General features: G+C 42.4%; 2 protein-coding genes across 9 annotated transcripts; one reads left to right on the top strand and one right to left on the bottom strand.

Moving 5' to 3' along the window:
- Nucleotides 1-19483: 19483 nt before the first annotated feature.
- On the bottom strand, nt 19484-63343 carry LOC139546991 (TRAF3-interacting protein 1-like). Of its 8 annotated transcripts, none has more exons than XM_071356006.1 (17): nt 63094-63343; nt 57697-57765; nt 46383-46544; nt 45077-45205; nt 43631-44044; nt 43451-43525; nt 41881-41919; nt 40765-40788; nt 40532-40610; nt 40395-40412; nt 40118-40202; nt 39355-39441; nt 38954-39074; nt 37321-37357; nt 36757-36833; nt 25072-25289; nt 19484-24691 (listed from the first exon to the last, which is right to left on the bottom strand). In XM_071356006.1, the coding sequence occupies exons 1-17, from the start codon at nt 63214-63216 to the stop codon at nt 24526-24528; spliced, it is 1923 nt and encodes a 640-aa protein (XP_071212107.1). In that variant the 5' UTR covers nt 63217-63343; the 3' UTR covers nt 19484-24525. The 8 variants fall into 8 exon arrangements, with proteins under 8 accessions (XP_071212107.1, XP_071212108.1, XP_071212110.1 ...); XM_071356007.1 differs by having other exon boundaries at nt 40395-40409; XM_071356009.1 differs by having other exon boundaries at nt 41899-41919.
- Nucleotides 63344-64773: 1430 nt separating this feature from the next.
- Nucleotides 64774-70504, top strand: LOC139546990 (anterior gradient protein 3-like). Its single transcript, XM_071356005.1, has 8 exons — nt 64774-64876; nt 65867-65977; nt 66335-66398; nt 67010-67062; nt 68864-68940; nt 69150-69213; nt 69553-69636; nt 70300-70504. Exons 2-8 carry the CDS (start codon nt 65872-65874, stop codon nt 70347-70349), a joined length of 498 nt encoding a protein of 165 aa, XP_071212106.1. The 5' UTR covers nt 64774-64876; nt 65867-65871; the 3' UTR covers nt 70350-70504.
- The last annotated feature ends 51392 nt before the right edge of the window (nt 70505-121896 follow it).

The raw sequence follows: 121896 nt of genomic DNA, 5'->3' as shown, positions 1-121896 counted from the left end.
CAGCTGGAAATATTTCCCAGCAAATTATGTAGGAATACAGGAAATGTCACAGGAGAGGACTATTTTCAGTGGTCTGTCCAAGCAAATGCATAAGGTCTCAGAGGACAAACAGCAGCTACAGCAGTACAGCATCTTTCTGGGAGATGTCAGGGTAAACAATGCTGGCTGGCACTCAGACATTAAACTCAATAGGGAGGTTGTTTCAATTAAACTAGACACAGGGGCAGCAGTGACAGCAATCCCAACTAGGCTGTATAGCTACAGTAGATATGACCCTTTGCTGCCTACAAACAAAAAACTGTACGGGCCCAGTAATAAGACATTACCAGCGGTAGGGCAGTTCCTGTGTTCCTAGTAGTTCCTGTGTAAAGGCAATGAGTCTCTTCTCCTGGACTGTGATAATTCAGCAGGAAAATATAACATCTGCCTACCTGGTAATGCTGTTGGACTCCCTTCCTGGTGAGAGGAAGCAGCCGCTGTGCTGGTACACTGGAGATGTACCAACTGAGACAGTGGAGTAGTCACAACATTATTGTCTGGAACCTGAAGGCTGCAGATGTAGTGTGTAGACAGCTGGGCTGTGGCTCTACTGTTAAAACGCTTCCTGCTCTTACTTTATGGGTTGCATACGTATATTTTTATTCAGATCTGTCATAATTATAACTGCCTGAAAAACACCCTATTTCACCTTATATGGTGACAATAACGGCCATATTTGCTGTATATTTTGGAAGTATCTAAAGGAAATCGCAATGGTGAACTTGATCAAATGTCTTTGAAGGTGTTGGCAGAATTTGTTTTGTTGCAGTATCGGACTGTTTCTGAAAGACCAAAACAATTGCAAATTCTTGTGGACCTGTAAGCTCATATAAATGAGAGATACACATTCATTTGTTGTATGGCTACTTCGGGAATATGAACTCAAGTGTCTCAACTTGGCCAGAAAAGGTGAAGAATTTATTCTGCAATGCTTATGATATACTGCATGTATTGTTTATCAATGAAATTTGACATTTCGGTATTCAGACGTAGCCTACAAACGTCAATGGAAATGATGAACCGTCGATTGTACCTTTAAACTGCGCATTGGATTGGATCACATAGAACAAAATAGCTAATCTATTTACCATGGTGACGTACTACTTCTGCCTTCTTGCAATGCAATACTTCGACCACTAGAAACTGTGTGTATGCATGGTCTAAAGCAGTGATCACCAAGCTTTTCTGAGTCAAGATCACTGAGTTAAAATGCAGGTCGAGATCTACCGCTCAGATGTTTTTTTTAACATGGCAAAAAAACGTAAGCCTATTCAACATTAACCAATTAAAAACAGTTCTGTAGCAATGAGGTTTATGCATATTTGGTCCAATTATCACTGCATATTAGCTATGCTTGAATTGCCCTGCCAATGTTGTTCTTCTCAGACCATTTTGAAATTCTATTTAAAAATGTAGGTATATGATCACACTGGTAATAGATCATTTGTTGTATTTTTGCGAGGCACAGCTGAGTGAGCATAATCATTTGCGAAAAAAATATATACTGGACTGAAGGCCTGCATCTGATGGTCAGTCTGAAGGGAGGGAGCAATGGTGAGGCTGCCTCTCGCCTGACTCAACATCCCTGCGCTCTCCCTCCCTCCACCGAGAAAAGGGGACACAGTCTTCCAGCTGGAGGCGAAACTCAAGTCGCGCTACGTTATTTCTGCCTCATGTACCAATTCATGTTGTTAGTCCTAAGAAGGTGAAACAGTCCCTGATATTGATAAAGATAAGCCTCTAATAATAACAACGCAAGCTTATCGGAAACACTGCCATACTCATTCATTGCAGCTGCAGTGCTGGTTGTAGCGTGAGTGGAAGTAGGGAGAATGTGCATTTTATGGCTTATTAAAGTGTTGAAACAAAGTGTTCACAGTGCTGAATAACAACTTTAAGGAATATTTTGTTTTTTTAGCATGTTAGACCTCATTTCATTACTTTTGGTGTTGAAGCATCATCCAGGCAGTTGTTTTGGTAAACATTCCATTCCTGAGATTTCTTTGGCTGGCTTAGTAACACGTTTTAGGGAAGACCCAGATGCAGACAGTGTCGAAGTAACAAAAGTTTATTACTAGAACAGGGGGCAGGCAAAACGACAGGTCAAGGGCAGGCAGAGGTCAGTAATCCGGGTCAGAGTTCAAAAGGTACAGAACGGCAGGCAGTCTCAGGGTCAGGGCAGGCCGAGGTCAATAATCCATGGTGGTGTGACAAGGTACAGCACGGCAGGCAGGCTCAGGGTCAGGGCAGGCAGAATGTTCAAAACTGGGAAAGCAAGAAAACAGGAACTTTAGAAAAGACAGGAGCAAGGGGAAAAAATGCTGGTCGGCTTGACGAACAAAACGAACTGGCAACAACAGACAGAGAACACAGGTATAAATACACTGGGGATAATGGGGAAGATGGGCGACATCTGGAGAGGGGTAGAGACAATCAAAAAGACAGAGTCTTTTAACAAAACACCTGATGACTCTGATGATAGTTTTCTTTCTAAAATGAGTGAAAGCTCTCAAAATAGCAATATCATCAAAACATTATGCAAGGTTCTCTCTGTTGATGATGCCTGCCGTTATTTAAATCCGGATGCAAAGGGTTATACCTGGACCAACAAAACTACTGTATGTCACGAAAATCTAGAATATATTTATTCCTAATTTACCCCTTTTTGTTACAATTTGTTATCTATGTAGGTCATCAGTTGGCTCCCTTTTCTGATCATCATTTGATTTCCCTTCAAATCTAAGGGTATTAGAGGATATTGGAAATTAAACAACACATTTTTAAACATCCTATATTCATTGGAAACATCAAATAGCATCGTTAGCCAAAGATATTTTTGCAAGAAAAGACTTGGTCATGGAAGTAGATGTGAATTCTTCAAATATAAAGTCAGAGTTGTAGCCATTAAATGTGCCAAAGAGCTGAAGCACCTGAAGAACCTTTGAGAAAAATATTTGATGAGCAAGCTTGACGGTTTTCTAAAGAAAGATAATCTATCTCAAAAAGAAGAGTCTGTATTTAAATCTTTACAACTAGAATTAGAACCATTTTACACAGATATGGTGCCTTTGTCAGATGAAGAGCAAAATGGATTGAAGAGGGGGAAAGACACACCAGTAATTTTTTGCACTTGAAAAGAGAAACTACAAAATAAAATCTATAACGGCACTCAAAATGAATGACGTATTATGCAAAGATCCCATTACAATATCAACATTTGTTAATTGCTTTTATGAAAACCTTTACAACTCACAATTTCATACCAATTAGTTGATTAAATATTGATTACAAATTGATTGCTCTGGTTTATGCCAAAAGATTAAAGAAAGGAATAGATACCATTATAAATGAGACTCAAACAGGCTTTATGAAGGGCCGTCACATCATTAACAAAATGAGTTTCGTCTTGGACCTTACACATTTTTCAGATGCAATTGACTACGATGCTGTTATTTTATAACTTCTGTAAAGCCTTTGACACAATTGAATATACATTTTTCTTTCGGTCTCTTAACCTTTTTGGTTTCAGGGATTTTTTTAAATCAAAGTCATTCACATGTTTAACAAAGATGGAAATAGTTCTGTGATACTAAACCTTAATACATCCAAAAGATGCTCATCCAATATGGCGTAGCAGTGGGACGTTTTGATTGTCTTGTCCCGTCCCTTGTATATATAGTTTCTTTTTTTGTATACATTTTGTATATTTTTTTAATCTCATTTTCCATCTACGGACTGAACATACTCTCCTGCAATCCGCCTCACCCAATGTGGTATGGATCTGCTATTTTTTTATACTTTAGAACCGGTACCTCCTTCAGAAGCTAACCAGCTAACTAGCTACTAGCTAGTAGTCAGTTAGCCACTGCTAGTGGTCATCACCGTTAACTCGGACATCAGCCAGCCTCAGCTCGGTCAACTCCTGCCAGCCTGCACAGCGCGATATCTACCCAGAACATATCAGACTGCTTTTTCTCTACCACTTCTCTGGATTCCTACCGCAAGCTCTGAACCTTTACTACGGATCATCGCAGCTAGCTAGCTGCAATCCGAGTGGCTACTCCTGGCTAATGACTCTGTCCTGAAGCAACACCCGTTAGCCTGGAGCTGTCCTCGAACTAGGCTCATCTCTCGGCCAGCCGAAGAGATCCATCAAGCAATTCCTTGGCTTCAATTACTTCTTTTGCCAATTGGCCTGGAACCTTTGCTGCAGACACACGGAGCCGCCGATCCATCACGACTGGTCTGCAAACGTACCTGTCCGAGGGGGTTTCAACAGGCTCTCCCGTTGCGACGTCCCCCTGAGGCCCATCTGCTAGCCTGCTGCTAGCCTTGGCCTACCAGCTGTCTGAATTTCCGTGCCTCCAGCTCACCTAGCTACTCGCTGGACCCTATGACCACTCGGCTACACATGCTCCTCCCTAATGTCAATATGCCTTGTCTATTGCGGTTCTGGTTAGTAATTGTTGTCTTATTTCACTGTAGAGCCTCCAGAACCTGCTCAAAATGACTTAGCTAGCCCTGTTGTTCTACCCCCCACACATGCGATGACCGCACCTGGCTTAAATGGTGCCTCTAGAGACAAAACCTCTCTCATCATCACTCAATGCCTAGGCTTACCTCCACTGTACTCACATCCTACCATACCCTTGTCTGTACATTATGCCTTGAATCTATTCTTCCGTGCCCAGAAACCTGCTCCTTTTACTCTCTGTTCAAAATGCACTAGACAACCAGGTCTTTTAGCCTTTAGTCGTAGTCTTATCCTACTCCTCCTCTGTTCCTCTGGTGATGTAGAGGTTAACCCAGGCTGTGCAGCCCCCAGAATCACACCCATTCCCCAGGCGCTCTCATTCGTTGACTTCTGTAACCGTAAAAGCATTGGTTTCATGCATGTTAACATTAGAAGCCTCTTCCCTAAGTTTGTTTTATTCACTGCCTTAGCACACTCCGCCAACCCGGATGTCCTAGCTGTGTCAGAATCCTGGCTTAGGAAGGCCACCAAAAATCCTGAAATTTCCATCCCCAAGTATAACATTTTCCGACAAGATAGAACTGCCAAAGGGGGTGGAGTTGTAACTACTGCAGAGATAGCCTGCAGAGTTCTGTCATACTATCCAGGTCTGTGCCCAAACAATTCGAGCTACTACTTTTAAAAATCCACCTTTCCAGAAACAAGTCTCTCACCGTTGCCGCTTGTTATAGACCCCCTTCAGCCCCCAGCTGTGCCCTGGACACAATATGTGAATTGATCACCCCCATCTATCTTCAGAGTTAGGTACTGTTAGGTGACCTAAACTGGGGCATGCTTAACACCCCGGCCATCCTACAATCTAAGCTAGATGCCCTCAATCTCACACAAAGTATCAATGGACCTACCAGGTACAACCCTAAATCCGTAACCATGGGCACCCTCTTAGATATCATCCTGACCAACTTGCCCTCTAAATAAACCTCTGCTGTCTTCAACCAGGATCTCAGAGATCACTGCCTCACTGCCTGCGTGCGTAATGGGTCCGCGGTCGAACGACCACCCCTCATCACTGTCAAACACTCCCTAAAACACTTCAGCGAGCAGGCCTTTCTAACCGACCTGGCCTGGGTATCCTGAAAGGAGATTGACCTCATCCCGTCAGTAGAGGATGCCTGGTTGCTCTTCAAAAGTGCTTTCCTCTCCATCTTAAATAAGCATTGAACTAAGAACAGATATAGCCCTTGGGTCACCTCAGACTTGACTGCCCTTGACAAGCACAAAAACATCCTGTGGCGTTCTGCATTAGCTTCGAATAGCGTCCGCGATATGCAACTTTTCAGGGAAGACAGGAACCAGTATACTCAGTCAGTTAGGAAAGCTAAGGCTAGCTTTTTCAAAGAAAAATATGCTTCCTGTAGCACTAATTCCAAAAAGGTTTGGGACACTGTAAAGTCCATGGAGAATAAGAGCACCTACTCCCAGCTGCCCACTGCACTGAGGAAAGGAAACACTGTCACGACCGATAAATCTACGATAATCAATAATTTCAATAAGCCTTTTTCCACGGCTGGCCATGCTTTCCACCTGGCTACCCCAACCCCGGCCAACATCTCAGCACAGAGAATCACCAGCAGCATGAGCGACATCACTGATATATACAGAGAAAAGAGTCGACACCTCCAATTGACTCAAATGATGTCAATTAGCCTATCAGAAGCTTCTAAAGCTATAACATAATTTTCTGGAATTTTCCAAGCTTTTTAAAAGGCACAGTCAACTTAGTGTATGTAAACGTCTGACCCACTGGAATTGTGATACAGTGAATTATAAGTGAAATAATCTGTCTGTAAACAATTGTTGGAAAATTACTTGTGTCATGCACAAAGTAGATGTCCTAACCGACTTGCCAAAACTATAGTTTGTTAACAAGACATTTGTGGAGTGGTTGAAATACTAGTTTTAATGACTCCAACCTAAGTGTATGTAAACTTCTGACTGCAACTGTAATTCTATGTTGCCTAGTTAAATAAAGGTGAAAGAAAATAAATAAATAAATAACTGTAAGGAAAAAAATATTGTTCTACCCTAGCTGGCATGAGGAATATTAACTTTGTTCTCTATGTTTTTGAAAATAGGGGTAATATTCTTTCATATTAACAATTTATAACATTGAATGAGTTTTTGATACCTTTCTGAGAGTTTATTTATGTGATCAAAGCCATTCCCAGTGGTCTAATTACACGAATGAAAGCTCATCTTAGCTTTGGTGATGATCACGGAGCTTATCCAGAACTCAGCTTGGAAGGTGTGGGCTTACATGAGAAATCTTGTCTTAATAGATTTAAAAAAAAAAAAATCCATTCACAGAACCAACTTACGCCTAGAGTAATTGTTTTGGCGAACATGCTTATTCCTGACATTGTCTGGAAAAAAGCTTGGTTTATACAAATATTGTATACCATACAAATTTAAGGAAGTGCACTTTAAGATTCTACATAAGATTTGTTGATATCTGAGTTCTTTGCAAAAAAGGAGAAAATCTTGCACACTTGTTTTTTGGTACATAAGAATTATATTTATTTTCTTATATATAAAAAAGAAAAGAAAATTACCCTATTTTTCTCTCCAATTTTTCAGTCTTGTCTCATCGCTGCAACTCCCCAACAGGCTCGGGAGGCGAAGGTTGAGTCATGCGTCCTCCGAAACATGACCCGCCAAACCACGCATCTTAACACCCACCTGCTTAACCCAGAAGCCAGTCTCACAAATGTGTCAGATGAAGCCCTGCTCACCCGAGGTCAGCCTGCAGGCGCCCGGCCCGCCACAAGGAGTTGCTAGAACGCGATGAGCCAAGTAAAGCCTCCCCGGCCAAACCACCCCCTATCGCCGATGATGCTGGGCCAATTTCGCGCAATCCTGTGGGGCTTCCGATCACGGACGGTTGTGAAACACCCTGGCATCGATCCCGGGTCTGTAGTGATGCCTCTAGCACTGCATTGCCTTAGACCGCTGCGCCACTCAGGATGCCGCTAGTATTTGTCTTGTTTATATTTGTTAGATATGTTTTATGTAGGGATGTAAGTTGTTGATTGCTGATCATTTTGTATAATGATACAAAAATAAATCTAAATCTAAAATAAATTCAAAAAATTCAAAAGTAGCTACACATATGGTGCGAGACTAGCAGTGCGCGGATGTAGTAGTGACATAGAAATTAGTTACAAGATAAGGGCAACATCGGAAGTAAACACGGTTTGAGTTATACAAATGTATGCTCGTAATAGTGGAAATAGCCAAATGTTTTGATATTGACATGTGTGTATAGCCCACAAAGACATGAGATGGCTGTAGAGTTTATTGTGGGGACGTTTTGAAGCATTTTTGGGAGGGGGTGAGTATGGCCACAACCATTATATGGCTCATGCAAGCAATGAAGCCAGCCCAAAAAATCTCAAGAATGGAACTGTCTGGGTGATGCTTCAACACTAAAAGCAAGTGGAAAATTAGGTCTAATGTGCTAAAAAACGAAATATTCCTTTAAACATGAACATACTCATAAAACAGCAGCTTTTTGCTGTATTCGTTGTGTCTCTCTCTATACATGGTTTTTAAATCTAAAGGTTTCAACTTTGCTGTGTGTCCGAGGTTTGTTTTTACAGTAGATTTTTCAAGGAAACTGTGCCGACATGGTGATCTGAGCTATCTGATTGGCCAGCCATGGGCCTATAGGTGCACTTGATTTGCTCTCTGGGCCTGCCGGGTATGCAGAGTTCTACCTTCAGACACATAAAATGGTTGAAAATAGGAACACTTTGCCTTCTCTGCGCTAAGGCTGCTGAATCAAGTGCACCAACCTCGCAAAATGAAAAAATAGGAACACAAGGCTTTATCGTTGTTGTTTTTTTTCTGAAATGTTTGGTGATCAACCTGGAACGCCTTGGAGATCTACCGGTTGGTGACCACCGGTCGAAAGTTTGTTGGAGGATAAGCACATTCTCATGTCAAGTTCAGTTTTTATAAATGCCAACTTTTGCGTGAAAACTGGCACACGCATGTTATACAACATTTATAAATTAGGCCCCTAATGACTCCCACCAAGGGAACTACAGGTGTGTTTATGAGATTCACGTTTTTGCTCATAACTTATCCTCTAAAAGTGAGCTACTATCCCTCACAACCTCTCCTCTGTCTGCTTTCACCATCAGACTGGTCGTAGTGCTGCTGACCTTAGCGACGGCTATTTCCACCTATCTGTACTTCAAGGCCTACAGGAAGCAGAAGCGAGTAGAATGGGTGAGCATGGAGATTTATGCCAATGGCATGGATTCCAGAGCTGAAGCCAGACTGTGAGAGGAGAGAGCAGCCCAGGGGGCAGGGTAGGAGTAGGATGGAGTTGACCCTAGATGCTGATCATAGGTCAGTTTTGTGTTTTAAAAATGACAGTCACTGGGTGTATAGAAACATTGTGGAAATCCTAAATGAGAGTTTATTCCTCATTTTAATTCCATAATTTCTGAATTTGTTTATTTATATTATATACTGAACAAAAATATAAATGCAACATGTAAAGTGTTGGTCCCATGTTTCCCAACCCTGGTCCTCAAGTACCCCCAACAATACACATTTTAATTGTAGCCCTGGACAAACACACCTCATTAAACTCATTGAGGGCTTGATGATTGAATCAGGTTTGCTTTTCCAGGGTTACAATAAAAATGTGTACTGTTGAGGGTACTCGAGGACCAGGGTTGGGAAACACTGGATTAGGGCCTAATGAATTTATTTAAATTGACTGATCTCCTTATATGAACTGTAACTCAGTAAAATTGTTCAGTATAGTATCTTGGAGGTCATCAATGAGGAGTGACTGCAACTGTCATTCATTCTTCTGTTTTTGTCACCACAGGGACATTGGATTTGGATCATTTTAAAATGCTCAATAATACCCCCACCACTCCCCCCCTTTGCCCTCAGAACATTCTCAATTCTTCTGGGCATGAACTCTACAAGGTGTCGAAGGTGTTCCACATGGATGCTGGCTCATGTTGACTCCAATGCTTCCCACAGTTGTGTCAAGTTGGTTGGATGTTCTTTGGGTGGTGGACCATGGTTGGTGGAAACTGTTGAGCATGAAAAACCCAGCCACGTTGCAGTGCTTGACACAAACCGGCGCACCTACCACCATACCCTGTTCAAAGGCTCAAAGGCACTTCAATCTTTTGTCTTGCCCATTCACCCTCTGAATGGCACACATACACAATCCATGTATCAATTGCCGGATTTGTTTTTAACTTCTCTAGGATAGGGGGCAGCATTTGGAATTTTGGATGAAAAGCGTGCCCAAATTAAACTGCCTGCTACTCATGCCCAGAAGCTAATATATGCATATCATTAGTAGATTTGGATAGAAAACACTCTGAAGTTTCTAAAACTGTTTGAATCATGTCGGTGACTATAACAGAACTTATTTGGCAGGCGAAACTCCGAGGACAAACCATTCAGATTTTTCTTTTGGGGTCACTCTCTTTTCAATGAGATTTCATTGGGAATCCAGATTTCTAAGGGACCTTCTTGCAGTTCCTATCGCTTCCACTGGATGTCAACAGTCTTTAGAAATTGGTTGAGGTTTTTCCTTTGAGAAATGAAGAAGTAACACTGTTCCGAATGATGCTCGAGGGAAGTGTACTCTTTGTTAGAGGCGCATTACACAGAGGCTCGCTACACTTTGTTTTCCTCCGGTATTGAACACAGATCATCCCGTCTTCAATTTTATCGATTATTTACGTTAAAAAATGCCTAAAGTTGTATTACAAAAGTAGTTTGAAATGTTTGGACAAAGCTTATAGGTAACTTTTGTAGTCATGTTGGGCGAGTTGGAACCGGTGTTTTTCTGGATCAAACGCACCAAATGGTGCACCAAATGGATATATATCGATGGAATTAATCGAACAAAAGGACCATTTGTGATGTTTATGGGACATATTGGAGTGCCAACAGAAGAAGCTCGTCAAAGGTAAGGCATGAATTATATCTTTATTTCTGCGTTTTGTGTCGCACCTGCCTGGAGGAGTGAAATATGATGGTCTGTGTTGGTTTTCTTGGGTGCTATCCTCAGATAATAGCATTGTTTCCTTTCGCCGTAAAGCATTTTTGAAATCTGACACGTTGTCTGGATTCACAACAAGTGTAGCTTTAATTTAGTATATTATATTGAATGTGTGATTTCATGAAAGTTTAAATTTTTATAGTAATGTATTTGAATTTGGCGCACTGCATTTTCTCTGGATGTTGGCCAGTAGGGACGCTAGCGTCCCACATATCCCAGAGAGGTATTAACTGTCTCTTCCCGTTCATCTACACTGATTGAAGTGGATTTAACAAGTGACATCAATAAGGAATCATAACTTTCACCCGGATTGACCTGGCCAGTTGATATCATGAAAAGAGCAGGTGTCCTTAATGTTTTGTAAACTCAGTGTAGTTTCTCACACCAATGCTGCTGTGTTCTCTTGCACTGTTAGGTGGTAGAACAGTGTAAACATTCAGCATGTTGTGTTTTACCTGCAGCTGTTGTGCTGAGTAGGTCCGAAACGCTGACAGGTTGACAATCGATGATATTGGACTCAATGGGCAGGTCGTCAACAACCCTCTCGATGTTTCCACCGTCCGCCATTTCTCCCTAATAATAACTTCTCAAGTTTCTTTGCTAGGAGTCTAATGTTACGGAGTGTAGTTGATAGGTAATCGACTAGCTGGGCTGTTCCCCGGACCCGTATGTAGGGACTTGTACAATGCTTGAACATGGCTATTGAACTTGACATTTGTGTCTGTCTTCATTCTTTAATCTAACATATCATACAGAAACATCTACTATGAAACAGCACCAGAACTAGGAAACTGTTCTGTTAAAAGGTGTCCATCTTCATTGATGTAAATTGACCTATGACTCAGTGGCCATGGTTATTAATAACCTTTTTGAACAGTATTTGAAAGTGTTGGGACTACTCAGCACCTAAGGCCTGCCAAAGAATAAAGCCTCATTCATGGGTTACAAGAGAGAAGACAGACTAGGGTCTAGGACCAACAGTCAGTCTGTGAGTTGAGAGTGTGAGTTGGGTGGCTTGACTTGAGGCAGCATTACGTCTCACTGTTTATCTGTGGTAGGTGACTTGACTGTACCGCTGTTGAAGGTTTCACGTCGGGGGAAGCGGCATGCGACCATGGCTTATTGCTGCCTGACGACAGCAGAACCATGGACACTGGACGGCGGCCTCTTAAAATAAACAGGGGAGGCCCGGCGGCTCCGTGTGTCACTCTGAACGTACTGGACCGTAGGGACCCCCGAACCCCCCCAGCTCTGTAAACACCAAAGGTTGCTCAACTGTGGAACAAGGAACCTGTCAAACATATTGCTTATTTTTAAAAGTAAATTCTTTATATCATGGCTGTTTGTGTCAAGTTACTCTTTTATCATGCCATTTAACATAATGGATTTTAGTATGGCTGTGTCACATGAAGCAATATCTAAAGTGCAAAACAGAGTCAGATTTAGAAATGGTAGGGTTAGGGGTGGTTGTGTTAGCGGCCTACTCACCAGATTAAGTCACTCATTAGCAAAGCAAACCATTCTGAAGCTCAGTGACCAAACATTTGAGTTGGATGGACTCAGACCTTTCTAAAAGGTAAAGAGACAGCCATTTCCTAAACCCCACACTTGGCACAAGTCACTTTATTTTTTTTGCACTGGTTCTATGGACACTCACACATACTACACTGATACTCCAACACACACACAGACATATACACACCACAGGAGGTTGGTGGCACCTTAATTTGGGAGGATGGACTCGTGGTAATGGCTGGAGTGGAATAAGTGGAATGGTATCAAATACCTAAAACACATGGTTTCCATGTGTTTGATGCCATTCCATTCGCGCCATTCCAGCAATTATTATGATCCGTCCTCCCCTCAGCAGCCTCCTGTGACACATGCACATGGACATCACACACAGACTTTCACATACGCTGCTGCTACTCTGTTTATTATCTAGCCAGAATGCCTAGTCACTTTTACCCTTACCTACATGTACATATTACCTCAATTATCTCGTACATTGACTCAGTACCGATACTCCTTGTAAATACTAGCTTCATTATTGTTATGTTATTGTGTTACTATCCCCCCCCCCCTCAAAAAAAAAGTTATATTTTTGTATTTTTTACTTGGGCATTGTTGGGAAAGGGCTCGTGAGTAAGCATTTCCCTTTAAAGTCTACACCTGTTGTATTCAGCGCATGTGACAAATACATTTTGATTTGACTTCAGGCCTGTCTTCCAGGACAGTTTACTTTAGTCCTACAGCAAGAGGGCAAACACAGATAGACAATGGGAGTAGTGGCTGTATGTGCTACTACAGCCTGCACTAATCCAACTGTTCAACTTCAGACAAAGGCCAGTCTTTGCTTTAAAGCAGGTGCCCACTTGCCTCAAAAGGGGCCTCTATATCCTAACTTCTATCCCAAATGCCCAGGCAAAAACCTCACTTAAGAGATTTTAAGGCTTCTTAATTATTTGTGTGTGCGTCGCAGCTGTTTTATGGATTGCCAAAAAAACAGTCCAGCGGCTGATGTTATAATAGAGATTATTTAATACATGTTTTGGTTATGTCACGTTGGGCTAGACTTCAAAGGAGAGGGTCTCCTCACAAGTGTGACGAGGCCGTGCCACGATGAGTTTGGGTGAACCCGTCAGAAACACACATTCGGGTTGTTTGTCAATCGGCTCATAATGCAACACGAGCTACCCAGACCAGTCATTAAGATTAGAGAATTAAATATATGGATTTTTTAGGGACTATACAGATTTTTGGGAGTCAAGGAGGCCGATGGCCAATATATTATGCCGATATTCATGAACATTACATTTTTAAATGTTGCTGACAAATATTCCCAGACAGACATTACTGCATTAATTTTCAAATCAATCATTATATTTGACTTTGTTAAAAACAATCTAATTACATAACGATAATATTTTATTTGAATGATAAGATGGTATCTCTTGATAAAATGGGTAACTCAAGATGGCATAGACCTACTCACAAACACAAGTGAATGCATATCAGTGGAGGTTCCTCAGAGGAGGAAGGAAGGAAATTCCTACTCAGTGAATTTCAGAAAAAATGTTAGGCATTTAATAAAAAATGTTTTTAGATAAAACAATACTAAATTTTTCATCACCAAATACCTGATTAAAACACACTATTTTGCAATGAAGGTCAACAGTGGTCTCAATAGCACCTTCTAAAGGTAGCTCCAGGGATTGCTGACTTTGAAAGTTGAGGTGCAAAAAATAATTCGAATTTTTTAAAACATTTCCTGCAATTCTACACTGTTTTTTCACAGAGGAATCCATATTTATTAACAGAACACAACAATGTTTTTTAATTTATTTTTTTAACGCTTTCTATCGCTGGAATAGAACTTGCAACCCTTGGAATCAGAGGCGGACACTTACACCCATCCACAACGCCCTCACTGTTGACGCTTATGACTGGTTTCCATGTCATCTTCCGATGTCCTCAGACATTGATGGACGTCGAATATTGACTTGTATCACTGGTGACCTGGCTGAGAAGAACTGCGTGATGCTTGGCTTGTTTTTGTTTTTTTGTGCCCCGCAAATTTATTACAATCAATAAATAGCTTTTTTGGTTGATATCACATACCAAGCAAAGTGGAGCTTTTTTTATTGAGATACAAATATCCTGTGTTTTTTTATTTTGCGCATAGACGCATCAGTTGTGTGCATTCATGGATTTCAAAGGAAGCCAGGCTTCCCCACAATATTGGCAAATATATATTTTTTTAATCTCTCTGTTTCATAAATGTAATTAAATTCGCAAGAGGCTGAATGTATCTCACCGGAGAAAGCATCCGAGCAAACGAAACATCACCCCTCTGTCTCAGTATGTGTAGCATATCTATCTGATGCTCTCTGGTCAAAAAGAGTATGACATTGTTGCCGCCTTTAACATTGACTGCAAGGGAAGCCAGCGAGCATTTGGCCTCCCTTGATAATTTAAAAAATAAAATAATAGCCAATCAGCTCAACTTGAGTGAGCTCAGCTGTGAATGGTCCTGGCGCACCCCCAAAAAATGTCAAGGGAAGCCAGTTTGGATTTGGCTTCAGACCGATCGCATCAGAAGGCAAATGTCATTGACAGAAAAAAACTTTAACTGCTGCATCTCGTTGTGTCGTTGTCCTCCGGTGGCTAGCTAGCTAAAATTGTCCCTTTGCTAAATTAGCCATGGATGGAGATAAGGATTTGGACTTGTGGTTTTACTTAATTCTCCATACTGGCCAATGATTATAACAGCAATTCTGATCCAACCATAAATTCATACATTGTGCCCCTGGCCTGAGAGGATGGAAGTTCAACATGTAGCTAGATGTAGTATGCTAATGATAACTAGCTGGCCTGGCGTATCTTTGCCCATGAAACAAAGTTAGGCTAGTGAGCAAGTATTTTAGCCAGGTAGCCTATAACAATAAAAACTAAAAACATGCACTGTATGACAGAGTCATAGACCATTTAGGCAACATGAAAGAGGAGGATGGCATTGGTGTTTCTCTACAAGTAGGGTGAGTCAACATGTTTTTCTACTTGCGAGCATGCACACAGAAATTAATACCATCGATAGCCACATCATATTTAGCTTACGTTGATTGGACTAAATCGTTTTTGGTATCTTTTGGTTGTCACTGTATTCGACTAAGCATAGGTGATTAGATGATGTTAAAATTTTGAAGTTGAAATGGTGCTGGAATAGTGGAGGCAGCGCCTGTTTTCTTTGCGCCATGCGGTAACTCTCCATGGTTCTAAATCAATAGTTGTTTATTAGTCCGAAAATGCTGGAAACATTATCTTGCTTGACCATGCTGTAGGTCATGTAACTGTTTGTTACTTACAATATGTTTTGTGGACTTCACCAGATTAATTCTGCCACGGTCTTCCTATTGTCTTGGCCTTAGGCCTATATAACACGGTGTCAAGGCATATGAACTAACAGGTTATAGAGCAAACCACACAATTATCACAACACATTGGTTGTAATATGTTTTTTTGGGGGGGGGGGGGGGGGCTTGGAAAAGAGCCATCATGTATGGTTGTGTTAGTAACAACCAGAGGATTGCAATGAAACTGGATAAACGTTTGTTTAGTGTGTGTAATTACCACGAACGCTTCGTCCAAAGTTGAATGAGACGGAAATCACGACGCAACCGGTTTACAAATGTTTCGTGTTAGGCTATAAAAATGGATTTTATCAAACAAAACGAACATTCACTGTGTAGTTAGGACACTTGGCATTGCCACCATAGGAAGATCTTCAATGATAAGCAATTTATTTTATTGTTATTTCTGACTTTCGTGACGCTAATGCTTGGTTGGAAAATGCTAGTAATACTTGTGTGTGTGGGGCGCCGTCTTCAGAAAATCACATGTTTGCTTTTGCAGTAAACCTTTTTGAAATCTGACACAGCGGCTGGATTAATAAGACGTTCATCTTTTAATTGATGTAAGATACATGTATTTACAAGAATGTTTAATACAACGAATGGTGTATTTAAAATGTTAGCTCTCTGCAGTTTCACCGGATGTTGGCCTGGTGGGACGTTAGCGTCTCACCTACCCTAGAGAAGTTAAGCAAGCTACATCTTGCTTATCTTCTTATGGCTGCAATCCCGTTAACGGGATGATATGACAACAGCCAGTGAAAATGCAGGGCGCCAAATTCAAACAACAGAAATCTCATAATTAAAATTCCTCAAACATACATGTATCTTATACCATTCTAAAGGTAATCTTGTTGTTAATCCCACCAAAGTGTCCGATTTCAAATATGCTTTTCATCAAAAGCACCACAAACGATTATGTTAGGTCACCACCAAGTCACAGAAAAATTCAGCAATTTTTCCAGCCAAAGAGAGGAGTCACAAAAAGCACAAAGAGATAAAATTAATCACTAACCTTTGATGATCTTCATCAGATGACACTCATAGGACTTCATGTTACACAATACATATATGTCTTGTTCGATTAAGTTCATTTTTATATCCAAAAACCTCAGTTTACATTGGCGCCATGTTCAGAAATGCCTCCAAAATATCCGGAGAAATTGCAGAGAGCCACGTCAAATAACAGAAATACTCATCATAAACTTTGATGAAAGATACATGTTTTACATAGAATTAAAGATACACTTGTTCTTAATGCAACCGCTGTGTCAGATTTCAAAAAGCTTTACGGCAAAACGCAATATTCAATAATCTGAAAACAGCGTTCAGCCACAAAAGCAAGCCATACAGTTACCCGCCAAATTGTGCAGTCAACAAAACTCATAAAAAGCATTATAAATCTTCACTTACCTTTGCTGATCTTCGTCGGAATGCACTCCCACTTCCACAAGAAATGTTTGTTTTGTTCGGTAATGTCCATCATTTATGTCCAAATAGCTATTTTTGTAGCGTGTTTGGTAAACAAATCCAACGTCAGGAAGCGCGTTCACTAAAAGCTGACGAAATGTCCAAAAGTTCCGTAACAGTCAGTAGAAACATGTCAAACGATGTATTGAATCAATCTTTAGAATGTTTTTAACATAAATCTTGAATAACGTTCCAACCGGAGAATGACATTGACTTCAGATGAGCGATGGAGCAGAGCTCCCTCTCATCTGAACGCGCATGGTCAAAGAATGGTCAGGTCATGGCAGACCTGACTAATTCTCCTCTCATTCGGCCCCCCTTCACAGTAGAGGTATCAGACAATCAGAATTGCAGCGGAGTCCACAGCACAGTGGTCCTGACCTCCAAGCATCTTGATCGTGTCACTGAATACAGTCAAGTTTCCATGGACAAAGGCCAGCCAAAGTTCAGTCAGTGGATCTTCGAACATTGTTCGCAGGACAACAGGGCATTTGTCTTCGGAAATAAAAAAGGATTTCAATGGCACATACATTTTCAGCACTCTTTCTAGAGCAGGGAGCATGGACATCCAGCGAACATTGCTGTGTCCTAAAATGTTATGGTACTCCTGGCCAACAAACTCACAAAAGCCCTTCAGTCTTTCTACTCTGACGGTGAAAATATGAACATATTCAAATATCTTTGTGAGCAGATACTCAACATCATATCCAAAGCTGTTCTGGCTGTGTTATGAATGATGTGGGCAGGAAAACCTAAGCCAATCACCTCCCGCTGCAGAGCATTTTTAACTTTGGTATGGACATTGACTCTCCCCAGCCTATTCAGTCCTCCAAAGTTGGAATTTGTTGTCGGCAGAGAATGTTTTCCAGGTTACATTTTTGGATGACTACCAGGACCTCAGCTGCAATTTCCTCTGCTGTTTCTCCATTCAATTCAACAAAATCAAGCAGTTTTGTTTCCACAGATGTGGCCACCTTATATCTTACAATATCTGACTGCTATTGGCAGCAGCTTTACATGTCCATGATTGGACGCATCAATGGACAGGGACACAAATTCAACCGGGTCTAGGTCCTGTGTTACCAAAGTAGTTGCCCATGTTACTAACACGTTACTCACTATGGCGTCACATTTTGTCCTAGCACATGTAAACTTTGGCTCATAAAGCTTCCGTGTCAGTTGTGCTGTGCAGTCCATAGATCTGTAACTATGATTGTGTCGCATAGTGTGGTATGCAAAGACACCCTCCTGCACAGCTAAACCATATTCTTCTTGGGAAGGCTCTACCTTCTTGAAGAATGTGGTGACAGAGGGCATACCAACACGGCCAATCAGAGGCTTTATGCTTTTTTGTCTGCTGATGTTCTACCACTGCCGTTCTTCCCCGGCTGCCAATTGAAAGAGAGGATGCAGTGAACCATTCTATCGTCTTGACCTGAGCGTATTAAATGGAAATTCTCTCATCATGTTTATCATAAAAAGTGCATTTCCGTTTCTTGGAAAGAGTCATTGTATCTCCTCTGTCTGCTCTTCTTCACTCTCCTTGTGCCACTCTTAATTACTCTCTTAACTTTCTATTCTCCTCCAATCTTTCTCCTCTTTCCTTCACTCGTCTTCCTTTCCTTCTCTCCACCTTTCCACCTCACTCTTCGACACTCTCCTTGCTTCACTGTTTTTACTCCCTTAAATTGTTCCTTCTCTTTCCTCTCCAATCTGTATTAATAAATAGCATACTATTAGATAACCAAAGTATTTTAACAGATTCCCATTGCTTGCCTCATGTTTGTATTTTATCTCAAAAACATTGTTTGGAATTATAAATTGGCAGGCTCTGTAATCATATATTTTCCTTTCCTCAACTGTCTCCTAAATTATCACCCTGGCCTGATATTGCCTACACTACCAAGCTACTTCACTCTCCATACTGCGGCAAGAGGGAGCGAAAGACACTGCCCAGTGTTGTGTTGCAGGCATGCAGCATAAACTCTCCCAATTGAGCAGTGTAGACTGTATCAGGGTGACCTCCAGATGGTTACTATAAATATTACAAGTTATTTCTTGTGTAGGCTGCTATCCTACTCAAAATAAAATCAAGTGGGATGGAACAATTTGGAGATAGTGACCAATACTATACGTTATTTATTCCTCTCCCATCAAAATAAACATCCCTTTATTTTACAAGTTTTAACTAGCACCAAGCTGCTGTTGTTAACGGTTGGGCCTGGGAAAGGATCATCAGGATGACAGCCTGAACCGAATCCATTAGTCTTCACACTCGACATGCATCATCAATTTGGGCACCAGGTGTGTCCGTATAACCTATCCCGATAGAGAAGGGCCAAGACTATAAAAGGCCAATATCGGTCATTCTTTTTCATCCTTATGTTAGCAAAGAGTCTACAGTATACCCCAAACCATACTCAATCACAGACCCTCCTTGCTTATTGTGTAATACGTTTGTAGTTTAATGAAAATAATCAAAAGGACATTAATTTCTTTTATTTAAATATAACCATTTCACTCCACAACAAAAATGATACTCATTTGTGAACTGATACAGACTCAAAATATACATCATAACTGTGAGTATGAAACAAATAGGACCATTTACACTATAAACTTTATTAAAAATACATGGAAATACTAAGCGTTCCCTAAATGGGCCTTGCTTTGTAGGAAATTCAGTAAAAAGTACGCCACTCGGTCTAAGACACTGCATCTCAGTGCAAGAGGCATCACTGCAGTATCTGATTAGAATCCAGGCTGCTTCACATCCGGCAGTGATTGGGAGTCCCATAGGGCGGTACACAATTGGCCCAGCGTCGTCCGGATTTGGCCGGGGTAGGCCGTCATTGTAAATAAGAATTTGTTCTTAACTGACTTGCCTAGTTAAATAAAAGGTTACATTTAATATATATATATATATTCCTTTTGGTAAGACTTAAGATTAAATTGCTCAAGCACTAAATGTATCTTAATACCCTAGCAAATGATCTTACTAAAGAAATTACAGTGTTACTACACAGGTTAAATAAGCACACATTATTTTAAAGTGTTAATTATTTCGCAGTACAATGTTAACATGTACATTTGATGTGCTAGCTAATAATACTGATATAAAATTATGGATTAAAATATGTATACAGTATTACTTGTTTACACTTGTGTAAGAAGGTAAATAACTATTTAAATGTAATAAATGTGCAGTGTGGTTCTGTATCCAATTGAAGTGACCGTTTTGGCTTCGTAAGTGAAACAAGTTCAGCACGAAAATGTTATTTTCAGCACAAATAAACATGTTTGTGTAAAATGTTGTGTCAGACCCACTTTTTTTTCTCTTTCATCTTCACATTTTCATTCATTAACCGTATATTCTAGTGCAATTCCACCAGCATAGTATGGCTTCATCTTATAAATCATTGCTTATTAATCTTAATAAAAACATCTATGTAAATTAAACTCCATAAAACATGTCATATTCACTAGGTGGGGATACGTTTTTCCGAAAACCAATTCAGATGAAAGAGCAATCATGTTATGAACTCTGAAATCACAAAGTTTCCACATGCAATTTGGGCAGTGTCTACAAATTGTCATCATAAAAACACGAGTGACAACTTCAAAAGTTTTAGAACACCTACTCATTCAAAGGTTTTTCTTTATTTTACTATTATTCTACAATGTAGAATAATAGTAAAGACATCAAAACTATGAAATAACACATACGGAATCATGTAGTAACCCAACATTTGTAAACAACTAAATATATTTTATATTTCGAGATTCTTCAAATTAGCCACCCAAATGTTTGATGTATTATAATTGATTATGCTTATGTTGTATTAATAGAAGGGGAAGGGTTATAAGACCCCTCCCTTCTTACATTTATAGGGTCCTAGACTACAGATCAACAATATATACACATTATGAAGTTCAATATTGTTCAGACTGACTGGAAGCTTCAAAAGGAGAGTGGTGCTTGGAATCATTGTTCTTCCTCTGTCAATCATGGTTACCTGCAAGGAAACACGTGCCATCATCATTGCTTTGCACAAAAAGGGCTTCACAGGCAAGGATATTGCTGCCAGTAAGATTGCACCTAAATCAACCATTTATCGGATCATCAAGGAGAGCGGTTCAATTGTTGTGAAGAAGGCTTCAGGGCGCCCAAGAAAGTCCAGCAAGCGCCAGGACCGTCTCCTAAAGTTGATTCAGCTGCAGGATCGGGGCACCACCAGTACAGAGCTTGCTCAGGAATGGCAGCAGGCAGGTGTGAGTGCATCTGCACGCACAGTGAGGCGAAGAATTTTGGAGGATGGCCTGGTGTCAAGAAGGGCAGCAAAGAAGCCACTTCTCTCCAGGAAAAACATCAGAGACAGACTGATATTCTGCAAAAGGTACAGGGATTGGACAGCTGAGGACTGGGGTAAAATCATTTTCTCTGATGAATCCCCTTTTCGATTGTTTGGGGCATCTGGAAAAAAGCTTGTCCGGAGAAGGTGAGCGCTACCATCAGTCCTGTGTCATGCCAACAGTAAGGCATCCTGAGACCATTCATGTATGGGGTTGCTTCTCAGCCAAGGGAGTGGGCTCACTCACAATTTTGCCTAAGAACACAGCCATGAATAAAGAATGGTACCAACACATCCTCCGAGAGCAACCTTCTCCCAACCATCCAGGAACAGTTAGGTGACGAACAATGTCTTTTCCAGCATGATGGAGCACCTTGCCATAAGGCTAGGTGCTCCATAAGTGGCTTGGGGAACAAAACATCAATATTTTGGGTCCATGGCCAGGAAACTTCCCAGACCTTAATCCCATTGAGAACTTGTGGTCAATCCTCAAGAGGTGGATGGACAAACAAAATCCCACAAATTCTGACAAACTCCAAGCGTTGATTATGCAAGAATGGGCTGCCATCAGTCAGGATGTGGCCCAGAAGATAATTGACAGCATGCCAGGGCGGATTTCAGAGGTCTTGAAAAAGGGTCAACACTGCAAATATTGACTCTTTGCATAAACTTCATGTAATTGTCAATAAAAGCCTTTGACACTTATGAAATGCTTGTAATTATACTTCAGTATTCCATAGTAACATCTGACACATATCTAAAGACAATGAAGCAGCAAACTTTGTGAAAATTAATATTTGTGCCATTCTCAAAACTTTTGGCCACGACTGTAGAAGATAATGACGTAGGCAGTGACATCACTAGGGCTGGACTTTAGTTTTAATAAAATAACATGGGACATTTTCTTTGATGCAGAACTTAACAGGAACATAACGCATGTTTCCGAGTGTCAACTTATGTCTGCAATTGCATTAATAAAGTTTTTTTTTATGATTTAATTGAAGATATTGTCATAATGCTAATTTAACCAATGAGACAATGATTGACAAGGAACAAAGAAACTAACTTTAACAAGGTGCTTTGCTGGTGAAACTGTATGTGATTTATTTAGAATTTAAGGCACACTTAACCAGCATGGCTACCACAGCATTCTGTAGCGATACGCCATCCCATCTGGTTTGGGCTTAGTGTGACTATCATTTGTTTTTCAACAGTACAATAACCCAACACACCTCCAGACTGTGTAAGGGCTATTTGACCAAGAAGGAGAGTGATGGAGTGCTGCATCAGGTAACCTGGTCTTCACAATCCCCCGACCTCAACCAAATTGAGATGGTTTTGGATGAGTTGGACCGCAGAGTGAAGGAAAAGCGGCCAACAAGTGCTCAGCATATGTGGGAACTCCTTCAGGACTGTTGGAAAAGCATTCCAGGTGAAGCTGGTTGAGAGAATGCCAAGTGTGCAAATCTGTCATCAAGGCAAAGGGTGGCTATTTGAAGAATCTCAAATATATTTCAATTTGTTTAAGATTTTTTTGCTTAATACATAATTCCATAGGTGTTATTTCATAGTTTTGATGTCTTGACTATTATTCTACAATGTAGAAAATAGTAAAAAAAACCAAAAAAAAACCCTTGAATGAGTATGACCGGTAGTGTATATATATTTATATATTTTTTTATCTATGAAAGTGTCATGTTACTTTTAACTCCAACGCTACTCTTTCAATGAGTGGACACAGTTCTATACTAACCCAATTTCTCAAAGCACAGTGGTGCACGACTAGCCTGATCCCAGGTCTGTTTTTGATGTCTTGCTGACCTTGGCCAGAACGCACAAACAGATCTGGGACAAGCATAGTGGTTGACAGAAGGAAGAGTCAAAGGACTGCCATGTCTCCTGCTCGTGGCGTCTCTAGCTCCTCAGCAAACCTCAGATCTATTGCTTTGTACAGGCTTTGAAGAAGCTTCAGGTAAACAGAATTGTTGATAGACAGACATTTAAAAAAATTACAGATGTCTGTATCAAGTAGATGTGGAGGGTATTGGCTTGGTCCATGTGCCCTTTGCTTGAAGCTGTAAAAGAACTCCAATATCAAGCCTTATTCCCACAACGCATACAGTATGTAATGTCAAAAAACAAGAAACTATACAGACCAAAAATAAACGCAACATCTAACAATTAAAAAAAAAATTGTACTAAGTTACAGTTCATATAAGGAAATCAGTCAATTGAAAGAAATTCATTAGCCCCTAATCTATGGATTTCACATGACTGGGCAGGGTTGCAGCCATGGGTGGGACTAAGGGGGCATAGGCCCACCCACCGGGGAGCCAGGCCCAGCGAATCAGAATGATTCTTCCCCACAAAAAGGCTTTAATACAGACAGTAATACTTCTCAGCACCCCTCCCACCCATCCTCAGACAATCCCGCAGGTGAAGAAGCCAGACGTGCAGGTCCTGGGCTGGCGTGGTTACACGCGTTCTGCAGATATGAGGCTGGTTGGAAGAACTGCCAAATGTTGGAGGCAGATTATGGTAGAGAAATGTACATTAAATTCTCTGGCAACAGCTCTGGTGGACATTCCTGCAGTCAGCATGCCAATTGCACCCTCCCTTAAAAGTTGAGACATTTGTGGCATTGTGTTGTGTGACAAACCTGCACATTTTAAAGTGGCTTTTTATTGTCCACAGCACAAGGTGCACCTGTGTAATGATCATGCTGTTTAATCAGCTTCTTGATATGCCACACCTATAAGGTGGATGGAGAAATGGAGGAAAAAAGAAGAAATGCTCACTAACAGAGATCTAAACAAATTTGTGCATCAAATTTGAGAGAACTATGCTAATAGTTCGTATGGATATTTTTATTTAATGAAACATCGGATCAACACTATACATGTTGCGTTTATATTTTTGTTCAGTGTAGTAAAGGTGTGTCAATCACCTTAAAGTGGATGGAGCACTAGCAAAATAACATGCGTCTCTCTCCCTCCCTAGGGGGTTGACTTCGAACCCTCTCTACCCTAACCAGTCAGTCAGTGTGGGTGTGTGTAAAAGTGCAGTTGAGGCCTCCATTTCGGACTTCACCAGACTAAGTAAGAACCAGGCTCACCCTGAACGCTCTGTCCTTTTTTAAGGGCGATAATCCTTTATTTGGACCTTGGCTCCCCCTCATATTCGCGAGGAGAAGTTGATGCTGGTTACCATCTTCTGGATCTTGTCCTCATTCTTCAGGATGTTGGACTTGACGGCGCAGATCTTGTCCTGCTGCTCCTTGATCAGCTGCTCAAGCTCGGCTAGCTCGGCCTTCAGAGGCTCCACAGCGCTGTCCGTCACTCTGGAAAAGATGCACACGGCAAAATATAAATGTATGCCAAGTCGTGTGTGTGTGTGTGTGTGTGTGAGAAAGTGTGTGTTGGTGGTCTTCCAGATCTGTTGCTGCATCAGGGCCTGTGTGTGCTCCTTGTTTTCCTACCTCCAGGCTTTAGTGCAGGGCTCTACAACCCTGTTCCTGAAGAGCTACCCTCCTGTAGGTTTTCGCTCCAACCCCAGTTGTAACTAACCCGATTCAGCTTATCCACCAACTAATTATTAGAATCAGGTGTGCTAGATTAGGGTTGGAGCATAAACCTACAGGACAGTAGCTCTCCAGGACCAGGGTTGGAGTACCCTGCTTTAGTGTGTGTTTGTGTAAGATGTGTGTGTAGCCCTCCAAACCTCTGTTCATGCAGCAGGGCCTGCGCATGTTCCTTGTTCTCCCTCCTCCAGGTGTGCAGCTCGTTCTGCATGGCGTCCATGTCCTCCTGGATGTAATCCATGATCTTGCCTAGGGGCAAGGCGCTGCGGCACACCGTCTGGATGGACGAGCGCAGCCGCTCAATCTCCCTAGACACCAGGTCCCGCTCCTTCTTCCTGGACGCCTCCGACACCAGGGTCTGGAGAGAAGGAGGAATGATAGATAGATGGAGGGATAGAGAGAAGGGGTGGATAGATGGATGGAGTAGGAGAGAAGCCAAGAAAGATTGTTACAATATAGAAAAACTGGATTAACTGGATTTTGGATGTTTGTGCTTTTCTAATGAAATGTTTTCGTGTTCGTGCAAGTGACTGATTGAACGAATCCTCACAATCAGTATCTGCAATTTGGCAGTACACCCAGACCCTTGCTTTAAGAACAAAATATCTCTCAGTTTCAAGGTCTCCGCTTAGAGAAGAAGCCTCGTGAGGTATTGGTCAGTCACATGAATGAAGCGAACGTAAATGATGAATTAATTATGAATGATGAATAAAGCTAAATCATGCAAATATAACTTGTCTGCAGTATACAGTAATCCCTCGTTTATCGCGGGGGTTACGTTCCGAAAATGACCCGCGATAAGTGAAATCCGCGAAATAGATTTTTTTTTTTTTTTTACAATTAGCAACTATTACATGTATACAAATACAGTGACTCACGTGTAGGCCGTTTCACTGCTCTTCAGACTGGGCCGCTGCATCCTGACTGCGCTCTGCAGTGTTCTCTTCTTCTGAAGCCCGCGGTGCAGGTGTGTTTGTTCGGGAGAAGAACATAGTGATAGGCAGCTGTTGTCGCTCTTTTTTCTTCTTTGCAAAAAGATCCTTGTACACCGACATGCCACCATCGATTACGTTGGAGAACTGTAATGAACGGCTCATCAAAGGGTCCCATTCCTCAGCTACTCGCTTAAGTTCAGTGGCCATTCGCACCATGGTTGCTAAGCGACCAAGCGTTAGTCCTTCCTTCCTTCCTGGCCAACTTAATGTAAATTTGCCAAGCTGTTTTATGTACGTACACATAACTGCACGAGACGACAAAATGATAGCACAATTCGTAGCATGTTTTGATACAAGAAGCGGGAGTGAGTTTTTAGCGAATCAGAATGCAGAGCACAATGCACCAAAAAAAAAAAAAAAATGCATTATGAAAATCCGCGAAATAGCGAATCCGCGATAAGTGAACCGCGAAGTGGCGAGGGATCACTGTATAAGATAACTAACGGGACTGCCCCGGTAGAGCTCCGTCTGACCAAAAGACGACGGGACCCGCCCAGACCAGACCCTTACTGTGAGCGGCCCAGGAGGAGACACATTCCCCGCGAGCAATTGAGTCAATTTAAATGAATTTGTAAAAAAATAAGCTTTATTATCCAAATTTCAAATCTACTTTGGAAACTGTTAAGCTGATTGAAATTGGGATAATAACAGGATAATAAGCAAATTCCTCTCTCACATCTACATTGACTACACTCACACAATTCACATTCACTTTGTGCTGTTACTTGGTGGGTACCACTAGTCCTAAATCAAGTAACAGCACGAAGTGAATGTGAATTGTGTGAGTGTAGTGAATGTGGATGTGAAAGCTTTGTGAGAGTGGAAACTATTAAGCTAATTGAAAATTGGGATAATAACAGGATATAAATGTTCCTATTAAGCAGATTTAAATTTTGATAATAAAAGCTTGAAATTTGGATATTAAGAAATATTAGTTAAGTGGTTGAAATGTTGATAATATGTACTGAGTGAATGTGTGTGTGTTATTCTATATGCATGTTATTTTATTCTATATGCATAGACTATAGAGTCTATAGAGAACATAGCATTTATGACTATATAAACTATTGATACCATGGATGCTATAGGGACTATAGATACTGTAGAGACTAGAGGAACCATGGCGGTGATACATATGACAGAAGAAGGTTCGAGCTAATCTTATAGAGAAGGGCAAGTAACGGTACCATGAAAGGCCCCGCTGACGTGTCTACATGGGCTGCAGCCACTACTGATAGCACATGGTGTTATTATATATGTATGTGATACATATGGTGTAGAGATGAACATGGGGTAATTAGGGAGATTACCGAGTGTGTTTGGGAATAGTACTACGTGAATGTGGATGTGAGAGTTGTGGGAGTGTGGAAAGTACGTGTTAAACGGATTGAAATTTGGATAATAAGATATATTATTACGATTAAGTACTGAGTGAATAAGAGCTGTCAGGAGACTGGCTCCAGTGTGAAAGAGGTAATATAGAAGATTACTGAGTGTGTGTCTGAATGGATAACCCAGCCAGTTCTGTGAGCTGAGTATTTCGATCTATAACGTTATCTACAGTTATTATAAACTCAGCAAAAAAAAGAAACGTCCTCTCCCTGTCAAAAAAAAAGTAAGACAGTATCTGGTGTGGCCACCAGCTGCATTAAGTACTGCAGTGCATCTCCTCCTCATGGACTACACCAGATTTGCCAGTTCTTGCTGTGAGATGTTACACCACTCTTCCTGTAAGTTCCCGGACATTTCTGGGGGGAATGGCCCTCACCCTCCGATCCAACAATGGGATTGAGATCCGGGCTCTTCACTGGCCATGGAAGAACACTGACATTCCTGTCTTGCAGGAAATGACACACAGAACAAGCAGTATGGCTGGTGGCATTGTCATGCTGGAGGGTCATGTCAGGATGAGCCTGCAGGAAGGGTACCACATGAGGGAGGAGTATGTCCTCCCTGTAACGCACAGCGTTGTGATCGCCTGCAATGACAACAAGCTCAGTCCAATGATGCTGTGAAACACCGCCCCAGACCATGACGAACCCTCCACCTCCAAATCGATCCCGCTCCAGAGTACAGGCCTCGGTGTAACGCTCATTCCTTCGACGATAAACAAGAATCTGACCATCACCCCTGGTGAGACAAAACCGCAACATGTCAGTGAAGAGCACTTTTTGCCAGTCCTGTCTGGTCCAGCGACGGTGGGTATGTGCCCATAGGCGACGTTGTCGGTGATGTCTGGTGAGGACCTGCCTTACAACAGGATAACAAGCCCTCAGTCCAGCCTCTCTCAGCCTATTGCGGACAGTCTGAGCACTGATGGAGGGATTGTGCGATCCTGGTGTAACTCGGGCAATTGTTGTTGCCAATCCTGTACCTGTCCTGCAGGTGTGATGTCCGAATGTTCCGATCCTATGCAGGTGTTACACGTAGTCTGCCATTGCGAGGACGATCAGCTGTCCATCCTGTCTCCCTGTAGCGTTGTCTTAGGCGTCTCACAGTACGGACATTGCAATTCTTTGCCCTGGCCACATTTGCAGTCCTCATGCCTCCTTGCAGCATGCCTAAGGCACGTTCACGCAGATGAGCAGGGACCCTGGGTATCTTTCTTTTGGTGTTTTTCAGAGTCAGTAGAAAGGCCTCTTTGGTGTCCTAAGTTTTCATAGCTGTGACCTCAATTGCCTACCGTCTGTAAGCTGTTAGTGTCTTAACGACCGTTCCACAGGTGTATGTTCATTAATTGTTTATGGTTCATTGAACAAGCATGGGAAACAGTGTTTAAACCCTTTACAATGAAGATCTGTGAAGTTATTTGGATTTTTACGAATTATCTTTGAAAGACAGGGTCCTGAAAAAAGGGACTTTTCTTTTTTTGCTGAGTTTATATGTATAGGAAGTGGCGGCAAGCTAGAGTGAGGGCAGGAGGCCCCACTGACAATTGTTGGCATTTATAAAGAGAAGTGTCTACGTGGTCTGAAATCCACTGGAACCATTGAAGATACGTATGGTAAATACCGAAGAAGTGTCTCCGTGTGTCTGCAGCCATTACTAATAGCACGTGGTGTCATTTTATATGTATAGGATGTTGCGGCAAACGAACCGTTGTAGATACATATGGCATAGGATGTAACGATAGTCTACGTGGTCTGAGAACCACTGATAATAGCACGAGATGTTACTGTAGGCATTTTGAGTCGTTGACGATGCACATGAGTGGTGTGGATGTCTGTAGGGATTCACGTTGATCTGTAACATTATATAGGGAATCTGTGTATGTGAGAGATATGAAAGGAGAACGTACTATTCCCGAATATGCTGTTAAATAGAACTAGTGTAAATATCTAAACCCCTGAAAGAATAGAACACTAGTCTAAAGGAGGAATTGGTGAAGTATACTGGGTTACTAGAGATTTGATAAAGTAACAATGGAGAAAAATAATAAACAACTTCCATACCCACACGTAGGAGTACGTAAGTGGTGCAAAAAGTATTCTGAGAAATGTTCAGAGTGGTCCCTCTATGGATCATTTGATAAAGAAAAGGTTAAAACATTGTATGACTGTCTAAAGGGTCTGGGAAATAGAGTCTCAGACAAAGATTGGCGTATATCCACTTTTGGTAAAGGTACAGGACTTGACTTACCCCTAACCAATAAAACTATAAATAGAATCAATTAATTAATGTTGAACATGATTCTGTTAACTAAACTTAAGACTACAATTTATTGTACTCCCAATGGAGTTTTCATTGATATCCCAAATGATGACGTTCTAAACCAATTTGTGAGTAGGCAAAATGGAAACGGCCTGTTTCCCTGTCATGCTATCTCAGGTGCCAGACTTATTATGGACAGAGTGCGCCATCTACAGGGGACTGATACAGTGCCAGCCCAGTTATTGCGAAATTGATCCCAGAAAGAAACTCTAGTCGAGAGCTACCTCCAAAGTTTCTCTTCCCTTCTGAATTGGCCGATGCGCTGAATTTATAAAATACATTACATGTTAATCTTAAATATACTTTTAATAAGTTTCAATACAAGGTCACATGTTGTGATGTGCTGCAAAGCAACTCTTCATAGCTTTTGGATGTCTGTAATAATGCTAAAATTCTCTACCTCTGCCAACACACCTGCAAATGTGCATGCACACACTACTCTCAACTCTACCAGAGGCTACTTCAACCGAATCACATAAAAAGTAACACATGTACAGAGCCAGTTGCAGGGCTGCATTTAGTGGTTTAGGATTTCAAGGCTAAAAATGTTAGGCAGGAATTATACAAACCTAGGCTGTGTATATAAATATCAAACGCGTGGCTGAATTATGCTGGCTAATGTGGGGGGACTGGCTGGTGAAGGCCTCTGTATGGTATGTGACTAGGGAGTCCTGCTCTGCTATGCCCCAGTCACCCCTCAGCCCCAGGATGGGAGGGGGATGGAGGGCCTCCCCTTGGCACAGTGAGGGCCAGGGACGTTTACTCAGCTGGGTCTGCAGGCTGGTGTGTGTGGCACTGCAGGCGCACACACACTAGACGGCACCCACCCACACTCCTGTGGACTTAAAACCCCTTGTTTATTTTAGTAACAGGCTGTGGCAGTGAAGTTATTTTACTACAGTATTCAGTAACAACTACTACAATTATGTCCCTTTCAAGTTCAACTCTTGGGCCAATGTGTCATTCTGGCCTCAAGATCGAAACACCTGCTTGCACGGGTCCCGAAAAAAAAATCACATTCCCACTACATGACAGTGTAAACTAACCAATAACGTCCCCTTCATAACAGCCCATCCATCATAGACTCAGGTATTAGGCCAGATAGGTGGGCAAAACTTCACGTTAAGCGCCACTGATCCAACTTTCATTATGAGCTAGCTTCTTATCATTTCGCTTATAAAAACAAGCCAACTCAATACTTACAGCTTAGAAACACATAGAACTAAACTGTAAAAAATGTCAACCGTCTTCCTTTCCTTCAGGAAGCCAGCAAAAATGTCTGACAAGCTGCCTCATTTCCCCCCCTCCCTTCGCTCTGTGGTTTGCAAAGTGTGCGAGGATTGAAATGTCTAATCGTCGTCTGCAATGTGGGTGGCTTTCCCCTCGACCCCGTGAACACTGCGGCTACACAAACACGCCGCGGCTCAGTCAGTCCGCTGGCCACGGTGGAGCGCTGCGGAAGCTCCGATGGGCGCCGCTCTGTTTTCTGTCCTCTTGCACAGCCTCAACCCCTCAGAAAACCAAGAAAACCCGTCCCTGGTTTGCACGGTGCACTCTGTCCGGCGAGCATATACCAGCACTTTATAGTCAGGCTCTACAAGTCCAGCGCACTCATACTTTCTTCTTATTCACCCCGACCCAAGAACATGATTTGTTTTGAGTCCGGTGGCTGGAGGAAGGGTGAGGAGGCAGGTTTTTCCATTAGCTCATGAAGTCAGTAACGGAAGCGCCGTTGGCCGTGGAGACCAGTGGAGGCTCCTTGGAGGAGGATGGGGAGGACCATCCTACTCAGTGAATTTCATAAACTAAATAGTGAAACATTTTATTTTTTAAAGTTGTCCTTTTCAGATAAAACTATGCAAAATATATTCACGTCACCATTTAACCTTTATTTAACTAGGCAAGTCAGTTAAGAACAGATTCTTATTTACAATGACGGCCTACACTGGCCAAACGACACTGGGCCAATTGTGCGCCGCCCTATGGGACTCCCAATCACAGCCAGTTGTGATATAGGCTGGAATCGAACCAGGGTGTCTGTAGTGATGCCCCTAGCACTGAGATGCAGTGCCTTACACCGCTGAGACACTCGGGAGCACAAATAACTGATTAAAACATACTGGTTTGCAAAGAAGGTCTACAGTAGCCTCAACAGCACTCTGTAGGGTAGCACCATTGTGTAGCCGGAGGACAGATATTTTCCGGCCTCCTCTGGGTACATTGACTTCAATACAAAACCATGAGCCTCCTAGGTTCTCACCCCCTTCCATAGACTTACACAGTAACAACTTCCATGAATCTAGTACTAAATGCACAAACTACAGCTAGTTAACACTGCAGTGCATAACATGTGGTGAATAGTTGACTCAGAGAGAAATACAATAGTTGGACAGTTTTAAACAAATTAATTTCTTAAATTAAGTAGAACCAGGACAGAGATATTTCGTTTTTAGTTTTTCCAGTTTCTCTTATGCTAGCTAATTTAGCCTACTCAACAACCTGACTCAAACAGAGAGGAATGATATTAATGTTAGCAAGCTGGCTAAGGCTATCCAACACTTCCAATTCAAGGTAAACTTTCCATTTTATAAATGTATTGCCAGCGGGGCCTTCCAGTGTAACTGCTAAACTGCTTTCTGTACACTACTGTGGGATTGTACACATGCATTGGATTGTGGGTTTACTAATGCGTTAGTTCTAATAGCTATGTTAGCTAATATGGTGACAACGATGCAGGTTGTGTTTAGCGGTTATGGTATGACGTTTTGGCTTGGAGAGGTATTTTCACCTGATCACAGACAGCTGTTGTGTTGTGCACTGAAGTCCACAGGGAGGAAAGGAGGAGGAAAGCATGTAGATGTGATGTTTGTGTATGGCTGTTCTGAAAGTGACCTGTGTGTGCAGGTGATAAAAGGTTCATTCCACCAATTCTGTTACAAAACATTTTTTCAACGGAAGCAAACAGCACAAAATGGGGATGGACCTACCGTTTTGCAATTGTTTGGACTAATGATTACACCATAGATCTAGAAGCAGGCGAGAGTGTGCAAGGCGGTATTGAATGGGTCACTGTCAGTAACATTGATTACTCCAATTTGTCTCTCGCCCTGTGCACCTACGTTATAAACGTTCATTTGTAGGCTAGGTTGTAGCAACCTCATGATGGGTATAGGGAAAATTTGAGTATCATGTAGTGGCCTAAACCTATCGATGTTATATTGAACTGGGTGAATGGAATATGAAATGTCATCCGATATGCTGTAATAAGGCCATGCTCACACAAAGAAAAACAGGAAATCGTAAAACTGCACCGACCGCCACTGGTGGAGACCCGAGCCAATGATCCTTCCTGGGAGCAGGTGACACCCAGAGACCGCTGAGTGTTGAACATCAATTCCCTTTCTATCGGACTTTCCTAGGAGCCCCTAGTCAATCCATACAGATCAGAGGGTGTCAGGGATATGTCATTAATTGCAATCTTGCTTTTCCTTGCAGAAGAAAGTTCCCTCTGGTTTCGCATTGTAAACAATGTGTTGCTGAGTACATCAATCCAAAACGTGCACTCTTGTGCCAGAATGTTTTACTATGTCTTGTGGAAACTCTGATGGGCATCTAGTCTCATGCCGGGGACTAAGAGCTGGATCTAAACTCCTCACAGACCTGCTGGCCTGGCTGCAGGGCAGGCTGCTGCGCTGCAATGTGGAATTCATCCGAACCCTCTCATGCCTAATTTGCTTAAAGAGGGAACACATGCAAAGCACATGATTTATGGAGCGGTAATAAGGAGCTGGTGAGAGGCGGTGGGAGAATAACTGTCTTCAAAGTAAGGCTTTTGAAGAGAAGAATGGGTTGCCAGCGTGAAACCTGTTAGAGACCTACCGACCTCTTGGGCGTCTTTAATTAAATAATTAATTTACCCACCACTGGACCATTTCAGGGCAGAGTATTGGCTTCCAGACGGATGTAATAAGCCTCTTCATCAACCTCAATTACGGGGCAGCTGAAATGTCTGGCGACAAACATATACACAGCAACGGTGTAACAACGTTTCTGTGGTGAATAGCATGACAAATTCAATTTCCAGTGTCGATCAGGTGAACATACAGTATGTTAATTCATATTCTCTGAGCATTACTACGGTCCCAATAGTGTCAACTGGATTTCCTCGTCTTATTTCCTTCATCCCCATGTTAATTATTACAGATGAACAAGTCTCCTGGCTCTCTCGGGCTTCTGCGATAGATTTCAGAACATAGTCGTGTTCAGAACAGAACGTCACTTTAGACCCATCCACCTCCTGGCTACTGGCTCTAAGTTGGAGACAATGCAGGCTACCCAAGGGCTCTGAATTGTGTCCCCAGAGAGGGTTTCACAGGTAGGCCAAAGAGCTAGGTATTACAGCATGATGATGATTAGTCCAGTGTTGTTCAGAGGTTTGCTATTTTTGGGGGGGGAAGAAAGACATCATCCAAATGTCCAGCCAGATCATAAAAATAGCTAGAAGTCAGTGAGGTGAAGAGTGAGGCTAAGGGCGAGAGGGGTTACAGGATGTTAGGGTCAGTGTGTAGCCCCCTGAGGGGGTCACAGCTGAGCCTCCTGCCCTGAACCCAGGGGTACAAGGGGGAACCTCGCCTACCTCTGAAAAAGACTAGGGACAGGGAAAAGGGCTTGATTCAATTGTTTGACCAAGTAGGCTACATCACAAAGGTTGAAGCTGCTAAGACCTCTAGCTTGTAAGGTTATGGGGTTTGACTCGATTGGTGTGATCGAAGCGACTTAAGAAAAAAAGGACCTACAACGCCACGGTCTGCATTGGAGTCTGGTCTCAAAGGTATTTTTCAGAAACATTTTCTCATTCCACTGGAATCTCAAAGTGCTGCCCTTGCAAGGGAAATATGGCTAATGGAATGCTGCAGGGTCATTTCATTATGTTTACAAAGACACGGCCTGGTGGGTATTGGACTATTTATTTTCCTGCTGATTCTGCCGAGAGTATTCTGGCACTCCTCCTCCGTGACGGTAACTCAAACATCCATGTGTGCCACGGGGTTTATTTATACATTGTAAACTTTCATCAAGGCTAATTTGATGGGGTAAGAAAAGGGAGAGACAGTCGGAAAAAATTGTGTGAAAACGCAGCTGCTACGAGGGCCCGATTCTGTCTAAATAAAAAGGCCTCAGAAGTATCTTAGAATAATATACAAGTGTTCTGCAAGGTCATGGACAAGGTCGTACCTATAAACATGGAAGAATTTGCTCTATGGTGCATTTTGTGTGGCGGGATATGGCTAAATGTTTGATAAAGCATTTAAGAATGAATCATGTCCTGCTGTAATCCCCAGACACCGGGGGATGGGGGAAGCTCAATATTTACATGTTTTAACCCTCCATGTTCTGCCGTGATTACAAGAGAGCAACGTCTCTATTACACTGACCGTCAACTCTTTCATGTCAGGAAGGAAGCCATTACAGTCCTTCCTACAGCGGACGAGGCAAGGCCAGTAACATTGAGGGGGGTAGCACATAGCATGGCTTGTACAAGTACACCTACCTTCCATTCAGACTGCAGAATTCCCCAGCAACACACAGCCCCCTCCCCATTAGATGCCCTATAATAAGGGGCCTGGAATCCCAAAGCTCATTAAGTCAATTACGATAACCCTGTGGGCTGTGCTCAAGTTGAACCAGAAACTTATTTGGAAACCAAAGGGAAATCCAGTCTGATTATTTTGAAATTAAAACTACAAGGGGCGCGCAGTGAAATCTGACCTATTGGGGCGGGTGAGGGAGCCGCCCATCCGAAGGCAAGCTGGGAATGGGGGACTCCATCTGAGTTGCTATGAGCTAAATGTGCGTCGGAGCAACGGACGGAGCCTGGCGCATGCCTTGTAGATAGGAGCACTCATTCTCCCCGCTCATCAGCAGCTGGCCTGGGACAGGCGACATCGTTGGGGAAGAGAAATGGGGTCAGGAAAGGGGGGTGGGGGGCTAGACAGGGCCTGTTAGTATAGCAACAGGCAAAACCCCGGCATCCATCAGAGTTGGGTGGTCAGCTGGGCAGGGAGCGGAAGGAGCAGTACGCTCGGGCAGAAAAGACCACCCAAAACAGGCAGCGTCGTACAGCCCACACCGCTGGAGCATGACAAGAGGCCTTCACACCGATTCCCTATCCAAATATTGATGGTGGGAGCCCTCTCTGGCCAATAAACACGCTCGGGGGAACAGAAGAGGGGCAGCAATAATGGCGTTACGTCAGACTGGAAGTCATGTTCAGAGTAATGAAAAATGTATCAACTATGAAATGTGGAGACAACAGTTTATGGTTGAATCACAGGGAGAGGTAGGGCAGGAGGCCAAGGTAGAAAAGTGGGATATAGCATGACCCCAAAAAAGGAAGATTTTTTTTCTGAGGAAGACTTAAATCACACCAGAAAGGAAATTAAGTTATTTGAAGATGAATTTAAGTTTAGTAGATTTAGTCAAATTCACATTATTGCTTTTGTCTCTTTAAAATGATGCACGGTGTAAAATCGGTGCAGCCGATTGAAATCCCTTTTCCATTATAATGATCAAATGTATTCATTAGGCATGTGAACTAGACAGAAGAAAATAAAACATACTTTCTCTCAAACTGGTTGTTGAGACATTGAGCTAGATAAGCCTAATTTGGATGCATTTTTGCAACACTTTCTCAGCCAAAAACACTTACAAAACACATAAAATGAGAAACAACCACATTAAATTACAACAAAAGGTGGAGATTTTTTGCTGATTTAATCTTCATTCTCGCTGATGTAATCAACCCGCTTGATGCTGTTTTTCTAGCTCCACTGAGATCAAAATGTTCAATGTTTTTTGCAATTACACTTTGTCACTCCATTTGCAAGATTCTTTCTTTAGCTAATAGACTGTATGCTATGGGTTTTGCAACCCCACATCCGTAAGATACTGAATTTCAAGAAATAACGGTGTGTACGCTCCGTGAGAGGTAGTAAAATGTCTAGAATTGAGTCACGGGAGAGGAATGAGAGCTTGGAACACTGTCGTTATGATGTCATTGCATTACCCTCTAGTGGAGATCAAGATCACTACATCAGTAGGACACCATTGACATTTTACCTGGTCTTTGGACTTTGGAGATGATGGTGATGATTCAAAGTCTTTCTTGGTTTCAAGGATTTTTTTCACCAGCCCACCTGGGGATGAAAAAAGGTTAATTCATTTTTTTCAAAAGGTTGCCCATTTTTAACCATCCTTAAAGTGGCAATCTGAGGTTCAAATAAGTGGGTAGCCCTCCACTGTTTTGGTAAATAGCTGAGGAACGGGGCTTGAGAAATGTGACCACTCAAATTCATTGACAGAGGTAAAGCTGCAAGGACTGACCATTCATGAGATCAAACTTGCAGTTTAACCATATGCTGCTTGTTTACAATTACAGTGTTTACAAACATTGGAGTAAAACAAATGTATTTCGGGTGTTTGATGGGGTAAGACAGCTCATGAGATATTCATAAGTTATATTTTTCAGGAATCAAATCGGTATATCATTAATATAAATGTCTGAAAATGGATATAAACAACTGCAGACTGCTCCTTATTAAGATACAAACCCTGGCCAGGGTCTAGCAATTTGCACTAGAATTATAAGCACCTACAATGTCAAATTAAGCGAGGATTGCTCACCATGATTCTCATCGCCTTGGAGTTCCACTGTTGGCTCCTGTGGAAGGACCAAATAGTGAAGAAACCATAAAGACTCAGAAGGACCAACACTGCTGCTGCCTTCTCTTGAACAGACACAGTGCAGTATATGCTCGTGGGAACAGCACAACCAAATGCAACCCGAATCACCTACAGTGCATTCGGAAGGTATTCAGTCCCCTTTCCCTTTTACACATTTTGTTACAGCCTTATTCTAAAATGTATTAAATAAAACAAAATGGCTCGTCAATCTACACACAATACCTCATAATGACAAAGCAAAAACAGTTTTGAAATGTGTGCAAATGCATAAAATAAAATCTGAAATACCTTAATTAAGTATTCAGACCCTTTGCTATGAGACCCGAAATTGAGCTCAGGTGCATCGTGTTTCAATTGATCATCCTTGAGATGTTTCTACAACTTGATTGGAGTGATATATTCAATTGATTGGATTTGGAAAGGCATACACCTATCTATATAAGGTCCCACAGTTGACAGTGCATGTTAGAGCAAAAACCAAGCCATGAGGTTGAAGGAATTGTCCGTAGAGCTCCGAGACAGATTGTTTCGAGGCACAGATCTGGGCAAGGGTACCAAAATATTTCTGCAGCTTTGAAGGTCCTCAAGAACACAGTGGCCTCAATCACTCTTAAAATGGAAGTTTGGAACCACCAAGACTCTTCCTAGAGCAGGCTGTCCGGCCATGAGCTCTGAAAGAGCTCCAGAGTTCCTCTGTGGACATGGGAGAACTTTCCAGAAAAACAACCATCTCTGCAGCACTCCACCAATCAGTCCTTTATGGTAGTGGCCAGATGGAAGCCACTCCTCAGTAAAAGGCACATGACAGCACACTTGGAGTTTGCCAAAAGGCACCTAAAGATTCTCTGGTCTGATGAAACCAAGATTGAACTCTGGCTTGAATGCCAAGCGTCATGTGTGGAGGAAACCTGGCACCATTCCTACAGTGAAGCATGGTGGTGGCAGCATCATGCTGTGGGGATGTTTTTCAGCAGCAGGGACTGGGAGACTAGTCTGGATCAAGGGAAAGATGAAAGGAGTAAAGTACAGAGAGATCCTTGATGAAAACCTGCTCCAGAGCGCCCAGGACCTCAGACTGGGGCGAAGGTTCACCTTCCAACAGGAAAATGACCTTAAGCACACAGCCAAGACAACGCAGGAGTGGCTTCAGGACAAGTCTCTGAATGTCCTTGAGTGGCCCAGCCAGAGCCCGGACTTGAACATCTCTGGAGAGAACTGAAAATAGCTGTGCAGCAACGCACCCCATCCAACCTGACAGAGCTTGAGAGGATCTGCAGAGAAGACTGGGAGAAACTCCCCGAATACAGGTGTGCAAAGCTTGTAGAGTCATACCCATGAAGACTCGATGCTGTAATCGCTGCCGAAAGGTGCTTCAACAAAGTACTGAGTAAATGTGATCAGTTTTTTATTTTTTATAAATTAGCAACAAATTTTATAAACCTGTTTTGATGTGTCATTATGGGGTAAAAACGATTTAATCCATTTTAGAATAAGGCTGTAGCGTAACAAAATGTGGGAAAAGTCAAGAGGACTGAACACTTTCCGAAGGTACTGTATGTATGTGCACCCTCACCATCTCGGGCATGTCGGGGGGAGGAGGGGCGGCCTCCAACACCACAAACTGCTCATCTTCATCCTCAGAAAGCTTCTTACCCTCCGTGATGACGGCCGCCGGGGGCTTGGCACTGGTCAGCCTTACACACACACAATTTAGAGGAAGGAGGCCATGGAACAAAGTACAACATTATCTCAGCCTGGTTCAGTAGGTAAACACTGTGGAACGTAGCAGATAGAAATGTCACAAATAGAGCTGATGTGACTCCTAAATCTACATGTCAGAGAGGCATGTTTGTTCTACGTCATATATTTATAAAAGCTCCAAAATGCTGTGCACTGCTAAATGCAGCGCTGCTATGCTGACTCCTGTATAATTCATAGTGGCACAGGAAGTAAAAAGGTATGAGGGGAAGTCACCTTTCAGCTGGGGTCACGTCAGTGTAGCTCTCCTGCCTCTTGACCCGAGGAGGGGCGGGCCGGGCGCTGCTGGGCCGAGGTATCCTCCTGTTGGGGAGATAAGATGGGCCACACCAATGAATGATCAGCCAGCCAGTAAAGCAACTCTTTCACCAATAGCCTCTATTACAAATAAATAGTAGTGCTTCTCAAAACTGATCCTGGGGACCAGGAATGTACACTATATTCTTCACCAATTGATTACCAGTAATTAGTCCTCTGTTTGGATGGTTAAAGACAACCATTTAACCAAGAGACACTGAGAATCACATCTTCAAATAATCACAAATATTCAAAGACAGGTAGACGGGAACAGGACAGGGTAAAAAGTTACAGTATTTAGTTGGAATAATAAAATAAAATAGACCAGGGTCTAATGGCAGTATTTGGTTGTGGTGAGAACCTGAACATACAGAGGTTCCCAGGACTAGAGTTGAGAAACCCTGCTGCTCTACTGGCCCTCAACAGTCGACAACACTCACTCCCATTCAGTCAGTCAGTTATTTATTTCACCATGTTACGCTGAGAAAATGATGAGCGGGGACTAGCGGAGCAATTTGTTGTGGTGTAAAGAGAGAGAGTGAGTGTTGCGGTTGATCAAGGAGAAAGTGGAGGATTTGCATCAGTGAATGGAGAGCTGTAGCATGCTAACGCACATTGAGCAGTGCCCTCAAACCCTGCTAATTTGCTTAGTCAGCTGTCGACACACACACACAGTACAAACCTGTGGGCCATGTGGGCTGGCACTGCGTCTGTGGCATCTCCGTTCTCCAGGGGGACCGGCCTCTGTGCCAACGGAGTGTCTCCATCTACAACGTGATGCTGACATGAGAACACCCCTTCTAACACTTTTTATTGGAACAACCGATGAACTGGATAGCAAGAACTAGAACTACTGACAGCTAGGGCTTTTAGAACAGAGATGCATAGAAATGTCCACCTGGACTACTAAATGGGAAAGAAAACTCCAGCACCATCGGTGCAGTGAGAAAAACACTCACCTTCACTGTCAAACTCTTCTGGAAAAGAGGAAACGGAACAATTATTTGTATCTATTTTATGTCTATTCATATTATGGTGTAAACAGAAGAATGACTTTAGCAAAAGGCCGGAGGGGTTGCGGGGTGGTTGGGGTTACCTTGTTGGCCTCCTGCTTTTGGCCAGCGCCTCTGCCCCTTGGCAGACGAAGGCCGAGGTATTCTGGCTGGACTGTCAGACTGAGGAGAGGAGATGGGAGGGGAAGATGACTGGGTAAGTGTGTCCCATTTCGGATGGAGAGCAGCTGTACACACTTATAAACATGCACACATGCAGGGTCATTTGTAGGAAAAGGAGGACACAGGCAGCCCCTCTTAAAAAATAAGAGTTTACCTGCTTGTATTGTACTTCTGCTGTCTATAAACAGAGAAAGACAACGTTGAGTAAAAATCTGAATCCAGACCTATGTCCAAACCTTCCACCAAAGGGAGCTACAACGCAAGTAAGAAAACCAAGCTGCTATGATTACTATTATTTTTTCCTACAGCATGGAATGACAAGTTATGCTAAGACAGCCAAACAAACTACTGAAGATGCTCACAGCGCTATGTTAAAGTAGGTGAACCCATCAGGCAGCCATACTGCACTAGCGAGTTATACGCCGTTCTGAATCTGCTAAATAGCTCTAGCGATGGAGGCAAAGGAAGGATACCTCTTCAGATGCATCTTCAATGGGCTTCAGTGGATAATTCCAGCGGTAGCACAGAAGCACAGAATGAACCATTATCACACTAATAGCAGCATAGAAATAGACTACATTAGCCAGTCTAATATGTTATTGGCCCAATTTTCTATTTCTATGGTTTGGCACCCTAGTCCTAACCTATGACCATGTGGTACTAAATGGGATCCATCTTAGCTAAGTCAAATCTGTGCCACACAACTAAAGCATATTCAACATCAGTTCATGGGATGTAATAGTAGTCTATATCCATCTCAGAAAATGTGTAGATTTCTTTTCCATCTCTGGTGGTATTGTAGATAAAGGTACAAATGTGTGACATGCGCCCTTAAGAGTTAAGTAGGAGCAGAGTAGCGCCATCATTATTGCTGAGCTCCTGAAGTTATTCTACACAAAAAAAACAGCAGTCTTATGACCACCTAAAATATGTGCCATGGTTAAATCTTCAAGTATAATTTTTTTTTGTTTTTTTGAGCAAATATAGGCTAGCCTAGACAAATAATACTGAAATACTGGAGTTGAAAACAAAAGATAAAGCATTAGACTGGAAACTCACACAAACAAAGAGTGTGCTAAATATAACTCATCTCTCAATGAATGCAGAGTGCTGCAGATGACAGCTGTCTTGGTCAAAGTTGCAGGGGAAAAAACCTAATGTGTTCTATCCTAGCAACAAGCAAGGAGTAAGAGCCCTTGAAGTGAAATGAAGCAAGCGAAACAAATTAGCATCTATGCTAACACAAATGCATTCAGAGCAACCACATTACTGTTAGGCATGTAGCTACCTCCTGCTCATCATCTTCAGCCTTGGGGTTGAAGGTGAGAGTACAAATGCATTAAGGCCATGACACACACACACGGTGATGGGACAAGATTATAAAACAAGGAATAAACAAGGAATTGACATAAGGGTCGTTGCTAAGGCCAAAACAAAAGTGAACAAATTATTATTCTAAAATGAAAGTAAAAACATATAGTTGCAATAAACTATGTCTAAACAATTCAAATGTTGTGGCCACCTTTGATAGAATTTTTTTAATCAAATTGAATCAACCATTTCATTCATTGAATTTGTCCTTAGTTTACTTGCGTTTTAAGATGTTACTTGCCTCATTTTTACATTTTGTTCAAAACACCTTTTTTTCCCCCTTAATCGATTGGCGTCACTCCATAGGACATTATATCACACCGATGGACAATATTACAACAGGCAGTCAAATATTACGGTTTTAATAATGACACTTTCGAAAAATTTCTGCCCGCTGTAAAATTCTACTTTTAAAACATCAGTAATGGACACTCACTAAAGGACTTAAGTGTACTCATTCCAATTGAAGGGCCTCAAATGCGGCAGGTAGGCTAGAAGTTAATAGCGCTGGGCCAGTAACTGAAAGGTCGCTAGTTCGAATCCCTGAGCCGACTAGGTGAACAAGCTGTCGGATGTGCCCTTGAGCAAGGCACTTATCCAGAGTGACTTCATGTTCACTTGACTGAAAATATAAAATAGCTATTTACACACAGACGTGCCATACATTTCCTTTCACCTACACATAGTGGAGGAATCAGAAAGATAAGTACAGGAATCCATTTTATTTGGGTCGTCCTCAGTAAAAAAGTTCTCATAGCTGGGATAACTTGCCCGACTGCCATTAATGCCATAAATTGTGTCTTTCACTTGGTGAGGAATCAGAAAGATCAGTTTTAGGCTACTATAATTCTTTGTAGTTTGGTTGTTTTCACTTTTATTTATTTTTTATCACCTGCCCAATGGGGAAACCTAAGAGCATGCTCAACTTGCGGGAATGCTTAGTTCACTTGCCCCAGGTAATAGGTGAACCCTTAAAATCAATCCCTTTTCAACACTCTTCTACATACTGCAAGTCTTGATCTTAATATCCTCCATTAATAGAATGAAACATCTGACATTTTTAAATGTCATGGGTTGACATCACACATTCGTATGCTATTGCAACTGCCAAACTGTAAAAAACGTTATTTATGTTGTTGTGTTTTGCTGGTCTTCAATGGGACTTGAAGTCACTTTCATAATGTACTGATTACAGTACATTAATTTCCCAAACTAGACTTAACATGAACATGTAACAAAAATACAACCATGGAAAGGACTGGAGTGGCATGAGAAAGGACTGGAGTGGCATGAGAAAGGACTGGAGTGGCATGAGAAAGGACTGGAGTGGCATGAGAAAGGACTGGAGTGGCATGAGAAAGGACTGGAGTGGAATGAGAAATGTAGGCATTGGTTGAATATGAAAATGACTGACAATAGTAGATACTGCTCATAGGAGAGAAAGGTGTTTGGAGTAATTTAAAGCTTACCGCTGGTTCAGGTTTGGCCGTTTTACTGGGCTCCTCTGGATGTGGTCTGTGTTTTGTGTCCTCTGACGCTCTGGCCTAAACACACACACACTCCTCAGGATCTCATAGAAGCATTGTTGCAGCCACTGTTACATTGAGGACTATTTTGCACAAAGCCACGGAATTACAGACATACTCTACCTTTTTGTCACCCTTCTCTGGCACTTTGGTTTTCTCCTCCCCCTGTTTGTGTCGGAGCTCTCTCTCCTTCTCTCCCTTGTCTCGCCGTTTATCCCGGTCTAAATCTTTCTCCTTATCCCTCTCTCGGTCTCTCCCTCTGTGCGACTCCTTGTCTTTGCTTTTTTCCCTGTCCCTCTCGCTCTCCTTGTCTCGTTCTCCGTCTTTCGCTCTTTCATTGTCTTTGTCCCACTCTCGGTCCCGGCTCTTGTCCTTGCCACGGTCTTTGGTACGGTCTCGATCGCGGCTCTTCTTTGACCTTTCTCTGTCGCGGCGGCGCTCCTTCTCCTTGTCGCCCCGCCTGCCCTCTTGCTCTTTGGGCAGGTCTGGGTCCTTCTGCTCCCAACCCCCGGCGCTGTGCTCTCGGATCGCCTTCTCCTGGAGAAAACGCACACATATATAGAAAAGCATATACACACACAAAACCGTACATACACACAGATGCATTAATGTGAGCATAGGGACACCCTCAAAACACTGTGGTAGCAGGCAAACATTAGCCCTGTATGACAAACCTTTACGTTAGGAGGTTGAAGTTACATATAGAACAATAATTTAATTTCGTGTATTTGGTCCCAAATTCCTAGCACCCACTACATCAAGCTTGTGACTACTAACTCGTTGGTTGCATTTGCAGTTTGTTTTGGTTGTTTTATGTTTAGTCCAATAGTAACTGAATGGTGAATGACTGGAGTCATTTTCTTTAAGCGAGTAGATAAGAGGTTTCTGAACACTTCTAAATGAATCCTGATAATGCCACGATTAAGAAAAATCCTGAATAATGATGAGTGAGAAGCCATTCAGAGGCTACAACAAAACATGCTAACCTCTCGTTATCACCAATGAAATGGGGAGTTAAGCATTTTTGTGGGGTATGATCAGCATTATTCAAAACAACCAAAACAAACTGGAAATGCATCCAATAAGTTTGTAGTCACAAGCTTGATGTAGTCATTGCGTGCTATGAATATGGGACCAAATACTGCACTTTTGACTACTTTAATACACAAGTGAATGTGTCCAAATACCTATGACCTCTTCAAATGAGGGGACTATATACATGAAGTGCTTTCTTTTCTAAAATGGTAACACCGATATCTATGGAAATACTTCAATCCAAAATGATGGAGTATAGAGCAAAATATAAAATCTTTGCTTCACTGTCCAAATAAATACAGAGGAGAGTGTAGCTCAAAGGTATGTCATGGTCTGATGGGAATACATCCTGTCCAGTCTGAATTGTGTGTGTCTGGGCCATATTCGTAAAGCATCTCAGAATAGTATTGCTGATCTAGGACCAGTTTAGCCTTTGAGATCATAATTAATAAAATGATATGGACAGGTTTGGGAACTGTTACTATATCAGCATTTCACTTCGAGAGGCTTTGTGGATGGAGCCCCTGGTCTCACCACTTGGTCTCGTTGGTGCTCTCGTCCCTCTCTGTTCTCCTTGTCCTGGGACCGGGAGGAGCTGGCCTTCCCCTTGGGGTCCAGCTTGTCCCCGGCCAGCACCCGCTTCACCGCCTCCTCACTGGACAGCTGGGACGACATAACACAGGGGACAGACGTAATTGTCAACTTACTTTCAAATCAAAAGGTATTAACACATGCGCCAAATAAAACAGGTGTAGACTATACCGTGAAATGCTTGCTTACGAGCCTTACCCAATGACGCAGAGTAAAAAAATGCTGATCAAATAAAATAGTAACACAAATAGTAAGCTATATACAGAGAGTACCACTACCAGACCACATTACTATCACACAGCAATCTTTGTGTAGAATTACCTGCCCATCTGTCTGTTTATAATGAACTGAATTCATTTTATTAGAAATATCTACATTTACATTACATTTACATTACATTTACAATTAAGTCATTTAGCAGACGCTCTTATCCAGAGCTAACATAGGTGCCGCAGCCATTCGAGTACAACAATACACAATAAAGTCTAAATGTATTTCCATTGTGGTCCTTGTTATAATTGATGTTGTGCTAGCTAGCTAGTTTACATGCATGTGAACAGTTGTCGTGACGAGACCCTGAGGGAGGCATGGCAGAGATCCCCCGAGCTCGAAGCCCTTTATTCCAACTGGCTGTCTTCAGGGTCCAATTCAAATGTGCTCCACTGTAATTGATCCTCTTCAGATTTCACCCACAAGCATCATTAGTGTGTGTAAACATGCATGACCGTATCTGGAGCATTTGGTTTGTGTGTTGATAGGTGACAACCACTGAAATGCACAAACATATGCTCATATTATTTGCAGCAAGAGCTACCTTTTAACTTTTCTTTGCGGCTGTGGCTATGTAAAATAAAAAAAATTATTGTCAACTTTGGATGTTGTGGACTGAAGACTGCGCTACAATTGCACACAAACGTGTCTGCAAATTTGGTTGCATGTGTATGACAATCTGGACAGAGTGTGCGTGTGTGTGCACATGCGTCTGTCTGTCTGTGAGGGTGTATGTTGTGTAGTTACAGGCGTGCGCATGTGAAACAGACATGTCCCCATACCGTGCACGAACCAGTGACCCTCTGCGTCGCAACACACGTGACCACCCTCCTTGACAACGTGTGAACCAATTGAGCTCTACAAAAGTTACCAATTCGATATCTCCATCGCCGACATTTCAAGCTAGCTGTGGAGTGAGCTTACAGGCACGCTCTTAACTCCGTTACACATGTACATGGGTCTTTCCAAGCACACAGACCTTGTTGAGGCAGCACTTGGCGATGGCCTGTAGCAGCTCGTTGGTCCTCTCGGGCTCATGGCCGGCTACAATGCGCGCTGGCTTGACCGACAGGGGCTCGCCGTTCACCAGCATCACCACATCTAGGGCCTTCTGCAGGAACGCTATCTTAGCATCCTTATCCTGCAGGAGAGAGGAAGGATCAGAGGGATTGAAAGAAAGAGTGAGAACGGCTTTAGGAAGACCGTCTAATGGGAATGTCTTTTTTCCCCTCTGAGGTTAGCATAACAAAACTGCTTCGACCTGTTTCTTTGCATCAGTTTTCTTGAGTGGATCCTCCATTGATATCAGAGTACACATGACCACTGGAGAGTTTATGCAGACATGCTTGTGCGAAACCCCTCTTCACCATGTGCACTTGAGGGAAATCTCAACATTTTATAGTTACGTGCCAACGCACAACTGGAACTAAGGGTGTTGCACTGCACAGACAATTCCAAAACGGTGTCCTCATCTGTTATCCATTTCCAGATAAGCACAGTTGAGACCACAACCTAAGCTCCATGCCAACAGTGTAACATTAAGCTGGCCACTAACTTAACTTATAACGAGCTCGATCTCCATTCAGCCCCTGAGCTCTCCAGGCCCTGTATTTCACAACACAGCTGATATTCAGGCCTGAAAGAAAGAGCAGTGAACGGGCCAGAGTAAAGAGTACAGTCACATCCCTAAAAACAAAACAATTGTCACAAGAAATTAGCTCCCTGGTATACAGAAAATACCAGAGCCCTGAAGAAAGCTTCCAGAAAATTGGAAAGACGCTCCACCAAACGAAGTCTTCCGACTAGCTTGGAAAGACAGTACCGTGTAATATCGAAGAGCCCTCACGGCCGCTAGATCATCCTATTATTCCAACCTAATTGAGGAGAATAAGAACAATCCTAAATGTATTTTTGACACTGTCGCAAAGCTAACTAAAATGCAGCATTCCCCAAGAGAGGACGGCTTTCACTTCAGCAGTGATGAATTCAAACTTCTTCGACGAAAAGATCATGATCATTAGAAAGCAAATTACGGCCTCCTCTTTAAATCTGCTTATTTCTCCAAAGCTCAGTTGTCCTGAATTATTATTTTTGTCCATTTCTCTTTGCGTTGATTGGTTGGGAAAAACAGGTCTACAGTAGGTAGCCTTCACTACTTTTAAAAGTCAATACTTGTTCAGAATAATTTGCTTGATAGCAAGATAAAATGTCGCTTTCAAAAAGTATCAAAAAGAAAGGGATAATGAAAGTTTCAGACAAGAATGTACAGAGAGATGTGTGCATCTCTCCATCTTTTCCCAATGCCAAGCCAGTGAGTCTTATTTGTAATTAAAATATCGCTGTTTGCAAATAATTAAATCTCAGACATAATTATGAATCTAAGCATAGAACATTCAGTGGTATTCCCGCCCCATATAGAGACCCGATGCAGAAACATTGAATTGTTAACTGCAAGCTGCACACACAGCTTTTTTTGAGGACATATTCTGTAACTGAAAGGTGTTAAATCTGCAGTTAGAAGGAAGAGAGAAACAGTTGTGGACATGGAGAAACTTGAGGCCTTTACTAGGAAGCTTGAGTTGTTTGATTTGGACCAGGCCGCAGCATTGTCACAGAGGTGATGGAAGATTTCATCAAGCAGCTGAGGGACAACTTATCCACCAGATTTGAAGACTTCAGCATGCCCAAGGATATCATTGCGTTTGTACGTGATCCTCTCACAGTCCGCTCAGGTGGAGAATACTCCTCCCTTGCTAAGAAAACAACACCCTCGCTGGATGAGGCCGCAATTCAAACTGAGCTGATTGAATTCCAGACATCGAGCCAAATCAGGGATGCGCTCAGGAGTGCCGAGTCCCTGTGTGCGTTGTGGGTGGCATGCTCAGAGGAATACAGCACAATAAAGAAACTGCCATTTTATGTGCTAACAATGTTTGGATCGACTTACACCTGCGAGTCCTCATTTTCCTCTATGAATGCAATATAGACTCGCGACAGGAACCGGCTTTCACATAAGTCAAACGAGGACTGCCTGCACATCAAAATCACATCCATCCATCACACCCGACATCCACAAGATTGTGTCAGAGGGGAAATGCAATTTTTCTCATTGAATAAGTAACTTAGCGGCCTATATGACTGTATTTAGTCAATTCTAATGCTATTGTGAGAGGTTATCCAGGGATATTTACATCTCAAGCTGACAGTATGTTCTGTTTGTTCTGTCGTTACAAGAGTAGACTATCCTGACACAGACAATACTTTTTTTCTTTAAATAATAGTTTTATGTAGGATGCAATATTTTTGACCAATTGTAAGTAGGCCTAATTTTAAAAAAGGCTGTTAAGCCTCATAGCCTACCTCAGCCAGTTAAGTTATTTTAGATAGGTCTAGGCTCCGAAGAAATAGACTGTAATTAAGCCCTCTTGTTGTTTGTAAAGTCAAATTAAAATAAAGATTATTGATGAAATGAATTGCTCGACTGGTGTAGGTTCTCCATCTGTTGGTTTTTGGACAAGAACATCCCAGCCAGCCAATCCCTCCCCTAACCCGGACGACGCTGGGCCAATTGTGCATTGCCTCATGGATCTCCCGGTCGCGGCCGGTACGCGTATCGAACCAGCATCTGTAGCAACGCAGAGAATGCATTTGACTGTTAGGACTTGCAGGAGGAACGGAAAATTGCGTGTCAATTCATAAACCATGTGCCATGGAATGGCTTCCCAACTTTTTCTCGTTATTTTATTAAGGAAAGCATAAAGATGAAGAAATACTGTACTGCTGTTTTGAGTTACAAATGTAACACTTTAGAGTACCTAAGCATCGAATACATTGCAAGTTGGTGATTTTCACACCTACAGTAGCCGGGCTATAAAGAGTCTATTGCCCTGCTAATAGGGTTACACCTGCTACAGTACACTTGTGAAAAACAAGTGTTTGAAAACCTGCTTTCAAAATGCCTCCAGCTGTCCATTACTACTGTAAATAAAAACACAGCATCATGTGTATTCTTTATTGTAAGCAAAATGTCACAAATCATTTGTATCTACCTTTCCAATTACTTTTCAAGTTTGGGATTTACAAATGTGTGCTTTTCATGTCATTTTTCGTTAAATCCAGTTCGGATTCAAGTATAAATTCTGACTGACACCTTTAGTGAGGTCTAATGCTTTAATATTTCATCATTTCTGCCCTCCGAATTCATATCTAAGGGGCATTTTTCACACCATTATTAGTTACATTGTTTTAGTTTGAACGTGCAGACTGGCTCTAAGAACAGTGGGAACGTTTTCCTAGTCAGCGGCATTATTAGTGCAATGCCCCTTAAAGTGTTGCTCTGTGCTACCCAGTGGGGCGGGGTGGGGTTCCACCCCCCTTCTCTCTTCCTCCCTTTCCCATGGGCTAGGTCCGTCTTCTGTCCCCTGCCCTCGTGCCTTGAACCTCGCACGCTCACCGCTATCTCAGTGGATAAAGCTGGAGAACTGCAAGGCAACCCCATTGTTCGTCACTCGGGAGCCATGACAAATATATGCTAATATACCAATATCCTGCTAACAGCCCATCCTAGAAACGTTGTTTGCAGAATTCACAGCCTGCTATGCTTGTGAAAAACAGGGTTAATAATATATCTGTGAGAATATCTAATGGGCTTTTATATAATTCTAAATTAATTAAAAATAATAACTTTCTTTTACAAAATAACGACATTTTGGAGATTATTTCGTTTTCGAATAACCTAAAGTGAGCGAGAAAAAGGCCATTCTTGAACATGGGGTGAGACATTCTTACTAATTTGTAAATAAAGCCAGTGTGTTATTTAGAATTATTTACTTCTGTTTTTAGAGGGAGAGAAACCAAAAGCCTCAATGGTCTCCCAGTCACGGCCGGCACGAGTATCGAACCAGCATCTGTAGCAACGCAGTGCTGCGATGCAGTGTCTTAGAACGCTGCGCCACTTGGGAGGCCCCATCCATAAAGATTTTAATGCTGATCAATTGCCTTGCACAAAGTATCCAAATACAGAGAGGTGTTGGCAAGAGTCTATTGTCCTGCTAATAGCCCATAATGCACTATTATAATACATGGTGTCCAGGTCAGGATATCCAAAACATTTATTTATTAAAGACTATCAGAAAGACCGTTGCTACTTATTTATTTTGATCCAAAGCCATGAATGAGTGAGTCACTCAGCTTTATGTAGGTGCCGAGGCTATATGACTGCGCCATCAACTTGATTATTTAGCAGACATCACTTGATTATATTCAGTCAACACATATCTTAAGAATATCATGGAATATAATTGCACATTTTCGTTTCTCTTAGAATAAAAACCTTAAAAGGTAACAGTTTTAGTAAGTTATACTGACAAGTAGAAACAAAAAAAATAAGTGTATTTTTCAGGGTGTGCGTGTGGAGGACAGAGGAATAGCAATTCTTACACTATTGTTCTAAATTCAATCACCTTCATCCTCATCATTCAGTTCATAGAAATTCAGTATTGAAGTCGTGCACAATTATCAGTTTCTACTTGGTTTTTGTCACCCATTCATTGTCAGTTAGACATACATTAGCGCCTTGGGACCCACACGCATTATCAGTGCTCTAACTTCCCCTTGCCCTGGTCTGGAGCAATGACGCAGGGTACCGTAATAAACCACAAATTACCTCCATGTCCCGCAGTATAATCTCCAAACTTTTAGTTGAGGAACCACTGTAGGACCATGCCTCAGGACTACCTGGCCTGATGACTCCTGGCTGTCCCCAGTCCACCTGGTCATGCTGCTGCTCCAGTTTCAACTGTTCTGCCTGCAGCTATGGAACCTTGAACTATTTACCGGACATGCTACCTTGTCCTGGACCTACTGTTTTCGACTCTCTCTCGCTCTACTGCACCTGCTGTCTCAACCTCAGAATGCTTGGCTATGAAAATCCAACTGACATTTACTTTTGAGGTACAGACCTGATGCACCCTCTACAACCACTGATTATTATTTGACACTGCTGGTCATCTATGAATGTTTGAACATCTTGAAGAACAATCTGGCCTTAACGGCCATGTACTCTTATAATCTCCACCTGGCACAGCCAGAAGAGGACTGGCCACCCCTCAGAGCCTGGTTCCTCTAGGTTTCTCCCTAGGTTCCTGGCTTTCTAGGGAGCTTTTCCTAGCCACCGTGCTTCTACATCTGCATTGCATGCTGTTTGGGGTTTTAGGCTGGGTTTCTATACAGCACTTTGTGACATCTGCCCATGTAAAAAGGGCTTTATAAATAAAGGTGATTGATTGATAGGTGTCCCTTTCATGTGCTGCCAGCCAAGTACAGGCTTTCTTTGTGTCCCCTTTAATTATGCATGCTGCTAGGTACATCCATTTGAATTCAACTTTTTAACAGCACCAGTTTTGATTAGAATGAAGCCTTCCCTACACATAGGTGCTCAAAGTCGACCGATACATAAGTGGAAAATATAAAAATGGTTGAGGGTTATATAAATGTAAAAACTTAAACCATTTTATAATTTATTGGAAAAAATGTTTAGTCAAATTGTTAATTTATCCTTAAAAAGTTAATTATCTGAAACCGCATCAACTCTGATTGTCTTCATATTCGCATATGTTGCAGCTTAGACCCTATTTGACCCTATCGGAGGTTGTGTTGTGCCTGCCATCGATCGAGACAACATGATCTTGAATACAGGGTGGGTGTCATGTTTTGGCTGATAAATGTACTGAAATGGGATTGAAATGTAAACTTTCAAATGGTACCACAAAGACGGTTGGAGGTCCACGAATCAGAGAATGTTGAAGAGGGAATATCAGTAGTTGTGAAATATACTGTCAATCCCCAATAGGAAACCTATTGAAGTAGACCGTCATTGTAAATATGAATTTGTTCTTAACTGACTTGCCTAGTTAAATAAAGGTAAAATAAACTTTTTTTTTTTTTAATTATAGATTTTTAGATATTTGAACATGCATGACCATTTAAGTTGACATTTCGACGGTGGGTGGACTGGCGGCCATCTTTGCGGTAGTAGTTACAATAAATTAGTTACAATTACAATTCTATTTAATTTACAGTACCAGTCAAAAGTTTGGACACACCTACTCATTCAAGGGTTTTTCTTTTTAAACTATTTTAAATTAAACTTCATGAAAATTTGCATGTGAAAACCATAACTGGCATGTAGATTGGAAGAAATGGTAAGATACATTGGCATTCCACATGAGAAAGGTTGCCGACTCCTCGTGTAGCCTATTACTGGTAACTTCAGGAGAGTAAAGGCAGAAACTGTGAAAGCCAGCACGAGTGGGAGGAGAATAGTTGGGTCAGGTTAAGTTTTTTTTTCTTCTTGTTATCTAGATCTCTGGCGCCCTAGAGGCATTTGTCTTATTTCATCAAAGCATATAGGTGATTTTATTAAAACACATAGGGTGTGTCTATAAGGGAAAATAGACGTTTAAAAAATAATTGGAGAGAAAAGTGCCTGAAAACTGATCTCGACTCAGGTTGCGAGTCTGTAATTATGTGGGTGAGTATGGGTTTACTCTTCTAAATTGTATGTGCCAGCTCAAAAAATTACAGGTGGTCTCTCAAACTGATCTAAGGTCAGTATCGGCCTCACGTCCTTCGTCAGAGCATTGAGGCCGATACGTAAAGCTTATTAACCTCTAACGAGCCTCTACCCCGGGTCCGGGATCACCCCCCACCCCCCCACACACTGATTAGCATAGCTAGCATAGCTTCACAAGTAGATAGTAGCATCTAAATATCATTAAATCACAAGTCCAAGACACCAGATGAAAGATACAGATCTTGTGAATAAAGCCACCATTTCAGATTTTTAAAATGTTTTACAGGGAAGACAAAATATGTAAATCTATTAGCTAAACACGTTAGCAAAATACACCACTTTTCTAACTCCATCAGTTTCTTACTACATCAGGTGCTATCACCAATTCGGCTAAACTAAGATATTGATAGCCACTAACCAAGAAAAAACCTCTTCAGATGACAGTCTGATAACATATTTATGGTATAGGATAGGTTTTGTTAGAAAAAAGTGCATATTTCAGGTAGAAATCACAGTTTACAATTGCACCGACCATCACAAGACGACTAGAATTACTATAGAGAGCAACGTGTATGACCAATTTACTCTTAATAAAACATTTCATAAGAATAGACAAAGCATAGCAATGGAAAGACCCAGATCTTGTGATTCCAGACAATATTTCAGATTTTCTAAGCGTTTTACAGCGAAAACACAATAAATCGATAAGTTAGCATACCACATGTGAAAACGTTACCAGAGCATCGATTCCAGCCAAAGAGAGCTATAACGTAATCACCGCCAAAATATATGAATTTTTTCACTAACCTTCTCAGAATTCTTCCGATGACACTCCTGTAACATCATTTTACAACATACATATACAGTTTGTTCGAAAATGTGCATATTTAGTCATACAAAACCGTGGTTACACAATGAAAATACTAGGAAATCAAGCCTCAAAATGTCTGACGTCATCTTTCAGAGTGATCTAGTTTAATTGAAAGCTAATCATATACTTGACTAAAAAATACAGGGTTGACAGGAATCGAAAGACAAATTAGTTCTTAATGCAATCGCTGATTTACATTTTTTTAATTATCCTTACTTTTCAATACAGGTTGCGCCAAGCGAAGCTATAGCAAACAAGATGGCGACAAACGTTTAACATTTATCGACAGAAACACGATTTATCATCATAAATTGTTCTTACTGTGAGCTGTTCTTCCATCAGAATCTTGGGCAAAGAATCCTTTCTTGGGTCTAATCTTCTTTTGGTCGATAGATGTCCTCTGTCCTTCGAAATATCCACTAACGATCGAACGGGACCCCGAAACGTGTCCAAAGTTTCAGAGTGCACGACAAAGAAATTCCTCAAAATCGCACTAAACGGATATAAATTGCTATAAAACGGTTCAAATTAACTACATTATGATGTTTTTAACAACTATAACGACTAAAAACATGACCGGAGAAATATCACTCTCTAAACAACGATTTGGAAGGAGGCAGGTCTGATGTCCATTTTGCGCATGACGCATGCAGGAAGAGAGCGGTACTTCTACGTTTTCGTGTTTTATAGTGGCTCTGATTGCGCAATCGACTCCATTCAAAACGTGATGACGTACTGACACCCAGAGGAAGACGTAGGCAGTGTCGGTTTCTCCATATCATGTTCAGGCACCTTAAAACCGACCCCAGATCAGGGGTCAAAATTTCTGAAATCTGACTCCCTGTCAGGAAAAGTGATGTAGAAGTAGTTCTGTACCACTCAGAGACAAAATTCCAACGCCTATAGAAACTAGAAAGTGTTTTCTATCCAATAATAACAATAATATGCATATTGTACGATCAAGAATTGAGCACGAGGCAGTTTAATTTGGAGACCAAAAAATGCTAATGCGGAACAGCACCCCCTATAGTTGCAAGAAGTTTTAAAGAGCAGTGAAACTATCAAGAGCAGTGTGCGGGTTTCAACATCTCTCATTTTATTCAACTGTTACCATGCACCTGCAAAAAAAAAAGATAGCTCAGACGTGCGAGTGCCTTTCGAATTACAGGTTATATAACTACACAAGCCGTTTGGGGTCCACTAATCATGTCATGGCTGGATGGTTTTCCACACCCAGGCAGGGTGCTGGAAATGATGCACACACACAGATAAGTATAGGCAGAAGCACACTTCAGTGAGATGATATCTATCCACTTAGTGTTAAAAAAGGCCACGGCTAATCAGATAGTGAGTGTGATTCATGCCCAGCTCACAGAGTAATCACTGTATGAAACAGGCCTAAAGGTTTCTACATGCGTCGGTTTGGCTGGCACCTAGTCGCACGAGTCTGCTCGCATACTCCCTGGAAAATCGTGCCCAATTTAAACGGCCTCGTACTCTATTCTTGCTCGCACAATATGCATATTATTATTGGATAGAAAACACTCTCTAGTTTCTAAAACCGTTTGAATTATATCTGTGAGTAAAACATAACTCATTTTGCAGCAAACTTCCTGACAGGAAGTGGAAAATCTGAAATCGATGCTCTGTTCTAGGGCCTGCCTATAAATGTGCTTGATATTTATTAGTATACATGCACTTCATACGCCTTCCACTAGATGTCAACAGGCAGTGAGAGAAGAAATGGAGTGTATAACATGATCTGAGGTCGAATAAAAGCTCTTGGCATGACGTGACCCCAATTTCCTGTTTTCTGGAACGCGCGAGAAGTTACCTGGTATTGCCTTCTGTAAAGCTGTCGTTATAGATGACTAATATCTCCGGCTTTGATTTTATTTGATACATGTGACAATATCATCGTAAAGTATGTTTTTTCAATATAGTTTTATTAGATTATTGAAATTTTTTCGGGACGTTAGGCGTGTTGCTTTGTCTGCGTATGTTCAGGAAGGAGAGCTTCGCGCCACTTTGCTAGCTTTCCGTGCTAATTGACTGGAGAAGAGGACATTCTAAATCCAAACAACGATTGTTCTGGACAAAGGACCCCTTGTACAACATTCTAATGGAAGATCATCAAAAGTAGGACCCATTTTATGATGCTATTTCATATATCTGTCGAACATGTGAACTAGTAGTTTGCGCCCAGATTTTGGGCACGCTCTCGCCATAACGTAAACTGCATGTCGTAATGAAGTTATTTTTAGAATTCTAACACGGCGATTGCATTAAGAACTAGTGTATCTATCATTTCCTATACAACATGTAGTTTTTAGTAATGTTTATTTATAGTTATTTGGTCAGAATATGTGAGTGTCAGAAAAATATCCGGACGTTGTGGGAAAAAGATGCTACGTTAGCACAATGTATAACCACTGATTTCAGCTCTAAATATGCACATTTTCGAACAAAACATAAGTGTATGTATAACCTGATGTTATAGGACTGTCATCTGATGAAGCTTATCAAGGTTAGTCAAAAATTATATATCTTTTGCTGGTTTGTTACGATCGCTAACTTTTGCTGCTGGTAAATGGCTTGTGTTTCTGGCTATTGTGGTAAGCTAATATAATGCTATATTGTGTTTTCGCTGTAAAACACTTAAGAAATCGGAAATATTGGCTGGAATCACAAGATGCCTGTCTTTCATTTGCTGTACACCATGTATTTTTCAGAAATGTTTTATGATGAGTATTTAGGTATTTCAGGTTGGTGTCTGTAATTACTCTGGCTGCTTCGGTGCTATTTCTGACGGTAGCTGTGATGGTAGCTGCAATGTAAAACTGATTTATACCTCAAATATGCACATTTTTCGAACAAAACATAGATTTATTGTATAACATGTTATAAGACTGTCATCTGATGAAGTTGTTTCTTGGTTAGTTTGGTTGGTTCTTGGTTAGTTAGGTTGGCTTTGTGCATGCTACCTGTGCTGTGAAAAATGTCTGTCCTTTTTTGTATTTGGTGGTGAGCTAACATAAATATATGTGGTGTTTTCGCTGTAAAACATTTTAAAAATCGGACATGTTGACTGGATTCACAAGATGTGTATCTTTCATTTGCTGTATTGGACTTGTTAATGTGTGAAAGTTAAATATTCCTCAAAAATATTTTTTGAATTTCGCGCTCTGCCTTTTCAGTGGAATGTGGGAGGAGTTCCGCTAGCGGAACGCTGGGGCTAGACAGGTTAAAAAAGACCTTTGCTTGAAAAATGAGGGGGAAAAACGTCAATAGTACCGTTTGTCCATTTTGAGACGCCGTAGCCAGTACACACTTCCTCAAATAAGTCAGAATTAATGTAAGATAAAATGAATGAGATTCCTTGAGCTGACGTTTTTGCATTGGAGATCTAACTAAGATGTTTGATATAGTATTTCCCAAGTAATTATTTTTCTTCATGTAAACGGGTCGTCTATTGTTGAATGAAAACAAACACTTCATTGAAGAATCCCTACTGTTGACCAATGACTGATGAAGGGGCATAGACTTCGACTCCGAAATTGTTATGAGCACGACCACCCGAAAAAAACCTTTTCGAAGACGAAAACATCACAATTTTGGCATAATATATGAACGAACTGTTCTGGTTGGGAAGCACGCGGACACCTTAAGAGCTAGGCTACGTATCATTTATTTTATAATGACTGTGAAATAGACAATAACTCATTAGATCTGTCACAGTGCAGTATAACAATTAGGTCAAAGCAACATATTCATAGGCAGGGGGCCTACAAGATTTCAGTCTGTTCTGGTGTTTCACAAATTCCTGATCAAATGGAGAAAATGTCTTACCTTTACATTGTCTGACTTCATCTCAGTCTCTGCATAGAGTCCCTTCATGAAGCCAGTGGTCCGGATCACCTATAGGAGAAAAGGTTAGGATACATTACCAAATGAGTCAGCGGTTAGCCACTATATGGTTGTAATTATCAATGCAGTACAGCATGACTGATTTTAAGCCGTTCATTTTGAGCATATTTTTTGTGGAGGGAAAACCAAATAAATAGTCAGTTTAGTTATATTCAATACACGTATGCTAAAGTCAGTGGTCAGTAATTAACCCTTTGCAAAGCCCCAGCCCCCATAGTTACTGTTGCAACCTCTGACAACATTTCCACAGGAAGCTCAATTTCCCATTCAACCACTGGAAAAATTCCCTCACAATGGTCTCAAAGTGTGTTTCTATTAAACACAGATGACCCCTTGCTAATCAGGAAACTCCTGGGTATGTTGTGGTGGGCTGTCATTACAATGGTGAAGGTGCATAAAGATGGAAGAATTCTGAGATGTCATTGATTTTGAACACTACCCAGATCTTAAACTACGGCACGCAACATGGCTCAATGTGCCAGTAAATCAGCACAATCTACTTTTTAGTTTCTTCAAATTGCCGCCGTCTTGGAGCTAGAGTAACGGAGAGCAATGTACAATACAGCAAACATAGCATTTGTGGTAAGTACATGGGGACCGTCATCTTTAATCCCAAAAAATTGTTCTTCACGAAAACGTCTGTTCAAGCCGTTTAAGCTATAAACTAACATGATTGTGTTCTCCGTTTTGCTCTACGACCGCCACAAGTGTCAAGGGACTCATCTGAAGGTAACCCATACAAACAATTGAAAGTATGGAGGTAGTTTTGTGGCAAAAAAAATAAGGGGTTAAATGTGTGTCCCAAAAAATATATATTTATTTCCTGAGCTTTCTTATATCTCCTAGATATAGGAGAGACACCCCTTACCTTTCCCACATTTTGTTTAGTTATAGCCTTGTTCTATAATGGATTAAATAAACAAATCTACACACAAAATATATTTTCATTTGTTAAACACTTTTTTGGTTACTACATGATTCCATACGCGTTATTTCATAGTTCTGATGTCTTCAATTGTATCTATAATGTAGAAAATAGTACAAATAAAGAAAAACCCTGGAATGAGTAGGTGTCCAAACATTTAACTTGTATATATTGGTTTTATAAACTCAGCAAAAAAGAGAAACGTCCTCTCACTGTCAACTACGTTTATTTTCAGCAAACTTAACATGTGTAAATATTTGTATGAACTTAACAAGATTCAACAACTGAGACAGTCACGTGTCTATGGAACTTGTTATAACAGAAATGGGATAATGTGTCCCTGAACAAAGGGGGGTCAAAATCAAAAGTAACAGTCAGTATCTGGTGTGGCAACCAGCTGCATTAAGTACTGCAGTGCATCTCCTCCTCATGGACTGCACCAGATTTGCAAGTTCTTGCTGTTAGATGTTACCAGTCTTCCACCAAGGCACCTGCAAGTTCCCAGACATTTCTGGGGGGAATGGCCCTAGCCCTCACCCTCCGATCCAACAGGTCCCAGACGTGCTCAATGGGATTGAGATCCAGGCTGTTCGCTGGCAATGGCAGAACACTGACATTCCTGTCTTGCAGGAAATCACGCACAGAACAAGCAGTATGGCTGGTGGATTGTCATGCTGGGGGGTAATGTCAGGATGAGCCTGCAGGAAGGGTACCACATGAGGGAGGAGGATGTCCTCCCTGTAACGCACAGGGTTGAGATTGCCTGCAAATGACAACAAGCTCAGTCCGATGATGCTGTGACACACCGACCCAGACCATGATGGACCCTCCACCTCCAAATCGATCCTGCTCCAGAGTAGAGGCCTCGGTGTAACGCTCATTCCTAGGATGATCAACGCGAATCCGACCATCACCCCTGGTGAGATAAAAACGCGACTCGTCAGTGAAGAGCACTTTTTGCCAGTCCTGTCTGGTCCAGCGATGGTGGGTTTGTACCCATAGGCGACATTATTGCCGGTCATGTCTGGTGAGGACCTGCCTTACAACAGGCCTACAAGCCCTCAGTCCAGCCTCTATCAGCCTATTGCGGACAGTCTGAGCACTGATGAAGGGATTGTGCATTCCTGGTGTAACTCGGGCAATTGTTTACATCCTGTACCTGTCCCGCAGGTGTGATGTTCAGATGTACCGATCCTGTGTAGGTGTTGTTACACGTGATCTGCCACTGCGAGGAAGATCAGCTGTCCATCCTGTCTCCCTGTAGCGAAGTCTTAGGCGTCTCACAGTACAGACATTGCAATTTATTGCCCTGGCCACATCATCATGCCTCCTTGCAGCATGCCAAAGGCACATTCACGCAGATGAGCAGGGACCCTGGGCATCTTTCTTTTTGTGTTTTTCAGAGTCAGTAGAAAGGCCTCTTTAGTGGTCTAAGTTTTCATAACTGTGACCTTAATTGCCTACCGTCTGTAAGCTGTTAGTGTCTTAAAGACCGTTCCACGGGTGCATGTTCATTAATTGTTTAATGGTTCATTGAACAAGCATGGGAAACAGTGTTTAAACCCTTTACAATGAAGGTCTGTGAAGTTATTTGGATTTTTACGAATTATCTTTGAAAGACAGGGTTCTGAAAAAGGGGCGTTTTTGCAAGGGTTTACCTAAAAGGGTCCTATAATTCAAAATCGAATAGCTAAAATATCTTTAATGCGATTTAAACGTGAGCTTGTCCGAGATGTCGGACTCGACAACAGTTTCTATCCATTGGAGCACTGAGATTGGTGCCCTAAATTCTGAGGCGGGACTTAGCGAAGGGTCAATTGCGTCATCCACGCAAACACACTTATGCATGAGCATATACTGAAAGGTGAGAAACTTCACTGAAGGAGGAGAGAGAGAGACTACCAATTGAATGGGGTTAAGAGTGTACTCAGCTCTGCAGCTCGTGGGAACAGCAGTGGCCAAAAGCAACCTGAATGACCTATAAGACAGACTTGTCCAGAAGATGATGTAGTCTTGTGCAGATGGATCTGTCAGTCTGCTCTGCCTGGATAATCTTTGCTGAGCCTGGTATAGCCTGTGGCACAGACCCAGCCAATGGCAAACCTTCTAGCGAGGAAGCCATTCTCACAGCATCACACACTATGTTCGTACAGTGCCTCCAGAATTAATCATACCCCTTGACTTATTCCATATTTTGATGTGTTACAGCCTGAATTCAAAATAATTTCAATTTGTTTTCTCATCCACCCACACACAATACCCCATAATGGCAAAGTGAAAACATGTTTTTAGAATTTAAAAAAAATATAACACAGAAATATGTAATTTACATAAGTATTCACACCCCTAGGTTAATACTTTGTTGAAGCACATTTGACAGTGATTACACCTGGGAGTCTTTTCGGGATAAGTCGCTAAGAGCTTTCCACACCTGGATTGTGCAACATTTGCCCATTATTCTTTTCAAATTTCTTCAAGCTCTGTCAAATTGGTCGTTGATCATTACTAGACAACAATTTTCAGGTTTTGCCTAAAATCTACTTGAAAATCTAAGTCAAAACTGAAACTCGGCCACTCAGGAATATTCAATGTCTTCTTGGTAAGAAACTAAAATGTAGATTTGGCCTTGTGTTTTGGGATATTGTCCTGCTGAAATGTGAATGAATCTCCCTGTGTCTGGTGGAAAGCAGACAACCTGGATTTCCTCTAGGATTTTGCCTGTGCTTAGCTCCATTCCGGTTATTTTTTATCATGAAAAACTCCCCAGTCCTTAACGATTACAAGCATAACCATAACATGATGCAGCCACCACTATGTTTGAAAATATGGAGAGTGGTACTCCGTAATGTGTTGTATTTGCCCTGAAACATAACACTTTGTATTTAGGACAAAAAGTGAATTGCTTTGCCACATTTTTTGCATTATTACTTTAGTGCCTTGCTGCAAACCAGATGCATGTTTTGGGATATTTTTATTCTGTGCAGGCTTCCTTCTTTTCACTCTGTCAATTAGGTTAGTATTGTGAAGTAACTACAATGTTGTTGATCCATCCTCGGTTTTCTTATATCACAGCCATTAAACTCTAACTGTTTTAAAGTCCCCATTGGCCTCATGGTGAAATCCCTGAGTGGTTTCCTTCCTCTCCGGCAACTGATTTAGGAAGGACGTCTGCATCTTTGTAGTGATCATCCAAAATGTAATAAATAACTTCACCATGCTGAAAGGGATATTCAATGTCAGATTTGTTTTATTTTTGCCCATCTCCCAACAGGTGCCCTTCTTTGCGAGGCATTGGAAAACCTCTAGTCTTTGTGGTTGAATCTGTTAAAAATTCACTGCTTGACTGAGGGACCTTACAGATAATTGTATGTGTGGGGTACAGAGATGAGGTAGTCATTAAAAAATCATGTTAAACACTATTATTGCCCACAGTGTGAGTCCATGCAATTAATTAAGCAAATGTTTACTCCTGAACATATTTAGGCTTGCCATAACAAAAGGGTTGAATACATGACTCAAGAACAGAAAAAATAAATAAAATACACTTGGAGATTATCTGGTGTGTAGACCAGTGACAAACTGTAATCCATTTGAAATGCAGGCTGTAACACAGCAACATTTTGGAAAATTCTATGGGTGTAAATACTTTCTGAAGGCACCATTTATGAGGGCATGTTCCTGCCTGTCCCATGGCCCTGCCATCATGATACTTGTTATGTCAAGTACAAATTATAATGGATTTAGAACCATGATCAGCGGTATCCTTTTTATATTATTTAGGCTATAACAAGCAAGCACCACCCTTCCACAGTGCCATGCCTTCGTGTTGCCATCCTAACTAGTTAGTTAGGGAAGACAGTCCAATTCAAACAAGCAATCCAGCTGCATTTAGGGATAAGCTCATTGACCGTCACCTAGAATAGAAGGCCTCATTTCATAACAGGGATGATACCCTCATAAAACTTCGGTGACAAAAATATGTAACTGTACCTGCTAGCTAACTAACTAGTTAACGTTAACTAACGAGTTAACTAGTGCAGGGGCAGCCATTTAATTTGTTATAGGATAATGTTTTAAACCGTTTCATGAGTAAATAGCCAGCCAGTTAGCAAATAATTTCATATTTTTTTACATAGATACAGTTTAAAGTCACATTTCCCGGCGCCGCGACTTGGTTTTGTTTACTAAACCAAGCAGACAGGAGTGCCTAGCAACGAAAAACGACGCTGATTTGATAGCTAGCTACTGTTAGGTAAATTGGCTAATTATCATGACTCAGTCTCAATGCTGAAAGGTTAGTTGGCTGGTTTTAGCAGGGGATAAATGCTAGCTAGCTATCAAATCCAATCTAACTAGTAAGACCTCTTTGTAGCCAATGTTAGCTAATCACTCACCTCACTGAATATGTCGTGCAGATACCTAAACGGCGGTTTGCTGAGCAGTTTTTCAGTAAGCGGCGGTTTCTTTATAACTTTCCCTAACGTGTCTTGGGTCTTTTTGGCCACTGACCCGTTCATGGCAGCTGCTGAAATGACAAATTACCCAAAGTTATTGATGAAAACAAGACTGTTCTTCAATCAAAACTCCTGTCGCTATGTCAATAGCATCCAATCCCACAATGCATCATTCATCTGAAATGCGCTTGTGCTAAATCAGAGATACTGGATATAATGGCGAGATGCTTGCGTCCCAGCCCTAACAGTGGGGGCGGGACAACTCCGATATAAAGGGATTTTTCTCAAAGTTGCCGGGATGTCATGTGCAGTGGCGACCCGTCATTCAGGGCAGGTGTGGCTTTTGAGCCCCACATTTTCAGCAGGCTTGCCTGTTTTGCATGTTATTTTGGCATTAATACGTATCAGTTTACAAACAATGTAAAAAAAAAAATATATATATATATATCATTGAGTTAATAAAGCCGCATACAAACATGGTCTCTTTTTTGTTTACTTGAGTAAGGCAGCTCCACAATGTTTCAGCCTAACTCATTGCTTTCTGTGGTGGGCAAGCCAGCAGAAAATACAGAGTGTTGCACCGTGATTGGCTCAGTGTTCTGTCACTCATGGGGACACTACGTCACCACCAAGTCTAAGGGTAGACCAACAAATGCTATCCCCTTGGGTGCTGCCATAGAGTTACATTAGAAGTGCTGATCCAAAAAGGCTCACGGTCATTGGCCACAGATAAAATTATATCAAATCACTTTCTGTCATGTCAACGTCATACTTTCAAAATCTCAGCTAGCAGTCATCATCATGAATCAAGTCGACAATCTACTGGCAAATCCTTTTTAATTCATATGAAGAGAAATAATGAAGAGAACATATAGATAAAATGTATCGGTGCTCATCGGCCATTGGACATAAACATTACACAACAAGTTGGAAATCGCAAATTCAACAATGAGTGGTTTGGAAGGAATCAGTGGCTAACTGCAAGCGTTGCAAATCAATCATTAGCCTGCTATTCAGTGGTGTGGCTGTGTGGTCCCAAGTCTAAGATTAACCTTTCTCTTTTCCTAGTCTCTTTTCCTAGTTTAAAATGATAAACATTCAACATTGGCCATGCTGTCAATGAAGCATGATTTGTGACGTGCTCAAAACAACTTAACTAGGAACTGCAATATCTGACTTTAGTGAGTTCAAGACAACTGCGAACTTGGGAAAAATGAGCTACGACTGGGAAAATATGTAGGTGTGCTGACTGTGACAAAGGCACTGGGTTTTCAGTTGTCTTGTTTGCTAAATTAACAAATGAAATAGGCAGTGGCATGGTGTACAGTATATAACCATAGAAGCACTGTGACATATGCCTCATTGCAGTCATATTTAGGGCTTATTGGGGATGTGGCTTTCAGGTAATTATTATTGGCAACCCATTCCATGAGAGTGAATGTCATTCCAGTTCATCTCTTCAGTTATATTTGATCAATTATGACTAACTCAGTGCACTGCTTTCTATGAATTCTGATGGTGTTTAAATGTTTAGGCAAAAAGAAAAATGTCCTGTTTGGAACACTGACAAGTAGAGAGAATAATTTAAAAATAATTGGATAGGCCTGGCTCCCCATACCTGTTTGGTGAGTTCTGTTGTCTATAAAAAGAACTGCAAATCAAAACCAAGTTACTGTCAGCTTGGAAATAGGTTACAGACACTCCTCCTATGCCTGTGCAATAGGTAAGATATCAAAATCATTGAACATTTCTTAGTGGAAACTTGTAATATTATTGTGTTGACTTGATGCAGTATTTGAATAACCTGGTTGGTGTACAGGCCTATCTCTGTCAACATTCAATCATGTTAAACCTTCATTTTGCCTTTGGCAATTCGGCCGAAGAAGAAACAGACTGGCACCAAAATCAGTTGTTTGAAGTTACGCAGACAATAATGATCTATGCAAAATCTCTAATATACAGTATTCTTGTACAGGGTTTTATTTTAGAATTTAAAAATACTAATAGACAAATGACAAATGCCATAATCGAGATCAGGAGTAGTTTGAAGTAAATGTGACACACATAACCAAACAGGTTTGGCCTGTTTTAGTAAGCATAGATGATAGATCGCTACTATTCATTTAGGCACTTGTATTGAAATGGGCCTAACCCTTAAATGGCACAAGGCAGGTGTTTCTCGGAAGGGGTTCCTTTTTATCACACTTTACTTTTATATGGTCAAGGCGAGAGTTATACTGTAGGTTGATACATTGCTATGTTTTCATTCATAAAGCCCTTTTACAAAAAGTCGATCCATACCTAACATCATTACTAAACTTTAGACATACGAGTTACCACACCCGGTCTCAGGGATGGCTAACTTAGGAAATTCCTTTGGTCTCTACTGCGTTCGGTAAATCAGCTTTTAGTTTTCTTGCACCTTACTTGTGGAATGATCTTTAAAATGTTCTTAAAATTTGACGTTCTGGTGCCTCTCGGGCGATTCATTTTATGACTGTGTTTTTCTTTCTGCTTGCAATTTGTATTGCTATTTTGATGTGTGCATTTTCTGTAATGCATGTAATTCAGGGCTCATCTGTAAAAGAGACCTTGGTCTCAGTATGACTCCTTGGTCAAATAAAGGTTAACTAAATAAATAATAAACATAAGTATTACATATAAGTATTTTTGAACAGTTTGACTTGACTGCCTCCTCTTCTCTCTACCTCAGAACGGATGACAACCATGTATCGCTGGTCTCTCTTTGCATTGCTCTTTGTTACCTGTATGGAAGTTTCCCTACAGAAGAAAACAAGGAAAGGCACTCAAACTCTCTCAAGAGGTAAGAATTATGTAACAATGTATCCTCGCCCCACCCCTAACGTCTATTTGAGTTTACTACACTCAGAAAAAAAGGGTTCTTCAGCTGTCCCCATAGGAGAACCCTTTTTGGTTCCAGGTAGAACCCTTTTGAGTTCCACATAGAACCCACTGTGGAAAGGGTTCTACATAGAACCAAAAGGATTCTACCTGGAACAAAAAAAAATTTGTTCAAAGGGTTCTCCTATGGGGACAGCTGAATAACTCTTTCAAGTTCTAGAAAGCACTTTTTTTCTGAGTGTACGAAAACAGTTCTCCATCCCCATTACATTAACACCAAATCCATTCGTTCTGATTTCCATCCTCAATTTTGTCTCAGGATGGGGAGATTACATTGCATGGGTCAATACCTATGAGGAAGCCCTGATGACAATGAAAGAAAGGTAAAACAAGATTAGACAAAATACACAACAAGACATCAAATTGCAATTGCGTTGTTTGGTTAGTGGCATATGTTTGACAATTAGAGCAGTCTTTCAAATGTCTAAGAGTGAAACATTTCATTAAAGCTATCTGCTTATGTTACAGCCATATCCTCACAATTATTATATTACAATTGACATTTCAGTCAATTATCAGACACTTTTATCCAGAGTGACTTACAGTTAGTGCATTCATATTAAGATAACTAGGTGAGACAATCACATATCACTGCGCCCCATTAATTCAACGTGTCCAATAAAACGAATCAAACTGTAACGGAAATCCTCATATTTATTATATGGTTGCATCCCAAAATGGCAAAGGCACCATATTCACTAGACAGTGCACTACTTTTGACCAGGGCGCTATCAAAAGTAGTGCACAGAATATGAAATAGGTTGCCATTTGGGACACACACAGCCTATTTGTTTTCTTATCTCCATAATGACACTAGGGACTTAAGTTTGGTACAATCCCAGAGACGTTGTACTTCTCTGTAAGCACATCCACCCACTACTTATTCTGCAGTGGAATGTGTTCTTGTTTTGTCTGTGTCCTCATGTTCCCACAGTAAGAAGCCTCTGATGGTCATTCATCACATGGAAGATTGTCCTCATAGTCAAGGTAATACTGCTGTGCTTTCATACTCACACATACAGTACCAGTCAAAAGTTTGGACACACCTGGTCATTCAAGGGTTTTTCTTTATTTTGTCCATTGTAGAATAATAGTGAAGACATCAAAACTAAGAAATAACGCATATGGAATCATGTAGTAACCAAAAAAGTGTTAAACAAATCAAAATATATTTTATATTTGAGATTCTTCAAAGTAGCCACCCTTTGATAGCTGCACACTCTTGGCATACTCTCAAACAGCCTGGAATGCATTTCAATTAACATGTTTGGACAGTTTGGACATGTTTGGACAGTTAATTTAACAAAACAGGTTAATTTGTAGAATTGTTGTCCTTCTTAATGCGTTTGAGCCAATCAGTTGTGTTGTGAGAAGGTAGGGGTGGTATAGAAAAGATAGACCTATTTGGTTAAATACCAAGTCCATATTATGGCAAGAACAGTTGAAATAAGCAAAGAGAAACGACAGTCCATCATTTCTTTAAGACAAAGGTCAGTCAATACGGAAAATTTCCAGAACTTTGAACGTTTCTTCAAGTGCAGTCGCAAAAACCATCAAGCGCTATGCTGAAACTGGCTCTCATGAGGACCATCACAGGAACGGAAGACCCAGAGTTACCTCTGCTGCAGAGGATAAGTTCATTAGACTTAACTGCCTCTAAATTGTATCCCAAATAAATGCTTCACCGAGATAAAGTAAGACACATCTCAACATCAACTGTTCAGAGGAGACTACATGAATCAGACATTCATGGTTGAATTGCTGCAAAGAAACCACAACTAAAGAACACCAATAATAAGAAGAGACTTGCTTGGGACCAGAAACACGATCAATGGACATTAGACCGGTGGAAATCTGTCCTTTGGTCTGATGAGTCTAAATTTGAGATTTTTTGTTCCAACCGCCATGTCTTTGTGAGACGTAGAGTTGGTGAATGGATCATCTCCGCATGTGTGGTTCCCACCGTGAAGCACGGATGGTGTGGGGTGCATTGCTGGTGACACTGTTTGTGATTTATTTCGAATTCAAGGCACACTTAACCAGCATGGCTACCGCAGCATTCTGCAGCGATATGCCATCCCATCTGGTTAGTGGGACTATCATTTGTTTTTCAACAGGACATTGACCCAAAACCCACCTCCAGGCTGTGTAAGGGCTATTTGACCAAGAAGGAGAGTGATGGAGTGCATCAGATGACCTGGTCTCCACAATCACCTGACCTCAACCAAATTGAGATGATTTGGAATGAGTTGGACTGCAGAGTCAAGGAAAAGCACCCAACAAGTGCTCAGCATATGTGTAAACTCCTTCAAGACTGTTGGAAAAGCATTCCAGGTGAAGCTGGTTGAGAGAATGCCAAGAGTGTTCAAAGCTCTCATCGAGGCAATGGGTGGCTACTTTGAAGAATCTCAAATATAAAATATATTCTGATTTGTTTAACACTTTTTTGGTTACTAAATGTTTCCATATGTGTTATTTCATAGTTTTGATGTCTTCACTATTATTCTACAATGTAGAAAATAGCAAAAATAAAGAAAAACCCTTGAATGAGTAGGTGTGTCCTAACTTTTGACTGGTACTGTACATCATCTAACCAAAGGGCCCAACCAAGGTCTTTGTTGCCTTACAGTTGGTCTCGTTGTAACATTTCCTTCGACATTATCATTTGTAAAGGCTTGTATGACAAAAGAATAGCAATACATACAAATTCCACTACGAGGATAAAGTGTGTTGAAGTTAAAGGTGAGGTTCTCACTGACATATCATTCTGTCCCACTTCCTTCCACAGCTCTGAAGAAGGCGTTTGCTGTTGATAAAACCGTACAGAAAATGGCCCAAAAGGATTTTGTTATGCTCAATTTGATGGTAATTGATTTTTTTAAAATGTATTCAACATACACTCATTGGAAGCAATGCAATTATATGGTTGTAACCATATCCCAATCACATATTGTACATTGTATCATGCATTTCATTATTTCATCACTTGGAGGTAAATGTTCGAATTTAGATGCTAAATAGATGGTAGTTGATTAGGAATGTATATTTTGATGTCATTTTGATTTATTTTTCAGCATGAGACTACAGACCGTAATCTGGCAGCAGATGGCAACTACGTTCCAAGAATCATCTTTGTTGGTGGGTCTCTTCTTCTACCATGCCATCTCACTTAGGAAATAAATCACCACTTGTTCTGAATCGCCAACACATCACTCAGGTCCAAAGCTTGCTGTGAGATCTTTGATCTAACTGTATGCAGTGCCTCGCATACATTTATTTTAATCAGTAGCGATTTGCCTAAGAACCACCAAATAACTGTGTGGGTCTTGATCAAGGATCAATGTAATTTATGGGTCGCCATAGTGTTAGAAATTGAATAGTATGAATAAAGCATTACAATCTAGTTATACCTACATAAGGATGTATTATGTTTGGAAGCTTTGGCAAAGTCCTCCAAAATATCTCTCCCTCCCACAGATCCATCCATGACCGTGCGTTTAGACCTCGTTGGGAAGTACAGTAATCGCCTGTACACCTACGAGCCGAGCGACATCACATACTGTGAGTGTCCCTCTTCTTCCCTAATGAGGTCCTATGAGAGTCAGATATCCTTCTGTTGCCTCCTTAACACACACACACACACACACACACACACACACACACACACACACACACACACACACACACACACACACACACACACACACACACACACACACACACACACACACACACACACACACACACACACACACACACACACACACACACACACGTTCTCCAATAACACAGACGGCACTTACTTGGTTCTACTCTTTCTTCCTTCACCTAATTCACTAACTAGTTGAGAGGAGAGAGTTGGGAGATACAACCAATAAAGTATTGAGATTGCTTAAGGACAATTCTTAGAGGGAGAGAAGGTGGGTGGGTGAAGGGGTGGATGAATACTTTATAAAGGTTTTACTTGCTCAAATGAAAAGCTGAAAAGCGAAAGGAGGATTATTATTAGTCAGAAATGAAGCAAATTATTTCTCTAATTGCTCAAAGTGTAAAATAATTAATTGTTTGGTCCACTACTATCAGAACAACATAAAGCAAGGTTGGGCAATTTAAATTCAGTCAATTCCTGAATTGAATTCCAATTCTCTTCCTGACATGAAATGGAATTTACCACTTCCCTGGTAAACAGATTCTTACCCAAGCTTCTTGTCCCTCTCTCCATAGTGGCCAGGAACATGAAAAAAGCCAAGCTTCTACTGCACACTGAACTGTGACCTCACAGCCTTATAAACTCTGTACCAATAAGCCACTGGGCCATTCCCTGTCCTGGGATCCAGAGCAACAACCAGAGTGGTTCACAGAGTCTTGGACATTCATATGTTTACACAAAATGTATACAATAGATGATCAATAAAGATGAATGACAGTGTGCAGTGTACTGAATTTGTTGATGTTTATTTGCTTTTGACTCCAAATGCTAAAACAGACCAAATATTTACATTTAACGTTATATGGACATTCTCTGTGAGGGTTGTTGACATGGCTTAATTGTCGCAGAATGCAAAGAATACAAACATATTCAAATATGAATTTAATAGGTTGAAAGACTTATCTGCTCAGTGCTTAATATATTTACAATGAGGGCATGGACAGTGAAGCATTTTTTCTTTTGGCTCTGTACTCCATGAGGTGAATGAATCGTGAATAATGATGAGTGAGAAAGTTGCAGATGCACAAATATCATACCACCAAGACATGCTGACCTCTCACCATTACAATCACATGGGAGGTTAGCATTTTGGGGGGAATATGATATTTGTGTGTCTAACTTTCTCACTCATCATTATTCATGATTAATTCAGTATTATCTGTAATCATGGTAGCGTCCACATTAATGTTGAAGTGTTTAGAAACATATTCTATTCTTATTTACAATAAAAGTGACTCCAAAATGACACAATACATTATTTACCATTCACAAGCTTGATGCAGTCCATTAATCACATCATTTCCCGTTGAATGCGGAATGAGGCAGCGCTCGGTTTGTTCTATTGGAAGTGTCTGAAAGTGTTCTATTGGAAAAGTTTGGTTACTAGCTGGATACCTTTTGATTTTGGATCCCGCTGCACCGTTGGCATCAGATGATGGGAACGCTGCGGTCTGTTCGCGGATCATTCCGTCCGAGGGTTAGCTGTCTATAAAGCAAGCAGGGTTTCCTTGAGGGCTTGAATGCAGCCTGAGACGCGGTTAGCCTTTGTGGATTTTCCCGGGCTTGTGGCTGTCTAGATCCCTACTGTTTGTTGCTGTTTCCATCTTCCCTGTGACCTGCCCTGTCTGGAATTGTGGGGAGTAACAGCGTAGCCTACGTTGCTACCATGACAAAGACCAAAGCCGGTGGGAGTACCGTTGAGGATAGTGGTGTCACAACTCTACAAGCAGTTGTTACAACAAGAAAGCTTCAACTTCAACTGTTGTGTCCAAATACTGGTGGAGTAAACTAATTTAAAAAAATGGACAACCTGACCAGAGAGGTCCAGGACCTAAAGAACAGTTTGCGGTTCTCCCAGGGTCTGCTCGATGAGTTTAAACAGGAAAACAGCAAGAAGAAAATCTGAAAATCATTAAGAGAGGACATTAGTTCTGTATGTGAATCCATGATAACAATGACAAAGAAATCAGATTATCTCGAGGGACAATCAAGGCGGAACATTGTTGTAGATGGAATTGCAGAATCTCCACATGAGACCTGGATGGAGGACAAAGTGAGGGAAATGATCTTGGAGAAACTGAAGATGGAGATTGAGTTGGAGCGCGCCCAAATGACTGGAAAACCCACCACCGGCACTGGTGACAGGCCCAGGCCGATAGTTGTCAAGTTCCTGAGGTTCAAGGACGAGGTAGTGTTCTGGAATGAGCCAAGAACTTGAGGGGAACGTACATCTTCCTCATTGAGGACTATCCTGAAGCTGTGCGCCAGAAGAGAAAATAACTTATCCCGGCCATGAAAGCTGCCAGAGCATGTGGGGACATTCGAATGACTGCCTCATTGTTCACCCTCCCTCCGAAAAGCCTGGAAAGGATGAGAGAGCCAAGCCTATGGGTTTGTAGCTTTAACACACACACGTACACCCACCAACAGATGAATGGACTGCTAAATGTATGTTTTTGATTCTCTTGCTTTGTTTGCTATTGGAAGGGATGAGAGCACCAGCTGTTCCAGATGACTGTGTGATCACTGTCTTCATAGCAGATGTCAGCAAGACCTTTAAACAGGTCAACATTCACAAGGCTGCGGCCCCAGACGGATTACTAGGACATGTACTCAGAGCGTGCCCGGACCAACTGGCAAGTGTCTTCACTGACATTTTCAACCTCAACCGGAGTCTGTAATACCTACATGTTTCAAACAGACCCCCATAGTCCCTGTGCCCAAGAAAGTGAAGGTAACCTGCCTAAATGACTACCGCCCCGTAGCACTCACGTCGATAGCCATGAAGTGCTTTGAATGGCTGGTGATGGCTCACATCTACACCATCATCCAGGAAACACTAGACCCACCCCGATTCAAATACAAACCCAACAGATCTACAGATGACGCAATCTCAATCGCACTCCACACTGCCCTTTCCCACCTGTACAAAAGGAACACCTATGTGAGAATGCTGTTCATTGACTAGAGCTCAGTGTTCAACACCTTAGTGCCCACAAAGCTAATCACTAAGCTAAGGACTCTGGGACTAAACACCTCCCTCTGCAACTGGATCCTGGACTTTCTGACGGGTCACCCCCAGGTGGTAAGGGTAGGCAACAACACATCTGCCACGCTGATCCTCAATACGGGGGCCCCTCAGGGATGCGTGCTTAGTCCCCTCCTGTACTCCCTGTTCACCCACGACTGCATGGCCAAGCACGACTCTAACACCTTCATTAAATTTCCTGATGACACAACGGTGGTTGGCCTGATCACCGACAAAGATGAGACAGCCTATAGGGAAGAAGTCAGAGACATGGCAGTGTGTACATACCAGTTGAGGTATAGCATGTTTTAACCACTCCTATGTAAATGGTAGATTATCAGACACTCAACAAGGTCTGATTTCATTATTACTGAAACAGGATACAAGTGGGAAATATAAAGATCCAGTCCATTTAAAAAATTGTAGGCTCCTTACATTTCAGTGTTGTGATGAAAAAATTTGAGCAAAATGTATACCGCATAGAATTAAAAAGGTATTGTCGGACATTATTCATTCTAATAAGACAGGTTTTTTACATGGACGATACATGTTAGATAATGAGACAAGTACTGGAAACAATAGAACACTATGAAAAATCTGGGAAACCAGGCCTGCTATTCATAGCTGACTTTGAAAAGGCTTTTGATAAAGATCAACTGGAGTTTATATATAAATGCCTGGAACATTTCAATTTTGGAGAACTTTGGAGAAAATGGGTTAAAATCATGTATAGTAACTCTAGGTGTAAAACAGTAAATAATGACTACTTCTCAGAAAGTTTTAAACTGTTAAGAGGAGTAAAATAAGGTACTATCGGCATATTTATTTATTATAGTCCTCGAAATGTTAGCTATTAATATCAGATCCAACCTCATATGAAGGGATTAAAAATACAGGGCTTAAAACAAAGGTGTCATTGTACGCTGATGATTCATGTTTTCTTTTAAATCCACAACTTGGATCCCTCCACAGCCTCATAGAGGACCTAGATCATGTTTCTAACCTCTCTGGTTTACAACCAGTGTACTATATTACGAAATTGGATCATTAAAAAAAATAGTTTTACATGTAGTTTACCAATAAAATGGTCTGATGGTGATGTGGATATACTCGGTATTCATATCCTGAAATAAATAAATGATCTCACTCCAATAAATTTTAATAGAAAGTTAGTGTCACACCCTGATCTGTTTCACCTGTCCTTGTGATTGTCTCCACCCCCTCCAGGTGTTGCTTATTTTCCCTGGTGGAGTTATCCCTGTGTTTCCTGACTCTCTGTGCCAGTTCGTCTTGTATGTTCAAGTCAACCAGCGTGTTTTTTCCCGTGCTCCTACTTTTCTATTCTCTTCTACTAGTTCCCCCGGTTTTGACCTTTGCCTGTTTTCTGGACTCCATTCCCGCCTGTCTGACCATTCTGCCTGACCTGACCACGAGCCTGCCTGCCATTCTGCACCTCTGGATCTCTGAACTGGTTTTGACCTGTTGCCTGTCCACGACCATTCTCTTGTCTACCCCTTTTGGATTGTTAATAAACATCTTGGACTCTAACCATCTGCCTCTGGGTCTCGCCTTGTGCCCGTATAGTTAGCAAAAATAGATAAGATCTTGCTACCATGGAAAGGTAAAATACCTTTCTATTTGTGGAAAAATCATCCTGATTAACACTAGTCATATCGCAGTTTACCTATTTGCTTATGGTCTTGCCTACACCTAGCGAACAGTTTTGAAAAAAAATTATATGAGAATTATTTTATTTTATTTTATTTGGAATGGCAAGCCAGACAAAATTAAAACGGCCCTATTTATATAATGAATATGAATTTGGAGGGCAGAAATTATAAAAAAAATTCTCCCTAAATGCTTCAGTTATATACTTAAGTCCGAACTGGTTCTCTAGCAAATTAGTAAGAATGTCTCACCCTATGTTCAAGAAAGGGCTTTTTCCCTATATTCAGATTACAACCTCGGACTTTCAGTTATTTGAAAAGGAAATCATCTCCCAAATATCGCTATTTTTAAAACAAGCCACAGAAAGTTGGTTGCAATTTCTATTTAATCCACCAGAAAAGACAGAACAAATAATAGAACAAATATTATGGTTAAGCTCAAATATACTAATGGATAAAAATATGTTTAAAAAAGGTATAATCTTCGTAAATGATATCACAAAGACGACTGGTGGAGTTATGTCATACATGCAGCTAACAAAAACATATGGAAATGTCTGCTCTACCCAAAATTACAACCAACAAATTGCAGCATTACCGCAAAAATGGAAGAGGAAAGTGGACGGGGATAAGTAATGATGTTATGCTGGTGAATGAGGACCCAAAAGCGACGTAATAGTAACAGAGTCCTTATTCCAGTATTAAACAAATAATGATTCTCCTGGATATTATCAATGGTCAATCCAAAACAGGAACTGAAATCCTCTCGTCAATAGAGAGGAACGACTGGAGACGCGACCACAGACTGCAGGTCGCTTCAGGAAGGCACTGGCCGTAGCTGACATAGACACCTGCTCACACGCAGCATCTGAAGAAGGCAAAGAACACGACAGGGCGGAACAAGGACACAGGAACAGCAAACATCAAACAAGAATCCGACCAGGCAGAAGCGGAAAACAGAGGGAGAAATAGGGACTCTAATCAGAGGGCAAAATAGGGGACAGGTGTGAAAGAGTAAATGAGGTCGTTAGGAGAATGAGAAACAGCTGGGAGCAGGAACGGAACGATAGAGAGAGAGAGCGGGAGAGGGAGAGAGGGAGGAGGAGAGAGAGAGAGAGAAAGAGGGAAAGAACCTAATAAGACCAGCAGAGGGAAGCACAGGGACAAGACATGAAGATCAAAGACAAAACATGACAGTACCCCCCCACTCACCGAGCGCCTCCTGGCGCACTCGAGGAGGAACCCTGGCGGCAACGAAGGAAATCATCAATCAACGAACGGTCCAGCACGTCCCGAGATGGAACCCAACTCCTCTCCTCAGGACCGTAACCCTCCCAATCCACTAAGTACTGGTGACCACGTCCCCGAGAACGCATGTCCATGATCTTTCGTACCTTGTAAATAGGAGCGCCCTCGACAAGGACGGGGGGGGGGGAGGGAAGACGAACGGGGGCGCGAAGAAAAGGCTTGACACAAGAGACATGGAAGACAGGGTGGACGCGACGAAGATGTCGCGGAAGAAGCAGTCGCACAGCGACAGGATTGACGACCTGAGAGACACGGAACGGACCAATGAACCGCGGAGTCAACTTGCGAGAAGCTGTCGTAAGGGGAAGGTTACGAGTGGAAAGCCACACTCTCTGACCGCGACAATACCTAGGACTCCTAATCCTACGTTTATTGGCGGCTCTCACAGTCTGCGCCCTGTAACGGCAAAGTGCAGACCTGACCCTCCTCCAGGTGCGCTCACAACGTTGGACAAAAGCCTGAGCGGAGGGAACGCTGGACTCGGCGAGCTGGGACGAGAACAGAGGAGGCTGGTACCCAAGACTACTCTGAAACGGAGATAGCCCGGTAGCAGACGAAGGAAGCGAGTTGTGAGCGTACTCAGCCCAGGGGAGCTGTTCTGCCCAAGACGCAGGGTTTCGAAACGAAAGGCTGCGTAATATGCGACCAATCGACTGATTGGCCCTTTCTGCTTGACCGTTAGACTGGGGATGAAACCCGGAAGAGAGACTGACAGAAGCACCAATCAAACGACAGAACTCCCTCCAAAACTGTGACGTGAATTGCGGACCTCTGTCTGAAACGGCGTCTAACGGGAGGCCATGAATTCTGAACACATTCTCAATGATGATTTGTGCCGTCTCCTTAGCGGAAGGAAGCTTAGCGAGGGGAATGAAATGTGCCGCCTTAGAGAACCTATCGATAACCGTAAGAATCACAGTCTTCCCCGCAGACGAAGGCAGACCGGTAATAAAGTCTAAGGCGATGTGAGACCATGGTCGAGAAGGAATGGGAAGCGGTCTGAGACGACCGGCAGGAGGAGAGTTACCTGACTTAGTCTGCGCGCAGTCCGAACAAGCAGCCACGAAACGGCGCGTGTCCCGCTCCTGAGTAGGCCACCAAAACCGCTGGCGAATAGAAGCAAGCGTACCCCGAACGCCGGGATGGCCAGCTAACTTGGCAGAGTGAGCCCACTGAAGAACAGCCAGACGAGTAGAGACAGGAACGAACAGAAGGTTACTAGGACAAGCGCGCGGCGACGCAGTGTGAGTGAGTGCTTGCTTTACCTGTCTCTCAATTCCCCAGACAGTCAACCCGACAACACGCCCTTCAGGGAGAATCCCCTCGGGGTCGGTAGAAGCCACAGAAGAACTAAAGAGACGGGATAAGGCATCAGGCTTGGTGTTCTTATTTCCCGGACGATAGGAAATCACGAACTCGAAACGAGCGAAAAACAACGCCCAACGAGCCTGACGTGCATTAAGTCGTTTGGCAGAACCCGGTATTCAAAATGCCCTAACGGAGTGTTAAACGCCGTTTTCCACTCGTCCCCCTCTCTGATGCGTACGAGATGGTAAGCGTTACGAAGGTCCAACTTAGTAAAGAACCTGGCTCCCTGCAAAATCTCGAAGGCTGACGACATAAGGGGAAGCGGATAACGATTCTTAACCGTTATGTCATTCAGCCCTCGATAATCCACGCAGGGGCGCAGAGTACCGTCCTTCTTCTTAACAAAGAAAAATCCCGCTCCGGCGGGAGAGGAAGAAGGCACCACGGTACCGGCGTTGAGAGAAACAGACAGATAATCCTCGAGAGCCTTACGTTCGGGAGCCGACAGAGAGTATAGTCTACCCCGAGGGGGAGTGGTCCCCGGAAGGAGATCAATACAACAATCATACGACCGGTGAGGAGGAAGGGAGCTGGCTCTGGACCGACTGAAGACCGTGCGCAGATCATGATATTCCTCCGGCACTCCTGTCAAATCACCAGGTTCCTCCTGAGTAGAGGGGACAGAAGACACAGGAGGGATAGCAGACATTAAACACTTCACATGACAAGAAACGTTCCAGGATAGGATAGAATTACTAGACCAATCAATAGAAGGATTATGACATACTAGCCAGGGATGACCCAAAACAACAGGTGTAAAAGGTGAACGAAAAATCAAAAAGGAAATGGTCTCACTGTGGTTACCAGATACTGTGAGGGTTAAAGGTAGTGTCTCACATCTGATACTGGGGAGAAGACTACCATCTAAGGCGAACATGGGCGTGGGCTTCCCTAACTGTCTGAGAGGAATGTCATGTTTCCGAGCCCATGCTTCGTCCATAAAACAACCCTCAGCCCCAGAGTCTATCAAGGCACTGCAGGAAGCAGCTGAACCGGTCCAGCGTAGATGGACCGACAAGGTAGTACAGGATCTTGATGGAGAGACCTGAGTAGTAGCGCTCACCAGTAGCCCTCCGCTTACTGATGAGCTCTGGCTTTTACTGGACATGACATGACAAAATGTCCAGCAGAACCGCAATAGAGGCAAAGGCGGTTGGTGATTCTCCGTTCCCTCTCCTTAGTCGAGATGCGAATACCTCCCAGCTGCATGGGCTCAGTCTCTGAGCCGGTGGGAGGAGATGGTTGAGATGCGGAGAGGGGAAACACCGTTAACGCGAGCTCTCTTCCACGAGCTCGGTGACGAAGATCTACCCGTCGTTCTATGCGGATGGCGAGTGCAATCAAAGAGTCCACGCTGGAAGGAACCTCCCGGGAGAGAATCTCATCCTTAACCTCAGCGTGAAGTCCCTCCAGAAAACGAGCGAGCAACGCCGGCTCGTTCCAGTCACTGGAGGCAGCAAGAGTGCGAAACTCTATAGAGTAATCCGTTATGGATCGATCACCTTGACATAGGGAAGCCAGGGCCCTGGAAGCCTCCTTCCCAAAAACTGAACGATCAAAAACCCGTATCATCTCCTCTTTAAAGTTCTGATAATCGTTAGAACACTCAGCCCTTGCCTCCCAGATAGCTGTGCCCCACTCCCGAGCCCGACCAGTAAGGAGTGATATGACGTAAGCGATCCGAGCTCTCTCTCTTGAGTACGTGTTGGGCTGGAGAGAGAACACAATATCACACTGGGTGAGAAAGGAGCGACACTCAGTGGGCTGCCCAGAGTAACATGGTGGGTTATTAACCCTAGGTTCCGGAGACTCGGAAGACCAGGAAGTAGCTGGTGGCACGAGATGAAGACTCTGAAACTGTCCAGAGAGATCGGAGACCTGAGCGGCCAGGGTCTCAACGGCATGACGAGCAGCAAACAATTCCTGCTCGTGTCTGCCGAGCATTGCTCCCTGGAACTCGACGGCAGTGTTGAGAGAATCCATAGTCGCTGGGTCCATCTTGGTCGGATTCTTCTGTTATGCTGGTGAATGAGGACCCAAAAGCGACGTAATAGTAACAGAGTCCTTATTCCAGTATTAAACAAATAATGATTCTCCTGGATATTATCAATGGTCAATCCAAAACAGGAACTGAAATCCTCTCGTCAATAGAGAGGAACGACTGGAGACGCGACCACAGACTGCAGGTCGCTTCAGGAAGGCACTGGCCGTAGCTGACATAGACACCTGCTCACACGCAGCATCTGAAGAAGGCAAAGAACACGACAGGGCGGAACAAGGACACAGGAACAGCAAACATCAAACAAGAATCCGACCAGGCAGAAGCGGAAAACAGAGGGAGAAATAGGGACTCTAATCAGAGGGCAAAATAGGGGACAGGTGTGAAAGAGTAAATGAGGTCGTTAGGAGAATGAGAAACAGCTGGGAGCAGGAACGGAACGATAGAGAGAGAGAGCGGGAGAGGGAGAGAGGGAGGAGGAGAGAGAGAGAGAGAAAGAGGGAAAGAACCTAATAAGACCAGCAGAGGGAAGCACAGGGACAAGACATGAAGATCAAAGACAAAACATGACAAATGAACTGTTGGCCCTGCATTAAAGACCATAATTGGTTAAAGAAAATTGTGATAAATTAAAAAGTTTAATTTAAGGACCAAAAAATTGACAGCCGTGCCATATAGATTGCAAAATAGTTGGCAAGAGATTTTTGACGTACCGATTCCATGGCACATGATTTATGAACTAATACGCAAAACGACGCCGGATTCAAAAAAAATGTAATCTTAATTATTATACAAAATTCTTGCAACCAATAGAATGTTATTTATATGGGGGATACAACCTTCCCAGCTCTGCAGATTTTGCTGCGAAGAGGCAGATCATTTGTTTTGGTACTGTCCATATGTAGCTTGTTTTTGGTCACAGGGCCAGGAATGGCTGAAGAATTACAATATTTACCTGGAGCTAACGCTGCAGATAGCACTACAGGGCGATCTGAAAAGTCAGAGTCAATCGGTCAATTATATAGTAATACTGTTAGCAAAAAAGTTTTTTTTCAACTTTCAATCGAGAATAGAAAGGTTCTGAATTTTTGTGAAACATCACAGCACAGTTGAAAAATATATGGTAAATAGAAATCCAATATGGATGGTGTTGAGATATAGATGGGAAAGGTTGAATGGCTGTAACGCTCGTTGTTTGAAGTAGAAGGAGACCAAGGTGCAGTGTCGTAAGCGTTCATGATATTTAATCAAACTGAACACTGAAACAAAGTAGAACAAAACGAAACAGTTCTGCCAGGTGCAGACACAAAACAGAAAACAACTACCCACAAAACACAGGTGGGAAAAAAGCTGAAGTATGATTCCCAATCAGAGACAAAGATAGACAGCTGCCTCTGATTGGGAACCACACTCCGCCAAACACAAATAAATAGAAACATAGAATGCCCACCCTAATCACACCCTAGCCATTGGCCATTGGCCAGGGCGTGACAATGGCACCGAAGGTTGGGACTAATAACAACAAGATAACTAATGTAAAACATACTGTGTCCGTAAAACGTATATAGGTTAAGAACTTTTTTGAAAGAACACAGTTTGATAGATATGGCAAATAGAAATCAAACCGGATGGACATCAGAAATAGATAGGAGGGTTTGAGGGTAGAGGAAGGACAGGAGTAAAAACAAAACAAATAGAACTATTGTAAAATAGACTGTGTCCATAAAATGTATATATTATGTATAAGCTGGAAATACAGGCCTAAGCGTTGCTATTCAGTAGTTTGCTCCAATTGGGGGAGAGTTGGTAGGGTTGGATGGTAATAAAGGAAATATATATATTTTTAAAGATATGTATATATGTATGTACATGTATTTATATGTATGAATGTGTATATATTTATATGTGCATGTACGTGTGTATATACACTACCTGTCAAAAGTTTTAGAACACCTTCTCATTCAAGGGTTTTTCTTTATTTAGACTATTTCTACATTGTAGAATAATAGTGAAGACATCAAAACTATGAAATAACACATATAGAATCATGTAGTAACCCAAAAAGTGTAAAACAAATCAAAATGTATTTTATATTTGAGATTCTTCAAACAGCCACACTTTGCAACCACTTCCACTTCCGGTAGACAGGTGAAGCTCTAGTACGCTCAACTGAAACGATACTGTTCGTTTACAGTATACTAAAATGAACTAATAGTACATAGTATATACTCATTAAGTATGTAGTATATAGTATGTTAGTATGGTTATTCAAACACAGCTTCAGTCATGAAAATTGTATGCGAACAAACCTAGGCTACTCTATATAGCTAGCTATATGGTGGAATACACTATATACACATACATACATACACATATACACTACCGGTCAAAAGTTTTAGAACACCTACTCATTTAATGTTTTTTCTTAATTTTTTACTATTTTACAAGTAGGAAACTAGTGTTCAGCATATGTGGGAACTCCTTCAAGACTGTTCGAAAAGTATTCCAGGTGAAGCTGGTTGAGAGAATGCCAAGTGTGCAAAGCTGTCATCAAGGCAAAGGGTGGCTGTTTGAAGAATCTCAAATATAAAATCTATTTTGATTTGTTTCACACTTTTTGGTTACTACATGATACCATATGTGTTATTTCATTGTTTTGATGTCCTCACTATTATTCTACAATGTGTAAACTAGTAAAAAATACAGAAAAACCATTGAATGAGTAGGTGTCCTAAAACTTTTGACCGGTAGTGTATATGTGTATGTATGTATGTGTATGTACTGTATACCACCATATAGCTAGCTATATAGAGTAGCCTAGGTTTGTTCGCGTACAATTTTCATGACTGAAGCGGTGTTCGAATAACCATACTAACATATTGTATACTACATACTATGTACTCTTAGTTCATTTTAGTATAATGTAAACTAACAGTATCGTTTCAGTTGAGTGTACTAGAGCTTCGCCTGTCTACCGGAAGTGGAAGTGGTTGCTCTTGCTAGCTTGTTATCATAACAAATTAGTAGCTAAACATTTTATGATTTCGTGTGTGTTTGTAAATTCAATCTGGAGTGCCAGAGTGAGCTCTGGGCGTTCGTAAATCCCGAGCATTGTCAGATTGTCAGTTGGTAAATTCAGAGCATTTCCCTCTCGGAGCGTTCAGAGCGCAGTCACTGGACGCTCAGGCCGAGGACTAGGGCTGATCCAAGCTTCAACGACAGTCAAGCACCCAAGCTAACTGGCTAACGTTGGCCAGCTAATTCCAGACACAAATGAGAGAACACCTCACTCTGACCATTTTACTCGCCCTAGCAGAGCTGGTTAGAATGTTTTCATGTTATCCAGTGCGTTGGTGACTGTAACTGTGCTGCTGGCAAAAATGTAATTACGCTTTTTTGCCAACGTTTACTGACACGGGCCATATTCAACGGGTGTTGAGCATTCGTAAATTCGTCAGTTATTCTGCGCGAGAGTGCTCTGAAATTGTCAGCCAACATAACGTGTAATGTAACTTATTTGAAAAGTTTGTACTTTATTACATTGCTCAACATTTTCTTAACATTTGTCATAATTAGTTCAAGCAATGAATTTGTGTCCTCTCGTTGGACTTCGGCTGCATATTTTCTGCCATTTTCTTCAAATCTGAAAACATTGTGAAGACACACCTATTTTATGAAGAATTGCATTATGGACTCTAAAAGCACAGAAAAAGTATCCACTGCATGTATACTTCGTATTTTGGCAAATTTAGTACAACATCCAGGAACTTTTAGCATACTAACTATATACAGTCTATGACCAATAAGCATACTATATACGCAATTCATGTCACAAATAGAACGGTTAGTGCAGTTAGTATGAGTATATAAACACAGCTTGGATGGGGCAGCATGGTGCAAGCAGCTGTGTTGTTGTCAAACAACCAAAATATGTTGACATTGTCAGAAATGCTACAAAAAGGTAGCATTTAGTTGGCTGTTAAATGGACAGAAATGAGCACGTGAGAGTGATAAATTATTTATTATTTTATATTATACTCTTTGCTTGACATAATGGGACCTCAGAAAAAATATTGTAGACCTCCACAAGTCTGGTTCATCCAAGGGAGCAACTTCCAAACACCTGAAGGTACCACGTTCATCTGTACAAACAATAGTACGCAAGTATAAACACCATGGGACCACGCAGCCGTCATACCGCTCAGGAAGGAGACACGTTCTGTCTCCTAGAGATGAACGTACTTTGTTGCAAAAAGTGCAAATCAATCCCAGAACAACAGCAAAGGACCTTGTGAAGATGCTGGAAGAAACAGGTACAAAAATATCTATATCCACAGTAAAACAAGTCCTATATCAACATAATCTGAAGGACCGCTCAGCAAGGAAGAAGCCAATGCTCCAAAACCGCCATAAAAAAGCCAGACTACGGTTTGCAACTGCACATGGGGACAAAGATCGTCCAGAGATGTCCTCTGGTCTGATGAAACTAAAATAGAACTGTTTGGCCATAATGACCATCGTTATGTTTGGAGGAAAAGGAGGGAGGTTTGCAACCCGAAGAACACCATCCCAACCGTGAATCACGGGGGTGGCAACATCATGTTGTGGGGGTGCTTTGCTGCAGGAGGTACTGGTGCACTTCACAAAATAGATGGCATCATGAGGAGGGGAATTGTGGATATATTGAAGCAACATCTCAAGACATCAGTCAGGAAGTTAAAGCTTGGTCACAAATGGGTCTTCCAAATGGACAATGACCCCAAGCATACTTCCAAAGTTGTGGCAAAATGGCTTAAGGACAACGAAGTCAAGGTATTGGAGTGGCCATCACAAAGCCCTGACCTCAATCCTATAGAAAGGTTGTGGGCAGAACTGAAAAAGTGTGTGCGAGCAAGGAGGCCTACAAACCTGACCCAGTTACACCAGCACTGTCAGGAGGAATGTGCCAAAATTCACCCAACTTATTGTGTGAAGCTTGTGGAAGGCTACCCGAAACGTTTGACCCAAGTTAAACAATTTAAAGGCAATGCTACCAAATACTAATTGAACTTCTGAACCACTGGGAATGTGATGTTAGAAATAAAAGCTGAAATAGATCATTCTCTCTGCTATTATTCTGACATTTCACATTCTTAAAATAAAGTGGTGATCCTAACTGACCTAAAACAGGGAATTTTTACTGGATTTAAATGTCAGGAATTGTGAAAAAACTGAGTTTCAATGTATTTGGCTAAGGTGTATGTAAACTTCCGACTTCAACTGTAAGTGCAAGAAATACTCTTAAAAATCAATTGCTAACCCTGTTAAAAAATCTGGTATGTGGTTCTCGGGAACGGCCAGACGGCTCATGACGAGAGGCGGGGAGAGTGTTGTATACCTTCAATCAAGTTGATATGCACCTTTTCATAGAGATTGGTGTCATGTTGGCATAGATATGATGGTAAGGAGAATTTAACATTGAGCTTCAATCAATGCCTACCCATAGTAATGTATGAGTGCCTTATAATCATGTGTGCTGTGTGTAGTTCACAACGATTTCCTTTCATTTCATTCCTTACATTCTCACATGTGAATTCGAATTGAATCGCATGGACTATTTTCCTTGCCTGTATGGTGTGCTGTGATTCCACAGATTGGCATAGACTAAAGTGACGTTTAGACAGCTATTGCAAATTCCCTATTACCTCTTCCCTCTCCAAACTAATTGCTAAACACGCCCAATGACTAGTCTTGAGTATAAAAGACCTGGAATTTACCTTCAGGGTGACTACATACAAAGGGAACCCGCATGACGCATCTGTGAGAGGCTACACACGCTACAACCCAGCACGCCCAGTGCATTGCATGAGACAGCCCAGCAAGCTGCCATCCACAACCAAGCCATGCTACCAAGAGCTCAACTCCTACTACGCTATCTATAGCACTACTAAAGGAAAGTGCTTAATTCCAAAGAGTGTGACTCCAATTGTCAAATTGTCGGCCAGTACATCAAATCAAATCTAACTTTGCCACATGCGCCGAATACATGTGTAGACCTTACCGTGAAATGCTTAGTCACAAGTCCTTAACCAACAGTGCAGTTCAAGAAAGAGTTAAGAAAATATTGACCAAATAAACTAAAGTAAAAAATTATTAAAATAACAATTAAATAAAAATAACGAGGCTATATACAGGGGGTATCGGTACTGAGTCAATATGCTGGGGTACTGTCATGATCGTCTATAGTAGAGAGTGAGGACCAACATGCAGCGCGTGGAAAGTAAGTCATCTTCCTTTTATTTGAAGAGAACGAACACAAAACGAAACCACTTTACAAAATAACAAAACAGACGAACGTGAAGCTAAACATGAACTAGTGCCTACAAGCAACATAGAACATCGACATAGACAAAACAAAACACACACAACATACAATGCCCACCCCAACTCACGCCCTGACCAACTAAACATATAAAAATAACATAAAATAGGTCAGGAACGTGACAGGTACAGGTTAGACGAGGTCATTTGTACATGTAGGTAGGGGTGAAGTGACTATGCATAAATTATAAACAGCGTAGCAGCAGTGTAAAAAACAAATGGGGGAGGGGGGGTGTCAATGTAAATAGTACGGTGGCCATTTTATTAATTGTTCAGCAGTCTTATGGCTTGGGGGTAGAAGCTGTTAAGGAGCCTTTTGATGCTAGACTTGGCGCTCTGTTACAGCTTGCGGTGCGGTAGCAGAGAAAACAGTCTATGACTTGGGTGACTGGGGTCTTTGGCAATTTTTGGGGCTTTCCTCTTACACCGCCTAGTATATAGGTCCTGGATGGCAGGAGCCTTGGCCCCAGTGATGTACTGAGCTGTACGCACTACCCTCTGTAGCGCCTTACGGTTAGATGCCGAGCAGTTGCCATACCAGGCAGTGATGCAACCGGTCAGGATGCTCACGATGGTGCAGCTTTAGAACTTTTTGAGGATCTGGGGACCCATACCAAGTCTTTTCAGTCTCCTGAGAGGGAAAAGGTTTTGTCGTGCCCTCTTCATGACTGTCTTGATGTGTTTGGACCATGATAGTTCGTTGGTGATGTGGACACCAAGGAACTTGAAACTCTCGACCCGCTCCACTACAGCCCCGTCGATGTTAATGGGGGCCTGTTTGGCCCGCCTTTTCCTGTAGTCCACGATCAGCTCCTTTGTCTTGCTCACATTGAGGGAGAGATTGTTGTCCTGGCACCACACTGCCATGCTCTAATTGTATGTGTGAGGTTGACCCATCGGTGGGGGAGCTGACAATAGCTCGGTTTCCATCCAATTGGAGACAGATTTTCATGAGAATATTCTAAAAACGGACTTGTTGCAGAATAAAAAAAATAAGTGCATGCTGACTTAGTGCACACAAAATGTACTTTTTCACTTATATTTTTATGTACTGAATAAAAATCTTAAATTCACTGTGTTTCCATCACATTTTCAACTCTACCAATAGTGTCACAAACTGTTGCGTTAAATAACAAATGTGCCTTACTCTGGTCTTGGCACGTGCGCTCTATCCAACAGGTCGCAGATACAGTGCTTGTAGGCTGTGCAGGTAGGCTAGTCTACATTCTGAGATTGTCATGTGTAAGAGCTATTTTGATTTGTCAAATGGCAGTCAAGCATCGATCATCATGTCACCAGAATAAGATTGTTGATATTTATTGGAAAGGAGACTCAAGATCACCTTGGACTTTCACCACCCTGTGAAGTTCATCATAACTCCTTTTATCTCTAGCCTAGTAAACTGCATGTTTTCCCGAGTCGTAGTGGGAGGACTTCACACCATGTCATCGCGTGACTCCAAGTTTACTTCGTTATGATGGTTGTTACATCAATAATTGTGCATAAAGGCGTTTCCACCGCCATTTCTCGCTAAATACATTTTACTGACACAAAAAGACCAACCATGTCGAACGAACAAATGATCTGTCGGCATTTATAAAGTTGTACGAAAACTTCCTGTTTCTATCACAGCAGTCATTCTTTTTTTTATATACAGTATGATTTATTCGCATAAAAACTGTGGATGGAAACATGGTTACAGATAGGGCTGTTGCGATGACCATTTTACCACCACACCTGCGGTCATAAGTCATGAAGGCAGTCAAATTCCATGTGACCGTTTAGTCACGGTAATTAGGCTTCTCCAAGCTCTGATGCTGCTGGTGGTCATTAGTAGCTTAACAAACTTGCGAACGTTCCCTCTAATCACTCAGACATCAATGCAAATGTTCGAAAATCGAATCAAATACTTGATGAAAGCCCATGAGCTCATGTTGCGCAACATTTCTATAGGCTATGCATTTGCGCGAGAAAACAGAGTGATGGCCTCTATTACAAAGAGGACGATCCCTTCAGCTTTCTATAGGCTAGGCCTAGTATATTTATTTCTCAACTTTCCTAATATTTGGCAAATTGCTTATCTTTACCACAGGAGTATAGCCTACCTGGCTGGCATGAAAATGAACCACAGGAAAAGCGTCCTCCATTCGCTATTTAAGTGCATAGATGACATGTATTTTTCCCACTGCCCGTTTCGATATAGGTGCGTGATAATGGTCCATTCTAAATCAAAACACATTTCACACATATATTATTTGGTATATGTAAAGATAAGATTAAATCAAGAATAGTCTGATGGGTGACAATATTAGCCTATCACTTTTGAATGATATATTATCACTTGTGAATGATTCCCAGCGTAAGGCAATAAACAATGCCTTTTTCTGTGTGACTTTTTCGAATCATAGTCGCACACCTCATGTAGCCTAGCCCATGGACCTATATGTTTTGATAAAGTTTGTATCACAACTAAAGTGGCCAAGTGACTTCTTAAAATCAAGCACATTAATCCGATTTACCAGGGGTGTAGAGCATAACAGGAATACATAAGCAGAGCGTGAATTTCAAGTTTGGGAAAGATAATTTTCACCACAAAAATGCATCTTTCACATGCATAATCACATCCAGGCTGTTCTTAGTGCAAGTACAAGGTGAGCCTGCTGATCTAGTGTCCCCTGACCCCTGAGGCTATTGGCCAGGAGAAAGGTTGCCTCGTATCAAACCACATAATGCCATTAGGCACCTACTGTAGTTGATATTCAATACAATGCCCAAATTGAGGGATTGGCAAGTCCCATGCAGGGGTGTTGGGGAACATTACTTTTAAAAGTAGCTCAGAACGTTACTTTAATTGCATTAAAAGCAACTTGTTACTTACTATGGAAAGCGACACGTTATATTACTTTTGCGTTACCAAAAACACACAAAAACTCCTTGCGGGTGCCTGTTGGACATTTATTCTTATGGCCAGTAGAGGGCAAACACTACCTTTTGAATAGCTTGCATAGCCTACACCAACTCATGTAATAATGACAGATGCAATATCTCCTTTACAATACTTAAAATAAATGATTTACACAAACAGTACATTCGGAAAGTATTCAGACCCCTTCACTTTTTCCACATTTTGTTACGTTACAGCCTCATTTTAAAATGTATTAAATACATTTTGTTCCTCAACCTACACACAATACCCCATAACGACAAAGTGGAAATATAATATATATTTTATTTTTACAAATTTATAAAAAATATATCTTATTTACATAAGTATTCAGACCCTTGCTATGAGACTCGAAATTGAGCTCAGTTGCATCTTGTTTCCATTGATCGTCCTTGATTTTTCTACAACTTGTTTGGAATCCACCTGTGGTAAATTCAATTGATTAGACAGGTGTGTGCCTTTCCAAATCATGTCCATATAAGGTTGACAGTGCATGTCAGAGCAAAAACCAAGCCATGAGGGCGAAGGAATTTTCTGTAGAGCTCAGAGACAGGATTGTGTCGGGGCACAGTGTCTCGCCCTGACCTTAGAGATCCTTTATTCTCTATTTTGGGTTAGGTTGGGGTGTGACTAGGGTGGGCATTCTAGTTTTGTTATTTCTATGTTGGCCTGGTATGGTTCCCAATCAGAGGCAGCTGTCTATCGTTGTCTCTGATTGGGGATCATATTTAGGCAGCCTTTTCCCACATGTTTGTTGTGGGATCTTGTTTATGTATTGTTGCTTGTCAACACTGCATAGCTTCACGTTCGTTTTGTTCTGTATTGTTTTGGTGAGTTTCATTTATTAAACATGTGGAACAGTTGACAGTGCATGTCAGAGCAAAAACCAAGCCATGAGGGCGAAGGAATTTTCTGTAGAGCTCAGAGACAGGATTGTGTCGGGGCACAGTGTCTCGCCCTGACCTTAGAGATCCTTTATTCTCTATTTTGGGTTAGGTTGGGGTGTGACTAGGGTGGGCATTCTAGTTTTGTTATTTCTATGTTGGCCTGGTATGGTTCCCAATCAGAGGCAGCTGTCTATCGTTGTCTCTGATTGGGGATCATATTTAGGCAGCCTTTTCCCACATGTTTGTTGTGGGATCTTGTTTATGTATTGTTGCTTGTCAACACTGCATAGCTTCACGTTCGTTTTGTTCTGTATTGTTTTGGTGAGTTTCATTTATTAAACATGTGGAACTCTACGCACGCTGCGCCTTGGTCTATTTATTCTTACAACAATGATCGTGACACACAGATCTGGAGAAGGGTACCAAAACATTTTCTGCAGCATTGAAGGTCCCCAAGAACACAGTGGCCTCCATCACTCTTAAATGGAAGAAGTTTGGAACCACCAAGACTCTTCCTTGAGCTGGTCGCTCGGCCAGAGCAATCGGGGGAGAAGGGCCTTGGTCAGGCAAGTGACCAAGAACAAGATGGGCACTCTGATGGAGCTCCAGAGTTCCTCTGTGGAGATGGGAGAACCTTCCAGAAGGACAACCATCTCTGCAGCACTCCACCCATCAGGCCTTTATGGTAGAGTGGCCAGACAGAAGCCACTCATATGGCAGCCCGCTTGGAGTTTGCCAAAAGTTTGCCAAAAGGTACCTAAAGGTCTCTCAGATTCTCTGGTCTGATGAAACCAAGATTTAACTATTTGAACTATTTGGCTAAAACTATTTGGCTAAATGCTAAATGCCAAGCATCACGTCTGGAGGAAACCAGGCACCACTCATCACCTGGCCAATACCATCCCTAAAGTGAAGCATGGTGGTGGCAGCATCATGCTGTGGGGATGTTTTTCAGCGGCAGGGACTGAGATCGAGGGAAAGATGAGCAAAGTACAGAGAGCTCCTTGATGAACACCTGCTCCAGAGCGCTCAGGACCTCAAACTGGGGCGACGGTTCACCTTCCAACAGGACAACGACCCTAAGCACACAGCCAGGATGCAGGAGTGGCTTCGGGATAAGTCTCTGAATGACCTTGAGTGTCCCAGCCAGAGCCTGGACTTGAACCCCATCTTAAATCTCTGGAGAGACCTGAAAATAGATGTGCAGCAACGCTCCCCATCCAACCTGACAGAGCTTGAGACTATCTGCAGAGAAGAATGGGAGAAACTCCCCAAATACTGGTGTGCCAAGCTTGTAGCGTTAACCCATTAAGACTCAAGGCTGTAATTGCTGCCAAAGGTTCTTCAACAAAGTACTGAGTAAAGGGTCTGAATACTTATGTAAATGTATTTTTTTAATTGTTTTTTATGAATCTGCAAAAATGTCAACCTGTTTTTGCTTTGTCATTATTGTGTATAGATTGATCAGGGGGAAAAAAATACTAATTAAACTTTACAAATGCACTGTAAGTACGTATACCTATATAAAACCAAGTGGGCACAGTAAAATGAGAGCTCAAATGCAAGGACAATTGGTTACCAATCTGTTTTACACAGTGATACGAACTGGGCAGAGAGATTCTATGTCAAACTACATGATCACATTGTGTAATTGTAGCGCCATTTTCTTTATGTTTATGGCGAAGACAGAGCTGGAAATATGTAAATTATTGTCAACTGAGCCTAACTTGATCACCTAGCTACGTTGTTTGTTTTATTACTAGACAATAAATGTGGCACTCGCCTGAACTCGATGATCCTGTGTTTGCGTTTGAATCCTGCAAGTAGCGTCAATCAAGATTTGAGGGGTAACATCTGTCCTTTTCTTCTACCAATTCAAAGTAATGCGAATACTTCTATGACAAAGGCTGTTGTCGCTGCAATCTCGCTAGCTACCATGTCAGCTACCCCCCACAATGTTCGTAAAGAATCAGGAAGAGCGCGAACTGCGGTGAACATACTGACTTTACAAGGCATACTTGAGTAGAGTATAAAGCACTATACTGGTCTAAGCTAATGGTTTATTATTGAATAATATAAATGGTGTTGGATTCGGGGTAAACTTTAAACATTGAGATATTAAAGACATGATAGATCAGAAGCATAGAATATAAGGAGTGAAAGAGACTGGGTTTTATGGCAGAAGTTAATGACTTTCTGTGGAAAGACAGATGTTGGGTGGAAATCTTGGAAACTAACAATGTCACTGAGGGAGAGAGGGTCATGTATAACGTTTACATTGTCAGGATATGTTATTGTTAGCCATCAGGGATCCTCTGGGAGGAGAAGAGACACAGTCTGGTATCAATAACCATGACAGCCTTGAGTTGGGGAGGAGTGAGCACTTTGGGGTAGAGGGTCAGGTTAGATGAAGTGAGGAAGAACAGATATCACTAAGGTTCTGTCTAGCAACAGAGCTGCATTGGATGTTCAGTTGTGAAGGAGGAGACTCAGCCTAGGAGAAAGGGTTAAATATCAGTGTTTGTGTGAAATGTTTTTTTGTCTGAATACAGCTGTGTCGACCCTTTGGGAAGAATTAAACTTGGTTAAGCTTCTCTAGTGTTCGAGTTATTTTCTCTGAAAAATGTGAACCTAACATTGGTATGTACTTTTGGTTGTCAGTACTTTGAGAGTGACCTGAAAGATCGCTGTGGCACCCGGGCCAGACAGAGAGCTGAGCTGTGGGGAGGGACATCGTGGACCCTGAAAGCCAGCACACAGGCACTGGGGAGAAAACAGACAAGGAGGAGAGGAAGACTGCCTAACTGAGCCCCCAGATGATCAGTCTGGAGCGGAGGCCTGGTAACACGTGCACACACACAGGCACAAAATGTAATTTCCCATCCATTGATTGGTAACATGTACGATATGTTTCAGGGAACCACATACGTTTGAGGTTAAAGCGAAGCCCAAGAGAAACCCTGTGGATGTTAACTACCTTACTTCGTCCACCTTAGTGGGGACAGTAAGCCTATACAGCACAGCTGAACTTGGGGCAGCAGTGCTGTATGCAGTGAAGGATGTCAATCCTGGGGCAAGAGGCATAGGTAAATATTGCAGTCCTATAACTCTAAACCTTTTTCTAGTTAACCTGTAGCATTTGTTGTGTTATATAGTCTATGGAGCAAGCCTGTCTATTTTCCCCACCAAGTTTTGGTGTGTTTGGTGACGTACCAGTTCCAGAATCAGAGCTGAGGAAGTGTAAGGAAGACGACTGAATGTGAAAAAAGCTTCAGAATCAGCCACTCTCCCAGTCTCCCTACAACCCCCGACCCAAAAGCCAGCGCCTCAGACGGGGGCAGTGTGTGAAGCAAGGGCTCTTTTCATCCAGCTCTATCTGCTTACTTCTAATCTAGATCATTGTTTCTCAATGCATTCCTAGGGGACCCTAGTTTGATACCAGCCAACATTCCATATTGGCGTCAGTGGTGGGATACCAATATTGATTGACCTACTGCATGTATGACTTTTTCCTCAGGACATGATTGGCTTAGCTCAGAATGTCCGTCTAGTGGTGTACGTATCAAATCATGGCTTCCAAGCTGCAGAGAACCAAACCGCAAATACCAGCGCAACTGATGGGTGTCACATGAAAGGAGGTCTATACCACAGCCAAGAGAGGGTATAATAATTTCCTGCAAACAATATAAATCTGTATAAATCTATTATATTAATCAACGAATCATCCTCGTTATTCTGTTTTTTTTCTCTATAGGTTTACCCCTTGTTTGCTGATCTTAGCAACCTGTTCACTGAAAACAATGTGCAGGCCATTTTTGCTGTCACAGAGGACATGGCAGAAAAATACAGAGTAAGAGACTGACTAGGAACTTCTCTCATGACATTTGAAATCATTCAGGTGTTGTAGGTGTACAGGTCAAATCCAGGACAGTTCACACGTTTTCCTGCAGGAACAATACAGTATAAATATAATTTAATCAAATGGAATACGTTTACAATGAGAAAACTCAATGGCCCTCTTGTATTTGATTGGTCACCCAGGAGCTCAGTGACCTGTTGCCAAAGTCAACTGTTGCTGTGCTGACCCCTGACCTTATGAACAACACCGCAGCCATCAGAGGCATACAGGGTTAGAGCAATACTCTATGGAAGATATGTGGCATATAGACAATTACTGTAAGACACGCTGAACCAGAATCTGGGTTTACAGGAGACATTGAATATGGCGATTCTCCTTTAAGCCCAGGCAGCAGCCATTCAACTAGCCATTCACCAGGTTATCAACCTTAATCATTTCAAAATACTTTCGGTACTTACCAAAGAATGGAGTTTCGTGAGCAACTATCGTCATTACCGAACGTATTTAGTCAGCATGTAAATTGTGCTGTTTTGTCACACAACACAATGCCACAGACATCTCAAGTTGAGGGAGCATGCAATTGGCATGCTGACTGCAAGAATGTCCACCAGAGCTGTTACCAGAGAATTTAATGTTAAAACTTCTTGTCAATACGGGGGCGCTGTTTTCACTTTGGAAAAAATCGTGCCCAAATGAAACGGCCTCGTGCTCTGTTCTAGATCATACAATATGCATATTATTATTACTATTGGATAGAAAACACTCTCAAGTTTCTAAAACTGTTTGAATTATATCTGTGAGTAAAACAGAACTCATTTGGCAGCAAACTTCCATACAGGAAGTGAAAAATCTGAAAACGAGGCTCTGTTTCAGGGCCTGCCTATTCAACTGGCTTTTATTTATCGATATGCATGCACTTCATACGCCTTCCACTAGATGTCAACAGGCAGTGGAAGGTGGAATGGGGTGTCTAGCTTGATCTGAGGCCGAACAAGAGCTTTTGGAGTGACAGGTCCGGAATTTTCTTTGTCTTCGAAGGCGCGCGGTGGAGCTCGACATTGTCTTCTGAAAAGCGTTCGGTTTACACGGCGAATATCTCCGGCTCTGATTTTATTTGATACATATGATAATAACATCATAAAGTAGGTTTTTTCAACCGAGTTTTATCAGTTTATTCAACGTTTATTGGGACTTTTGGAGTTTTCGAGTTTTCTCTTGCGTCAAGAGAGGATGGGAATGTTAGCAACCTTGGCTAGCATTGTGGCGCGAATTCGACAGAAGAAATTGACATTCTAAAACCAAACAACGATTTATTCTGGACCAAGGACTCCTTGTACAACATTCTGATGGAAGCTCAGCAAAAGTAAGAAAACATTTATGATGTTATTTCGTATTTCTGGGTAAAATGTTGACTCCTATTCTTCGCCGTTTTGGTGAGCGCTGTCTCACAGTAACGCAAGCTGTATGTTATGGTAAAGTTATTTTTTAAAATCTAACACAGCGGTTAGATTAAGAACCAGTGTATCTTTCATTTGCCATACAACAAGTATTTTTATGTAAAGTTTATGATGAGTTCTTTGGTCAGATTAGGTGAGTGTCCAAAATATCTCCGGAGATTCTGGTGAATCGATGCTACGTATTCACAATGCATAACCAGGATTTGTAGCTATAAATATGCACATTTTCGAACAAAACATAATTGTATTGTATAACATGATGTTATAAGACTGTCATCTGATGAATTTGTTCAAGGTTAGTGATTAATTTTATATCTTTTGCTGGTTTTTGCGAAAGCTACCTTTGCGGTGAATAAATGCGTTTGTGTGTTTGGCTATTGTGGTAAGCTAATATAATTCTATATTGTGTTTTCGCTGTAAAACACTTTTAAAAAATCGGAAATATTGGCTGGATTCACAAGATGTTTATCTTTCATTTGCTGTACACCATGTATTTTTCATAAATGTTTTATGATGAGTATTTATGTATTTCACGTTGCTCTCTGTAATTATTCTGGCTGCTTTGGTGCTATTTTTGATGGTGGCTGCAATGTAAAACTATGATTTATACTTCAAATATGCACATTTTCGAACAAAACATAAATGTATTGTATAACATGTTATAAGACTGTCATCTGATGAAGTTGTTTCTTGGTTAGTGACTAATTTTATCTCTATTTTGTCGGTTTTGTGAAAGCTACCTATGCGGTGGAAACATGGTGAAAATATGCGGTTGTGTGTTTGGCTATTGTGGTTAGCTAATAGAAATACATATTGTGTTTATGCTGTAAAACATTTTAAAAATCGGAAATGATGGCTGGATTCACAAGATGTTTATCTTTCATTTGCTGTATTGGACTTGTGATTTCATGAAAATTATATTATATGATATCCCTGTCCCGTTAGGCTAGGCTATGCTAGTCAGCTTTTTTGATGAGGAGGATCCCGGATCCGGGAGGGTGATGAAGTAGAGGTTAATTTCTCCACCATAAGCTGCCTCTGTCGTTTTAGAAAATTTGTCAGTACGTCCAACTGACCTCACAACCGCGTGTATGGAGCTGTGTGGGCGAGCGGTTTGCTGATATCAATGTTGTGAACAGAGTGCCACATGGTGGTGGTGGGGTTATGGTATGGGCAGGCATAAGCTACGGATAACGAACAGCAATTTGAATGCAAAGAGATACCATGGCAAGATCCTGTGTGGGGCACCCATAGGGCGGCGCACAATTGGCCCAGCGTCGTCCGGGTTAGGGGAGGCCGGGGTAGGCCATCATTGTAAATAAGAATTTATTCTTAACTTAACTGACTTGCCTAGTTTCTCCTATCACAGCCTTTTAAACTCTGTTTTAAAGTCACCATTGTTCTCATGGTGAACTCCCTTAGCGGTTTCCTTCCTCTCCGGCAACTGAGTTAGGAAGGACGCCTGTATCTTTATAGTGACTGGGTGTATTGATACACCATCCAAAGTGTAATTAATAACTTCACCATGCTCAAAGGGATATTCAATTTCTTATTTTCTATCTTTACCCATGTACCAATAGTTGCCTTTCTTTGCAAAGCATTGGAAAACCTCCCTGGTCTTTGTGGTTGTATCTGTGTTTGAAATTCACTGCTCGGCTGAAGGACCTTACAGAAAATTGTATGTGTGGGGTACAGAGATGAGGTAGCCAGTGACACAACCTCAATTTAATCAATTTGATACTTTCTGAATGCACTTTAACTGCAGGATCTGTTTTGTTTGTGTTTGGTTGCCAGGTCACGGGCGGTGTGACTGCAACCGCTGTGCTTTTGAGGAGGGGTTTATGGGTTCTGAATGTGAATGCTCTTCAGAGATGGACCGTTGCTGGGATCTAAACGAAAACCTCGGTAACCATGGAAACTGCCTGTGTGACCGGTGCGAGTGTGAGGAGATGTACTCCGGACTTTTGTGTGAGCGACGTGCCATGGCGGAGGGTTAATCACAACATCAACATGAAGAAAATTGCAGTGCATCCCTGTAAGAATCAAGTCTCTAGGATTTGATACTTAGAACCAATTGATTCAAAATAATGTGCAAGTCTAAGAATATACCCGTCCAAAAGGTTTTGCCCACTCTAACATCTGTAATTCTTAGAAATGTAATGACCTGAACATTTCAACCTATAACGCTGATGTTCAGTGGGTTAGGAAGGTTAAAGATTGAATACACAGTAGAGGAAAACGCCACTGTCCGCCCCACCGCTGTTGTTTTATTGTTTTGGCAAAGGGGGAACTAAGGAGCATCACACAAAGTGGTAAAAGAAAATAGCAGTGCATATTCAAATCAAAGTTTATTGGTCGCGTACACAGTTTAGCAGATGTTATAGTAGGTGCAGTGAAATGCTTATGTTACTAACTCCTAACAATGCAGTAAAAATGTCAAACAAGTACACAACAGGCCTCCCAAGTGGTGCAGTGGTCTAAGGCACTGCATCGCTGTGCCACTAGAGATCCTGGTTCGAGTCCAGGCTCTGATGCAGCCGGCCTCAACCGGGAGACCCATGGTGTGTCGTCCAGGTTAGGGAAGGGTTTGGCCGGCAGGGATGTCCTTGTCCCATCACGCTCTAGCGACTCCTGTGGCGGGCCGGGCACATGCACACGGACACAGTCGCCAGGTGTACGGTGTTTCCTCCGACACATTGGTGCGGCTGGCTTCCGGGTTAAGTGAGCATTGTGTCAAGAAGCATTGCGGCTTTGCTGGGTTGTGTTTCAGTGGACGCACGGCTCTCTCCCGAGTCCGTATGGGAGTTACAGCAATGGGACTTGTTGGGGAGAAAAAATACAAAAACTTACAATAAAAAAAAAGTGAACAAATCTTAGTCAAAACCCAGAAATCATCAATGTCCAGACGGAATGCAATGTAGTCGTAAAGATTCAATATTATAATGAGCTTTGTGAATACACTATATGAATGTGAACGCCGTTCATTGTTTGCAATAACTCTTTGTTGTTGTAATATTGCAAACGGATGTGGTAGTTTTCACCATTAAGTGAATTCAAGCTTTAATCTCATACAAAACCTCTTTAGATGTAACGATCTGTTTTATCCGCTAGATGGCAATATGATACACAAGAAGAAGCTCGAGTGATAGTCCTCTGCTACTCTTACTGTTGCGGTTGAATTAGGTGTATTCACATAGATACCTCAGTATATGGGGATTATTTGCAGATATATCATATTGAATAATTATATAATGCACTTTGAAATGATTATTTTCCCATTTAAAGTGGTAACTTACTTTTGCAAACCATTAAGGACTGAGAAAACCTTTAATGTTACACTTCTCAATCCATGAGAAGCACCTTTGATGCTAAGCACTCTTCTGCCTTTTGTGAAAACTGTTTGTAGTACATGTAGTGCTCTCCCTAACCACAGTATTCTAACACAGTACATATAATATACCATACAAGACTCAGCCTTGCCACAAATTCAAATTTACAGATCTACAAATATATTACCGGTAAATTAGCTATATTTGATTAACATAACCACTTAATCTTCTGCACATCTACCATTCCAGTGTTTAATTGCTATATTGTAATTACTTCGCCACCATGGCCTATTTATTGCCTTAACTCCCTTATCTTACCTCATTTGCACTCACTGTATATAGACTTTTTGTTTTCTTTTTTTCTACTGTATTATTGACTGTATGTTTTGTTTATTCCATGTGTAACTCGGTGTTGTTGTATGTGTCGAATTGCTATGCTTTATCTTGGCCAGGTCGCAGTTGCAAATGAGAATTTGTTCTCAACTAGCCTACCTGGTTAAATAAAGGTGAAATGAAAAAATGTATGTAGAAAGCCACTAAAGGTAGCCATCAAAATTTGTGGATGTAAAATTGTCAGCGGAAGCACAATAATCAACGTGTTCATAAAAATGTGTTTAATAAGGAAATGTGCCTTCCAGATCACATTCATTTGGTGGGTCATTTAGCTGTGCAGAGGAAATACAAATGTTGCTGAGGGAAAATGTCTCCCTGGAATAGGAAAATAACATTTCATACTGTGGAGATTTTTTCCCCCCAAATGTACCATCAATGACATTGATTGAATTATTAAGTATCTCCATCTCTCTAGTTCTGCCTTTAAGTCCTTTGCTTTCCCTCCCTTATCGCTCATTTTCTTTCTCTCCTTTGAGCTGGGCAGAGCTGCACTCATGCTTCTAGTGTTGTTCCCAAGATGTTTATATAATATTTATTTTATCCGTTGTACAGGTTCACTCTCTGCTGCAACTAGCATATAGTTTTTCCTCACAATGTTATTCCTGGGAACCAGATAGACATATTACTTAGCATCCTGTTGTAGATCCAGACAGACGTATGTCACATGTGCAACCAAATGAAAATAAACTCTGTAGACCACCTTTACACCACACACAGAGACACGTACCAAGCTCTCCCCCGCCTTCCATTTGGCAAATCCGACCATAATTCTATCCTCCTGATTCCTGCATACAAGCAAAAACTAAAGCAGGAAGTACCAGTTACTCGCTCAATACGGAAGTGGTCAGATGACGCGGATGCTACAGAATTGTTTGCTAACACAGACTGGAATATTCCGGGATTCATCCAATGGCATTGAGGAGTATACCACATTAGTCACCGGATTTATCAATAAGTGCATTGACGACGTTGTCCCCACATTGACCATACGTACATATCCCAACCAGAAGCCATCGATTACAGGCAACATCCGCACCGAGCTAAAGGCTAGAGCTGCCGCTTTCAAGGAGCGGGACACTAATCCGGAAGCTTATAAGAAATCCTGCTATGCCCTCAGACAAACCATCAAAGAGGAAAAGCGTCAATACAGGACTAAGATTGAGTCCTACTTCACCGGCTCTGATGCTCGTCGGATGTGGCAGGGCTTGCAAACTATTATGGACTACAAAGGGAAACCCAGCTGCGAGTTGCCCAGTGACGCAAGCCTACCAGATGGGCTAAATGCCTGTAATGCTCGCTTTGAGGCAAGCAACACTGAAGCATGCATGAGAGAATCAGCTGTTCCAGACCATTGTGTGATCACGCTCTACATAGCAGATGTGAGCAAGACCAACGTTCACAAAGCCGCGGTGCCAGACGGATTACCAGGAAGTGTACTCTGAGCACGCGTGGACCAAATGGCAAGTGTCTTCACTGAAATGTTCAACGTCTCCCTGAACAAGTCTGTAATACCTACATGTTTTAAGCATACCACCATAGTCCCTGTGCCCAAGGAGCCAAATGTAACCTGCCTAAATGACTACCGCTCTGTAGTACTCACGTCGGTACCCATGAAGTGCTTTGAAAGGCTGGTCATGGCTCACATCAACACCATCATCCCAGAAACCCTAGACCCACTCCAATTTGCATACACCCCCAACAGATGACTCAATCTCAATCGCACTCCACACTGCCCTTTCCCACTTGAACAAAAGGAACACCGATGTGAGAATGCTGTTCATTGACTACAGCTCAGCGTTCAACACCATAGTGCCCACAAAGCTAATCTCTAAGCTAAGGACCCTGGGACAAAACACCTCCCTCTGCAACTGGATCTTGGACTTCCTGACGGGCCACCCCCAGGTGGTAACGGTAGGTAACAACACATTTTTATTTAACCAGATAGGCCAGTTGAGAACAAGTTCTCATTTACAACTGCGACCTGGCCAAGATAAAGCAAAGCAGTGCGACAAAAACAACACAGAGTTACACATGGGATAAACAAACGTACAGTCAATAACACAATAGAAAAATCTGTATACAGTGTGTGCAAATGAAGTAAGGAGGTAAAGCAATAAATAGGCCAATAGTGGCGAAGTAATTACAATTTAGCAATTTACACTGGAATGATATATCTGCAGATGAGGATGTGCAAGTAGAAATACTGGTGTGCAAAAGAGCAGAAAAACAAAAACAAATATGGGGATGAGGTAGGTAGTTGGTTAGATGGGCTATTTACAGATGGGCTGTGTACAGCTGCAGATATCGGTAAGCTGCTCTGACAGCTGACGCTTAAAGTTAGTGAGGGAGATATAAGTCTCCAACTTCAGTGATTTTTGCAGTTTGTTCCAGTCATTGGCAGCAGAGAACTGTAAGGAAAGGTGACCAAGGCAGGTGTTGGCTTTGGGGATGACTAGTGAAATATACCTGCTGGAGCGTGTGCTATGAGTGGGTGTTGCTATGGTGACCAGTGAGCTGAGATAAGGCGGGGCTTTACCTAGCAAAGACTTATAGATTATCTGGAGCCAGTGGGTTTGGCGACGAATATGTAGCGAGGACCAGCCAACGAGAGCATACAGGTCGCAGTGGTGGGTAGTATATTGGGCATTGGTGACAAAACAGATGGCACTGTGATAGACTGCATCCAATTTGCTGAGTAGAGTGTTGGAGGCTATTTTGTAAATGACAACGCCAAAGTAAAGGATCGGTAGGATAGTCAGTTTTACAAGGGTATGTTTGGAGGCATGATTGAAGAAGGCTTTGTTGCGAAATAGGAAGCCGATTCTAGATTTAATTTTGGATTGGAGATGCTTAATGTGAGTCTGGAAGGAGAGTACACAGTCTATCCAGACACCTAGGTATTTGTAGTTGTCCACATATTCTAAGTCGGAACCGTCCAGAGTAGTGATGCTAGTCGGGCGGGAGGGTGCGGGCAGCAATCGGTTGAAGAGCAAGCATTTAGTTTTATTAGCATTTAAGAGCAGTTGTAGGCCACGGAAGTAGTGTTGTATGGCGTTGAAGCTCGTTTGGAAGTTTGTTAACATAGTGTCCAAAAAGGGCCAGATGTATACAGAATGGTGTCGTCTGCGTAGAGGTGGATCAAAGAATCACTCGCAGCAAGAGTGACATCATTGATATATACAGAGAAAAGAGTCGGCCCGAGAATTTAACCCTGTGGCACCCCCATAGAGACTGCTAGAGGTCCGAACAACAGGCCCTCCGATTTGACACACTGAACTCCATCTGAAAAGTAGTTGGTGAACCAGGCGGGGCCGTCATTAGAGAAACCAAGGCTGTTGAGTCTTCCGATAAGAAAATGGTGATTGACAGAGTCGAAAGCCTTGGCCAGGTCGATGAAGATGGCTGCACAGTACAGCCTTTTATCGATGGCGGTTATGATATCGTTTCGGACCTTGAGTGTGGCTGAGGTGCACCCATGATCAGCTCAGAAACCAGATTGCATAGTGGAGAAGGTACGGTGGGATTCAAAATGGTCGGTGATCTGTTTGTTCACTTGGCTTTCGAAGACTTTAGAAAGGCAGGGCAGGATGGATATAGGTCTGTAACAGTTTGGGTCTAGAGTGTCTCCCCCTTTGAAGAGGAGGATGACCGCGGCCGCTTTCCAATCTTTAGGAATCTCAGATGATATGAAAGAGAGGTTGAACAGACTAGTTATATGGGTTGCAACAATGGCGGCAGATAATTTATAAAGAGAGGGTCCAGATTCTCTAGTCCAGCGGATTTGTAGGGATTCAGATTTTGCAGCTCTTTCAGAACATCAGCTGTCTGGACTTGGGTGAAGGAGAAGCGGGGAGGGGGGGCTTGGGCCAGTTGCTGCGGGTGGTGCAGAGCTGTTGGCCGGGGTTGGGGTAGCAAGTTGGAAATCATGGCCAGCCGTAGAAGAATGCTTATTGAAATGATCGATTATCTAAGATTTATTGGTGGTGACAGTGTTTCCTATCCTCAGTGCAGTGGGCAGCTGGGAAGAGGTGCTTTAATTCTCCATGGACTTTACAATGTCCCAAAACTTTTTGGAATTAGTGCTACAGGAAGCATATTTCTGTTTGAAAAAGCTAGCCTTAGAGCTTTCCTAACTGACTGAGTATATTGGTTCCTGACTTCCCTGAAGAGTTGCATATCGTGGGGACTATTCGATGCTAGTGCAGTATGCCACAGGTTGTTTTTGTGCTGGTCGAGGGCAGAACCAAGGGCTATATCTGTTCTTAGTTCTACATTTTTTGAATGGAGCATGCTTATTTAAGATGGAGAGGAAAGCACTTTTAAAAAACAACCAGTTATCCTCTACTGACGGGATGAGGTCAATATCCTTCCATGATACCCGGGCCAGTTCGATTAGAAAGGCCTGCTCGCAGAAGTGTTTTAGGGAGCGTTTGACAGTGACGAGTGGCGGTCGTTTGACCACGGACCCATAACGGATGCAGGCAATGAGGCAGTGATCGCTGAGATCCTGGTTGAAAACAGCAGAGGTGTATTTAGAGTAGAGGTCGACCGATTAATCGAATGGCCGATTAATCGGGGCCGATTTCAAGTTTTCATAACAATCGGAAATCGGTATTTTTGGGCGCCGATTAGCCAATCTTTTTTTTTTTTTTTTTTACACCTTTATTTAATCTTTATTTAACTAGGCAAGTCAGTTAAGAACACATTCTTATTTTCAATGACAGCCTAGGAACAGAACGACAGATTTTTAACCTTGTCAGCTCGGGGGATCCAATCTTGCAACCTTGCAGTTAACTAGTCCAATGCTCTAACACCTGATTACATTGTACTCCACGAGGAGCCTGCCTGTTACGCAAATGCAGTAAGCTAAGGTAAGTTGCTAGCTAGCATTAAACTTATCTTATAAAAAACAATCAATCAATGACTGTCATCGCTCCAATGTGTACTTAACCATAAACATCAATGCCTTTCTTAAAATCAATACACAAGTATATATTTTTAAACCTGCATATTTAGCTAAAAAACATCCAGGTTAGCAGGCAATATTAAACAGGTGAAATTGTGTCATTTCTCTTGCGTTCATTGCACGCAGAGTCAGGGTATATGCAACAGTCTGGCTCTTTACGAACTAATTATGACATAACATTGAAGGTTGTGCAATGTAACAGGAATATTTAGACTCATGGATGCCACCCGTTAGATAAAATACGGAACGGAATAAACGTTTTGTTTTCGAGGTGATAGTTTCCAGATTAGCCAAAGGTATATGGTTTAGAGAGAAATAGTCAACGCGTTATAATTCCTGTAATAACTTGCGGCTGAATTTGAAAGGGGTTCCTTCGTTATTTTACCGTTCATGTTTTCCATAGAGAATGTCTTGATCTACTTCAAATAAGGTCTGTGTTTCGTGCAGGCTTAAACCGCCTCACTAGGATAAGGGTAACGTTTGTCAACATATTTTCATAAATCCACTCGACAAAAAAATGTATCTTCGCTTATATTTAGCCAATATTGATCAGAGTTACCTTGTCCTATGGATATCTACACAGTTATAAAATTGGCGGTGTAAGCCTACACGAAACACAGACCTTATTTTAAGTGAATCTAAAAATATCCTATGCAATAAATGAAGGAACCGCTTTTCAGATTTTGCTAGGTGTCATGGGAATTATGACTCGCACTTTGGTTGTCAATTCTTACCATGCCCATTATTAAAATAGGATTTCCTGCATATAGAAATTAAGGTTTTTGTTTTCAACATTCATCACAGGTAACTTAAACTCTATTTTTATTTAAACAGTTGAGAGTATTTGTCTCCTAAGCAGACTCTTCAGTATCATTGTCACTTCAGAGCTGTGTGCGTGTGTGTATTTATGCATTATATTAAGTTAAAATAAAAGTGTTCATTGTTCATTCAGTATTGTTGCAATTGTCATTATTACAAAAATGTGTGTGTGTGTATGAGATATATACAGTGGGGAGAACAAGTATTTGATACACTGCCGATTTTGCAGGTTTTCCTACTTACAAAGCATGTAGAGGTCTGTCATTTTTATCATAGGTACACTTCAACTGTGAGAGACGGAATCTAAAACAAAAATCCAGAAAATCACATTGTATGATTTTTAAGTAATTAATTTGCATTTTATTGCATGACATAAGTATTTGATCACCTACCAACCAGTAAGAATTCCGGCTCTCACAGACCTGTTAGTTTTTCTTTAAGAAGCCCTCCTGTTCTCCACTCATTACCTGTATTAACTGCACCTGTTTGAACTCGTTACCTGTATAAAAGACACCTGTCCACACACTCAATCAAACAGACTCCAACCTCTCCACAATGGCCAAGACCAGAGAGCTGTGTAAGGACATCAGGGATAAATTGTAGACCTGTACAAGGCTGGGATGGGCTACAGGACAATAGCCAAGCAGCTTGGTGAGAAGGCAACAACTGTTGGCACAATTATTAGAAAATGGAAGAAGTTCAAGATGACGGTCAATCACCCTCGGTCTGGGGCTCCATGCAAGATCTCACCTCGTGGGGCATCAATGATCATGAGGAATGTGAGGGATCAGCCCAGAACTACACGGCAGGACCTGGTCAATGACCTGAAGAGAGCTGGGACCACAGTCTCAAAGAAAACCATTAGTAACAAACTACGCCGTCAAGGATTAAAATCCTGCAGCGCACGCAAGGTCCCCCTGCTCAAGCCAGCGCATGTCCAGGCCCGTCTGAAGTTTGCCAATGACCATCTGGATGATCCAGAGGAGGAATGGGAGAAGGTCATGTGGTCTGATGAGACAAAAATAGAGCTTTTTGCTCTAAACTCCACTCGCCGTGTTTGGAGGAATAGAAGGATGAGTACAACCCCAAGAACACCATCCCAACCGTGAAGCATGGAGGTGGAAACATCATTCTTTGGGGATGCTTTTCTGCAACGGGGACAGGACTACTGCACCGTATTGAGGGGAGGATGGATGGGGCCATGTATTGCGAGATCTTGGCCAACAACCTCTTTCCCTCAGTAAGAGCATTGAAGATGGGTCGTGGCTGGGTCTTCCAGCATGTCAACGACCTGAAACACACAGCCAGAGCAACTAAGGAGTGGCTTCGTAAGAAGCATCTCAAGGTCCTGGAGTGGCCTAGCCAGTCTCCAGACCTGAACCCAATAGAAAATCTTTGGAGGGAGCTGAAAGTCCGTATTGCCCAGCGACAGCCCCGAAACCTGAAGGATCTGGAGAAGGTCTGTATGGAGGAGTGGGCCAAAATCAATGCTGCAGTGTGTGCAAACCTGGTCAAGAACTACAGGAAACGTATGATCTCTGTAATTGCAAACAAAGGTTTCTGTACCAAATATTAAGTTCTGCTTTTCTGATGTATCAAATACTTATGTCATGCAATAAAATGCAAATTAATTACTTAAAAATCATACAATGTGATTTTCTGGATTTTTGTTTTAGATTCCGTCTCTCACAGTTGAAGTGTACCTATGATAAAAATTACAGACCTCTACATGCTTTGTAAGTAGGAAAACCTGCAAAATCAGCAGTGTATCAAATACTTGTTCTCCCCACTGTATATATATATATATAAAAAAAAATATATATTTTTATAAATCGGCCGATTAATCGGTATCGGCCTTTTTTGTTCCTCCAATAATCGGTATCGGCATTGAAAAAATCATAATCGGTCGACCTCTAATTTAGAGGGCAAGTTGGTCAGGATGATATCTATGAGGGTGCCCATGTTTACGGATTTGGGTTGTACCTGGTAGGTTCTTTGATCATTTGTGTGAGATTGAGGGCATCTAGCTTAGATTGTAGGACGGCCGGCGTGTTAAGCAAATCCCAATTTTGGTCAGGAAAAATAAAAGGAAAAAGCTTCTTCCAGTTTGTGGTGAGTAATCCCAGTTCTGATGTCCAGAAGTTATTTTCTGTCATAAGAGACGATCGCAGCAACATTTTGTACAAAATAAGTTACAAACAAAGCAAAAGAAATGAACAAAATAGCACAATTGGTTACAGAAATGTAAAACGTTAGCCATCCGCTTCGGCGTCATCTGTACTCGGCGCATGTGACAAATACAATTTGATTCTACGTAAGTATTCAGACCCTTTACTCAGTACTTTGCTGAAGCACCTTTGGCAGCGATTACAGCCTCGAGTCTTCTAGGGTATGACGCTACAAGCTTGGCACACCTATATTTGGGGAGTTTCTCCTATTCTCTGCAGATCCTCTCAAGCTCTGTCAGGTTGGATGGGGAGCGTCGCTGCACAGCTATTTTCAGGTCTCCAGAGATGTTCGATCGGGTTAAAATCCAGGCTCTGGCTGGGCCACTCAAGGACATTCAGAGACTTGAGTCCCGAAGCCACTACTGTATTGTCTTGGCTGTGTGCTTATAAGGTTGTTGTCCTGTTGGAAGGTGAAGGTCCACCCCAGTCTGAGGTCCTGAATGCTCTGGAGCAGGTTTTCATCAAGGATCTCTCTGTACTTTGCTCCTTTCATCTTTCCCTCAACCCTGACTCGTCTCCCAGTCCCTGCCATTGAAAAACACACCCACAGCATGATGCTACCACCACCATGCTTCACTGTAGGGATGGTGCCAGGTTTCCTCCAGACATGGCACTTGGAATTCAGGCCAAAGAGTTCAATTTCATCATGCCATGGAATCTTGTTTCTCATGGTCTGAGAGGATTTAGGTGCCCTTTGGCAAACTCCAAGCGGGCTGTCATGTGTCTTTTACTGAGGAGTGGCTTCCGTCTGGCCACTCTACCATAAAATCCTAATTGGTGGAGTGCTGCAGAGATTGTTGTCCTTCTGAAAGGTACTCCCATCTCCTCTGACAAACTCTGGAGCTCTGTCAGAGTGACTATCAGGTTCTTGGTTAGCTCCCTGACCAAGGCCCTTCTCCCCCGATTGTTCAGCTTGTCCGGGCGGCCAGGTTTAGGAAGAGTCTTGGTGGTTCCAAACTTCTTCCATTTAAGAATGATGGAGGCCACTGTGTTCTTGGGGGCCTTCAATGCTGCAGACATGTTTTAGTACCCTTCCCCAGATCTGTACCTCGACACAATCCTGTCTCGGGCTTGGTTTTTGTTATGTGGATACGATTTCTGTATTTTAATTTTTTTTAATTGGCAAACATTTCTAAAAACGTGTTTTCGCTTCGTTATTACAGGGTATTGTGTGTAGATTGATGAGGATTTTTTTTATTTGATCAATTTTAGAACAAGGCTGTAACATAACAAAATATGGAAAAAGTGAAGGGGTCAGAATACTTTCCGAATGCACTGTACCTTTACGTTTATACCACACTGTACATGGCATTCCTTGTGGCTTTTCAATATTCTGACTTAAGCTTAGTTGTGAAGCACAAAATTACATTGTGAGAGGACAGAGCACACCCTTAATTAACCCCTCAAGTCAAAATGTTGTCTTCACAAATCTCTTTTTGGAAATGCAATCACTCTGAAGGACCACAGGGTGAAGGCACAGCGGAGAGTTGGAGAGTGATATTGTCTCACAAGAGAGACGTTTTGTAAAGTGCTGCCTGTTAATCACAAAAATGTCAGAGATGGTGTTGAAAAGGAGAGAGACAGTGAGGGGAAGACATGTACCAGGTGATCCACAGGAGAGGATGATCACGTCCGGGTAGCTCCAGGTTGCAGACACCAGGAATGGGCAACTCCTGTCCGGTGTCCAGAGACCTTCTCAATTGAAGACCAAGACTAGTGGACTGTTATTACCAGGTGTGTTAGTGCTGGGCTAGAACAAAATCTTGCACACATTGCAGCACTATACTGTTGGACCAGGGTTGCATACCCTGGCTGCACATAGCTCTGCATAGAACTAGATGGTCCAATGAACAGAGCATAATCAGTCACCAACAAGCAATTCCTTTACATCATGATGCCAACACACAGCACATTCAAAATACAGAGACCGGAAATGGGAAAATCTCTATCAATCTGCTCCCTGTTGAGCTGTGTCTTGCCCCGACAATAGCTGACTGTGCCTCAGATCTTCAGTTTGACTTTGACAGTGGGCCATCAGTGACAAGGACACAGGACCATTAGCCCTCATTTCTGCAGCGCTTGGACAATTTAGCTATTCAAATCGCCCTACGCTCCAAGGAAACTGTTTGTAATGAAGAGATGAATGGGTAATATGCCATTAATCTTCTGTCACAGACACACCCACACGAACGCACACACACACACCTGTGCCAGCTTGATGTCCTGGAGTGGCCTGGAGGAATGAAAGGACAGCCATTCTCCCGTATCAATTAAATATTAGCTCTTTCGGTCCCTTCATCCACCTTCACCTCACCCCACCTTCCTCATGGATAGAAAAGAAAGGGTTGACGTTTTAATTATTGTGTCAGGTTGAAAGAATCCTCGACTGAGCGGTGCTGAGCCATAAGATAAAGGATATCAGGGTTATTTCTTCACACAGCAGTCTCTCTAATCTTCCTACCCTTCTCTCCCTTTCTGCCACTTCCCTCCCAACTCAATACAGTAAGATATACACTACTGAATAATAGTGAAGACAAAACAACTATTAAATAACACATATGGAATCATGTAGTAACCAAAAAATTGTTAAATCAAAATATATTTTATATTTGAGATTCTTCAAAAAGCCACCCTTTGCCTTGATGACAGCTTTGCACGCTCTTGGCATTCTCTCAACCAGCTTCACCTTGAATGCTTTTCCAACAGTCTTGGAGGATTTCCCACATATGCTCAGCACTTGTTGGCTGCTTTTCCTTTAATCTGCGGTCCAACTCATCCCAAACCATCTCAATTTAGTTGAGGTCGGGTGATTGTGGAGGCCAGGTCATCTGATACAGCACTCCATCACTCTCCTTCTTGGTAAAATAACCCTTACACAGCCTGGAGTTGTGTTGGGTCATTGTCCTGTTGAAAACAAATGATAGTCCAACTAAGCGCAAACCAGATGGATGGCGTATCGTTGCAGAATACTGTGGTAGCCATGCTGGTTAAGTGTGCCTTGATTTTGAAATAAATCACAGACAGTGTCACCAGCAAAGCACCCCCACACCATAACACCTCCTCCTACATGCTTTACGGTGGGAGATCATCCATTCACCTACACCGCGTCTCACAAAGACACGGCGGTTGGAAACAAAAAGGACAAATTTCCACTGGTCTAATGTCCATTGCTTGTGTTTCTTGGCCAAAGCAAGTCTCTTCTTATTGGTGTCCTTTAATGGTGGTTTCTTTGCAGCAATTCGACCATGAAGGCCTGATTCACGCAGACTCCTCTGAACAGTTGATGTTGAGATGTGTCTGTTACTTGAACTCTGTGACGCATTAATTTGGGCTGCAATTTCTGAGGCTGGTAACTCTATTGAACTTATCCTCTGCAGCAGAGGTAACTCTGGGTCTTCCATTCCTTTGGCGGTCCTCATGAAAGACAGTGTCATCATAGTGCTTGATGGTTTTATCGACTGCATTGAAATCTTCCACATTGACTGACCTTGTCTTAAAGTAATGATGGACTATCATTTCTCTTTGCTTATTTTAGCTGTTCTTGCCATAATATGGACTTGGTCTTTTACCAAATAGGGCTATTTTCTGTATACCCCCCTACCTTGTCACAACACAGCTGATTGGCTCAAACACATTGAGGAAAGAAATTCCACAAATGAACTTTTAAGAAGGCACACCAGTTAACTGAAATGCATTCCAGGTGACTACCTCATAAAGCTGGTTGAGAGAATGCCAAGAGTGTGCAAAGCTGTCGGCAAGGCAAAAGGTGGCTACTTTGAAGAATCTCAAATCTAAAATATATTTTGATTTCTTTAACACTTTTTTTGGTTACTACATGATTCCATATGTGTTATTTCATAGTTTTGATGTCTTCACTATTATTCTACCATGTATAAAATAGTAAAAATAAAGAAAAACCCTTGAATGAGTAGGTGTTCTAAAACTTTTGACCGGTAGTGTACACTGAGTGGACAAAACATTAGGAACACCTTTCTAATATTGAGATGCAGCCCCATTTGCCCTCAGCACAGCCTCAATTCATCGGGGCATGGACTATACCGTGTCAAAAGTGTTCCGCAGGGATACTGGCCCATGTTGACCCCAAATTTTCCCACAGTTGTGTCAAGTTGGCTGGATGTCCTTTGGGTGGTGGACCATTCTTGATACACAATGCAAACTGTTGAGCGTGAAAAACCCAGCAGCATTGCAGTTCTTGACACACTCAAACCGGTGCACCTGGCACCTACAACCATACCCCGTTCGAAGGCACACATACACAACCCATGTCTCAATTGTCTCAAGGCTTAAAAATTATTATTTAACCTGTCTCCTCCCCCTAATCTACACTGATTGTGACATCAAGGGATCACAGCTTTCACCTGGTCAGTCTGTCATGGAAAGAGCAGGTGTTCCTAATATTTTGTTCACTCAGTGTACAGCATATACTTAATCTCCATTTCCAATGTTTATATTTCTGTGTCCACTTTTCGCCCATGGGAATCTATCGCTCCCTTTAAACAAGTGTTCTACTAAGATCGCTATAGTTCTAATCGTTCATGCTTTTATACTTTGGTCTTCCTCTGGTTGTCCACCAGTTTCCCACCTTAAACCAGCTTTCTAAAACCCCATTACCAGTCCTCCATCGAGACAATGGTGGAGCAGTTTAAGAGCTTCATTTGACTTAAAAAAAGAAGAAGTCAACAAAATCAAATCTCCAGCTCTACTACTCTGCATCCTCCCATCCTAAACACTCTGCCAATGCCACCTCAGTCTCTCTCCTGCTTCCTAGAAGTTACCCAGTGAGGTATTGAGGAAACCATGTCCGAAACCAGGTGCCCTGGATCCTGTTCCAACTGCCCTGCTCAAATCATCCACCAGGCCCTCACAAAACACAGGTTGTAAACCACTCCCTTCAAATCACTCCCTGGCAGTGTCCCACTCACACTCAAGACGGTTATCATCCCCCTTCTTAAGAAGCCCACACTGGACCCGGAAGTTGTGGCCAATTTAAAGGCCAATCTCCAACCTCCCCAAGGTGTTAGAAAAGTCGTTGCCGTACAGCTCCAAGACCATCTCAATCACAACAACCTGTTTGTAAAGTTCCAGTCAGGTTTCCAGCTGGCCCGCAGCACTGAAATGGCCCTACTCAGGGTCACCGATTGCGGCTGATGCAGGCCCCCCCGTCTCCTGATCTTCCTGGACTTAAGCACAGCATTTGCTTCCAGGACACCATCAGACACCAACCCTGAGCTGGTTTCGCTCCTTCCTCTCAGACAGGACTGAATGTGTCTTCCTAGGCAGGTCCATGTCCCAGTCCCCTATGGTTTTCAAAACTTTTAAAACCATGGCTAGAGAGACGGTCGAAGAATACAGGAAAGAAAAAGAGCTGCTGTTTTTATGAGTGAGTTCATGTAAGTTCTTACTCAGCGCTGTCAAAAACGTTGTATTCAACACGAGCCATAAAATGTGCTTTCTTCCTATTTCCACTCACGCTACAACCAGCACTGCAGCTGTAATGAATAGGAAAGTGTATCGATAGGCTTGCGTTGTTGGAATTCCCTCAATCTAAAGACACCATTTGCCCTAAACGAGGGGGAAATCAGTCAAACCTGCACTCTATCCCTCGCTGTGACAATACGGCTACCCCTCCCCCTCAGAGTTTCAAAGCTGCACTGTTCAAAACTCAATCTCTCTCCAATAAAAGTTTTATTGTCAATGACTTTATACGTGAAAACAGCTTGGACTTCCTATGTTTAAACTGAGACATGGCACAGGGAAGGAAAAACATGCCTGTTAAACGAAGCTGCAAGGATCGGACACGCACAGATGGCCGCCGGGGAGGTGGTCTCGCTGTTTAGCACCATAGCAGCCTGAAAATGACGACTTCCTCTTTCTGATTACGTGTCATTTGAGTACATTGCATTCAAATGCAAGCCACCACAAAGCCTCAGTGTCCTAGTCATGTATCGCCCCACAAAATCATTCATACATGACCTTTCTGAACTGTTGACTTGACTTTGCCAGTTTCTACCCAATATGTTGATTATTGGTGATTTCAACATCCGTGTCCCCGTGCTGTCGACTTTTGTAAACTTCCGGACTGCCTGAATTTAGAACAGCATATTGATGTTCCCACCCACAACTATGGCCATACACAATAGGCTTTGTCATCACAGGCCAGCTTGTCATCTCAGACCTCACTATGCTTGAAGTCGATGTTTCAGACCACAAAGCTGTGAGCCTTGTCCAACCCAAATCCTCCCCCCAAAAAGAAATTGTCTCATTGAGCTTCGCGACATCCAGTCCATCAACAAGGAGTATATTCTAGAGGAAGTCATCCCCTACCTCACGTCAAACGGAAAAAGCCTTTCTCCAAACAAGATGGTCACCCTCTATGACAACACCCTGAGTGTAATGTTCGTCGTCGGAATGAGACCAAAGCGCAGCGTGGAAAGTGTTCATGATTTAATGTTCACAAAAACACTCAAACAACATGAAAAAAGGAGAAAACGAAAGCACACAGTTCTGTCAGGGAAACAACCTAAACAGAAAACAACACCCCACAAAACCCAAACGGAAAATGACAACTTATATATGATCCCCAATCAGAGACAACGATTGACAGCTGCCTCTGATTGGGAACCACACTTGGCAAAACAACAAAGAAATAGAAAACACAGATTTTCCCACCCGAGTCACACCGTAACCTAACCAAACATAGAGAATAAATAAGGATCTCTAAGGTCAGGGCGTGACACTAAGCTTAACAGTACACCACCTAACCCCTGAGAAAACACGGCAGGTATCATTCCTCTGTCCATCACCCTGGTACAATGAAAACCCAGGACCGCAGGCTTGAATGCCAATAGCGAAAATCCAACCTCTCTGTCCACTTGCTGGCTTTCAAAATCCACCAGGCTGCCTGTTGCAGCCGTCAAATCCACCAGGCCTACCGACTACTCAAACCTAATAGACAACAACCGAGGAAACCCGCGCCACCTCTTTTCCACCATCAACTACCTACAATGCTGCTACCACAGAGAACTGTGGAAGATCTTCCACCTACTTTGTGAAAATGAACACCATAAGAAGTGCAATAATAGGCCTAACCACAGTACAGAAACTGCCCTCGTCAGAATGGTGAACGACTTCCTCATGTCAGCTGACAGCGGACTCCTGAACATCCTCATCATCCTTAACCTCAGTGCCGCCTTCGACACGGTGGTCCACAGCATCCTCCTGGGGCGATTGAAGGAACACATACAGTGGCAAGAAAAAGTATGTGAACCCTTTGGAATTACCTGGATTTCTGCATAAATTTGTCATAAAATTTGATCTGATCTTCATCTAGGTCACAACAACAATGCTTAAACTAATAACACAAACAATTATACGTTTTCATGTCTTTATTGAACACACCATGTAAACATTCACAGTGCAGGGTGGAAAAAGTATGTGTACCCTTGGATTTAATAATTGATTGACCTTCCTTTGGCAGCAATAACCTCAAGCAAACGTTTTCTGTAGTTGCGGATCAGACCTGCACAACGGTCTGGAAGAATTTTGGACCATTCCTATTTACAAAACTGTTTCAGTTCAACAATATTCTTGGGATCTCTGGTGTGAACCGCTCTCTTGAGGTCATGCCACAGCAACTCAATCGGGTTGAGGTCAGGACTCTGACTGGGCTACCCCAGGAAGGTGTATTTTCTTCTGTTGAAGCCATTCTGTTGTTGATTTACTTCTGTGTTTTGGGTCGCATCACCCAACTTCTGTTGAGCTTCAATTGGAGGACAGATAGTCTTACTTTCTCCTGCAAAATGTCTTGATAAACATGGGAATTCATTTCTCAGTCGATGATAGCAAGCTGTCCAGGCCCTGAGTCAGCAAAGCAGTCCCAAACCATGATGCCCCCTCCATCATACTTTATAGTTGGGATGAGGTTTTGATGTTGGTGTGCTGTGCCTTTTTTCTCCACACATAGTGGTGTGTGTTCCTTCCAAACAACTCAACTGTAGTTTAATCTGTCCACATAATATTTTGCCAGTAGCTCTGTGGAACATCCAGGTGCTCTTTTGCGAACTTCAAACATGCAGCAATGTTTTTTTTTGGACAGCAGTGACTTCTTCAGTGGTGCCCTCCCATGAACACCATTCTTGTTTAGTGTTTTACGTATCGTAGACTCGTCAACAGAGATGTTAGCATTTTCCAGAGATTTCTGTTAGTCTTTAGCTGACACTTCTGGATTCTTCTTAACCTCATTGAGCATTCTGCGCTGTGCTCTTGCAGTCATCTTTTCAGGACGGCCACTCCTAGGGAGAGTAGCAACAATGCTGAACTTTCTCCTTTTATAGACAATTTGTCTTACCGTGTACTGATGAACATCAAGGCTTTTAGAGATACTTTTGTAACCCTTTCCAGCTTTATGCAAGTCAACAATTCATAATTGTAGGTCTTCTGAGATCCCTTTTATTTGAGGCAAGGTTCACATCAGGAAATGCTTCTTGTGAATAGCAAACTCAAACTCAAGCAAACTTATAGGGCAGGGCAGCTCTAACCAACATCTCCAATCTAGTCTGATTGATTGGACTCCAGGTTTATTTATTTATTATTATTTTTATTTCGCCTTTATTCATTTAACCAACAACACAGAGTTACACAAACAAACGTACAGTCAATAACACAAAATAAAAGAAAAATCTATGTACAGTGTGTGCAAATGTAGAAGAGTAGGGAGGTAGGCAATAAATAGGCCCTAGTGGCAAAAACAATGACAATTTAGCATTAATACTGAAATGATATATGTGCAAATGATGATGTGCAAGTAGAGATACTGGGGTGCAAAAGAGCAAGAGGGTAAGTAATACTATGGGGATGAGGTAGTCGGGTGTGCTATTTACAGATTGGTTGTGTACAGGTACAGTGATCCGTAAGCTACTCAGACAGCTGATGCTTAAAGTTAGAGAGGGAGATATAAGACTCCAGCTTCAGAGATTTTTGCAATTCGTTCCAGTCATTGGCAGCAGAGAACTGGAATGAAAGGCGGCCAAAGGAAGTGTTGGCTTTGGGGATGAACAGTGCAATATACCTGCTGGAGCGCGTGCTATGGGTTGGTGTTGCTATGGTGACCAGTGAGCTGAGATAAGGCGGGGCTTTACCTAGCAAAGACTTATAGATGACCTGGAGCCAGTGGGTGTGGTGACGGATATGTAGTGAGGGCCAGCCAACGAGAGCATACAGGTCACAGTGGTGGGTAGTATATGGGGATTTGGTGACAAAATGGATGGCACTGTGATAGACTGCATCCAGTTTGCTGAGTAGAGTGTTGGGGGCTATTTTGTAAACTACATCGCCGAAGTCAAGGATCGGTAGGATAGTCAGTTTCACAAGGGTATGTTTGGCGGCATGGTTGAAGGAGGCTTTGTTGCGAAATAGGAAGCCGATTCTAGATTTAATTTTCTATTGGAGATGCTTAATGTGAGTCTGGAAGGAGAGTTTACAGTCTAACCAGACACCTAGGTATTTGTAGTTGTCCACATATTCTAGGTCAGAACCGTCCAGCATAGTGATGCCAGTCGGGCGGGAGGGTGCGGGCAGCAATCGGTTGAAGAACATGGACTTAGTTTTACTAGCATTTAAAAGCAGTTCAAATCAAATCAAATCAAATTGGAGGCCACGGAAGGAGTGTTGTATGGCGTTGAAGCTCGTTTGGAGCTTTGTTAGCACAGTGTCCAAAGAAGGGAAGAAGTCCCTCCTCTCTACATTCTCCTCTTCTGTCTCTGCTGCTAAAGCCAATTTCTACCACTCTAAATTCCAAGCATCTGCCTCTAACCCTAGGAAGCTCTTTGCCACCTTCTCCTCCCTCCTGAATCCTCCTCCCCCTCCTCCCCCCTCCTCCCTCTCTGCTGATGACTTCGTCAACCATTTTGAAAAGAAGGTCGACGACATCCGATCCTCGTTTGCTAAGTCAAACGACACCGCTGGTTCTGCTCACACTGCCCTACCCTGTGCTTTGTCCTCTTTCTCCCCTCTCTCTCCAGATGAAATCTCGCGTCTTGTGACGGCCGGCCGCCCAACAACCTGCCCGCTTGACCCTATCCCCTCCTCTCTTCTCCAGACCATTTCCGGAGACCTTCTCCCTTACCTCACCTCGCTCATCAACTCATCCTTGACCGCTGGCTACGTCCCTTCCGTCTTCAAGAGAGCGAGAGTTGCACCCCTTCTGAAAAAACCTACACTCGATCCCTCCGATGTCAACAACTACAGACCAGTATCCCTTCTTTCTTTTCTCTCCAAAACTCTTGAACGTGCCGTCCTTGGCCAGCTCTCCTGCTATCTCTCTCAGAATGACCTTCTTGATCCAAATCAGTCAGGTTTCAAGACTAGTCATTCAACTGAGACTGCTCTTCTCTGTGTCACGGAGGCGCTCCGCACTGCTAAAGCTAACTCTCTCTCCTCTGCTCTCATCCTTCTAGACCTATCGGCTGCCTTTGATACTGTGAACCATCAGATCCTCCTCTCCACCCTCTCCGAGCTGGGCATCTCCGGCGCGGCCCACGCTTGGATTGCGTCCTACCTGACAGGTCGCTCCTACCAGGTGGCGTGGCGAGAATCTGTCTCCGCACCACGTGCTCTCACCACTGGTGTCCCCCAGGGCTCTGTTCTAGGCCCTCTCCTATTCTCGCTATACACCAAGTCACTTGGCTCTGTCATATCCTCACATGGTCTCTCCTATCATTGCTATGCAGACGACACACAATTAATCTTCTCCTTTCCCCCCTCTGATAACCAGGTGGTGAATCGCATCTCTGCATGTCTGGCAGACATATCAGTGTGGATGACGGATCACCACCTCAAGCTGAACCTCGGCAAGACGGAGCTGCTCTTCCTCCCGGGGAAGGACTGCCCGTTCCATGATCTCGCCATCACGGTTGACAACTCCATTGTGTCCTCCTCCCAGAGTGCTAAGAACCTTGGCGTGATCCTGGACAACACCCTGTCGTTCTCAACTAACATCAAGGCGGTGACCCGTTCCTGTAGGTTCATGCTCTACAACATTCGCAGAGTACGACCCTGCCTCACGCAGGAAGCGGCGCAGGTCCTAATCCAGGCACTTGTCATCTCCCGTCTGGATTACTGCAACTCGCTGTTGGCTGGGCTCCCTGCCTGTGCCATTAAACCCCTACAACTCATCCAGAACGCCGCAGCCCGTCTGGTGTTCAACTTTCCCAAGTTCTCTCACGTCACCCCGCTCCTCCGCTCTCTCCACTGGCTTCCAGTTGAAGCTCGCATCCGCTACAAGACCATGGTGCTTGCCTACGGAGCTGTGAGGGGAACGGCACCTCCGTACCTTCAGGCTCTGATCAGGCCCTACACCCAAACAAGGGCACTGCGTTCATCCACCTCTGGCCTGCTCGCCTCCCTACCTCTGAGGAAGTACAGTTCCCGCTCAGCCCAGTCAAAACTGTTCGCTGCTCTGGCACCCCAATGGTGGAACAAACTCCCTCACGACGCCAGGTCAGCGGAGTCAATCACCACCTTCCGGAGACACCTGAAACCCCACCTCTTTAAGGAATACCTAGGATAGGATAAAGTAATCCTTCTAACCCCCCCCCCCCCCCTTAAAAGAGTTAGATGCACTATTGTAAAGTGGTTGTTCCACTGGATATCATAAGGTGAATGCACCAATTTGTAAGTCGCTCTGGATAAGAGCGTCTGCTAAATGACTTAAATGTAAATGTAAATGTAAGGGCCAGATGTATACAGAATGGTGTCATCTGCATAGAGGTGGATCAGAGAATCACCAGCAGCAAGAGCGACATCATTGATATATACAGAGAAAAGAGTCGGCCCGAGAACTGAACCCTGTGGCACCCCCATAGAGACTGCCAGAGGTCCGGACAACAGGCCCGCCGATTTGACACATTGAATTCTGAGAAGTAGTTGGTGAACCAGGCGAGGCAGTCATTTGAGAAGCGAAAGCTATTGAGTCTGCAGATAAGAATGCGGTGATTGACAGAGTCGAAAGCCTTGGCCAGGTCGATGACGACGGCTGCAAAGTACTGTCTTTTATCGATGGCGGTTATGATATTGTTTAGGACCTTGAGTGTGGCTGAGGTACACCCATGACCAGCTCGGAAACCAGATTGCATAGAGACGGTACGGTGGGATTCGAAATGGTCAGTGAACTGTTTGATAACTTGGCTTTCGAAGATTTTAGAAAGGCAGGGCAGGATGGATATAGGCCCATAACAGTTTGGGTCTAGAGTATCTCCCCCTTTGAAGAAGGGGATGACTGCGGCAGCTTTCCAATCTTTGGGGATCTCAGATGATAAAAAGAGGTTGAATAGACTAGTAATAGGGGTTGCAACAATTTTGGCAGATAATTTTAGAAAGAGAGGGTCCTGATTGTCTAGCCCAGCTGATTTGTAGGGATCCAGATGTTGCAGCTCTTTCAGAACATCAGCTGTCTGGATTTGGATGAAGGAGAAGCGTGGGGGCTTGGGCCAGTTGCTGCGGGGGGTGCAGAGCTGTTGGCCGGGGTTGGGGTAGCCAGGTGGAAAGCATGGCCAGCCATAGAAAAATGCTTATTGAAATGATCGCTTATCGTAGATTTATCGGTGGTGACAGTGTTTCCGATCCTCAGTGCAGTGGGCAGCTGGGAAGAGGTGCTCTTATTCTCCATAGACTTTACAGTGTCCCAAAACTTTGGAATTAGTGCTACAGGATGCAAATTTATGTTGGGAAAAGCTAGCCTTAGCTTTCCTAACTGACTGTGTATATTGGTTCCAGACTTCCCTGAAAAGTTGCATATCGCGGGGGCTATTCGATGCTAATGCAGAACGCCACAGGATGTTTTTGTGCTGGTCAAGGGCAGTCAAGTCTGGGGTGAACCAAGGGCTATATCTGTTCTTAGTTCTACATTTTTTGAATGAGGCATGCTTATTTAAGATGGAGAGGAAAGCCCTTTTGAAGACCAGGCATCCTCTACTGACGGGATGAGGTCAATATCCTTCCAGGATACCCGGGCCAGGTCGATTAGAAAGGCCTGCTCGCTTTAGTGTTTTAAGGAGCGTTTGACAGTGATGAGGGGTGGTCATTTGTCCACGGATCCAGTACGCATGCAGGCAATGAGGCAGTGATTGCTGAGATCCTGGTTGAAGACAGCAGAGGTGTATATAGAGGGCAGGTTGGTCAGGATGATATCTAAGAGGGTGCCCATGGTTACGGATTTAGGGTTGTACCTGGCAGGTTCCTTGATGATTTGTGTGAGATTGAGGGCATCTAGCTTAGATTGTAGGATGGCCGGGGTGTTAAGCATGTCCCAGTTTAGGTCACCTAACAGTACGAATTCTGAAGATAGATGGTGGGCGATCAATTCACATATGGTGTCCAGGTCACAACTGGGGGCCGAGGGGGGTCTATAACAAGCGGCAACGGTGAGCGACTTGTTTCTGGAAAGGTGGATTTTTAAAAGTAGAAGCTCGAATTGTTTGAGCACAGACCTGGATAGTATGACAGAACTCTGCAGGCTATCTCTGCAGTAGATTGCAACTCCGCCTTCTTTGGCAGTTCTATCTTGGCGGAAAATGTTATAGTTAGGGAAGGGAAATTTCAGGATTTTTGGTGGCCTTCCTAAGCCAGGATTCAGACACGGCTAGGACATCCGGGTTGGCGAAGTGTGCTAAAGCAGTGAATAAAACAAACTCAGGGAGGAGGCTTAGGAACAAATGCTTTTACGGTTACAGAAGTCAACAAATGAGAGCGCCTGGGGAATGGGAGTGATGCTGGGGGCTGCAGGGCCTGGGTTAACCTCTACATCACCAGAGAAACAAAGGAGAAGTAGGATAAGAGTATGGCTAAAGGCTAAAAGAACTGGTGGTCTAGTGCGTTCGGAACAGAGAGTAAAAGGAGCAAGTTTCTGGGCGCGGAAGAATAGATTCAAGGCATAATGTACAGACAAGGGTATGGTAGGATGTGAGAACAGTGGAGGTAAGCCTAGGCATTGAGTGACGATGAGAGAGGTTTTGTCTCTAGAGGCACCATTTAAGCCATGTGCTGCCAACGCATGTGTGGGGGGTGGAACATAAGGGCTAGCTAAGGCATATCGAGCAGGGCTGGAGGCTGTACAGTGAAATGAGTCAAAAATGACTAACCAAAACAGCAATAGACAAGGCATATTGACATTAGGGAGAGGCATGTGTAGCCGAGTGATCATAGGGTCCATAGGGGCTCTGTGTCGGCAGCAAAGGGTCCAGGCCAATTGGCAGAAGAGGTATTGAAGCCCAGGGATTATCTGATGGAATTCTTCTGCTAGCCGGGAGAAGGGCCTAGCTCGAGGCTAGCTCCAGGATAACTGGTGCTTGCTTCGGGACAGAGACCCCCTCGGACGGTTACGTCGGTAGACCAGTCGTGATGGATCGTTGGGGCTCCATGTCAGCAGCAGAGTTCAGGCCAATTGGCAAAAGAGGTAATTGAAGCCCAGGGACTGCTTGATGGAAACTCTTCGGCTAGCCGGGAGATGAGCCTAGTTCGAGGCTAGCTCCAGGCTAACTGGTACTTGCTTCGGGACAGAGACGTTAGACAGGAGTAGCCACTCGGATAGCAGCTAGATAGCTGCGATGATCCGGAGTAAAGGTTCAGAGCTTGCGGTAGGAATCTGGAGAAGTGGAATAGGAAAGTTCCTTACTTTTTCCCCTTCCACTTGCCTCTTCCATTTCCGCGGCAATGCTGCAATTAGTTGGTTGTAATTTTGGGTAGAGTAGACATTTCATATGTCTGTGTTAGCTGCATGTGTGAAATAACTCCACCAGTCCTATTTATGATATCATTCACTAAAATGATACAGTTTTTTAAACATTTCTTCGAAAAATATATTTTTTTTAATCAATTAGTATATTTGAGTTTAAACACAATATTTGTTGTATGATTTGTTCTGTCTTTTCAGATGGATTAAACTGAAATTGCAACCAACTTTCTATGGCTTGTTTAAAAAATAAAGATATTTTGGAGATGATTTCCTTTTCAAACAACCGAAAGTAAGCAGGTGTAATCTGAATAAAGGGAAAACGGCCATTCTTGAACATAGGATGAGACATTCCTACCAATTTACTAAAAAAAAAGTTTGGATTTAAGTATAACTTTTATATGACTGATGCCTTTAGTGAGAGGTCTAATGCTTTAATATTTAATCATTTCTGCCCTCCGAATTCATATTCGCTATATAAATAGGCCCTTTTAATTTTGTCTGGATTGCCATTCCAAATAAAATTGAATCTTTTTTGTTCATATAATTTAAAAAGCAGGTCACTAGGTGTAGGCAAAACCATAAGCAAATAGGTAAACTGTGATATGACTAAAGAGTTAATCAGGGTGAGTTTTCCACGGTAGCAAGATCTTATTTATTTTTGCTAACTTTCTATAAAAATTTATTGGAGTGAGATCATTTCTTTCGGGATTTGTATACCGAGTATGTCCACATCTCCGTCAGACCATTTAAT

Source organism: Salvelinus alpinus, chromosome 20, assembly GCF_045679555.1.
Source record: "Salvelinus alpinus chromosome 20, SLU_Salpinus.1, whole genome shotgun sequence".
In the NCBI taxonomy this organism is placed as follows: domain Eukaryota; kingdom Metazoa; phylum Chordata; class Actinopteri; order Salmoniformes; family Salmonidae; genus Salvelinus; species Salvelinus alpinus.
This window is presented reverse-complemented; position numbering and strand designations above follow the sequence as displayed.

Excerpts from the sequence above, each read along its gene's own strand:
- LOC139546991 (XM_071356006.1), bottom strand. The coding sequence starts at position 63,216 with ATGAACGGGTCAGTGGCCAAAAAGACCCAAGACACGTTAGGGAAAGTT. Across the intron at positions 40,611-40,764 it reads CAGAAGTACAATACAAGCAG|TCTGACAGTCCAGCCAGAAT; the intron begins GTAAACTCTTAT and ends TCCTCTCCTCAG. Across the intron at positions 24,692-25,071 it reads GCCCTGCTGCATGAACAGAG|AGTGACGGACAGCGCTGTGG; the intron begins GTTTGGAGGGCT and ends CATCTTTTCCAG.
- LOC139546990 (XM_071356005.1), top strand. The coding sequence starts at position 65,872 with ATGACAACCATGTATCGCTGGTCTCTCTTTGCATTGCTCTTTGTTACC. Across the intron at positions 66,399-67,009 it reads CTGATGACAATGAAAGAAAG|TAAGAAGCCTCTGATGGTCA; the intron begins GTAAAACAAGAT and ends ATGTTCCCACAG. Across the intron at positions 69,637-70,299 it reads GCCGAGCGACATCACATACT|TGGCCAGGAACATGAAAAAA; the intron begins GTGAGTGTCCCT and ends CTCTCTCCATAG.